Raw genomic sequence first — 140,289 nt, forward strand, 5'->3', positions numbered from 1 at the left:
TCGACAGATGAATGGATAAAGAAGATGTGGTACATATATATACAATGGAATATTACTCAGCCATAAAAAAGAACAAAATGTTGCCATTTGCAGCAACATGGAGGGACTTGGAAGTCATTACGCTAAGTGAAATAAGTCAGATAGAAAAAGGCAAATACTGTATGATATCACTTAAATGTGGAATCTAAAAAATACAACAAACTAGTGAATATCATAAAAAAGAAGCCCACTCACAGATACAGAGAACAAACTAGTGGTTACCAGTAGGGAGGGGAGGGATGGGGCAATTTAGGAGTGAGGGAGTGGGAGGTACAAACTATTGGGTGTAAGGTAGGCTCAAGGATATACTGTACGATGCAGGGAATAGAGCCAATACTTTGTAATAACTGTAAATGGGAAGTAACCTTTAAAATTGTATTAAAAAATTAAAAATACAAAAAAATAAATAAAAATCTATACAAATATATATTCCATAACATTAAAAAAAAAAAAAAGAGTGTGGAACTGGGGCCAGACTGCCTGGTGCCCTCCCTGTACCTCAGCTTCTACATCAATAAAATCTGGACATTCACCGTGCCTTGGTCTCAGAGTCGTTAAGAAGTTTCGGACTGGGACTTCCCTGGCGGTCCAGTGGTTAAGACACTGAGCTTCCAGTGCAAGGGGCACAGGTTCAATCCCTGGTCGGGAACTAAGATCCCACATGCCAGACAGAGCAGCCAAAAAAATTAAAAAAATAAAAGGACAACGAAGAATTTTCGGATTGGAGTGCCATGCATGATGAGGACTGAGTTATCAGTATGCTAACAGGTAGGGGAACTAACAGTAGACAAATATCCAACCAGTCAGAAAATTCCAGATACTGAGAAGCGCTATGAAGGACCTAGGAGTGGATCATGGGATGAGACTAGTTGAAAGCCAGTGGACTAGTTTAAAATGGTGGTCATGGAAAGGAGGTTGGAGTTGAGACCTGAGAGAGGAGGTGGGTCCTCTGATGGGAAGATCCAGGGTAGGGCATTCCAGGCAGAGCTGAGTGCAAAGGCCCTGAAGCAGGAAAAGCCTCGGGCTGTTCCTAAGCCGTAAAGAAAACTGTGCAGCTAAGGGAGAATGAATAGGGGCAGAAGAGCAGCAATGAGGCCAAGAGATAGGACGGCTGGTCTTTGGGGATTTTTACGCAGGGGAGGGCTTCTTGTTTTCAATAACTAACTGGGATGGCAAACCAGCAAGCAGGAAGACCTGGACACGAGGGCCGGCGGTCCATGTGCTGACGCACTGTCACCTTCTGGGGGTCCCCTGGGCCTCATCCCCCTCCCCATGCCCTTCACACCCTCCTGATTGTTGTATTTGCCCAAAGAGAGAGTCCGAAATGAGGAATGAGGAACATAGGCTCAAGCCATCAACTTTCTGGAAATCTGCACATCCCACACTATTTGGAGGAGGGTGGGTCATCCAGGGCCCAAGTGGGAGCAGAGACCAGTTCGGGGGTTAAGATGAAAGAAATGGGTGCCTCGGATCAGGGTGTTGGCCTGGAGAAAGAGCCACAAGAGTCTGGCTATGTTTTAGAGGCTGAGTGGATGGGATTTGCTGATGAATTGGACTGGATGGATGAAAGAGAGGTTGAGACTTTGGCTGGAACAGGAAGACACAGAGGAGATATTAGCTGAGACAGAAAGACGAAGGGACAGACAGGTGGAGTGCAAATTGGGAGACAATAAATGTGTTCTATTATATATATTTTTCAAAACGGCACACACATGAGGAAACAATCAGACAAATCCACAACGGGAGACATTAGTTAAATCGGCTGGCCTGGTTCTTCAGTCAGTGTCCTAGGAAATACAAAAGACATAGGGTTGTTCTAGATTAAGAGAAAGACAGGGTGTGGGGAATTCCCTAGCAGTCTAGTGGTTAGGACTCTGCCTCTCACTGCTGAGGTCCTGGGTTCAATCCCTGGTCAGGGAACTAAGATCCCACAGGCCACGCTGAACAGCCAAAGAAAGAGACAGAGGAGAGGTGTTGTGTGAAGAGAGAGAAGGTTAGCTCTCCCCTGGACTAGGACAGAAGAGGCCCTCAGGCCTGACAACACAGATATGCTTAAAGTACAGCACCTACCCACGGTTTCTCAAAGTTGTGTGCCTGAGGTACACTGGTGGGGAATTCAGTGCCACATCTGCCGTGACCCCTGAGATCTGCCCCGTAGGTCTGTCTCCAAAAAAGGTTGGTGATGACATTACCAAGGCAACCAGTGACTGGAAGCGTCTGAGGATGACAGTGAAACTGACCATTCAGAACCAACCAGGCTCAGACTGAGGTGGTATGTTTTGCCTCTGCACTGATCATCAAAGTCCTCAAGGAACGGCCAAGAGACGGAAAGAAGCAGAAAAACATTAAGCACAGTGGGAGTATCACTTTGATGGGACTGTCAACATTGCTCGACAGATGCAGCACCAGTCTTTGGTGAGAGAATTCTCTTGGAACCATCAAGAGACCCTGAGCACTGCCCAGTCTGTGCTGATGGCCACCACCATCACGACATGAAAGATGACATCAACAGTGGTGCCAGGCAATGCCCAGTTAGTTAAAAGCTAGAAAGGGAAGTGTTTCAATAAAGGAGCACATAAATAATCATTTCACAACCAAACCAAAAGAAAGAGAGAGAGAGAAACATAAAGGAGATATAATAACCAATGCAAAGCATGAATCTTTACTGGATCCTGGATCAAAAAATAAATCAGCTATACTGACATTCTTGGGATGATTTATTCCAAAAACGTTCAAAATTCTCTTTTGGCAGGGAAACATTTGAAAAAAAAATGTCTAATCTGTTTTCAATTTTCTTTTTAAATGAAAGAAAAGAACAGGGCCATTTTAAGACCCATGTAGGCTCTAGACATTTTTACTTTGGATGCCACAGCCAAATATAAAGCATTTCATATTCTATTTTGCATTAAAAAGTACCCCCATTAAATACAAGTCCCTATGTCAGCACTGAAGTCTGTGCCAGTTTATGTGTTACCTTCTGAAGATTCTAAAATATTTAAATTCAATCTTGTAATTTTCATATATTGGATACAATGTGTTTTTTACAGTCTCGAGCATTTGGACGGGGGCCTTTGAAAATTCTCATGAAGCCCATCAGGTTGGACTATGCCAGGGGAATGACCAACAGGGAGGGGGCAGGGAGTTGTGACCCAGCATCTGTGTGGGCCAGTGTGGAGGAGTCAGCATTTCCTTTAAAGCCCATATGACTGGTCTGTTCTGCATTGTGTGTGACCGCCTCTAGGAAGTCCACTTACCAGTTTCCCTTCCCTGGTATTTTTGGGGGTTTCTGAGGAATGCTTACACTTTCCACAAATCTGTGCTGATAGCCCCTTGCTGCTCAGCCAGCCTCCTGCCTCAGGAAATTCTGCCAGTGACCTCTTGCCATCCTACACACGCCTTCTCTGGGCTGCAATATAACCTCTCTGTGCTGTCCCAGGAACCCAGCTCTTTCCTTACTGCAGCCAAGGCTATAGACTTGTTTTTATTAAAGTCAGACATAGGGGAAAGGTGGTATTTTAGAAAGAGGGAGCAGCTGGAGTGAAACAAGGACGTAGAAAATGTCAGGGAGCATATGGGGAAAAAGAAAGTGGTCAGCAGATAAGAGAATCAGGGAGAAGGGCATTTTGAGGGGTTAGATCTGATGAGATACTGTAAGAAACAGAGAACCTACGTTGAATAATAGCTACGTTAGATGCTATGGAGGAGTCATTCCAGCTGGAATGGAAAAGGAGATGGCTTGGGGCTTCCCTGGTGTTACAGCGGTTAAGAATCCACCTGCCAATGCAATTGAACCAGGGATGAGTTCCATCCCTGGTCCGGGAAGATCCCACATGCCGCGGAGCAACTAAGCCCGTGCGCCTACAGCCTGTGCTCCACAACAAGAGAAGCCACGCAGTGAGAAGCCTGCGCACCTCAATGAAGAGTAGCCCTGCTCTCAGCAACGAGAGAAAAACCTGCATGCAGCAACGAAGTCCCAACGCAGCCAAAAAATAATTTTTTTAAAAAATGGAGATGGCTTCAGGACCGGCAGAAACAGGATAAAGTAAAAGGCATTTGGGAGGACAGTAAATTAACTTTTACTAATGAGTAAACAACCCACTGTGAGAAATAGAAAAGTAAAAGCACAAATTGCCTAGTCAGCCACACCGCTTGGGGGCGCTGCAGGCTTCATGACTAAACCAAAGTCTGTTCCAGTAGCTCCCTCTTCCGGCAGAGATATCACTGCACACTAAGGCTGACATCCTTGAGTTAACAAGCGCTTGCCAATCTCTAAACAGCATACCTCTCTGAGGACCATATTTATAATAATTTGACGAGGACTTCGTTGTGCTTGCAGACGAAACATAAAAAGGAACACTAAACAAATGAGCCACGCATTTTTCTTCTGGTTTATTCAAGATTCACACAATCACATCTATGTAAATGAATCCTTACGTAGTATTAACTCACGTGTGAAACCAAACTTTGGGGTGCTTTAAGATCATTCAACGAAACTGAGCAAGTCTAGCATCTCTGTTCTTCAGCCTCAGAATCCCTTGATGATAGAAACGCTTCTCGTTCATCACTATATCACTATTTTTCCTGTCATGCTTGTATTTGTTGGGTGAAGGGTCCTGTAAATGTTCACTAGGGATTGTGTTGCTCTCGGGGTCTTTATTCTTGAGAAAATTACATGAAAGGTATTTTTCCTTTATAATGAAAGGATATTAGAACTCTGTCAAAACTATAAAGGACATAAAGTGAAAAAGCATGGTGCAGGACAGACTGCAAGCCAGTATGCTACCTTTTGCATAAAGGGGAATTAATAATTAGCAGTCGCTTGTACATGCATAGAGAAACTCTGAAAGCACATACTAGGGGAGGTGGAGAACCACGTGGCTGGGAGACAAAATTGAAAACTTTTCATTATATACTGTTTTAAACTTTTTATATGTCTGAAACACATGAACGTATTATCTACTCAAAAAAATAAAAGTAGGAAAATACGAGACAGTAACAAATACCGTAATTATTATTTATAAAAATGTTTTAAGGCTGATTTTTAAAATTATCCCCAAGAGCCTTATTAAATAGAAATCTTGTATTTTTATGCTATCCTTTCAAAATATTAGTATATGACAGATATGTGTATAAGGATGTACTTTACAGCAGGATTGTAACAGCAAAAACCTAGAATCAAATGTTGGTGGACAAGTTAAATTTAAGTCACAGATCATCTATACAATGAAATACTAGCTGGAGTATTAAAAATGATGGAGATCCTGATATGCTGGCATGGAAAGATGTCCATAATTACCTAGTTTAAAAAAAAAAGCTGAGAAACACTATGCTGTGAATGGTCCTATTTGTATTTATGTATACATCTATATGTATTTACTACACAGGAGGAAAGCCCAAAGGAATACCGAACTTTAAAATTAGTTATCACTGGGAAGGAATATGGTTAGTTAACTACTTAGGAACTTAGGTGGGCTACCTTTGACTTTATAAAACAATGTATACATTGTAATTAGATACAGTAAGAGGCAAATATACTCATTTTCTTGGGAGTAAGCTTATGTGTAACTTTCACTTCCTTTATCATGATTTTAATGTTTGTACTATCTTGTGCATATTTTAATATTTAATATATTTACATATAGTTTGTACCATCACTGATTTTAGTGTTTTTAATTGTTTTTCAAATCTTTTCTAGTGTTTACACCTGTAGTTAGCAATTTCTTTCATTAAACTTGACAGGAAGGAGCCAAGTGTTCCTCAGCAAGTTCTCCATTGAGCATCCCCACCCCTAGGACACCCACACAGCTTTATGCTCTAATGCCAAGATCCTTCTAACTGCGTGTCGCACACATGGTTCCCCCCATGAGCTGACCCAGCCCCACATTCTGAAACATCACTAGCCACTGACCGCCTCACGAAGACAAAGCACTCATCACTAACACCGCCCTAGGAAGCTTGCAAAGCCTGTCCTGCAGGGCGGTCATTTTCAAGATGCTATTGACGTTTTACCCCTATGCTATGACCACTTACTTTTAATGAGCAATAAAATTACACAAAAACTACTCACAGCGACTGGACGTGGTTACAGGTGCTGGTGGAGTTCCGGGGATTTTTGTAATGTTGCTTCTCGACCTGTATGTTCATTTGCATGGGTGAATCACGGAAATCCAGTGAACTATACATGCTCTGGTGTCAATAAAGTGAAAACTCACAATAAGAAACAGATTTGCCTAAGACAAACTTTTCAAATGGCATTTCCTAGTTGTGATGCCCTAAAGCGAGGACTTAAGCCTGTTGACTTCAGGTATTTTAGGACTGGCAGTAATACAGAATTTCCTCTGCATCAGAAGTTACACATGCATACCCTAAAAGTGGGAGAGAGGAAGGGAGAAGCTAGCGGGAGTGATGCTCTTTGGAGAACAATCCCTTATTTCGAGTCCTTCAAATAAGCCTCTGACTTCTGGGGTACCTACCAACCAGTGCCAGCTCCTTATATTAAATCAGCTTCCCTGCAACTTTCACCTTTGGCTCTAGTTATGACATACAAAGATACTTACCAGTAGCATCTGATTGGTAAGTCACTACTATAAAAGGCCAAGAGCCAATGGCTTCACCCACCAATTTAGCTATATACAAATCTTTCACCTAGTCACAGAAAATTAAGGAATCTTGACAACTTTATCTTAGCAAAAATTTTGACAATAGCTTTACTTCTCTAACTACCAACTCCTAAACTTTCTAGCATAACGCCTAATGAGACTTTAGTAAAAATTAAACTGCCACATCCTAGAGAACAAACTTATGGACACCAAGAGGGGAAAGTGGCAGGGGGTGGTGGTGTGATGAATTGGGAAATTGGGATTGACATATATACACTAATATGTATACAATGGATAGTAAGAACCTGCTGTATAAAACATAAAATTCAAAAAAACATTGCCACATCCTTTTTAAAAAACATCTGGTCAAATGACTTTCTATGCAGCTCAATGTGAATTTAAACAGAGCTATGTACTAAAACTGATTTTTCTGTAGGTTCCCTTCCACCACCCCGGCCCTCTAATAGCTCCTCCCTGCTCGTATTCCAGAAACTCTCCCACTCTCAGGGACCACACCCAAACTCAGTATTTTTAAAGTCAGTAGTTTACAAGTAAACCTACATCTAAGCGTCCACATGGAAAATTCTAACTTCAACCTCCAACTTGTCTGGGTTTTATTTATACTCACCCACTACAGTTCTATGTTAAGGCCACCTTTTACTGACACTGCTTACCTCTAGGTTACCACAGAATCATCTGGTAGACCAAAACTTTGATCCCTCACACCCCACCCCTAATTAAAAAGAATCTTCTGCAAACACTTATTAAAAAGAAATAAATTACACTATTTGAGAATGCCAACAATTTTATTGAAAGAAAAGTGCAATGAAACTTGTCAAAAGCTTAAAAGGGAGAACTTAGACACCTCCCCTCAAGCGCAGGACCAGGTGCAGAGTGGATTCTTTCTGGATGTTGTAGTCAGACAGGGTGCGCCCATCTTCCAGCTGTTTCCCAGCAAAGATCAACCTCTGCTGGTCTGGGGGGATGCCCTCCTTGTCCTGGATCTTCGCCTTGACGTTCTCGATGGTGTCACTGGGCTCCACCTCCAGGGTGATGGTCTTGCCAGTCAAGGTCTTCACGAAGATCTGCATACCACCCCTCAGACGGAGGACCAGGTGCAGGGTCGACTCTTTCTGGATGTTGTAATCAGAAAGAGTGCGGCCATCTTCCAGCTGTTTGCCTGCAAAGATGAGCCTCTGCTGGTCAGGGGGGATGCCTTCCTTATCCTGGATCTTCGCCTTCACGTTCTCGATGGTGTCACTGGGCTCCACCTCCAGGGTGATGGTCTTGCCGGTCAGGGTCTTCACGAAGATCTGCATACCACCCCTCAGACGGAGGACAAGGTGCAGGGTCGACTCTTTCTGGATGTTGTAATCAGAAAGAGTGCGGCCATCTTCCAGCTGTTTGCCTGCAAAGATCAGCCTCTGCTGGTCTGGGGGGATGCCTTCCTTATCCTGGATCTTGGCCTTCACGTTCTCGATGGTGTCACTGGGCTCCACCTCCAGGGTGATGGTCTTGCCGGTCAGGGTCTTCACGAAGATCTGCATACCACCCCTCAGACGGAGGACAAGGTGCAGGGTCGATTCTTTCTGGATGTTGTAATCAGAGAGAGTGCGGCCATCTTCCAGCTGTTTGCCTGCAAAGATCAGCCTCTGCTGGTCTGGGGGGATGCCTTCTTTATCCTGGATCTTGGCCTTCACATTCTCGATGGTGTCACTGGGCTCCACCTCCAGGGTGATGGTCTTGCCGGTCAGGGTCTTCACGAAGATCTGCATACCACCCCTCAGACGGAGGACAAGGTGCAGGGTCGACTCTTTCTGGATGTTGTAATCAGAAAGAGTGCGGCCATCTTCCAGCTGTTTGCCTGCAAAGATGAGCCTCTGCTGGTCTGGGGGGATGCCTTCCTTATCCTGGATCTTGGCCTTCACGTTCTCGATGGTGTCACTGGGCTCCACCTCCAGGGTGATGGTCTTGCCAGTCAGGGTCTTCACGAAGATCTGCATCCCACCTCTGAGGCGAAGGACCAGGTGCAGAGTGGACTCTTTCTGGATGTTGTAGTCAGACAGGGTGCGCCCATCTTCCAGCTGTTTCCCGGCAAAGATCAGCCTCTGCTGGTCTGGTGGGATGCCCTCTTTTTCTTGGATCTTCCCCTTGACGTTCTCGATGGTGTCACTGGGCTCCACCTCCAGGGTGATGGTCTTACCAGTCAAGGTCTTCACGAAGATCTGCATTGTCTGTTGCAACAAAAAAATTAACACAAAAAATAACACCAGCGTTTAACAGGTAATTCAGAGGTCAACACATACCTAATGCTACAAAATTATACGTCACTATATACTAACCAAATGACTAACCTGCCCCAAAACTCAGAAGCTTGACAAATAAGGTCAAAAGCAACGTTTCACGCACTTAAGAAAGAAAAGCAGTCAATTCGCGGGCCTCACTTACCCTCCCCCCTCACTGGCTGGCTGCCCCCTGCCAACACGACAGCGACCACCCCAGGCCCAAACCCTGCGCCCCGAGACCAGAAAAACTCTCCCTCCACACATACCAGCAGGCGGCCCCACCCTCGATTATGAGCCCACGGAAGGGATGACGTCTCGGAACCGCGGTGGCGAGCGGGTCCCCTCCCCCACCGCGGGGGCAGGACGGCTCCGTGGCGTCGGCAGTTACTGTCCCCTTACTGGGACGGGAAACCGAGCTCTCGCTCGAGTCAAACCGTGACCTCATGTTCGCTTCCCTCACACGCCGCCCAACCCCGTTCCCCAAAAAGCTGGGCCCCGCCGCCACGGAGGCCTCCCGGGCCTCTCGCGTTTCCTTTTCAGGCGCAGTCCCCTCCCCCGCCCCCCATCTTCTCTCTCCCATCTCATAGCCCGCTTCGGAGTCCGGCTTCTCCCACCGAGGGACGGGGAACGGACGCCATTTTGCCGCGTTCCTCCCTCTCAGGGCTGCCCTGCTGCTAGCCGGCCCCGGGTGACTAAAGGCCTCGGCTGCTCCGTCTGCCGCAGCGGGCAAGTCGACACCCCTCGCCCCCCGCGGCCGCGAGACCCCCGGGCCCCCTCCTTACCAAATGGTGGTGTCGGCAGCGAACGCAGAAAAACCGCAACTCAACTTCCAAACTTCACGAAGCTGCTTCCGCACCGCTCCCGCCGGCGCTGCCTTATATAGTTACAGGTAGCGCCGCTCCGATAGATCCTTCCGCAGAAACGCCGAGAAGGGACTACTTTTCGCAGCCCTCCTGCCCTCTGAAGAGAAACCCCAGGCTCAACTAATTCCACTCATAAAATGCTCTCCTGTGAAGACTGGAGCTTTGGGGCCGAATCTGGCGCGGAGCGGGCCGCCGTCCCGAGAGGCCTGGCGGAGGGATCAGCGCGCTCGTGGAGCGCTGCGTCCGCGGACTTGCCCGGGGCTCGAATTGGGGGGAGGGAGAGTGGGGAGCGGGCGGCCTGAAAACCCGGCGTGGAGTCGCCCAGACGTCCGGAGCGGGCCGTCTCCACCGCCCGGCCTCGATGCCCCCTCCCCCCGGCCCGGACGGGCCCCGCCGTGCGCGAGGCCCGCCCTAGGCGTACAGGGCTCCGGCCGAGCGCCTCACACCGAGTCGGGGTCCCGCTCCCCCAGCGGACACCCCGCCCTGCCCCTACCCCCCGCGAATAAAGAGGGGTGTTTATTGTGAGTCATATTTAGATATGGATAGTGTTTCTGTTGCCCTGAACTTCCCCCTCATCCTCAGCCCGTCGCGAGGCCTACTCTGGGAGTCCAGCCCCCGAACTTGCGGCGGCCGCGCCCATCCCCCACCGGGCGGGCACCCAGACAAGACGAATGACTCGACAAATCCCAGGGCCGCGGCCTCAAGCCCGCCTCAGACGGGTCGTCAGGAGCCTCAGGAATTCCTCAGAACACAGGAGTGGAAACTAAGTTTCCAAGGGAGAAATGCCTATGGCAGGTCTACATTGAATTTTGAAAAGAAAAGCAGAAATTCCACATAGCTGTGTAAAACTCTTTGCGCTGGACTTGAAAGCTGACAGAACTTTCCAGATTGTTCTTCAGCCTTCCTGGTTTGTGCTTGATTATCAACAGGGAGGCGTTGGAATTTGAATTCTGTTGACATTTAGTTGAGCTCAGAAATCAGAAATCAAACCTATTTAAGCCCGAGATTTTAAGAAGATACTTATTGAATCTAAGTTCTGTTTATTCCTGGGGGAAAAAAATTAATATCCCAAATATAAAATTTAATTCCCTAGGCAAATTCCCTTTGGGTAAAAGAAAAGAAAAAGATCGTCAGTTAGATCTTTTTCCTTTTTTTATGACAATCTATTTTATGATCTCTATGTCCTTTCACCAGCAGATTTTTCAAGTATTTTGAAATATACGAACATGATGCCAACAGATTTTTTTGAAGTTTACAGTGGAAAATCTTCCTCATGCCTTCAATTCCCCAGCCACCGTTCTTTCTGGACTCTTCTAGAAATATTCCCTATTTGTACAAATGAGGGGAGGGTGTTTTTAATTTTTACCCTTAAAGCCTTCAAAAATATATATAGAGAAAAAGGGGCAACTGACTAAAAAATGTTCTGCCGTTAGGAAAAGACTACATTCGTGCTTGAAATTATGAACATTATATTATTTAAACATTATACTTAAAACATGAATCAGAACAAAACTGCTATATATTTTCTTTGGTAACCAGGGTATGCACTTATGAAAAAGGTCTGAGCAATTTCAAAATAGACTTTAACCTCTATCATTTTTAACATTTTTCAGAATGAATTTATTACTGGGAAATTAGAATGAATAAGAAAAATAAAATGTCATTTTTCAGGTTAGCAGGAGACCCCAGTTGACAGGGACAGAGTAAAGAGACAAAGTTGGTGATTAAACATTATAGTTAATCCCACTAGGGGATTGTAAGTAGAGAAAAAAGTATGTAAGTTAAGGGGTCTTTCGCTCAAGAAAGCAGGTTTACTTAACCACAGAACCAGCAGGCTTGCTTAACAAAAAACCCATGCAACAGAAGCATGAGACATGCCCCGAAACAAACAACGGTGGAAGGAGACCCATATCGTGCCCAGTGAGCTCAGTCACTTAATGATCCCTAGGACATGCTCCTCTGGGCATACTAAAAACAAACATATAAGGAGAGGGTGACATTATACTGAAAGCTGAGATGATTTACCATTTTTAATATATGTTACCACCTTTTTGCTCATTTCCACTGTGCCATGACAGTCCTGACTTGACTATGGAGGGACAAGAAAACTCCCCTGCCTGACATGGCGGAGGAACTGATGATGGAAGCTTAACATCTACTCAAGAATGAGGAAGAAGGTGGTCTTTTCCCCCTCCCCATTTTTTGTTGGATTCTAAAACTGTAGCCCACTAAGTTCTCGAGGTGCAGCCCCCTCTCGCCCACCCGCTTGGAAGCCTCACAAGCGTCCTAGTCTAATAAATCCCTCCTTAGCTATCACTTTGCCTCTGGCTGAATTCTTTCTGAGCTGAGACATAAAGAACTGGAGCTCCTCGGAGCCTCCCACCCCCCCCACCCCCCCCACGCCCCAGACACATTTCTGCCATTTCACAGTGACTTCCAGTACAGACTTCCATGAACGTTATTTCTAAATTTTTGGAAAGGGAGTTTAAAGGAACAGAACATCAAGGCTCTTTATAAAGTTTTTTTCTCCCTAAATTTCAGAAAGAAGTTTTTAGAGGAACAAAAAGCTGAGACACGTTCTCAGGTGACCAGACCTGGCTTCAAACCACACCCTGTTTGCTTTGGGCTGTTCCTTTCCTGCAAACCTTGTGATGCCTGTTGTTTAAAGGCTGAGTCACGAGTTTTGTGACATAGTTTTTTTCATGGTCCAAAAGGTACAGAGAAAAACAGGCCTGATTTCAGAGGCAAGGGAGGGAAAGAAGGAGAAAGAGGGGGGAGAGGAGAGAGAAGAGAGGCTCAGAGGGTGGGGGAATGGGCCCTGGGTTATCTCCAAAGAGAGAACAACATTCTTACGAGCTGAGAACACTGTGTTGTCTCTAGCAGAAAAATTCTCTGCACCACCCCTGCGGTCCCTAACTTAAGTCTAACTGTGGGTTCGGTTGAAGCACAATAGAAATAAACATTTGTCCAAGGGCACTGAGGTGAGGGGGAGGGGAGGGAAAAATGACCGCCCCAAAGACAGGTGGCTGCCCTTTACCTCGAGCAGTGGTTCTCAACCACGAGTGATTTGGCCCATCGGTGGACATCTGGCCATGTCTGAAGACTTTTTTTTTTTTTTTTTTTTGGCCCCCTCTCTGCTCGCGGGATCTTAGTTCCCTGACCAGAGATTGAACCCAGGCCACAGCAGTGAAAGCACTGAGCCCTAACCACTGGACTGCCAGGGAATTCCCAGGAGACATTTGTGGTTGTCATACTGTGGTATTGGGGGTGAGGAATGCCACTAGCACCCAGTGATAAAGGCCAGGGATGCTGCTAAACAGCCTTCAGTGGGCGGTCCCCCATAAGACAGAATTACCCGCTCCCCAATGTCAGTAATCCATTGGGTTGATAAACCCTGCTGTACAGGGGATTTTTGTTGCTGTTGTTACAACTGCTTTTCTGTTTGCTGAGAAGGGCTCCCGAAGTCTGAATGTCCCACTTGGGTTCAGGAATCGGGTATCAAGTCACGCTCCTAAAATCCCCGGACCTGGAATGCAATGTGCTAGAACGCGCTAGAAGCAGCTTGAGTCACTGGATCCATTTTCAGCTCCTTCATCCACTGACCCATCCTTTGCAGGCGCCCCAGAAGGGATTGCGTCAGAGCTGGCACCAATGGAAGCGTGACAGAGACCCAGCAACAAGGCGGGATTGGTGGGCAGGCGTGAGCACGTGATGAGCTGAGCTCACAAAGGGCCTGGGTGTTGGGCTGCAGGGGGTCGGACTGGTGCCTGTTTGTCCGCCTGCCTTTCCTCCTTCCCCCAAAGGATTCAGCTCCCCTGAAGGTCACACAACCTTGTATGGGACTTAACTCAGCATCATGAGAATGTTCGCACAACGACCAGCAAACATTTTCCTCCTAAGGGAAGGGTGAAATCGGAGAGCTGGATGGGAAAGGTTTGCCTTGTGTTGTCATCAGTTACATAACCGTAAAAGGAAGTCAAGGGAATCTGCGCCTTAGAGGGGGAAAAAAAGAAGAAGAAGAAGAAGCCCTAGAGGCTCTGTTCCTTTTCCTGCTTACATTTGTGTATTTGCATTGTGTGGCAGAAAACAAACTGCTCCGGCTTCAAAAGAAACCATTTCATCCCCCCCCCAGTCAGAAAGTTCCAGTCCCCAATTTTGCCTAGTATAGGAACGTTAAGAAGTTAGTTAACTTATTGGGCCTTTGTTTTGTGTTTTAATTTGTTGTCTTTAAATTGTGGCAACATACACACAGAATATATCTTCTCAACCATTTTTTAGTGGACAGTTCAGTAGTGTTAAGTATATTGTAGGGGAGGAAAAATAATTTTCCTTTTACCCTTCTGAGTCCTTAGCTGAGATGCCTGTAATGAAAGACAGATTAACAAGAGGAACAAAACAAAACGAAGCACAATAATTTATTAACATACACACGTCTTGAATATATGGGAGATACCCCGGAGGGAAAATGTGTCACTCAAAGATGTGACTTTAGAATTTAGGCTTAAATACCATCTTAACAGGGAAAGTCCTCTTAAGGGAGAGTAAATGATTTTTACTGGGAGAATAGAAGAATGGATAGAGATATGATAGCTTGTGACACAGTTTGGTATCAACTTTTAGTCTCTCCTGTGTCAAGAGCCAATCTTCCCTGGTTGGTGAAACTCCTGGGGAGGGGATCTAGGACCATGGAGTTCCTTTGGAGCGATCTGTCTTTGGGCGGAGAAGGGGAGTTCGGTGAAAGCCTTGCTACCTTTCAACTTTCACCCTGTTGTGCAGCCACCACCGCCATCCATCTCCACTTTTCATCTTGCAAGACTGAAACTCTGTACCCATTAAACACTAACCCTTCACCCCCAGCCCTTGGCAACCATCATTCTTTCTGTTTCTATGAATTTGGCTAGTTTTTAAATTTTAGATATTAGACCAGGATCTAACCTGGGTCCCCCTGCATTGGGAACACGGAGGCTTAACCACTAGACCGCCGGGAAGTCGCAAGAACGTGACTACCTTTGGTACCTCATATAATGAATTTTGATTTTTTAAATTGTAAAATCAAATCTAATCATTGGAAAACATTTTTTTCAAAGATTTATGACATCTTTTCTAGAAAGCTCCATTTCTCAGCACACCTTGTTCTTTTTTCCTTATGGAAGTTTTCCTTGTCATTGTGCTATTAGAAATATTTAAGCGTAAGATACAAAGTAAAACAGAATCATATGATTCATTTCACGTGAGGCCTGATAACTTTAGAGATAACCTCAACGTTTTGTTCTCTTAAAACCTTGTTGACATTTAGGGAGAAATAACCTTCATGGAAGTTCATTACAAAGAGAAGCTGTCACCAGTACTCCACTCCCTAACTGGGAGTCATTTCATGAATTTGTTTCATCTCAAAAAACGAAGGCTGTGCAGAGTCAGATCCCTCCAGCTCTAAGATGAGATGTTTTTATGATTTAAAACATGAGGTCAAATCAAATGAGAGACAGGATTTGATGGACGAGGAATTCATTATTTCCGCAGACAAAGAACCAGCGAACCCAGAGTGCAACAGGACCCCTTCTTTTAATAAAATAGCTTTTATTTTTAATGATAAAGTACAGTGTATAAACATAGGTTTAAACAGTATGTGCGCCACAGCCATTCGTGCGTTCATACGTGGCCTGTCGCTGAGGAAGCGGGAAGCACGGGCCCGCCTGCCGTGTCTGCTGGTTTCCTTTTGGGTGGCTCCCTCCAAAAATGGCTTCATTTTCAGAGGGAGTCATTGAGAGCACAACTGAAGGGCAAGGGCCCGCACGGACGCTCAGACCTTTGAATGACGCCCGCGCTTGCCGTCTGATGGCCGGGAGTGAGTCGCCAGGCCTCCAGGCCTTTGACTGCAGTCACAATGCCAGGAAGCGTAGGGTACCTTCCCTAAATGATCATTCTCACTTTTTCCGTGGTTTCAGCCATCGTGTCAGGTTTTGCCTTTACATGTTTCTTGTAACTGCTTCCCTTTGCCTCTTCTAATAAAATTACATTTGGAGTGTTAGGGACTTCAAGAAGGGCAGATCCCACCTATTGTGAAAATCCCACTTCCAAGTAGTGACCGGAGGAGTAATACCCGTTATAATCACGTCCATGGTGTCTGTATGATGAACAGGGGCAGAAATTTGAGGGAAAATAAATAAATCAGGGACGGTACAGTGGAGATGCCGGGGATCGAACCCGGGGCCTCATACATGCAAAGCATGCGCTCTACCGCTGAGCTACATCCCCCTCCCCTTTCTCTTTGCTTTCTGAAATTCTCTGCTATAGTCTATTCTTTAAATTTTTTTTTCCCTAAATTAAAATGTTGTATACCTAAATGGGTGTTAAAGTTTAAAGCAAACCAAAATCAATCGTTTTCTGTTTCCCAACTAAACCCATCGTTCACAGCTCTGCAGCTGAAATTCCAGCTGATACCGGAGCCAAAGAGCAAAGGGAGACAGACCTATTCTTGAATGTTGCTCCTCACAGACAGAAGAGAAGGAACAGAAAATAAAAGGGTTTCTTTCCAATAAATAAGGACATTGCCTGCATCGCACCTCCACCCAGAAATCTCCGGTTTCCTGGTCTTTAAAACCATGCCAACCTTTGGTGACTGTGAGGTTTGCAGACCGTTTATTTTTCTTTTTATTTTTCTCCAACAAGAACTCTGACTATTGGGACTTCCCTGGTGGCTCAGTGGTTGAGAATCCAGCTGCCGATGCAGGGAACATGGGTTCGAGCCCTGGTCTGGGAAGATTCCCACATGCTGCAGAGCAACTAAGCGCATACGCCACAACTACTGAGCCTACGCTCTACAGCCCGTGAGCCACAACTACTGAGCCCACGAGCCACAACTACTGAGCCCCATGAGCCACAACTACTGAGCCTGTGCTCTAGAGCCTGTGAGCCACAACTGCTGAGCCTGTGAGCCACAACTACTGAGCCCGCGAGCCGCAACTACTGAAGCCTGCGCAACCGGAGCCCGTGCTCCGCCACAGGAGAAGCCACCGCAATGAGAAGCCCGCGCACCACAAGGAAGACCTAACTCAGACAAAAAAAAAAAAAAAGAGCTCTGAATGTCAACATGAACCCTCAGTGGAAAAGAATCTGAAAAAGAATATATACATATATACACTTGAAACTAACGCAACACTTCAATTAAAAAAGGTATATTCAAAAAAAAACAGCAAACTAAAAAAAAACCAGATCCACCCCCACTAAAACGCTGAGGAAGGAAGGAATCTCCGTGAGATAGCTCACTGAAAAGAGCCATTCCTTAGCTGTCAATTAGCACCTCTTTTCCAGAGTGCTCCCCAAGGGGAGAGAAGTCACAATGCTATGGAGTGTCCCTCAAGTCATCAAGGTGCCACTCACTGGTTCGGTGAGAGACAAGGAGACACCGAAAACTGAGGCTACGCCTCTTTCCACCAGCACTTGAGATTTCCTGGCAAGAAATAGAGTCACTTTACTATGATGTGGAGAACGCACCCCAAAATACACTGCCACCTCAGTCTTTAATCATTTCCCTTACAGCCTGCCCGTACCTGAAACCCCTCATAGTCAAGTCCCAAATGAGCTGGTGCCCGGGACACTGGACCCAGCAGCTGTGATTTCATTACCTCACCTCTCTGGGCCTCACCTGTGAAATGGAGATTTGAATAGTAACTTCCTCACAGGGTGGTTGTGGCCACTGAATGAGTTACACAGAGAAGGTGTAGAACAGTGCCTGGTGCGAGGCCCGTGCTCTGAAATGCCAGTTCCCTTTATTAAAAATGCTGTTATTATACGAACTCCAGCGAAGACCTACTACTTCTCATATTCACCCCGTGTGTGAACTGACGCTTTGCTGATACTGTTTGGGTGAAACAGGAAAGGAGCAGGAGGGCGATGGGGTGAGCTGCTAATGGGGCTCCGTTGAAAGCCATCCTCTCTCCTTATCGTTCTAGCTCCAGAGGGCAGCCATGAGAGCAAGCGACCTTAGCCACAGAACGGAAGAAGGACGGCAGCATAAGTGGTGGTATTTTGGACGTGGTTCGGGAGCGAGCTGAGGGCTTGTAGTCAGTTCAGCAGGTGCTCCTGATTGCTCCAAACAAACCCGATTATGTTTGCTTTCTGCGTAAAACTTAGAATCAAATCCATGCTCCTAACTCTGGCCTTTAAGGCCCTCGGTGATCTGGCCTCTGTTGACCCCCCATAACGTCCCTCCCTTACGCTCCTGCTCCTCTCTATGGGCACTCTAGCCACACCTGCCTCCTAGCTGTTCCTCAGGCGACCAGGCTGCTATGCACCCCAGGGCCTTTGCACTTGCCATTCCCGCTGTCTGGAAAGCTGTTCCCCAGATCTCCTCCTGGTTGGCTTCTTTTCATTGGCGGGGTCCTCAGGAAGGCCTTCCTGGCCACCTCTCTAAAGGGACCTATGGGGCCGTCCCTGGCGGTCCAGTAGTTAAGACTCTGCCCTTCTACTGCAGGGGCTGAGGGTTTGATCCCTGGTTGGGGAAATAAGATCCTGCATGCTGCATGGTGTGGCCAAGATTTTTTTTTAATTTAAAAAAAAGTAAAAAAAAAAAAAAAGAAGAAGGGACCTGTGAATCCCATGCATTCGCTATCGCATCACTTCGATTTGTTTTTTTCTCCATAGCATTTATCACTCTCAGAACCTGTTTTTATACAATTTGCTGATTGTCTGTGTCCATGCCTTGGTCCTAAGCTCAGTAGGGCAGAGCCTTGCCTGTTTTGTTTCCTGCTCTATCCCCTGAGCCTTGAACAGTGCCTGGCGCATAATAAGTACTCAGTAAATATGTATGGAATTAATGTGAAAAAAAATAAATGAACAGACAAATAAATGAATGAAGACTAGGAGCCTGGGAAGGGTGATATAGGCATGTTCAGGAAGCTGAGTCTGCAACTGAAGTAAGACAAAAAAACCGTCCAGTTTAGACTCACCCTACCTCCTGTCTCAAATCCATAGACATTTTCTGAGGGCCAACCTCTGGGCCAGTGCAAGACATAAGAAGACGAAATATTTGCTGCAAAAAAAAAAAAAAAAAAAAAAAAAAAAAAATTTGCAGCCGAATGAGCATTTCCTGGCCTTAGGAGTTGACAGTTTTATTCTGGGAGATCATTATATAAATCAAACACTTGACAGCGGCGCTGTGGCATGCATAAAGTGGAAAATTCCACTTCAACGTGAGAACTTTGCCTTTTTTCTTTCTTGTAACCATGTGACGGGAGGACGCTCGTCCGTGACTAAAACCAAGCGGATGATAGACAACCGCCGGTGCAAATCTCGCTTGCCTGCCAGGTTGATTCCTTCAAAGAATAAGGAATTTTTATGAAAGTTATTTGTTTGGAAGAGAAATGAAAAAATGTACTACAGCTCGAAAAGAAGTCGCGCCTCCCCGTCGGGGAATCGAACCCCGGTCTCCCGCGTGACAGGCGGGGATACTCACCACTATACTAACGAGGACGAGCTCTGTAAACCATCCTTCGGCTCTCCTCTTAAAGGTACATTCAGCGTTCCCTAAATAGTCACATGTTCCAAAAGGTTAAATATTTCATCTTTTCCTACAAAACAAAAGAAGGAAAAATCCCACTTTATTTAATTCCATCTTAAAGAATACTTTTCCTCCCTGGTCCATGATTTAGCCGTGAGGGTTCAGAGAGCAAAAATTAATAAACAGCAAAAATTAACTAACAGACATCTAACAGAGGTTAAATGCCTATGAAGTGAAAGAAACGGAGTTAAGGAACTCTTGGTCTTGTCGGATTTTTCCAGTTGGGGAGTTGTAAAGAGGTTCCCATACCCTCTGGCTTCCCTTCGATACTGCTCGGAGATGTTTTAAACAAAGAAAATGAAACCCCTTTATTCATTTGAAAGAATCATTTTGTCTTTTTTGTTTTCCCCTGACACATGGGAAGAAAAACTAAGTTGCCGAAACCCGGGATCGAACCAGGGACCTTTAGATCTTCAGTCTAACGCTCTCCCAACTGAGCTATTTCGGCTACTGTTGCCGCTAACCTCCGCTTCTGGCCTCCTCGTCGTCTAATGGCCCTGGGTCCTCGATCTGGGGATCCGCTGCTGAGGAACCGGGGTCGGCGGGAACGCATGCCTGCCAGGCTCGCCCGTACCCGCCCCTTCTCGTCCTTCAAAGCCACCGCCTCCGAGAAGCCTTCCCTGATCACGCCTCCCTACGCGACCCCAGCCCTTTATTGTTTACTGTTAGCTTAGGTATTGTTTTCCTTGTCCATTATCTGTCCCCCCCGGCTAGAATGACAGACCCACGACGGGCAGGGAACTCATCAGCCTCTGTCACTGCTGTATCGCTTAAGGCCGACAACAGTGCCTGGCACCTACTAGGTGCTTAAAAATATTTGCTGAATTAAGGAAAGAACGAATCTTACCTGGCTCAGAGCTCCGCTTTCTCAGGCTCCCTTCTCTGCGCAACCGAACAAGGTCTCCCCTTGGGTGCAGCTCACCAAGCAGCCCAAGGCATGGCAGGGATGCTGACCACGCCAGGGCATGTGGGAGGCCGTATGGACTTTCCCTGGGGCAGTGACTGAGATCCGGCCTCCAAGCATGGCCACCCCACCTGTGGCAACTGCTCAGCTTCAAGGCATGAGGAAATCAACAGGTCGGCATCCAGGCTGGCTCTCTCTGCTTCCCTGCCCTTTGGGAGATGGGTGGCTGGGGAGTGTTGTCTGGGACAGGATGAACAAGCGTGGACGTCCTTCATGATGTGAAGTCATTTAATAAGCGTTTGCTAAGCACCTAATGACCCTGTAACCCAGTCACAAATACAGTAACAAAATAGTTAGTCATAATAGGAATGCTAAGAAGCAAAATAAATGGTAGTGATGGGATGGAACACCTGGGATGGGGCAGTAAGAGAAGGAGAGTGCTGAGAAGACTTGGAGAATGAAGAGCCCGCCGGGGGAAGAGCCTCTGGAACAGAGGCAACAGCTGATGCAAAGGCCCTGAGGCTGAAACAGAGTCCGGCTAGTTATATGAATGGAAAGAAAGTCAGCGTGGAAGAGGTGAAGAGGGTGAGGGGACAGAAGATAGGAGGCGAGGACAAAGAGGTGGGCAGAGACCAGATCGTGCCGGCCTTGAAAGCCACGGTGAAGGGTTTGTACTTTCTCTTGTGTTGGAAAGCTGCTGGGGAGTGATATGATTTACCTCTTAAAGTCTCCCTTGACTGCTGTACGGAGAATGGACAGGAGGGGCTCAAGTGGCAGCAAGGAGACCAGTGAGGTGCTGACAGCTCACAATAAACAGTACACCAAAACGGGGTGTCCTAAATCCCTTCAGGAGCAACTTCAGGAGCAAGGGGATCCAGCGCGGGACCCTACTGCTGCTTTTCACAAAAGCGTAGTAGTTCTTGAAAAACTAAGTGGACCAATGTGATAAAAATCGAGTAAGGAAGAAATGAAGGAAGGAAGGGAAGGAGAGCGAAAAAAAATAAAATAAAATTCAAACAGTCCAGAAAACTACCGAACGGAAAGGCAGAGTCACTCCCACCTTATCCCAGTCCTTCTCCCCGGAAGTAACCAGGGTCTAGACCAGACTGATTCATGTGACCTCGGACAAGTTACTGGATCCACGCTCTGTGCCTGCATTTCATCTGTCTGATGTGATAAAACAGCCCCTCCGAGGCTTATTGTGGGTGCGCACCTGTAAAGCACTTACGAATACTGCCTGGTGCATGATGGGAGCTAGTTCGCTCTAGTTGTTGCTGTGATCCGATCATAAATACGGATATACTCACTATGTATATTTATTCTTACACAGAAGGGAGCCTATAGTGCTCGTGGCTGAGTATACAGTATCCTCCACTCTCTTCTTGAAGAAATGGACATATTCCGAAAACCAAATTTACACGCTTCCACGCATATCTGTCTATCATAGTCATATCATTCTGGAGAAGATGCCCCAAATATCTTGTGTGTGTGTTGGAGTGAGTTAAAACAATCACGCAGTCTCCCCGTCGGGGAATCGAACCCCGGTCTCCCGCGTGACAGGCGGGGATACTCACCACTATACTAACGAGGATGAGCTGCAACGCGTGGTCTCCCGCCAAACCCATAAAGAAACACCATTCTTCGGCTGCTACACCCATCTACTCCAAACACTGGTCTCCACGGGCGCAGTGCCGCGCGCCCCTGGTTGGTGGGCTTCCTGGGACGGGAAAGACTTACTTGCGTCTCTGAAGGCGCTGAGCCACCAGAACGGAAGAGACGTGGAGGAGCGAAGTCGCTACTTCCTATATTCTCACTTCCAGCACGCAGGCCTACGGGTCTGGGGATGTAGCTCAGTGGTAGAGCGCATGCTTTGCATGTATGAGGCCCCGGGTTCAATCCCCGGCATCTCCATGTTTTTCGCCTAGAATTAATTTTTTCCCCCTCTGGCTCACAGCCACACAACCAGAAGGCAAAGCAGGGAAGGGGACCCAAAGCCCCCGCATCAGCTGGCTTAAGAAGGGAGCTCCGTTGGAGAGGGTGGCGCTAGTCAAACGCCCTTGGTCTCAATCACAGATGCCCGTGTCCTCTCCCCTGGAGATTCGGATTCAGGTCAGCAGTGGGCTGCGTTTTTAAACAAACACTCCTAGTGACTCACGTCATCAAGCAGTTAGGAAGCACTGGATTTCTAAGGAGGGTTTTGCAACTGTCCATTCATTCCGTAACTCCTGAGCACCTAGTGCCAAGAAATGTGGACACATCGAGCGCCTACTGTGTGCTCAGTTAGCGTCAAGTACCCTTGTATCCCTGGATACCCCGGGCGAGGTTTCTCAGCCCTCCTGTCCTCAGTATTCCAGTCTAGGTAACTAGCAATAAGCAAGTAGCAATGAGCTTTATGAATACGGTAATTGTGATGAGATGGAGACTAAAGGGGGAGGACGTGGAGGCTGCCGCAGATAAAGTGTCAGGGGGGCCTGTCTGCAGAAAGGGGAAATGGCAGGTGCAAAGGCCCTGAGGTTGAAGCGGGGTAGGGGGAGGAATCTGCATTGAGGGGACAGAAAAAAGCCCTGTGCAGGGTTAATGAATGAGGGAAGGAGAGGGTTGAATCTTTCAAGACACTGGAAGGCCTGTTGCAGGGGAATGATGTGATTTACTTAGGTTTTAAAACAGCTCCCTCTGGCTGCCATGTGGAGTCCACCATAGGCGGGAAGAGTGGACATGAGACCCGCCAGGAAGCCACTGCCGTGGCCCAAGCGGGAGCTGCTGGAGGCTCGCTGGAAGCGCACAGCAGGGGAAGTGGGGAACACGAGGGGCTTCTGGACACATCCCGGACGTGGACTAACAAGACCTTGCAGATGGCTTAAACGCGGGGGGAGTGGGGTAGGGGAGACCGCCTAGTTTGGGGGAACAGTAGGGTTAGTAGCTAGGCTGTGGAGAAAGTGAATAGTTTTGGAATATTAAACACGTATCCCTGTTGTTTTGTCTTACGTGTGTGTTTATATTACAGAATTTGTGTTTATTTTTTACTTTTCTGGCTGTGCTGCGCGGCTTGCAGGAACTTAGTTCCCCAACCAGGGATCGAACCTGTGCCCCCTGCAGCGGACCACCAGGAAATTCCCGAATTTATGTGTTGATATTAACACAAACTGATTCAGGAAAAATACCTAAGTAAAAATGAGAAAAATGATCAACGTCTACAGGCTCACCGTGCCACAGGATTACCACTAACACGCTCATGAGCATCCGTCCAAACTAGTCTCCACGTACGTGTGTGTACGCGCACGTGCAGGCTGTCCCCGGGCCACCCCCATGTTCAGGGGTTGGCCCAAAGAACTCAGGAGACGCGGTATACACCTGTTGTCACAGTCAAGGTTTATTACAGCAACGTAGCCAGCCGGGAGCTGACTCCGGGGAGGGGACGCCCACTCCACAGGAGCCGGCGGGAGCCCTGGCGGACCTCGCTGGCTGTGGGCAGGGTGCACCACACCCGCAGGGAACAGGGAGCGGAGGAAGGGCCCGTGATCGCCTGCTGCTCTACAAGGGACTAGTGTCGTCCACAGAGCACGTTTAAAGCAGGACCAGCATGGGAGATGAAACCATGACCCACCCTGTAATAAAGAGTTACAAAAGCCACCCCACGCGGGACTGCCCGGGCGGCAGCGAGCTGTGCCGAGAACCGAGCCAAGGCGACCACAGGTGTCCAGGGGCTCCACCTGCCTGCTGGGCGCAGTCTGGGGTCAGGGTGCCCATGGCGGACACCGGCCACTGCCAGGCCCCTGGGTCCGCAGGCCAGTCCTCGGCCCTGCAGGCCGGCACCAGGTCAGCAGTCAGCAGTGGGCGGCCAGGCTTTCTCGACGTTGGCGTGCACGGCCTGCGGGATCCACTCACAGTACTCGGCCAGCAGGTCTGCAGGGGTGGGAGGGAGGACGGTCAGAGCAGCTCTGTGCCCGCCCGCCTGCCGCAGGGCACACCCTCCTGCTAAGCCTGGGTTCCCTCGGTGGCCCCACCCTGTCCCCCCGCGATGCCCTCGCCACGGGGCACCCTTCCTGCTCAGACTCACATTTGGGGTTCCTCCTCCATGCAGCCAGCAAGGCGTCTCGGCAGTCGGCTTTCTCAGCAACAAGGGCTCTCAGGAGGCTCTCTGTCCTGGGCTGCAGCCTGCAGGTGGGGAGGCAGGACGTGGGGCGTCACGAGGCCCACACGCTGGTACCACTGCCAGGCCTGCCCAGGAACTGCAGGAAGTCCCCTTCCCTCCAGCAGGCCGGGGGTGCTGGCCGGATGGAAGGATCCAGACTCCATCGCCTCCCACCACTTGCCTCTGACCCGCCCGCCCAGGCTGCTCCCACACACGGTGCCTGTCCATCTGGAACCTTCCTCCAGACTCCCGCCCGGCTCGCAGCCCTGCCTCCCCTGACGCTGCTCCGTCAGCCTTTCCTGACTGAGTCCGCCCGCCCGCCGCCTCACCTCCACATCCTGCTTTGACCCTTCGTAGCTGTGCCACCCCTGCCACTTGTATTAGTTCTGTTTGGGGAGAACCTCCCTGCCCTGGGACATGCCACGGGACAGGGTCATGGCTCGACCCTAACACGAGGATGTGCTTGGCACAGAGCGGATGCTCAGAACCAAGTGCTGGCTGGAGAACTTGGCTGGCAGGGGCTCCTGGACCCACAGCCTCACCCCGAGTCCCCGGGAGTGCCACGAGAGAAGAGACTCCTGTCGTCCTAAGGCCCTCAGTGGCTGGGGATCTGTTACGGCGGCCCCAGGACACTAGTCTCAGCTCCCTCCACCACCACCTGCCGAGCCGACGCCCTCGGGAGAGACTGTACCTGGCCCACGTCTTCAGCATCGTGCTGGGGCTGGACAGCAAACAGCCCTTGTACGAGGCCAGCTTGTGGAAGACCTGGGGAGAGACCACAGGATGGGGTGAGAGATCTGGGGCTCACGTCCCACCCGAGGTGCCAAGGAAGGGGCCGAGGGAGCTGTCGCCTACCTGCCCCTCCAGCAGAACCTGGGCAAAGTGCTTGTAGCAGTCGAGGCCTTCCGGAAAATCCACCTGGACCGCGGGGAGCGGCCAGCCGACGCGACCTGGGGCGCGTGAGCCAGTGAGCAGGGGCCACGATGGAGCCCCACGCCATCCTCCCCTGCCAGCCCCCTCCCCGCCTGCCAAGGGGGCCCGCAGCCTGGGATGACACGGCGCAGGACACACACACCGCCCAGGGCACGCGGGAGGCGGGACCACGTGTCCAGCGGAGCCCAAGGCCGCCGGGAAGTCACGCCGACTCACAGAACACGCTGGCCCGGTGACACAGCACCCGCCCCTTCTCGGGGCAGTAGGCGGGGGGCGGCTCCTCAAGGGGCTTGTCAAACTGGCAGTAAGACGGCAGCAGCACCGGGATCCACTGCACCTCCACCGTCGAGACGCCTGGGGGCCCGGGAAAGAAGGGCTGGGGGCTCGGCGAAGGCTCGTGGGTTCTCCCCTCAAGGGCCCAGTGGCACGGCTCACCAGAGCCACGCGGGTCAGGCGAGGGGCTGGCCAGCTGCGCTACCTTTCATGTACATCTTGGTGGTCTCCACAATTTCCTGGTAGACCACAAACTCGGGGAGCTCCCTGAAGAGCACGGAGCTGGGGTGGATGAAGACTGGGTCGTCGAGGAGGGGGGTCTGCGAGAGAGACGGCGGGTGGGCGTGAGCCTGGGGCATGCGTGAGCGCCAGGTGAGGCTGACCCCCTGAATCCAGTCACACCCTCAGCCAGGAAAGGAGAGCATCCGTCAACCGGCGAACGGCCACCCTGGCGGCGAGTGTCCGCCGACGGAGCGCGTACCCTGCCGTGAGAGGTACTGACACGGGCAGCAGCGCGACCCGCCAAAAAGCGCAGCACTGAGCGAAGGAAGCCAGTGCAAGAGGCCACGCGGTGGAGGATCCCGCTCGTGTGAGACGCGTAGAACAGCAAATCCGTAGACAGAGGACAGATCCGCGGGTGGGGGGACCCAGAGGACAGATCCGCGGGTGGGGGGACCCAGAGGACAGATCCGCAGGGTGGGGGGACCCAGAGGGGATGGGGGTGGGGGGACCCAGAGGGGATGGGGGGTGGGGGGACCCAGAGGAGATGGGGGGTGGGGGGACCCAGAGGACAGATCCGTGGGTGGGGGGACCCAGAGGGGATGGGGGGTGGGGGGACCCAGAGGGGATGGGGGGTGGGGGGACCCAGAGGGACAGATCCGCGGGGTGGGGGGACCCAGAGGACAGATCCGCGGGGTGGGGAGGCCCAGAGGGGATGGGGGGTGGGGGGACCCAGAGGGACAGATCCGCGGGGTGGGGGGACCCAGAGGACAGATCCGCGAGGTGGGGGGACCCAGAGGGGATGGGGGGTGGGGGGACCCAGAGGACAGATCCGCGGGTGGGGGGACCCAGAGGGGATGGGGGGTGGGGGGACCCAGAGGACAGATCCGCGGGTGGGGGGACCCAGAGGGGATGGGGGGTGGGGGGACCCAGAGGGACAGATCCGTGGGGTGGGGGGACCCAGAGGACAGATCCGCGGGTGGGGGGACCCAGAGGGACAGATCCGCGGGGTGGGGGGACCCAGAGGGGATGGGGGTGGGGAGACCCAGAGGGACAGATCCGCGGGGTGGGGGGACCCAGAGGACAGATCCGCGGGTGGGGGGACCCAGAGGGGATGGGGGGTGGGGGGACCCAGAGGGACAGATCCGCGGGGTGGGGGGACCCAGAGGGGATGGGGGTGGGGGGACCCAGAGGACAGATCCGCGGGGTGGGGGGACCCAGAGGGCAGATCCGCGGGGTGGGGGGACCCAGAGGGGATGGGGGGTGGGGGGACCCAGAGGGGATGGGGGTGGGGGGACCCAGAGGACAGATCCGCGGGGTGGGGGGACCCAGAGGGCAGATCCGCGGGGTGGGGGGACCCAGAGGGGATGGGGGTGGGGGGACCCAGAGGGCAGATCCGCGGGGTGGGGGGACCCAGAGGAGATGGGGGGTGGGGAGACCCAGAGGGGATGGGGGTGGCCACAGCGGCCATCCGGAGCCTTTTGGGGTCATAGACACGTTCTGAATTACTTGTGGTGCTGGGCGCACAACTCTGAATGGACTCAAACCCCCTGAACTGTACACTTCACAGCGGCCAGTTGTATGAGGTGTGCGTCCATCTCCATTCAGTGAAGTTGGGGTGAAGCTCACGCCCAAGGGAGAAGCGGCTGCACCGTCACCCCACCTCGGCCCTGGGTGGGGCCTTCCCAGAGGCGGCGGGACCCGTGACCCGGGAGGATAGGCCCACCCACACCCAAGGGTCCCCTCGGCTGCCCCTCACAGGCGTCCTGACGTTGCCCAGAGCTGGGCGTCTGGAGTGCCCCGCTGCCAGGACGTGAGACGGAGGGCAGGGAGGGCGGGGGGCCCGGGCGCAGCGACTGCCCTGCTGCCCATCCCCGAGCCAGCGTCCAACCTTGTAGGCGTTCTTCCACTTGTCGTCCAGCAGGTCCTCACTCTGGACCCTGCGGGCCAGGTGGTCACCCAGGCCGGCCGTCACGATCTGCCGCAGGTAGGTCACCTGGCTCTCGGAAGGCGGCTGCATCTTGGGGTCCACGAAGAGCCCGGCCTCGGGGCACATGGTGTTGACTGGGGGCAGACCGAGGCGTGAGGAAGGCGAGGCGGGGGCTGGCTCCGCCCGGCCTTCTGGAAGGCCCTACGCTGATCAGCTCGGAGCTCTGGCCTCAGCGACCTGCGCATCTCGGCCCCCGTCCACCGAGGATGCCCACCCACACCCATGCCTGCCTCGTCCTCGGGACGAACCCCAATTCCCTTGCGGGCGGCGGACCGTGCTGCTGCGAGAGCTCGCACTTGACTCCCCGTCGGCCTTGGGGCAGGGAGCACGCCCAGCCAGGAGACGTGACAGACGAGTCACGCTCTCTGAGCAGGACAAGTGTGGAGGCCACCTCTCCCCTCGAGGGCCCTGCGCTGCTGAGCCCAGGCGCGAGACGCAGGGCGAGGCCTCCTTCTTCTGCATGAGAAGGATCTGAAGCTCTGGAACACTTGGCAGGCGGGGAGAAAGGAGGTGGGGCTTTGGGCTCTGCTGCTTGTGGCGGGAGGAGGCGGCAGGGACAAAACGAGAGGAGCAGGACGGGGGACGCAGGTGGGGAGAGGGGGCTTCGCTCCCCGACTGGGGACCGAACCCGTGGCCTTACAGTGGAAACATGGGGTCCTAACCACTGGACCGCCGGGGAAGTCCAGGGCTTTCTGTTCTGACGTTTGCAAGGTAAATCTGTCTTCCCTACAAAACCTTCAGTGACACCTATGTTGTTTAACTTAAAAAGCGAGAGAAGAGGAAAGAAACAGGAAGAAGGCAGAACACGGACAGGACGCAGAAGACCTGCCACCCACGCCCAGCCCTGATGTGGCTTCAAACGGGTCCGGTCCCCACCACCACTCAGACCAACAGGAGCGGAAAGCAGGGGCTGAACCGTCTGCTGCTCCCCGACTCCAACAAGAGGAGCCCCTTCCACTGCTGGAGAAGCAAACCAGGGCCGGACCCTACTCGGGAGCAGGGACCCCTGCACAAGGCTGCTGGGCAGGAGGTGCGGCCAGCAGCTGGTCCAGGCCAGAGCCGGGACAAAGGGTGACGAGAGGGATGTCACCAAGGAAAGGATGAGACGGACAGACAGCCTGACGGGAGAGCGTGCACATGTCACTGCCCTGCTCGTGTGCGTGTCCTCGAAGGACCACCAAAGTGGCGAGCACTAAAACAGATTTTAACGAATAGGTGAATTCGCAAATGTAGACTCTGTGAATAACGGAGGTCGACTGTACATGGGTGACGTCGCTCAAAAGCGACTTTAAACGTCAACAGGGTCAAGTTCTCTGCTGGGCGCAGGGCCGTACCTGCAGTGGTCAGCTGGCCCCTCAGGCGCCGGATCTCCATCATGGCCCTATACCGCAGACCGTTGGCCTCACAGAACTGGGGAGAGCAGCCCGCGTACTCGCAGGCTCCCACGGCGCCTGTGGATGGGGGGGCGGGCGTCACTCATTCTCGCTGCCCCGTCCCACCCCGCGTGACCTCCCCACCAGCCACACTCCACGCCATGCAGGGCACTCACCAAGCAGCACCATAAGGTCCCCGAGTTTCAGAGAGGCTCCCTGCCCCGCCCAGATCCTCTTCATCTGGGCTACCCGGGCCCGCTTGCCCTTCAGCCTGGCGAGCTCCTCGTCGCTGGCAGCTGGCCTGCGAACACACACAGCACCCAGGCTGTTGCCCTGGCCGCGCAGGGCTGCAGAGGCAGGGAACATGCCAGTTACCCAGGGTGAGCCCAAAAATGCCTGGTGGGGTCACTGATCAACATGACCACGATCGTGGGAATTCCCTGGCGGTCCAGCGGTTAGGACTCTTGCGCTTCCACTGCAGGGAGCATGGGTTTGATCCCTGGTCAGGGAACTAAGATCCCACAAGGTACACAGCATGGCCAAAAACAAAAACAAAAACAGAAACAGAGCTCGGTAGAGATGAGAACACTGCCAGGCGCAGGGCGGCAAGGGTCTCGCACAAGACCACTCAACAGGTCAGTGATGCCCAGGAGGCCGGGCTCCACACCGTGGCACAGCCGAGGGCAGGCGGCCCCCGAACGCCCAGCCCCCGGCCCCCACCTGTCCAGCTCCTCAAACAGCTCCCGGACCGTCATGGCAGCCACGATGGTGATGGCGTACGGCAGGCAGTCGTGTTGCCTGCTCAGCGCCAGCATCTTGGCGTAGCGCGGTGCCACAGGGAACGTGGCCATGGTCCTGCCCAGCTCAGTGATGGGGCAGCTCCACCGGGACCTCTGCAGCTGCTTCACCCTGGAGGATGGAGGTCTGTGATGGGTGCGGGGAAGGCTCCACGAGAAGCCTTCGGCACCAAGAGGCCTGGTGCTCGGCCAGCTTGGGAGAGGGCAGAGGGCAGAGGGCAGGGAACGGGGCGGGCCCTGGGCTCCCCACTTCCCCCGAGCTCCTGCCCTACCTTTCTGTTTTGGGGGGCGCCTGCAGGGCACCCAGTGCGATCAGCAGCTCCTCGGCGGCGATGAGGGCCTCCACGGACGGGGGCGTCGGGAAGGGGAAGTTGATGACCTGGGACACAGGGAGACATGGCAGGAGACAGGTGAATGCGGAGGAGGAAGCAGGGGACCAGGCCTGGCAGGAGGACGGGGCTCCTACTGCCTGCCCTCCGAGCACCACTCACGCTCAGAACATGGGACACGGGGGCCTGGACACACGCAAAGTCCACGTGCCGGGGACACTCCACAGGCCCTCTTCCTTCATTCATTCACATCATCCACTCACTCAGAAGCATGTACTGAGCACCTCGTGTGCACCAGAGGCTGTTCTTGGCGATGGAGATAGAGAAAAACAAGACAAGGACTCAGCCTCCATTGAGCTTTCATTCAGCCAGAAGGGGCCGCAGATGACCAGTGAGTATACACGAGAATAAACGTCATCACAGGAGAAAATGTGCCCAGACAGTGAGATGATCAGGGGACAGATCAGGGACAGGGAGTGACCGGGGTCAGGGAGGGTGGCACCTTAGAGTGACCAACTCAAAACAAGCATTAAAATAAGCATCTGTACACAGATGTTCACAGCGCCACTAGGCACGGCAGCCAAAAGGCGGGGACAACCCAGATATCCATCGATAGGTGGATAAACCAGCGTCCATCCCTACGATGGAGTGTGACTCAGTCATAAAAATGAACGAAATTCTGACATGTGCTACAGTGTGGACGAACCTTTAAAACAACGCTGCTAAGTTCAGCTGTGGATGGTCCAAACAACAGAAATATAAAACACGTATCGATTTATAATATTTGCTGAAATAAACTGACTCTGATTCAAACTGTCAGCTAGGTTCTTTGACACTGAAAATAAAATACCAAACATAACTAATGTAAAAACTTTTAGCAATGAAAAGCATGATCCTATCTTTTCTATCATCTTACTGTGTACTGAACTGATAAATGACGTTTACATTGGCTAAAAAACCCCCGAAAAAAACAAACCACGATGCTGAGTGAGAGAAGCCAGACAAAAAAGGACAAATATCATGATTCCATTTTTATGAAACGTCCAAAATGTACAATCCGTAGGGACAGCAAGAAAGCAGCCTCGTGGGTGTCAGGGGCTGCGGGGAAGCGAGGGCTGGGACTGACTGCTGACGGGGGCGGTTCTCTCTGCCTGCGCCAGCCCTCCCGCAGCAGGGCAGAGGCGGGCACCCCTGGACACACTCAGTGGGTGCAGCACTGAGGAGGTGGGGGGCCCACAAGAAACCGGCAGGGGGCTGGGCAAGCACCACAGGGCTCAGCTCCTCGAGCTTCCTGGGCCGCAGGGAAGGAGGAACAGCCCGTGAGGGGCTGGGGTCGCCCTTGCCCCCCAGATCGGACACAGGTACCCTGGCAGATCAGTGGGGTGATGGCAGGGCTAGGGCTGCAACTGACCTTTTCAATGTTGAGAGCTTTCATCTGAAGGGTCAAGTCTTCGACAGGTCTCCGGGTGATTTCAGGAGGGGGGAACTTCTCAAAGTCCCCGAAAACCGCAGATGAATACAGTCTGAACAGAAGGAAGCACGAGAGACTAGGAAATGTTAAGTGAATAAGGAAGAAACTCAGCCCAGCTACCTGGCATTGAATCTTGACTCCACCACTTCACTAGGCGAGGGGTTTACCCTCTTCCTGCCTCACTTTCCTCACCTGTGAAATGGGCGAACATAGCAGCTGCCCCGTTGGGATTGGTGAAGATACTTCAGGTATCTTCACATAAGACTGCTTAGAACTGCCTGGCACACGGCACTCGGGACGTTTTAACTACTTTATTGCTTACGAGTTTTCTTGGCATAGTTTCTCGATTTTCTTTTCTTTTGTAACGTAAAGCAACGTTGAAAAGAACAGCATACAGCTATTGAAAACAAACAAATAAACCCCAGCATACAGACTGGGAGAAAATATTTCCCAATGATGCCTCTGACAAGGACCCAGCACTAGGATTATAGAAAGAACATTTACAACTCACCAATCAAAACACAAACCATCTGACCGAAAAGTAAACGATAGGGACTCCCCTGGTGGCACAGTGCTTAAGACTCCATGCTCCCAATGCAGGGTGCCCAGGTTCGATCCCTGGTCAGGGAACTAGATCCCACGTGCATGCCGCAACTAAGAGTTCACATGCCACAACTATGGAGCCCACGAGCCACAACTAAGGAGCCCACGAGCCTCAACTAAAGAGCCTGCCTATGGAGCCCGCCTGCCGCGACTAAGACCTGGCACAACCAAGTAAGTAAATAAAATAAAATAACAAATACTATAAAAAGAAAAAAAGAAATGACGGATCTGAATAGACATCCCTGCAGAGAACACACACAAATGGCCCGTAAGCACATGAAAAGATGCTCAACATCATTAGAGGAATGCAAACCAAGACCACTGTGAGATACCACCTCGTACTTTCATTTTTATAAAGTAGAAAATAGCGAGCATTGGTGAGATGTGGAGAAATTAGAACCTTCGCACGCTGCTGGTGAGAATGTATAGATAAAATGGAGTAGCCGCCGTGGAAAACAGTCTGGTCGTTCCTCAAATTGTGAAACAGAGTCATCATACAACCCAGCAATTCTACTCCTAGGTATACACCCGAGAGGCAGGGGAACAGACGTTCAAATACTTGTACATGAGTGTTCACGGCAGCACTATTCACAGTGGACAAAATGTGGACGCAACCCAAGAGTCTATCCACAGATGAATGGACAGTGAGATGTGGTCCCTCCACGCCAACGCATGTTACTCAGCCATTAAAAGGAATGAAGCACTGACACAGGCAACAGTGTGGATGCACCTTGAAAACATGATGCTGAGTGAAAGAAGCCACACACGAAAGGTCACATATTGTCCGATTCCATTTAGGGAAAATGTCCAGAATGAGCACGTCCGTAGAGATAGGAAGTAGATGAGTGGCTGCCGGGCGCTGGTGGGTTGGGAGTGGTAGGGAGATGCAGGGGAAACTGATTAATGGGTACAACTGCTAAATGCGGTCTCTTTGGGGGTGAAGAGAACGTTTAAAAATTAATAGTGGCGATGGCTGCACAACACTGTAAATACACTAAAACCCACAGAACTGCACACTTTAAAGGGTGAGTTTTATGGTGTGTGAACTTTACCTCAAAAAAGGTGTTAATAAAACAAAACAAAAATCGAGGTGCTGATAAACACAGGGCCTGACGGCAGCAGAACAAAGAAATAACGCAAGTGCCTGAAAGCCAACAGAAAAGGGGTGCGGAGGACGGCTTCCAGCGGGACGCGGGACCCCCCTTTCCTCGCCCCTGGGTGGGTGACCACTGCACAGTGGCCCCAACGTCACTGGAGGGGCCCCCGGGAGCCCCACCTGTAGCAGTGGCCGGGCTCCGTCCGGCCCGCGCGTCCTGCCCGCTGATCGGCCGAGGCCTGGGAGACCCAGGTGATGCGGAAGGAGGACACGCCGGTGACACGGTCGTAGTACCGCTTCTTGACCTTTCCACAGTCCACCACGTACTTGATGCCTGGGATGGTGAGGGACGTCTCGGCCACATTGGTGGCCACAACACACAGCCGTGTCCCCTCTGGGGGAGGTTGGAAGACCTAGGATGGGGGGACGGGAGCAACAATAAAATTGACCTTTGTCCCACCAGAGTCAGGGAAGAATTTGTGGGACAGAGGTCAGAAGAAGTCAGCCAGGCGGGGCAGGGCCTGGAGGTGACTCTCCTCGCCTTGGGCCACTGCTCCCCAACTAAATGAGGGAAGCGTTTCCGTCCTCCAAGCAGGAGATCCCAATACCCTCTCAAAAGTCTGGGGCGCTGATCAGACAGCTGACGGAGAGGGTGACCCGGCGCCCGACCTGCTCCCACCTCAACGCCTCTGGGCGCTCCCCACCGGGCATCCATCCCAGGCCCCGCACGGTTACCTGCGCCTGCTTCTCCGGGGCCAGCAAAGAGTAGAGAGGGAGCACACGGAGGGGAAGCGAGGCATCGGGCTGCTCACCTGCAGGGGAGGCAGAGGCCTGCGGCTCCCAGCTCCCCTGCTGCCCAGCAACCCTGCCCGCTCCGCCGGGGAGGCCCCCCTGCAGCCCCGCTGCCAGGGCTCAACCCTGGGCACTGGCAGAGAGGGTCGGCAAAGCCAGCCACGCTGCAGCCTCTCCTCCTCGGAAGAGTCCCAGGCCCTGTGTGGGGACCCCTAAGGGCTTGATTCTGCCCCCCCGCAAACCCCCAAGGCCTGCGTTCACCCAGCAAAGCCAAGCCCAGGGTTGGCGCCCCCATTACAACCGGCACAACAGAGACCTGAGGGCCTCCTCTGTGTCAGGCGGTTTCAGGAGCTCAGGGGACAGCAGGGGGCAGAGCAAGCAGGAACCCCAGCTCCCCTGGGGCTCGTTGCTGGAGAGGGGCCATCGCTCGACCCAAGCCCATGCGGTGGGAGCAGAGGCCGCGGCGGGTCCCACCTCCGTCCGTCCCGTCGTCCCCTAAGTCCAGGTCCAGGTCGGAGCCCAGGGACTCCTCGTCCATTTCCCTGTCCTCGTCACCTCCGCCCGCTGGCAACACCGAGTAATTGTCCAAACTGATCTGGGGCAGCGTCTACGGTAAACAAGACATCAGCACCGCGGGCTGCGAGGGACCCTGCGTAGAGAGCGGCATTGCGAGCAGCGCCTGCGGCCACGTGACCCTGGGCAGGTCACTCGGCCCCGTCCTGCGTCGGTGTCCTCATCTAAGAGCTGGGGATGATCACGGGACTTCTCGAAGGGCTGCCGTGAGGACGCTATGAGCTAACACACGTGCAGCCCTGAGACCACTGCCCTGGGCATCCACGCAGGCCCTGCTCAGGGCTCGGGGCTGGGCCTTCCAGAAACTTCCTCCAGGCCCCCAGTACCGGGAGCCTGGAATGTTTTAAGTCGCAGCCCACCCTGCAGCCTCCAGAGCAGCACCAGTCAACCCCTCCCTCCACGGCAGGAAGGTTCTAGACCCCTGCTGCTCAGCAAGGCCACCCACAGCCCCAGGTGTGTCTAACACGACTGAGGACTTGAATCTTAATTTTATTTGGTTTTAATTAAATTTACATCTGTGCAGCCATACAGGGCTAGCGGCCACCACATGGACAAGGCGGCTGCAGAGCCTGAGCTGCCCCCTCTGGCCTCTACGTACTGTGGCCTTGGCCTTCCTTGCCCGAGCCTGCGACTTCTTAAACCTCCGTGTTTCTTCTACCGAATCTTTCTGATCGTCCTTTTCTGGGAAAAGATGAGCAAGTTAGGGAGCAGGCCATCTCGTGGCTGGTGCCAGGTCATCAGGGTCCCGGGTAGGGTCACTGCATCTATCACCATGCACTGGGGGGATGGGAAGGCGGGCAGAGGGCCGGCTCTCTCCGGGGAGGCTCCGAAGCCCAGGCTGACCGCCCGCAGCCTCCTGGGTGAGGGGCTTCAGCTTGGGCTTACCTGGAGGCCTGGGCCTGGCGACCGGGAAGGCTCTCCTCAGCCTGCGGCACAGCGCGTGCACCTCTGCCTGCCCCGTCAGGAACACCAGGATGCCGCCTGTGGGGAGAACCAGCCCCGCCGTGACCCGCTCGTTCACGCAGCAGACGCTGCCTTGGCCGTGACCGCGTGCCAGGCCTTGATCTGAGAGCTGGGGCGCAAGGAAGTGCTGATCAAACCAGGGCTGCAGAGGCCCAGACAAGCAACGGGCAGCTGCCCGCACACCGAGGGCGCTGGGACAAAGAGCTCAACAGTTGCCGTGGGAGCCGGCATCCCATCCCCCGCTATGAGCCCAAAACACGGGGAAAGCAGCTCTCCTCCGGGGAAGTGGGAGCAACCCAAGGGTCCACCACCTGGTGAACGGAACTAATGGAGCACGTGCCACGGGGATATGGTGAGAACTGTGAGGGGGTCAGGAGTGAGACTCAGGTGGGACACACCTGTTCACCTGCCCTGCGTCTGTGGGGACAAAAGGCACCCTCCACCCCCCCACCCCCCACCCAGTTAGTCCCTGAAGCCTCGTGATCCTTGGGGCGGAACACGGCAGGGCAGGTGCTGTGAGCGCTCTGGACCAGTGACGACACTGAGGCACAGCGAGGCCGAGTGACCCCGAGTCCCGCTGCCTCCTCCCGGCCGGGGCCTCACCTGCGGGCAGCATGCGATGGATCTTGCAGACCTTTCGGAAGCACTCCCCACTGTAGTCGTCCAGCGGCGTCCGCTTGTTAAAATGCACGGTCACCGGGAACTGCCGGGACTCGACCTACGAGGACGCCCAGGGAAGCACGGGGTCGGGGTCGGGGGTCAGGGGTGACCTGAGCCCAGGCCCGGGCCCTCCCCTTCCCTGAACTCTCTGACCACGAAGGTCTCCGTTTGGTGCTACGATCCCACCCACCTCCCCCGCAGCAGGCGTCCTGCGCTCTGTCGCAGTCGACAGAGGGGCCCGGCCTCCCCCGGCACCCTGAGACCCCGGCCTGGGCGGTACCTTGATGACGGGGGGCGGCTGGGCGAAGAGCCGCTGGTTCTGGGTGAAGTCCTCCACCCGCAGCGTGGCCGACATGATGAGCAGCTTCAGCGGCAAGTGCCTCTGGGGGACGACAGACCCGGGAACCCATAGCCGCCCGGGGTCAGGAACACTGATGGGGGGCAGGGGGAGCCCTTGGGGGAGACCTGCCCTGCCCTCCTGGCCTCCCTCCAGCCCCACCTCGTCTCAATCCTCAATCCTCTTTCTGGTTGCCAAAGATCTAAGAAAGAAGTGGGCGGCAGTGGCTTGTTAAAGGAGCCCTTAAGATACCCCCAAAGGGACTTCCCTGGTGGCGCAGTGGTTAAGAATCCGCCTGCCAATGCTGGGGACACGGGTTCGAGCCCTCGTCTGGGAAGATCCCACATGCCGCGGAGCAACTAAGCCCATGAGCCACGACTACTGAGCCTGCGCTCTAGAGCCCAAGAGCCACGACTACTGAGCCCGTGAGCCGAGAGCCCATGCTCCACAACAAGAGAAGCCACCGCAATGAGAAGCCCGCGCACCGCAATGAAGAGTAGGCCTGCTCGCCGCAGCTAGAGAAAGCCCACGCGCAGCAACGAAGACCCAGTGCAGCCAAAAATAAACAAATTAATTAATTTATTAAAAAAGAATAGCCCCGAGGGACTTCCCCGGTGGTCCAGTAGTTAGGACTCAGTGCTTTCACTGCCGAGGGCGTGGGTTCAATCCCTGGTCAGGGAACTAAGATCCCCGCAAGCCGTGCGGCGTGGCCAAAAGGAATGAAAAAAAGATTCCTCCAAGTCAAGCTCTGATGGTGTGAGACGAGACGGGAGGGCCGAGCCTGGGGTCCACCGGGCACACCGGCACAATGGGTGTGGTGGTCTCAGCCCTCCCTCCCCCTCGACGTTGTGACTGCGGTGGCGGGTGCCTGGTTCCCAGCCCCCTAGGCAGCACCTACTGTGCCCCCGGCAGGCTCTGCTCTCGAGCCCTTGGAAGCTGTCCTCTGAGGCTCGTAAGGTCCAAACCCCGAAGTTCAGCGTTTTCGGCGAACAGAAGCCAAGGTGAGAGGCACGGCGCAGACCAAAGGCCCCGTCTCCTTCCTGCAGCAACCTCCCCGTCTGCCCCAGCCCGCGTACCTCCCTGCATCTCCTGTTCTCCCCACCTCCCTCACTCCGCTCCGCCACCCTAGCCTGCCTGACAGGCCTCAACACACAAATCCAGACCATGGCGAGGACTAAAATCACGGGAAGTCCCAAGCGTGGGCGAGGACGTGAACTGGCAGCCAGGAACATAAGGGACGCAGCCGCTGCGGAAGATGGTCTGAGATGGTCGAAATGGTTAAACGCAGAGCTCCCATGGGGCCTGGCAGCTCTGCTCCTGGGCACAGACCCAAGAGAAAGGAAACAAGTCCACACGGAGACCCGGACACGGACGTTCACGAGAGCCAAAATGCGGAAAGAGCCCAACTGTCCTCCAACAGATGAACGGATACATGAAATGTGGTCCCTCCACACATGATGACTCAGCCATGAAAAGGAAGGAAGCACTGACACAGGCCACAATGGAGATGAACTGTGAAAATGTGCTAAGTGAAAGAAGCCAGTCACAGAAGGCCACACGTTGTGTCTCTTCACTTACAGGAAACACCCAGACTAGGAAAATCCACAGAGACAGAAAGTGCCCTGACGGACGCCTGGAGATGGGGGGGTGCAGGACGGGGTGACAGCCAGAGGGCACAGGGCTTCTTTGCAGGGTGACAGAAATATTTTAAAGTCGATCGTGGGGATGATATAACAACTCTGAATATGCTAAAAACCACTGAATCGTACACTGTAAGGGCATCCATTATGTAAAATAAAGTCCCAACCCCCCCCACCAAGATATCAGGATAACACCTGCCCCAGGGCCTTTGCACCGGCTATTCTCAGTTCTCAGAATCTCCTCCCACCAGTACCCCTCCTCACTCACTCACTTCCTCCAGCCCCCCACTCAAAGGTCACCCTCTCAGTGAGTCTTCTCTCACTACCAACCCTCCACCTTCTGCCTGGCACTGCCCCCTCTCCCCGGCTTTGTCCGTCACCAGCTCACAGGTTTCCTGAGTTTGCTTACTGTCAGTTGCCCTCATGAAAATGGAAACCCCACAAAGGCAGGAGCCTCTGTCCTGTTCACTGTGATGTGCTCGGTGCCTGGCACACAGCACACACAGACCGGATGTCTACTTGATAAAGGTTCTGGGCGTGGTGAAGTGCTGACCTCTCGGCGGGGCTGGCAGGGGCCAGCACAGGACTGCTCCACAGAGCTCCCACCCCAGGGCAGCAGCCCTCTGACGTCCGCCCCTGCCTGACCTGGCGTGGGGGAGATGCAGGCAGAGGCAGACCCCAGGCCGGGCGCAGGGCAAGCATCTCAGAGCACGTGGAGCATAAGGGCTTGGCTGGGTGGCCCCACCAGCGCTGCGGGTTCCGAAGACCCGGCTGGCGTCTCAGAGCCGGCTGCAGTGGAGCCTGGCCCACCACGGTCTCCTTGCTTGAGCCTGTTGCTCTGGACAGAGGGAAGGGTCACAGTGGATGAGGCTGGACCCAGGATAGGGACCACACAAGGTCTGTTTACACCAAGACCCGCAGCCCAGCACCGGGCCTGGGGGGTCCTGTCCCGGGAGACCCTCTCACGGCAGCAGCCTGGGTGTAGACCGCCGTGGGCTGTGGGAGCCGTGGCCTGGGACTCGGGGCTCCCCGGCACCCTCACCTACCTTCTCCCGGAGACACACTATGCGGGACAGGAGGCCGATGAGGATGTCAGTGTACACGCTCCTCTCGTGGGCTTCGTCAATGACCACCACCTTGTACTTGAGCAGCAGGAAGTCCTGGTGGGGGAGGTCGGGGGTGAGGCCAGCCAGCCGGGCCTGAGCACCCCAGGGTCACTGTGCACCCCAAGGTGCCTGCTCAAGGAGCCCCTCTGGTAGCCAGCACAGATCTGAGAGCACTTGGCCTGCGGGGAGTCCTGGCCTATGACCCCGGGCCAGCTGCTTCACCTCCCAGGCCTCTTTCTTCATCTGTCAAATGGGACAACGGGACCCATCTCACGGGGTCAATGGTGAAGTTTCGATGACAATTACTATCTGTAAAGTACACAGCATGGGGCTAGGGCCCTGGCAGAGAAATTTCTAGAGAAAAGACAGCTACGATCTCTTAGAGCTGAGCTACCAAATGCAGATGCCCATGGGGCGGGGAGGGCAGGCAGGAAACAGGAACGAGGGGATGCTGGCTGGGGACCAGGGGCAAGAGCTCAGCACATGGCATACAGGAAGGGGCCATCGACACCACAACACACTCACAGCCACCGTCCCAGGTGGCCTCGAGGCAGGAGTCGCCTCTGCTCTCCCAGTGACCCCTGCCCGGGGGGCGTCATACAGCCCAAGAGAAGCAGGATGCATTTGGCTAACACACAGTCTGTGAACCAAACCACATTGAAAATACAAGCTCACGTTTCACGAGCACTTACGAGGTGGTGTGCTAAGGTGCTTTCGTGCGTCACACGATTTTTGCTTCAAAGCAATTAGGAGGAAGGTACCAGCTTGCAGATGGAGAAACCAAGGATCACAGAGGTTGCGTAACTTGCACAAGGTCACACAGCAGCACGGTGGTAAATACAGTGGTTTGCCAACATTCACTGCTCACACCCCAGGTGACAGCCTAGCCCCCCGCCCCCAGGCTTACCAGCCTTGCTTTGTGACACCAGATGAGCAACCAACCTTTTGGATTTCCTTGAGCAAGACGCCATCGGTCATGAACTTGATTCTGGTCTCTTCAGTCACGTTTCCCTCGTATCGGATCTGATAGGAGACGACCCTGTGGGCACAGGCTACGGCTCGGTCCCCCAGAGCTGCAGCTGCCTGGGGTTGCAGCCGTGCAGCCACTCCAAGGTGGGCAGAGGAGCAGGCCTGGCCCCGCTGGGCAGGCGGCCGAGGGGAGGGCCCACCGGCTCCCCCAGCAAGGCCCGGACACAGGCCCACCCCGCCTCCCTCTCCAGGACCTGTCACGGGCAAGTGAAGAGCACGTCAATCAAACACACACACGGACCCTAGCTGGAGTCCGATGTGAACAACCAACTGTAAAAGCTGTTTAGGAGACAACCCGGGAAATGGGAACACGGACCGGAGCACACTCTGGAGTTATGATACACTCTTTAGTGGCGGTACTGCAGTTATGTTTTCAGAATCCTATTCTTAAAAAAAAACAAACCAGGGACTTCCCTGGTGGTCCCGTGGTTAGGACTCTGCGCTTCCACTGCAGGGGGCACGGGCTCGATCCCTGGTCAGGGAACTAAGATTCCCCAAGCCTTGGGGCGCGGCCAAGAAAACAAACAACCCAAAAAAACCCCAGACTCATGATCTTTCAGCCCCGCACAGTGAAACATTGAGGCTGAGATGACGCAAGACCTGAGACTTGCTCCAAACTGGGTCTCGGGTACGTGGGGGCTTATCATACTAGCCTCTCCACTTTTGTACACGCTTGAAGATTTTACACTAAAAAGCTGAAGAGAATTGGCCTTCCCTGGTGGCGCAGTGGTTGAGAATCTGCCTGCCGGTGCAGGGGACGTGGGTTCGAGCCCTGGTCCGGGAGGATCCCACATGCCGCGGAACGGCTGGGCCCGTGAGCCATGGCCGCTGAGCCTGCGCGTCCGGAGCCTGTGCTCCGCAACGGGAGAGGCCGCGATAGTGAGAGGCCCGCGCACTGCAATGAAGAGTGGCCCCCGCTTGCCACAACTAGAGAAAGCCCTCGCACAGAAACGAAGACCCAACACAGCCACAAATAAATAAATAAATAAATTTAAGTTGAAGAGAATGAAAGGGGCAGCTTTGTATGTACTGTAACTTTCAAGGTACGCATTGAAATGCCACAAGAAAGATACAGAAGGGCGTGAACCGTATGAACCGTTCACGCAGCAGCCAGACAGCGAGAAATACAGACACACAGAACTGCCCGTCTGTGCGCACAACTGTCTAGGAGGAGCCACAGGAAATGCGCAGCAGTGGCTGCCACCGGGGAGGGGAGCTGGGGTGCCTCGCCCACCTGAGACGCGAACAGAACAAGGCTCCCCAGTTTGCGTGCTGGGCCCAGCGGGGGCAGGGTTCTGTCCCCAGAGCCAGGACGGGCCTGACCCATGGCAGGTCCTGGTCGGTAAACATCTGATGCCAGTGTGGATGGCGGGCACTCTGCCTCTATACGATTCTGTGCTTTCTTTTTTCTTTCTCCTTGGCCGCGTGGCGCAGCTCGTGGGATCTTTGTTCCCTGACCGGGGATGAAACCCAGGCCCTCGGCAGTGAAGGTGTGGAGTCCTAACCACTGGGCCGCCAGGGTATTCCCTACAGGTCAGACCACACTGGACACGCCGCCCCTTCCAGCCTGAACTGGACGGTCTGGGCTGAGACGCAGGCGTCTGCGTTACCAACACGGCGCGGAGCCACCCTCAGGCCAGGGCTATGCTGTGTTCAAACTGCTTCCCGAGGCAAGTCCTGCAGCCTTACTGCCGGGAGAGGGCTTTCCTCCTGGAAACCTGCGCTGTAAACTAACCCGGCCACGCTATTCGCCTCCTGCCTGCCTTCGGCCACCTGCTGCTCTGCTCTGCCCTCAAGGCCCGTAAGGGCCACTCTGTCCCCTCACTAAGGGCCTGGCTGGCTTGTCCCTGCTTCACGACGCCCCTAGCAGGAGGGTCCTACTGTTGGCATGTAGGGAACCGCCCTATGCTTAGATGCAGACGTGGCGCCCCCCGGGGGAACGAGGGCCTGCGCCGTGGCTCAGGTCTGGTGGGGCCAGAGGGCCACCCCCAACTCTCCCATAGGAGGCAGAGCCCTCACCGTGGTGACAGATTCATCTCCTTGGCCACTCGCTGGGACATGGCCATGGCGGCCACTCGGCGGGGCTCCGTGATGCCAATGATGCTGTTGTCACTGGGGGAGGAGAACACAAGGCATCAGGAGGGCTCCGCCCCACCCGTCTGCCCCGAAGTCACACGCGGCTCTGGAAGCGGCCCTCACTGGGGGTGACGGGACACGGGCGCCAAGCAAGGCACCGCAGCATCACTTAACAACAGCAAAAGGGAACGGCCCACAGGGCATTCTACAGGAGACGCTCCGATAATCACGGGGCCAAGGGGTCCAGGCAGCCGCAACAAGAACGAGGCCTGGGTGGACCTGAGCCTGCAGCCGGGGGGCTTGTCCAACCCAGCCGAGCGCACGTGCCTCCACAGAACCTACCCAGGGGACGGGTGGTGGATTCTGGGCAGGAAAGAGTTGACCCAGCAGGCCCGAGGCTGCTCTCCCTACAAAGCTCTGCTTCCAGGGCAGCCCCTGGCTGGTGTCTGGGATCCTGGATTTCAGGAGGGCTCCCGCCTCTCCCTGACGGACAAGAGGGGCTCACTGTGCCTGAACTGCTTGTACAAACAAGGTGGCTCACGCTGACACCTGCTTTCCTTTGGGGAGTCTAGAATTGGGTAGGTACCAGGCAGAGGCCGCCTGTGTGACCAGCCCCAGTAAGAACCCTGGGCGCTGAGCCTCTACTGGGCGCCCCTGTTTGATGACATCTCACACGGGCAATGAAGCGTGTCCTGTGTGACCCCCGCCCTGGGAGAGGGCTCTGGGGGCCTGGGCCCGGTTCCCCCGACTTCACCCCGTGAGCCTTTCCCTTTGCCGGCTGTGCTTTGTGTCGTTCACTGTAATATATCACAGCCGTGAGTACGATTACATGCTGGGTCCTGGGAGTGTTCCCAGCAAATTGCTGAACCTGGGGGTGGTCTTGGGGACCCTGACACACATGGGTCGGAAGGGCCAACAGGAGTTGACACGCCATCCCTCCCACCAGGGACCAACCTAAACGTTTTACACAAATTCAGTCATTTCATCTACATAACAACCCCGTGAAGTAGGTGCAGTGATGAACCCTATGTCACAGCTGAGGAAACTGAGGCCCAGAGAGGTTAAGGAGCTTGCCCCAAGTCACACAGCACGGCAACGGCAGAGCCGGAATTAGATCCCCAGGAGCCCTGCTCCTAACAACGTCCGGGGTCCACGTCTCACTGTCACCTGAGGGACCTGTGGGGACCCTGTGGCCAGCCCCCACCTGCTGTAGCCTGCTTCGTAGAGAAACTGGGGCACCTGGGTGGTCTTCCCGCTGCCGGTCTCGCCGCACACGATGACAACGGGGTGCTCGGCCACTGCCTCCATGATCACTTGTTCTTCAGAGAGAATCGGGAGCTTCAGCCGCTCTGCCTGGCGAGAGAGGGGAAGTCAGCGCTCACGGAATGGGGGTGGGGGGTTGTCGTCCCCTGCAGAAGGGCGGAGGGGATGGGGGGCTTTGCTCAAAGCAAGATTACGTAGGGTGACGTGGTTCCTATAAAGGCAGCAGCCGGCATCCAGCCAAGGGGAACAGGTGTGCTCGCTGGAAGCCCTGACGGCTGGGGAGGGGCAGAGACATGGGCTGGGTCCTCAGGGACAGCGTGGTGCAGAGAAGCCCCTCTGGGCACAAGGAACTCTTGCCTGCTGCTGGGGGGAGACTACACTTACGGCACAATCACTTCGGCAAACAACCGGGTGCTAATTTTACCAAAATCGAGAATGTGAGATACAGCGATTCCTCTCCTAGGTACTCACACGTGGGTGCGCGTGCACACACACGCACATGCTCACACAAGTATTACACAGTGAGGGAGAAGTTTCCTGAGCCCCTGCTTGCCCTTGTTATGTGAGAAGCATGCTAGCACGCTAATTTTAAACATTCTGTTCTCTATCTCTATTCCATTCCATTGGTTTAAAAAAAAAAAAAGGTGCGGCCATCTCATGACTCCACAATGGCTGTGACTTCCAGTTTGTAAACGCTGCTCCCCCCCAATTTTTGTACCTGTGGCTTTGAGAAAAAGGCAAGAATGTTTAAATCAGCAGTGAAGATGGTAGCGAAAAGCTAAAACCACCCGAATGCCCAGCCAGAGAAGGGTCCTTAAAATGGGCTCTATTCACGCAACGTAATGCTCCATAGCCGTGAAAACAAAACAAAACAAAACAAAACCCAAACGGACCTTGGTGACGCACATTCTACACAGATAAACACATCTCAGGAACACCATGCCGACTAACAAATAAGCAAAGTGCTGAAAAATATATATGATGTGAGGCCGCTTATAAAAACAGGCAAACCTAGGCTTAAAAACATGCACGTGGAAAAGCCACAGAGAAAGGCAGGGGATGAACCCCAGGGGGCACCAGGGACACTGGAGGGCGGAGCCCGGGCTCCTGAATGGCCGTGGGGAGCAGAATCTCACACCCCAGCTCGCAGAGGACGGCATGGGGCTCTGACGTCACCTACAAGGAAACCTTTGTGGCGTGAAGCCAGCGGCACATCAGGGTCTGTGAGAGCAGTCAGCTCACCCTAATCGCTTATAGATGAGCACACAAATGTACCCGTGACTGAAATCACCTCATTCCCACAATCCAATCTGTGGTTTTAAACAGCTGCTCTAAGACCCAGGAACCCTCTGCCTCAGGCCTTTGCTCATGCACTTCTCGGTGTGGGACGGCCCCCATGCTCTCATCTGGTCCCTGAGCTCTCGACCCGGATGCCTTCCCTGATGAAGCCAGGCCCTCCTGTGACCCCCGCTCATGGTATCCGATCTTGCCCTCCGTGGCTCTTGTCCCACGTGTGGTCGACCTCGGTCTCCCCTGCTGGACCGAGAGCTCCGAGACTGCAGATCGCTCCACCTCCTGTGCTGGCCCACAGCACGTGCTCCGTGGAAACGTGTGGACGGAACCACCACCGGTGACGAGCCAGACCCTGCAGCATCACCAGCCTCACGGCTCCCCAAGTGCGTTCCATGGGCCTCGGGCTTCACCTCCCTGAATCTTGTTGTCATGACAACCCTTTGAGACCCTCATTTTACCAGACAAGGATACGAAGTGTAGAGAGCTGGAGTCCCTGTGAGTAGACGGGTACCCCCATGCTACGGACGAAAACGAGGCCCAGAATGAGCTGGAAGGTGGGGGCACCAGCACTCCGTTCCAGGTCAACTGACTCCAGAGCCCAAGCTCTTGTCCCAGTGAGCAGATGCCTGGACCAGGACCTGTGGTCAGAGGCTGAAGGTGACGGTGACCAGACGATGATAAGGGCAGCGGACACCCATCTCAGCAGCCCCGACCACGTGCCGGGCACCCGCTCGTCAGCCCTACAACAACCCTGCAAGGTGGGTACAGCTATCCCCCTTTTCCAGGCAAGGAAACTGAGGCACAGAAGGCAATGCAACCTGCTCAGATCCTGGGATGCCCTCTCTCTGCACCCTCAGCCCCCTCACAGCACTGACCTGAGCACCTAAGCCCTTAATTAAACACCAGAGAGGCCAACCTGCATTTCAGGGGAGCGGTTCACGGGGACGAAGACGGCGGGCTTCGCCGGGGGCCTGGCCAGGGCAGAGGCTGCCGCAGGAGGAGCTGGTGGAGGGAGACCGCTGGGCACTGGGCTCTGGCCCCTGGCCCCGGGTGGAGCTGGTGGCAGATGCGCTGGGGACGACCCTGCACCGGCCTCTGCCGGCTCGTCCGCTGGGGTCTCCTCGGGTCCAGACTCCGCTGAGGACTCAGACTCCTCCTCTTCTGCCTCCTGGTGGTGGCGCTTCCGGTGGGCCCCGCTGAGGCTGCTGACCTTCTCCAGACCCTGGGCTGCCACGCTGTCGGGCTTCCTGCCGGGAGAGCCAGAAGTCAGAGCCTAGGACGGGCCAGTCAACCTGAGGCAGCTCTGGGTTGCTGCAGGCTCCTCAGAGGCCAGGACGCAAAGGCCACGCCCCTCCCTGCCGCAGGGCCTTTGCACCCGCCGTCCATGCTCCCTGAAGACAACTGCTCCCTTACTTGATTCCAAGGACGCCTCTCAGGAGGACTCTCCCTTACCGTGTAGCCTCAATCACCTCCCCCACCCCCTCCATCCCCTTCCACCTGCTCTTTTCTGCTTAGTGCTCACCAGCACTAAATATATATGTATTCACTGGACCACTGCCCATCTCCCCACCATAGAATGTGAGCTTCTTAAGGGAAGAAATTTAACTTTTGTGCACTGCTCTATTCCTAGGGCCCACAGGAGAGCCTGAGATGCAGTTCGCACTTGATAAGCGTCGTTAAATGCACAAGGCTTAACAGGCCAGTACTGGAAATGAGCAGAGAGGGCCAAGTGTGAGAGCAGTGGGCAGGGGCATGGGCTGGGGGGAGCACACTGGCCCCATCTGGCGCCGGCTCCTCTGTGGGAAGGCCAGCTGGTGCAGCCACATCATCCAACTGGTCAAGACCAGGGGGGACCCTGGATTTTAATGTGAAATCTCCTAATTCTTAAATGTTGACTGTTGAATAGCATCTCCCCAAATTCATGGCCACCCAGAATGTGACCTTATTTGGAAACAGGGTCTTCAGGATGTCATTAAGATGAGGTCATACTAGATTAGGATGGGCCCTAAATCCAACGACTGGTGTCCTTATAAGAAAACAGAGACCCAGGGGACCTCCTTGGTGGTCCAGTGGTTAAGACTCCATGCTCCCAATGCAGGGGGCATGGGTTCAATCTCTGGTCGGGGAGCTAGGATCCCGCATGCTGCGTGGCCAGAAAGAAACAAAAAGGAAACAGAGACCCAGACACAGACAGAAGGCCATGGAAGACACACAGAGGATGCCACGTGACGACGAGGCCGAGACTGCGGTGACGTGTTTACCAGCCACGGAGCGCCCAGGATGACTGGCATCACCAGAAGCTGGGGGAGAGGCTGGAACAGATTCTCTGGCCTCCAGCAGGAACCAACCCCACCAACACCTTGACTTTGGACTTCTGGCAGTCAGAACCACAAGAATAAATTCCTCTTGTTTCAAGGTCCCCAGTTTGTGGTGACTTGTTACCGCAGCCCTAGGAGACTCATACATGTGCAGAAGATCCAAATGTCTAATGATGCTACGTGACCCAAACAAACCTGCTAATGGGCTAAATCAAATCCTTGACCTCCTTGATGACAACTTCTAGCCTACTCGTCCCTGCAAAAGCTGGAAGGACCTGTAAGGCAGGACTCAGCGCTGCAGGAAAACGCCAGCATCCTGTGCACGGTAGGATAGTTTGCATTATCTGAGGCCTCTACCCATCTGAGGCATTTTAGCACACGCGTCATTGCAAATGTATTTTCTCATAACCCCAGAAGACGCCATGACCCTTGAGCCCCCCTGGGAGCCCTGGCGGGAAGGACGGGCTTCAGGGAGGAGCCAGCCGACTCACTCTTTGGTGCGGTACATGCGGTCCCCGGTGCCCAGTTTGGACGTGGTGTAAAACAGTCTCATCTCAGCTTCCGAAACCTGGACTTCGCTCAATTTCTGGAGCATCTCTGCTCGCTGGGGAAGGAAATGAGTGTGTCACACATTTGGCATCATGATCCCCTCTTCAGAAGGGAAGCTGAGACTCTAAATAAAATTCCAGCATCACTAACACCTACAGTCTTTTTTAAACCAAAGGTCAAACTGCAATTACCATCCTTCATGGAGTTCTTAACGCCGACAGACGCGTGAGCTTAGGGTGGCTTTCTGCCCCCTTACGGAGTCTGGGGTTGGATAAACAAGGCTCTCTTTGCACCACGATGTGTCGTAAGGGAAGATCATCGACTATCCAGATGCCCATCAACGGGAGACGGAATAAATAAAGTAGGGCCCATTTGTATAACGCAAGACTTCCCGCAGTTAGTACAAGGGAAGAAGAGCTGAGTGTGTGACAGGAAGTGGTCCCCACTCTGCCTTGAATAAAGCAGTGAGCGGGGGTGGGTCCAGTTGGTTCCTTTCCCCGGGTGAGCAATTCATGAGTGTTTGTTTTGTTATTCTTGAAATTACAGATATTTTATATCTGCTTTTATACGTGTTTATGTATATATATATATATATATATATATATATACACATACACACACACACACACACACACACACACACACACACACACACACATTTCATAATCGATAAAAAACAACGTACAGAACAGCAAGAAAAGATGCTCACAGCATTCAAATAGGACACACGCACAGGACAGTGAGGCTCCCCTGCATGAAGGGCTCCAGGGACCAAGCGTCAGAGCTGCTAACGGGAGGCCTGTGTGTCCCCTGGTGGACACAGCACGCCGTGTGGTCACTGTGCCAGAAAGACTAACGAGAAAGACTCTCCTGAAGCCTCTAGATCAGGGCTTCTCAGTCTTCACACCACTGGCATTTGGGGCCGGATCATTTTTTTGATGTTATGAGCACTGCAGGCTGTTTAACAGCATCCCAGACCTCTACCCCCCAGATGCCAGTAGCGTCCCCCAAATCGTCACAACCCCAAATATGTCCAGATTTGGCCAAATGTTCCCGGGAGGGGGGGCACAAAACGGTCCCAGTTGAGAGTCACTGCCCCAGACCCAAATACCAATTTATAGGAAATTCGGAGGGTGGAAGACCATGTTTATATCAGAGATTAAAAGTTTTTAATCCAGACCGTGGGAAAGTCTCTGAGACAAACAAACCAATCTCTCCAACAAATATAAGGAGAAAAGACAAGAGATGCGGGTGGAGAGCATCTATGAAACAATTAGAAATTTGACTATTTACTGGATATCTAATGGTATTTTGAAAAAATTTAGACATGCTAATGGCATTGTGGTAATTTGAAACGGTCCTTATTTTAGAGATGCAAACTGAAATATTCAGGGATACGTATATGGGTTGAATGGTGGCCCTCCGAAAACATATATCCATGTCCCAGAATGGGACCTTATTCAGAAAAAGGGTCTTTTTAAGTTAAGGGTAATTAGCTTAAGGATCTCAAGATGAAATCCTGAATTATCCAGGTGAGTCCTAAATTCAAAGACAAGTGTCCTTGGGACTTCCCTGGCGGTCCAGTGGTTAAGACCCTGCACTTCCACTGCAGGTGGCACAGGTTCCATCCCTGGTCAGGAACTAAGATCCTGCATGCCACATGGTGCAGCCAAAACATTTTTTTTAAAAAAAAGAAGGGCTTCCCTGGTGGCGCAGTGGTTGAGAGTCCGCCTGCTGATGCAGGGGACGCGGGTTCGTGCCCCGGTCCAGGAAGATCCCACATGCCGCGGGGCGGCTGGGCCCGTAGGCCATGGCCACTGAGCCTGCGCATGCGGAGCCTGTGCTCCGCAACGGGAGAGGCCACAGCAGTGAGAGGCCCGCGTACCGCCAAAAACAAAACAAAACAAAACAGAAAAACAAAAGAAAAAACAAAAAAATAAAGAAAAAGAAAAAGACAAGTGTCCTTATCAGAGATACACAGAGAAGGGACACACAGGGGAGCAGCCCACATAAAGACAGAGGCAAAGACTGGAGCAATGTGGCCATGAGCCGAGGAAACCTGGAGCCACAGGAGCTGGAAGAGGCCAGGTGGGACCGTCCCCTGGAGACTTCAGAAGGGGCACGGCCCTGCTGACACCTCGATTTCAGGCTTCTGGCTTCCAGATCACTGAGAGAACACATTTCCATTGTTTTAAGCCACCCAGTTTGTGGTCACTTGTCAAGGCAGCCACAGAAACTAGTACAGATTGATGCTGCCTGGGCTCTGACCCAGGGGGTGGGAAAGTGACCGGCCGTGGAGATGACCAAGGTTGACCATGAGCCTGACAACTGTTGGAGCTGATGTCAGGTACACTGGAGTCCATGACACTGTTGTCTCTACCTTCATATATGTTTGAATTTCTCATTACAAATTTTTCTCCTTAAAAAAATTTTAAGCAAAAAAGGTTAAAATTCTCCAGAATGAAGTTAAAAAATAAACAACAAAATGAATGAGGGGGGAGAATAAAAAGTGAGCACGTTGATCGACCAACTCCTGGTTCAACAAACATGTGGCGTCCACAAAGCTGGACCTGTCCCAGACTGACAGATACCCAAGTAGCACATCTCCCAAGGACTGGAAAGGTTCTGGATCTGTGTGTCCCATATGGGGCACTAGTCACACGTGGCTATTTGCATTTAAGTTAATTAAAACCAAATCACATTAAAAATCCAATTCCTCGGCCACACTGGCCACATCTCAAGTGCTCAACAGCCACATGTGGCTGGTGACCACTGTACTGGACATTGCAGACACAGAACTTGTCCCTCCTTCTGGAAAGTTCTATCCGACAGTCCAGCCACAGGGATCACGTCGGGGGTCACAGACACCCCGACCCATCCCTCGCTGTGCAGACAGAGCGTGCATACCTGGAGCTTCTTCTCCTTCTGGTCTAAGATTCTCTGCAGCATCTTCCGCTCTTTCTTGGTCAGGGGTTTCTTCTCCTTCTTGGACAGGGGAGGGGCTTTGGTCTTCTTCTTCTTCTTGCCGGGCAGGACGAGCGCGTTGCTTGCATCGACTCCTTTCAACGTGCCCTTATCTGAAAAGACACGCTTGCCTGACCCACAGCCCTGGAGGATAGAAAGCGCGGACGCCTGCGAGTCTCAAGATGCTGCGTTAACGCCGTTTTCCTCCGGGCTGACCCTCCTGCCCACAGTGAGAGCCACCCGGGCACCCGCATAGGAATGGGGGCGCAGGCCCGTCACACCTTCATTCCACCGGTCCACCCAGCACCTGCCACGGGTCAGCCGTCCTCGCGTTGCGGGGAGAGGGATGGGGGCGCAGCAAGGAGGGAACAGGTTGCAACAGCGCCTCCCTCCCAGCGGGGCCCTGTGTTCAGCGGGGCCATCTTTATAATAAACCATCTTTACAATAACTCTGAAAGACGCTCTCTCACACGTGTACAGTGGACTGAGTACCAAGCTTGCGTCACATCTATTTTTAAATGGTGGAGTCTGGGACATCCCTGGTGGTCCAGTGGTTAGGACTCCGCGTTTCCACCACCAGGGGCACGGGTTCAATGCCTGGTCAGGGAACTAAGATCCCAAAAGCCGATCCCAAATCAGGCGATTTGCTTCAACCTACTGCAGCACCATGGGGAGGAGGGGGCTTGGGGAGCACCTATTTCTGCCTGACACCCAACGCTGGAGTCCCCGTACAGGCAGTGTCTGACTTTTATTAACTGCTCAGGCTTTGTACAACTTTATGACATTACCAAGTGTAGGAGAGGTTGTGTGCTCCTCAGTAAGAAGAATGAGACTATTTTAAGCAATGCAAACCATCCATCCTGCAGTTCTCAAACAAATTAAAAGCAGGGGGAGAAAAAGAAAAGAGTGTATAGCAGCATTTTCCAAAGGCTCCAAATCGTGTGACATGGTGACAGCTAAAGGAGTGTGTGCTTGTACGCGCTTGTGTTTCAAAATCTCTCGGTTTTAATTTCTAATACGGTAAGTATCGACAGACACAACCCACACTAACAAAAGCACTTTGGGGTCCTCAATTTTTAGGAATGTAAAAGGGTTCTTGGTACAAAAAATTTGAGAACCACTGTGCTATAGAAAAAAAGGGGGCGGGGGAGATGTGCTAAAAATAAAAATAAGAAAAAGGGTGATATTGGATCGGGGAAAGCTCTTTGAAGAAGGTAACCTGTTTTATATTCTTGTAAGATCCCTCTGGCCCCTGAGAAAGGCAGGAATAGACAGAGATGTCTTGTTCTGGGGTGAGAAACAACTTTCCCCAAATCTTTGAGTCTAAGAGACCTCAGGTCCCTCTGCTCTCACCCAACTGTCAGTCCAGGGGTCTTCTGCCCTCTTAGAGGGGCCATCTCACTTCCTGAGCTGTCACTGCTGTTACAATGGATGACGCCCATCACAGGACAACATCACATCTCTACAGCTTGTCTTTACTTTTCAAAGCATTCTCGTTTCAGTCACAAACATATTCTCCCAAAATACCACCTCCATGACTCTGAGAGCAGGTAGGATGACTGTTACTGCTGGACCCATTTGACAGCTGAGAACACTGAGGCACAGTGATGTCAGGTGACTTGCTTCAACTCCCAGCCTATCCCTGAAACTTCCAAGGAGGGAATTCGGACTCCAGATTCCCACTCTGACAATCTTTCCTATAACCCCACTGCCTTCCGGGCCCAAGAGGAGAGTGTGGAAGAAGAGGCTGATTAGCGGGTCGAGGGAAGCAGGCTTCCCCAGCGGCCCCGGCTCTCTCTCCCTCCCTCCACCTCCTGAATCTAGACTCACTCTTCCCTAACACCTAAATCTGCTTGGCCTTCAGGGATCCTATACAAGCAGCTGGATGAGTCCACCTTTGGAATGTGTTCAGTCTCAGGGGCCTGCAAGACAGCTGAACCCATTCAATCACTTCAGCCCAACTCTCCCCCGAAACTGGACCCATCATGGTCGCCGATGGCCTCCCCAGTGTTACATCCACGGTCCTTTCTCTCCCTGCCTGATCCCACAGCCACATTTGACACAGAGGGCAGGTCTTCCTCTTGGTCCCCGGACAACCACACTCTCCCAGGGTTCTCTTCCCACCTCACTGGACCGGACTCATTACCTCAGCGAGCCAGTCTGGTCTTCAGACTTCAAATAAATATCATCTATACACAGATGACTCCAAACTGCTTCTCCCCTGGACTTGCCTCTCTCAAGCGTCCGATTCAGCAGCTGCCTGCTGACCCTTCTGCTTGGATATCTGACAGGCCCCCCAAACCACTCATACCCAAAGCCAAGCTCCCGGCCTCCCCGCAAGCTGCCCATGCCTGCTTTCTCCAGCCTCCAGCCTCCAGCCGCACGCCTAGGATTTGTTCTTGACGTGTCCTTTGCTCTTGCGCACAGCCAGAACAAAGCTCCATCTTCCAAATACATCCTGAATCCACCACCTCTCACCACCTCTACTGCTGCCTCCCTGGTCCAAGCACCAACTCCTGCCAGAGTCAATGTACTCAGCAGCCTCCTATCAGATCGCCCAGATTCTCTGCCCTCTACTGCTTTTCCTCAACACAGCAAAGTGATGCTGTTAAAACCTAAGCCCTGGGCTTCCCTGGTGGCGCAGTGGTTGAGAATCCGCCTGCCAGTGCAGGGGACACGGGTTCGAGCTCTGGTCAGGGAAGATCCCACATGCCGCGGAGCAACTAAGCCCATGAGCCACGACTACTGAGTCTGTGCTCTAGAGCCTACGAGCCACAACTACTGAGCCCGCGTGCTGCAACTACTGAAGCCCGCACGCCTAGAGTCCGTGCTTTGCAACAAGAGAAGCCACCACAATGAGAAGCCCGCGCACCACAACGAAGAGTAGCCCCCGCTCGCCGCAACTAGAGAAAGCCTGTTTGCAGCAACGAAGACCCAACGCAGACAAAAATAAATAAATTTATTAAAAAACAAAAAAAAACTAAGCCCATCCTGTGTCCCTCCTCTGCTCTCAACTCTGCAGGGCCACCATGACCCACCAGGCCCTACAAGATCCTGCCCCCATTTTATTTTATTTTTTTCTGCCCCATTTAAAATTTCATCTCCACTCAGCCATTCTGACTGCCTTCAGGTCTTAAAAAAGGATTCAACCCTTTCTCAATAGGGCCTTCCCTGCCGCCCCCCACCTCAATGAAACACTGCAACCTGCCCAAACACCTCTTGTGCTTTATCTCTTTAGTATGAATGTATGCAAAACGTCCTATGTATTTTGTGTTTATCTTTGCTTGTCTCTTCCCAGAAACATCTGAACTCTGCAGGGCAGGGAGTTTCTCCCTTAATCTCCTCTTCTGTTATTCTCCTAGAATAGTGCCTGTCACACAGTAGCCATTCCTAACAAAACGGAGGAGTCTGGGCAGAAATGTTAAGCAGCCTGGAGCTAAGCAGACAGGTCTGGGTTGAAAAATACAAACTTAGGGGTCGCTGGTAGGGAGGTTATAATCGAAGCCATTAGAATGGATGGAATTACCTTGTAATTCCTTGCCCAAACTCCCGCTAGAGCTATACTTGGGCTGGATCCCACTGGAAAAAAACTCCAGATATTGTTCCAAATTCAGTTAAAAAGAAACTGTCACTATTCCCCCTTCCTTTGTATCATCTGGGAGAGGGGTGTCTCTCCGTGTCGCCCGCCCGAGTCGCGGAGGCAGGGCACAGTCCGGGAGCCCTTCGGCCCCCATTGGCCAGCCCTGCCCCGAGGACCTGGTTGGTCCCTCCCCCGAATCCCAGCCCTCGTCCGGGGGCGCCTTACTTACCCTCCAGTTCCAGCCGCACAGGGGGCGGCTCGGGAGGGCCCTTGGAAGGGCCGGGGGCCGCCTGCTGACGCCCCTTGATGTTGTACCTCCGGCGCAGCTTCCCCATGGCGCCCGGCTCCTGTTCTGCTCCCGCAGGTCCTACGACCAGCACACTACGAAGCCCAACCCACGTGGGACGCCACCGAACGTTCCGGCCGGAAAATTTCCGGGCTGAGTTCTCGCGAGAGCTGAAAATAACGGAATCCCTGGGGGCGGGGCTGGAGGAGGGGCCACGCTGAAAGCCAGGGCCGGCCGGCGGCGGAGGAGGGACCAAGTTAGAGGAGGGACTCAGTTTAAGCCCAGGACTGTTCTCACAGAGGTTTGGTCTGAGGCTCTAAATACTAATATTAATTTGACTATTTGGGAATGGGAGTGTTCTGTCACCTTTAAAAATATAACCCTGCCCCAATACAATCTTCTTCCCTCTCTTTTTTGCTTATCTGCATTTTCTGATATTCCTACAAGAAACAGTTGTGTAATTAAAAGGCCCTAAATATTTCCATTACAGTGACAGGAAGAACTAAAAGAAGGCATCTATTAGACAACTTTGAATTCTCATGACCACATCCCATTGTCTGTAGCGCACTGGGAAATAATGTATTTTCTGAATCCTGTATCTTGCGACTAGAACATCTATATTGTGTCTTCTTTTTTCTGTTAAAAGCATAAATTGGTTAAGGGCAAACATTTAAATTATATCACAAAAAAAGTGAAGACACTAGGCGTTATTTTAGAATTTTAGAAAGGATAAAGTTATTTTTAAGACTTATTTGGGGCTTCCCTGGGGGCGCAGTGGTTGAGAGTCCGCCTGCCGATTCAGGGGACATGGGTTCGTGCCCCAGTCCGGGAAGATCCCACATGCCGTGGAGCGGCTGGGCCCCTGAGCCAACGCAGATCAAGATGTGCTGCGACGCAGGTAAGCAATAAATTGTTGTTGGTTTGAATGAATGAATGAAGAGTGTGATTAATTTGGATGCGCTCCCCTCTTCCCCCCAAAGACAAAAACAAACCCCCCTTTTGTTGCGATCATCCATTTACAATGCTTGTTGTCAGTTTATTTATCTCTTGTAAAAATAAAATACAGTGTGTGTGTGTGAAAAAAAAAAGCCCCCACGAACACACAGGTGGTACGTGAGAGGATTTACATAGTATACATATGAACATGCTTTTAATTAAGTAAAAAGGATTTGGGGGGAAAACTTATAATGAGCAAATCAAACCTGTGTTTTCATAGGTTTTATTGCTTAGGATGATAGTGATCTACAGTTTCTTCTTTAAATATGTTTATTTAAGTAAATAAAAAGTGTGTTCATCTTCAAATTATTAGGTAGGTAATAGAACATTCTCTTATATTTTCTTCTAAAAGATTATATACCAAAGTATTATCTCTAGAAGTTATAAAGAACACTTTATAAAGCAAAAGGAGAAAAGGCAAATACACAACAGCATGGATCTCATTAATATAATGTTGAACAAAAGAAGCCAATCACAAAAGATCATACTTTATGATCCAATTCACATAAAGTTCAAAAACAGGCAAAATGAATCCCCTAAATTTTGGAGGGGGCATAGCGAATGGGAGAGGGCAAAGGGAGCCGTTTTGCAAAGCTGGTAATGTTCCTTTTTTCAACCTGGGTGCTGGTCACCTTGTGTGTCATTTAAATTCATGGAGAGGCACCTTATGATCTGTGTATTTTTCTGTTGGTACGCTATACTTCAATATAAAAAAAAGTTTCCTTAAAAAAAAAGAAGTATAAGACCAGTGAATATATAAAAACCTCACCAGGAATCTAGAAAAATGTAAGTTCAGAAAGAGGCAATTTTTCACTCTTTGGGTTGACAAAAGTTAAGTTTTATTTTCCTGGTGGTCTCAAAAAATGTCTGGTTAGACATGGTTTGATTTAGGATGCAAACAAGGCCCCTCACTGTTGTGGCCTCTCCCGTTGCGGAGCACAGGCTCCGGACGCACAGGCCCAGCGGCCATGGCTCACGGACCCAGCTGCTCCGCGGCATGTGGGGTCTTCCCGGACTGGGGCACGAACCCGTTTCGCCTGCAACGGCAGGCGGACTCTCAACCACTGCACCACCAGGGAAGCCCCCCTGCTTTTATTTTTTATGTCATTTACTTATTGAGGAAACTGGGTCGTTAATCCTGTTGAATGCTCCACATTCTGGCTTTAGCTGATTGCTTCTGCTGCTTCTAATTTTTTTCCTCCATCCCCCATATTTCCTGTAAACTGTTGGTTAGATGTGGAGGCCACATCAAGTTTGGGTACAAAGTGTTTGGCAAGAATCCATCATAGGTGGCGCTGGCACTTCTGCCACTAAGACTGGCGGGTCCAGGTCCTGACCACTTGGCCCCTCCTTTTTTAAGTTCCCCACCGACCTGCCACCTTTTGGTTTTAGTGTCTTGATGATTGTGGCCTGGACCTGTCATTTCATTAAGGAGTGCAAACGGATTTTCTAATTTCTAATTTTCTAATCTCTTTCACTCCCTCCTCATTTACTAGCGGGACTTTCCTAAAAAGAACTTTCGGTTCTCGACTATTTTGTGACTCTGAAATAGAGTTCTTTGAAGAAGGGCAGGAGGGATGCTTAATGCTTTTCTTTTAAACATTTCAGAATGAATGAATAAGCTCGTGCCCATGCCATCGGCAACGGTGGCCAATTTTGGGGTGTCATTATAAATTCAGCGATATACAAAATGTTTACAGTTCATATTTTCCAATCAATTGCACTCGTCCTTGTTGGGGCTGTTTCCACTTTTACAAGCTTGGGTTGCTTTTTATAGAAAAGTTAAAAATAAAAATTATTTTTTAAAAAAGAAAAGGTTAAAGCCCCGCCAGGTCAGGGAAGACTTCCGGGCGGTGGGGGCGTGGAGATCATCAACCTCACAGCCTCCTCTGGCGCTCCGGCCAGGTCTCCGGCGGGTCCCGCGTCCGGGGGCGGGGCGCGGCGTGGGCGGGGCCTTCGAGCCTGTGCGCGCGGGGCGGGGCAGGTGGCGCGGCGGCGGCGGCGGCGGCGGCAGCAGCGCGGGCAGAGGTGCGGTGTTTGGCCACCGAGCGCGCCAACGCGGTCCCCGCCGGAGCCGCGGCGTCCCACTGTGCGGCTCTCACCCTTCTCCCGGACCCCGCATCCCACCGGCCCCAGGATGGGCGCGCGGTCTTCGGGCGGACCCCGGGCCCAGGCTGGGTTCCTGCTGCTGCTGCTGTTCGGGCTGCTGGCCCCGGGCGTGCAAGGGGCACGGGGCCGCGGCGGCACCGAGAAGAACAGCTACCGCCGCACGGTCAACACCTTCTCGCAGAGCGTCAGCAGCCTGTTCGGCGAGGACAACGTGCGCGCCGCTCAGAAGGTGGGCGCCGCGCCCGCGCCCGCGGTCACCTTGCCGCAGCCGCCGCGCACCCGGGGCCCGCCTGGGCCGTGCGCGGCCTCCGGGGCTGCAGGCCGGCCGGGGCGCGGGAAGAGGGGGGCCCGGGTCTGGGGCGGGGGAGCCCGGTCTGAGCCCCGGAGCCTTCCGCCTGCCGCCCAGGCCCTGCCCAGCCAGCGTCGGGTCTGGGGGCCGGTTCCGGCGCAGGGCCTCGGTGCGCCCTCTGTGCCACGCGGTACTTCTCCTTGGACCTTGCCCCCGGGGGTGCGCGGCCCGAGCCTCCTCTGGGCGGCGCTGACGCCGGCCGCGCCTCTCATTCATTCATTCAACACGTTTGAATGAGCGCCTACTGTGAGCCAGGCATCGTGGCGGCTGCCCGGTGCGGGGGGGAGGGGCGGGGGGGCGCCCTGCCAGCCAGCGCCCGCGCCCTGTCCCCACGCTGCTGCGCTCTCCCCAGCAACCCCGAATTTCCCGTAGCCTTGCACCCGACCCATTTCCCCTGAGCACCTGAGGCCCTCCTTCTTCTGCTTTGAAGATATTTAGGCTTTTTACTTTTTAAATTATTTTTTAAGGATGGGAGTAATGCAGTCTGCTCTGTTGCTTTGGCAACCTGGCACCGTAACAACCCTTTTAAGCACCTACTGTGTGCTGGGCCTTTCACTTGGAACGTTTTGTTTACTTTGGAGCTGTTGAGGAGCCTCAGACCCCTGGGGATGGTGTTGAGCGCTCCGGAGAAGCGCAGGGAGTTCTTTCTCCCTTCTTTGCCCTCGGTAGCCATTCGGGGTAAAAGTCCCCCGAGAAAGGGGAAGTGAACAGGGGGACAGTTACCTGTGGTCAGGCGGTTCCTTGAGTGCAGCCCTTACTGCTCTGCACCAGTTCCTTTGCTCTGCACCAGTCCTGGGGTTTTGGAGCGGAGAGAAGTTTGGGTTTAAGTTCCAGCTTTTACTGGATAGCTTTGGGCAAGTGGCTTCACTTTTTTGAGCCTCCGTTTCTTTATTCCTTAAATGGGGCTAATGATAATATCCTCTTGGTTATGAGTTTGTAATTATGAATCGTTGGTACTTTCTTGGCCCAGAGTAATGGCAGAATCAGTGTGAGCTACTGTTGTTAGTTAATATCCTGGCCAAGGAGCAAATCAACATTGCGAAGCCCCGCTGAAAGGGCTTTCAGGGTTTAAAAAAAGTTTTCTGGTGCTTGAGGTGGAGGGGAAAGAAAAGAACATTAAAGCCCAAATCAGATTGGCTGGATATTCTAATTGGATGAGGTGAAATACAAGTTAATTTGTTGGGAAAACTAACTTCTGACTACCATCTCCTATGGGTGTTCTGAGCCTGCGTAGAAGTTGGGGGTTCTGGCGGGATCTCTTTGTAGGTGGCCACGGAGGGAGAAAACAAAAACACCTGAGTGCAGAAAGGTGGCCATCCAGTCTGCCTGAGTGTGAAGGGTGAATCTGCACTTCCCTCCTGCCATGTGCCTGAGCCGTTTCAAGGCAGAAATCATTCCTTTTACAGCAAAAAGAAGTGAGACTTTTTTTGAGGAGGGTAAGCACAAGTAACCCATGTCTTGGCCTACGGTCCTATCTGAGAATATAAGGTCCGCAGACGTGAAATACAAAATAGATACTTAAGAGTTTAATATGGGTTGGTGCCAATAAGACAGCTGTATTCTGGCAAAGAATCTGAGAATCTCGAGGTCAGAACTGAAGTTTTTGGTCAATGAAGTTTTGTGCCTTCAGTAGAGATGACAATAATACTAATTTATTTGTTTAGGATGCACCTTTTTTCCTTTTTTTTTGGCTGAGAGGCATGCAGGATCTTAGTTCCCTGACCAGGGATTGTACCTGAGCCCCCTACAGTGGAAGCGCAGAGTCTTAACCACTGGACTGCCAGGGAAGTCCCCAAATGCGCCTTTTTAAAAACGATCTAATTGGTTTTATTCAGCAATTCATGAACTGGGCAGCATCCCTTCTAGCAAATAGGTGGTCCAATGTTCTAAGTCCTTTTATAGGTAGAGTAACTCACTTAATCCTTAGAACAGGCCCGTGAGGTAGGTACTATTAATGTTTCCATTTTACACATAGGGAAACTGAGGCACAGAGTGGGGAAGTGACCGGCTTCAGGTCCGACTGGGTGGAAGAGCCAGGATTTGAACCAGGCACAGTGGGTCTAGGGACCACACTGGTACCCTCACTGGTCTCCCAGCATCATGACCCTTCCTGATCCCCCTAATCATTGTGGCATCTAGAATGAGGCTGCCCCGATACTTCCTGCCTAGTGTAGCCTAGACCGGCCAGTCTTGGGGGAGATTGTTTTGTTAATCTTAATTAAAAGAAACTGGATCTGCTAGGGACTGTAGTTTTCAGCGAGCCAGACCTGCTTAGTGGGTTGTGAAGTTTGAGGGCGTTTAATGAAACACTCCATGTTCTATCTAGGACTTGTCTAAAGTTAACCCCTGACCTTCTTCTGGTGGAGCATGGGCCTTGCTCTCCAACAGACATGGGTTCATCCCAGCTCTGCGTCTCACTAGCTCTGTGACCTTGGGCCGGTTGCTTGACCTTTGTGTGTCTCATTTGTGCAAAGGAGGTAAATTGGAGGGTTGAATGTGATTAGTCAGGTTGTACAATATCAGGCACTTAATAAGCATTTAGTAAATGGTAGAAGATATTTATATAAGAAGGATTCGCCTGGTGTAATTTAGTGTAAGGAAGCACCGTCGTTCAACCTACTCTTGATGGCCAGTGTCTCACTAGTTTCCTGTCTTTTGCCACGTGAATCCTGGCTGCAGTCACGGTCCTTCTGTATAAATTTTGTGGAGCGCGCTTAGACAAGTTCATCTGTAAATTGTTAGAAACGTCATTGCTGAGCCACAGGATCTGTGCGTTTTAAAATCTTTAATTGAAATATAATTGGTGCACTTTTCTGTGTAAGTTATACAACATAATGAATTGTCACACACCAAACACGCCCATGTGACCAGCATGTAGACCTAGAAAAGTATGGTCGAAATCCCCCTGCCCCAAGACAACCCCTCTCCTGACTCCGACAGCGTAAATTAGTTTTGATTGCCGTGTCCTTTATGCACAGTTCCAGTTCACGTACTTTTTTAGTACTGAGAGATGTTACTGAGTTGCTTTCCAGTTATACTCCCATCATACGTGTGAGGGCTGGTTCCCAAACCCTCTCCAACGAAGTGTCAGTAAACTTTTTGGTTTTATTATTTTACTGTGAGATATCTGGTCTTTTCACTTATCCAGAATCCATTGGCGTCTTCTTTTCTGGGAACTACTTTTTGTTTTCCTTTGCCATTATTGAACTGTTGGTCTTTTTTTTTTTTTTTTTTTTTTAAGAGGCTTACATTCTTTTGCTTTGTAAGCAAATATTTTGAGCAGAGTAACTTTGACACTTTCCAGTCTTTTTTTTTTTCCCACCAACATTCTAACAGCTTTATTGAGAGGTAGTCGACATAGACTACACATATTTAAAGTGGGACAAAAGTGCACACGTTGGTAAATTTTGCCATATGGATATACCCCTGAAAACATCACCACAATCAAAATAATATTTCGTTTTTATTTTGAAAAGCTGAAAGAATTGAATAAGGAACAACTAGAAACTCCACCTGGGTTCACCATCTTCCCCCCCAAACTGTTTCCCTTTCACTAACAGGCACACGCATACACACACTTTTTTTGAAAGTAAATTGCAGACATCATGACACTTTCTCCTACAAAACCATAATACTGTGGCCCCTCCACCCCAAAACTTAAATTTAGTACAATAATATTTTGTAATATACAGCCCATATTTGCATTTCCTTTATAGCTTTTTAAAAAAAAGCCAGCACCCAATCAACGCTTGTCTCTTTAGTTCCCTTTAGTCTGTCAAAGTCCCTCCACCCATCTGGGGGTAAGGGAGGCTTTTACGACATTGCCATTTATGTCTTTTTTTTTAAATAGCTTTAGGGAGCTGTAATTCAGATACTATACAATTCATTCCCTGAAAGTTCAGTGATTTTTATTATAGTCACAGGGCTGTGCACCCATCACCACAGTCAAGTTTAGAACATTTTCACCCCCCTCCAAAGAAGCCCTACACTCATTAGCAGTCACCCCACCTCCCCCAGCCCCTGACAACCCGTCATCTTCTTTGTCTTCATGGATTTGCCTGTTCTGCGCGTTTCCTACGAATGGAATCATACAGTGTGGTCTTTTGCATCTGGCTGCTTTCTCACTCAGCATCATGTTTTGAAGGTTCATCCCTTTTGTAACCTGTGTCAGTATTTCATACCTTCTTATGGCTTTTTATTTATCCATTTATCAGTTGATGGTCATTTGGGTTGTTCCCACTTTTTGCATTCTATGAATAGTGCTGCTTTGAACATTCATGTGCACGTTTTTGGGTTTTTTTTTGTTGTTTTCGGTACGCAGGCCTCTCACTGTTGCAGCCTCTCCCTTTGCGGAGCACAGGCCCCGGACGCGCACGCTCAGCGGCCATAGCTCGCGGGCCCAGCTGCTCCGCGGCACGTGGGATCTTCCCGGACCGGGGCACGGACCCGTGTCCCCTGCATTGGCAGACAGACTCTCAACCACTGCGCCACCAGGGAAGCCCCATGTGCAAGTTTTTATGCGAATATATGTTTTCTGTATTTTGGAGTATGTACCTAGGAGTGGAATTGCTGGGTCATACGGTAGCTCTCAACATTTCAAGGAACCTCTGTACAGCTGTACCATTTTACGTTCCCACTAGCAGCGTATGAGGATTCCTTTCTCCCCATCCTCGCCAACACATGTTCTTGTCTTCCCCCCACCCCTTGGATGCATTTTATTTAGTTTACTTTTTAATTGAAATATAGTTGATTTGCAATATTATATTAGTTTCAGGTGTACAACATAGTGATTCAATATCTTTTTGGACTATACTTCATTTATAGTTATTTTAGAATATTGGCTGTATTCCCTGTGCTGTACAGTATATCCTTGTAACTTATGTATTTTATACACAGTAGTTTGTACCTCTTAAACCCCTACCCCTATCTTGCCCCTCCCCCCTTCCCTCTCCCCACTGGTAGCCACTAGTGTGTTCTCTGTATCTGTTTCTTTTTTGTTATATTCACTGTTGTATTTTTTTAGATTCCACATATAACAGTTATCATACAGTATTTGTCTTTCCTTCTTTCTTTCTTTCTCCTTAACTTTTTAGCCACCCGGCGTGCAAGACCTTAGTTCCTGGACCAGGGATCGAACTTGCGCCCCCTGCAATGGAAGCACGGAGTCTCATTTTATTTTATTTTATTTTATTTTTGCGGTACGTGGGCCTCTCACTGTTGTGGCCTCTCCCGTTGCGGAGCACAGGCTCTGGATGCGCAGGCTCAGCGGCCATGGCTCATGGGCCCAGCCGCTCCGCGGCACGTGGGATCTTCCCGGACCTGGGCACGAACTCGTGTCCCCTGCATTGTCAGGCGGACTCTCAACCACTGCGCCGCCAGGGAAGCCCTCTTTTTTTTTTTATAATTAATTTTTATTGGAGTATAGTTGCTTTACAATGTTCTGTTAGCTTCTACTGCACAGCAAAATGAATCAGCTATACATATACACACATCCCCTCCATTTAGGACACTACATGCATTAAGTAGAGTTCCCTGTGCTCTACAGTATGTTCCCATCAGTTGTCTGTTTTATAGATAGTATCAATAGTGTGTATGTGTCAATCGCCGTTCCTCCCACACCACCCCTTTCCCCCTTGGTATCCATACATTTGTTCTCTACATCTATGTTTCTGTTTCTGCTTGACAGGAAGCGTGGCGTCTCAACCACTGGACCTTCGGGGAAGCCCCAGTTTTTGTCTTTCTCTGTCTGACATTTCACTAAGCGTAGTACGCTCCAGGTCCGTCCAAGCTGGTGCAAATGGCAACATTTCTTTCTTTTTTATGGCCAAGTAGTATTCCGGGGTATGTGTGTGCGTGAACCACATGTCTCCATTCATCTGTTGACAGTTGTCTGTCTCTTTTAGTGTGGACACTTTAGTGGGGCTGACATGGTATCTCCGTGGGGTTGGGACAGGCCAGTTGACTTTTGCATTTTCGCACGATGCATCTTAGCTGATCGCATCCCCAGGGTTAGATTGAGGAATTGCGATTCCAGCAGGAATTCTACGCGAGCGTCTTGTGTCCTTGCTGGGGCAACACATCAAGGCACAGGGCGTCGGCTTGTCCCATGACTTTGATCTTCAGTTGAGGCCTTCCATCCTGGAGGTGCCTTTTCCGCTTTGTAATTCATTCGTGCAGGTGGTCTGCACGTGTGCTCCAGCACCTTCAGTTCACGTAACCTGCATCTCTCATTGTGTTCCTCAGATGCTTGGGCCACCTCTGAACTGCAGAAACTCGCCCCTTCTCTGCCTTGTTCGTGAAGACACATGTGCCCTTACAGCCTGATTTCCTGGGAGCCAGTTTGCACGTGCCTGGGGATGATAGGGGCGAGGAGAACTTAGGATGCGGGACGTCCTCCAGATTTAGGAGGAGGGTGATGAAACCCTGAGCTGGAGTAATTGTGTTTTCTCCCATAGCCATGGCCACGGCCGCAGGCCTCCTGAGTTGGTTCACCTGAATCTCCCTCGTTTTAACTTTTCATCCTGAAAATTGTCCAACAGATACAAACGGGGAAAGAGATGTATAATGAACCCCAGTACCCATCACTCAGTTTTGCCATTTTTGTTACATTGCTCTCCCCATCAAAAAAGTTTTTGAAGCCTGGCATAGTATTTTAAAGCTAATCCAAGACATAATGGTTTACTTTTGAATACTTCGGTCTGCGTCTTTAACAGGTGAACATTTTGCAAAGATCGTAGCCATAGTACCATCGTCACAGCTCATGACAATTCTTTTTTTTTTTAATTTATTTTTTTTAAAAGTTATTTATTTATTTATTTATTGGCCGCATTGGGTCTTCGTTGCTGTGCGTGGGTTTTTCTCTAGTTGCGGCGGGCAGGGGCTACTCTTCGTTGTGGTGCGTGGGCTTCTCACTGCAGTGGCTTCTCTTGTTGTGGAGCAGGGGCTCTAGGCGCGCAGGCTTCAGTAGTTGTGGCACGCGGGCTTCAGTAGTTGAGTCTCGCGGGCTCTAGAGCACAGGCTCAGTAGCTGTGGCACACGGGCTTAGTTGCTCCGTGGCATGTGGGATCTTCCCGGATCAGGGCTCGAACCCGTGTCCCCTGCTTTGGCAGGCGGATTCTTAACCACTGCGCCACCAGGGAAGCCCCGACAATTCTTTAATAACCAACCCAAGTCCATTTTCCGATTTCCCTGATCGACTCAAAACGTCTTTATGCATAACTGCTTTGTTTGAATTGGGATCCAAAGGCTACACTTGCCTTTTCACTGATCTGTCTTTTCAGTCTCTCTCTCTCTTCATTTTTGTTTATTTATTTTCTCTGGCCTTGCTGCGCACATGTGGGATCTTAGTTCCCTAGTTCCCCAACCAGGGATTGAGCCCGGGCCTCTTCAGTGAAAGTGCAGAACCCTAACCACTAGGCCACCACGGAACTCCCAAGTTTTGTTTTGTTTTGTTTTAATTTTATTAAATTTTTTATTTTTATTTTATTTTTTTTTAATTTTTTATTTATTATTAAAATTTTTATTGAGGTATACTTGATGTACGATATTATACAAATTGTACAATATTATATAAATTTCAGGGGTACAACATAGTGATTCACAATTCTTACAGGTTATACTCCATTGAGAGTTATTATAAGATATTGGCCATATTTTATAGGTTGTAGAAAACATACAACCTGTGCCGTAGGTTCAGCTTTTCACCTGATTTCTGTGAACTGCTTCAGGCTCTGGGCTCCGCTGATCCCCCGTCTTAGTCGGCAGGGCTGCCGTGAGGAAGGACCGCAGCCTGGGCAGCTCACACAGAAATGTATCACCTGGAAGTTCTGGAGGCTGGAAAGCTGAGATCGAGGCGCTGGCAGGGTCGGTTTCTCCTGAGGCCTCTCTCCTTGGCTGGCAGATGGCCGGCTTCTCCCTGTGTCCTCACGTGGTCTTTCCTCTGTATGTGTCTATGTCCCCATCTCTTCTTGTAGGGCCACCAGTCCTGTTGGATCAGGGTCCCTCATACTGATCCCATTTCACCCTTGCTGAGATTTGGAGGAACACGGTGCAGCCCGCAACACTCCCTGAGGGCTCCTGTGTCTTCACACAGACGAGGGAGCCAAGGAGTCACATTGCCCAAGGGGAAGCCACAGTGAGTGGTGCTAGCCCCGGGGCAGAGAGCAGGTGTGGTTCCCACCGCTCAGTCCAAAAGGCCCACAATGGGTCTGTCCCTGCAACACCCTCTCCTGCCCTGGCCGGTCCCCAGGGTGGGCCTGACTTTCCTCTGAGCCAGGCCAGACCCTGGTTGGGCCTGTGGGTTTCTGAGCACCTGCTTGAAGACGTTTGTTAGGTGGGAAGGGGATGGCTCCGTTTGGAGAGAGGGCCGGACCTCCATCCTCGCTGGGAGCGCTGGGTTGCCACCCAGCAAATCCTCGGGTCTGACACAAGCAACCCAAGTAGCTCCCGTGTCCTGAGGCCTTCACAGGTTCTTATGGCTGTCTTATCTTAGTTCCATTTTACAGCTGAGAAAGTGGAGGCACAGACAGGGTCAGCAACAGCAGCAACTGTTGTCTCTTCCTCCCCAGATAAGTACTTCCTCGCACCCTTTCTAGGAGAGCTGGTGCCCTTGAAAAGCCCGGTAGCTTTTGGTGTGGAGCTCTTTCCTCTTTCCTCCACTTGAACAAAATGTACAAGTTGCTACTTATTGGCAAACGTGTACAAATCACGCGTCCTTTAAAGAATTACGACAGGAGCAGCAACGCGGTAGATCCCTGAAAGGGAATGCTCTTTGGCAAGAAAGAGGAATTAAGTACCAATACATGCTGCAACACGGGTGAACCTTGACAATGTTATTTTGAGTGCAAGGAGCCAGGCACAAAAGGTCACGGATTGCCTGATTCCACTGGTATGGAAAGTCCAGGAAAGGCAAATCCATGGAGATGGAAAGGAGATTAGTGGTTGCCTAGGTTGGGGGTGGGAGGCGATGGGGAGTGACCGCTGACAGGGACAAGACTCCTTTTGGGGCAATGAAAATGTTCTAACGTTAGATTATGGGGAATTTCTAAAAGGAAGCTGTGAATCGTACCTTTTAAAAACGGGAACTTTATGGTATGTAAATGATATGTCAGTAAATCTCTAACCAAAAAAGAATTATAACTAAACCAACACCAGTGTGCCTTCTCTCCAGGTGATGATACATTCTCTGAAATCCCCTCACCCACCTACCCCTGCCAAAGAGAGGGACAGTGCCCCTCTCTTCTCTCAGACACACATACTTCCTCCTTTTTTTTTTTTTTTTACATCAACCCTTCCATTATTTCTTTTTACTCTTCCAGTTTAAAAAAACCTCTTTTTAGATAGGAGTACAGTTGATTTACGATGTTATGTTAGTACCCTTCCAGTTTTTAAAGAGCAGCTTATTGAGGTATAATTCACATACCATACGGTTCACCCATTTAAAGTATATCGTTCATATATCATTTCCGTATATTCACAGGGTTGTGTAACCATCACCACAGTCAACAGTAGAACATTTTCATCACCTCGAAGAGAAATCCTTTAGCTCTCAACCTCTGTCCCTAACCCCAGCCACTGCTAATTTACTTTCTGTCTCTATGGCTTTGCCTACTGTGGACATTTCCTGTATTTGTGGACATTTCCTATTCATGGAATCACAATTTATGGTCCTTTGTATCTGGCTTCTTGTCCTTAGTGTAAGGTTTTCAAGTTTCATCCTTGTCGAAGCATGTGTCAGTACTTCATTCGTTTTTATGGCTGAATAATATCCCATGGTGTGGATATGTCAGGTTTATCCATGTGGTCTTTAAACATACAAATCCCTTTGGTGCTTGCAGCTAGGAAATTTAAGGCTAAAAGGATGATGTCCTTGCAGAAGAGTCTTGGGGCCAAAGCTTCTGTTAGAAGATCAGGGACTTCCCTGGTGGTCCAGTGGGTAAGACTCCGCTCTCCCACTGGAGGGGGCCTGGGTTCAACCCCTGGTCAGGGAACTAGGTCCTCCATGCATGTCGCAACTAAGAGTCCTCATGCCTCAACTAAGACCCAGCGCAGCCTAAGTAAATAATAAATTTTAAAAAAAATCGGATGTCAGTAGACATTTTGAACCTCTGTTGGGTGCGTCAAAGCATTTCACACAAATCTCGTTTAACGCGCACAACAACCAGCTGAGATGGGTACTATTAATAACTCCACTTGTCAGGTGGAGCCCTGGTATGTAACACATATGTATTCTACCCATGGCCACCCAGCAAATAAGGGGCAGACCTGGGACTTGAACCCAGACAGTTAAGCTCCCAGCCCCGCATGCTGTCAGCCAAGCGACAGCAGTAGCACAGAGGTCAATGGCATCCTTTGCTCTCCCGGCCACTGATTCAACACTACTCCTCTTTCCCCCTGTCCTGGAGGATGGCTCCAACCAGGATATCCAATTTTAAATGCTGTAACCAATTCACTTCGAGGCGTTTAACCTCTACACGTGAGCCTTGCAACACTCTGGTCCCCCTGGGAAGCTGGGAATAACCTGGGCGCCCATCCATAGGGGATTGGATAAGCAGCTGCAGGTGTGCCATCTTTGCAAAGAATGAGGCCTCTCTGTCCTGCCTGAAGTTGAATAATCGAGGCTGAGCGTTCCATGAGAAACACGGCAGAACTGTATACATATGCTGCCGTTTATGGGGGAAATATTCCTGCCATTCCTCACCCGGTGCATCCAAGAGAGGATCCACAAGCGAGTGGTAACAGCGCTGCCACTGGAAGGGGGTTTGGGTTGCGGGGAGTGAGACTTTATACCATGTGTATAGAATATCACTTTTTAAAAAATTTGGCCGCACTGCACGGCACGCAGGATCTTAGTTCCCTGACCAGGGATTGAACCCGGGCCCTCAGCAGTGAAAGCGCAGACCCCTAACCATTGGACTGCCAGGGAAGTCCGAGAATATCACTTACTATTATTATTTTTTTAATATCACTTATTTTTAAAAAATACAGCAAAATGGGACTTCCCTGGTGGTCCAGTGGTTAAGAATCCATCTTGCAATGCAGGGGACTCCAGTTCCATCCCACAGGCCGTGGGGGCAACTAAGCCCGGGCACCACAGCAAAAGATCCCACGTGTCGCAACTAAGACCCAACACAGCCAAAAAGATAAATATTTTTTTTAAATACAGTGAAATGAAGCTGCACCTCATATTCATCCCCGGAGAGCTTCAGTAGCCCTGGGTCCTTAAAGCTGGGATGGACGTGGCCTCTCTCTACTGTTTGCACACGCTAGGGAGATGCTGATGGGACTTGAGTGTGAGAACCACAGTTCTCGCCCTTCAGAGTTGCTCCCATGCAGCAATGTCCCAGCCTCCGGGGGAAATAGGTTGGTTGCAGCACCTCCCACTGTTTAAAAATGAGAAATCAGGCAGAGACTTTGACAAAAGAGTCGACCTAGAAGGGCTCCAGGAGGACTCCAGGAGGAATGGGAGGTGGAGTGAGCAGCTCTGCCGAGAGCTCCCGGCTCCCCCGATGCATCCCTTCCCCCGTAGGAGGCAGATTTGTCTAGATTCGCTTGGTTCTTGGCACCTGGACACTTAGTCCCGAGCTCCGTCAGTCCCCTGGGCTACTCGGCCAGCCCTGGGGTGGCCTTCGTCATCGGCCAGCAGTGTTTTCTCCTCCAAGTGTAAGCTTGGCCGGACTAGGCAGGAGGGAGCTTTGGCCGGGTCGGTTCTGATCTCTCTGTCGTTTCTGCAGTTCCTGACGAGGCTGACCGAGAGGTTCGTGCTGGGAGTGGACATGTTTGTGGAAACCCTGTGGAAAGTTTGGGCAGAGCTCTTGGACGTCCTTGGACTTGACGGTAGGTGTGGGGGGCGTTCATCTGAAGGCACTGTTTCATTCTGGTGCTGGTCAAATTATGGGAGTGGTACCCACGGCGGGTGGCACAAGAGAAAACTAGGGGGGCAGTGAGGATATGAGAGGACCTTTTTTATTGTCATTGTTGCGTGTGTAAATAGCTGAGATTCCCAGATGCTATTTAGGATAAGGTGCAGGTGGGCAGTGCCAACTTGTGTGCCCCCAGGCAAACCTCGGGGACTGGAGGTGGAGTCTCTAGGTTGTTGGAGTCCGTGACCAGCTACTCCAGTTACTTAGACAGAAAGGGATTTAGTTCAGGGAATGCGGCGCTCACACAATCATCAAAAGGGCTGAAGGAGCGATGTGCGACCCCCCAGGGGGTTGCTGCCCTGGTCTAGGAATTGGACGGCAGCTGCTGGAACCCTTTGAATTCAAGCTCACGGCCCTGGTCCAATCTGCTGCCTCTCTCCAGGAAGCCTGCAGCAGTCTGTGTCGGGGTCCCCTAGACCATCCCCAGGTTCTGTGCATCTCCAGGAGGACTCCCGGGACCCAGCATGTGGTCGTACTCACAGCTGTGGTGTATTACAGTGAAGGACACAAAGCAGTCAGCAAAGGGAAAAGGCTCACGGGGTAAAGTCTGGGGGAACCAGGCACAGGCCCCCAGAGCCCTCTCCCAGGGGGGTCACACAGGATACCCTTTATTCCCCGAATGAGGTGTCATCTACCAGGGACGCCCAATAGCGGCTCAGCCTCCAGGGTGTTTATTGGCAGCTGGTCATGTAGGCGCTCTCTGCCTGCACCTTCCAAATTCCCGACTCCCCGAAGGAAAGCAGATGTCAGCGTGAACCGCACTGATTGTAAAAACGTCCAAGCCAGGGAGCCCCTGTTCTTGCTGAGAGGAGGGAGCCCTCACTGCAATGTGTATGCAATTCACTCAGCTCTCCAGGACGCTGACCAGGAGCCCCCAAGTTGAACTCAATTCTAACCCTATCTCCTTGGAGGTAGCATCTGATCCCACGGGTCACGGGCTCAGTCCCACAATCGGCCCCACTTCAGACACCAGTCACAGATCCGGGCTTCTGACAGACTAGTGTAGATCAGAGGTTCCCACGACCCCTCCGCACCGTGGGTTCAATTAATTTGCTAGAGCCGCTTGCAGAACTCAGGAAAGTTTACTCACTGTCTGTTTACTCACTCACTAGATTACGGGTTTATTATGAAAGGATGTAACTCAGGAACAGCCAGGTGAAGGAGATGCGTGGGGCAGGGTTGGTGGGCAGGGACTCGGAGCTTCCAGTTCTGAGTTCTCTTGTCTCCTTGGCTACTGATGATGGATTCAACCTTCAGCCCCTCCTGGAGGTTAGAGGGCCCAAGCCTCTAATCATCTGGTTGGTTCCCCTGGCAACCAGCCTACATCCTGAGAGGCTTTCCAGAATCAGCTGATTAACAAGCGCAGGTGTGGGTAAAAGGGGCTGTGAATTACCAAGACACTTTTATTGCAGTTGTCACTTAGGGAATTCCAAGGGTCTTAGGAGTCTGTGCCAGAAATGGGGATGGACACCAAATACATGTTTCTTATTATGCATCACAACCTCACACTCCAGAAATCCAAGTTCCCAGATGCCAGCCAAGGGCCCACCTTGCCAGCAGGTGTTTCTAAAGAGTGGCCTCAGGCCTGCTGGGTGAACTCTTCCCTGCACAGCTCCTAACTAGGGTCCCTTCTCAGCAAATCAGCCAGAGCAATTTTTTTTATTACTGCTTTTATAGTAGTGATTTAAAAAAAAAACAAAGAAGGCAGGTCAGGTCACTGTCCTTAAAGCTGCCCAGCGACTTCTTGCTGCACTTGGAATCGACCAGGTTCACACCAAGGACACTTCAAGCAGCAAGGATCTGCCCAGCCCCCATCCTGTTCTTGGACACGCTGGGGTCTTTGGTACCTTCTAGTCCCTCCAGGTGTTCCCTGCTGGGGGTGATCCTCCCAGCCCTTTGCCTGATCCCATCTTTCCCATGCTTGGGTCTCTGGTACGTGACACCCTTTTCAAGAGGCCCCTCCTGACTACCCTGTGTGAGGAACCTGGTCCTCAGTTCTCACCCTCAGCTGTAACATCTCCTTTCCGTGTGCGTGTGTTACGCATCTCCCTTCTGAGATCCCATGAGTGGGGTCTTGCCCACCTCCTCCAGGCTGCAACCTCGGACTTGGCTCTGCTCTGGCACAAAGGGGCCCATCGTTAATAAGAATTGGAGGCCTGGGCTTCCCTGGTGGTGCAGTGGTTAAGAATCTGTCTGCCAATGCAGGGGACACGGGTTCGAGCCCTGGTCCGGGAGGATACCACATGCCGCGGAGCAGCTAAGCCCGTGCGCCACAACTACTGAGCCTGCACTCTAGAGCCCATGAGCCACAACTACTGAGCCTGCATGCCACAACTACTGAAGCCCGCACGCCTAGAGCCCGTGCTCTGCAACAAGAGAAGCCACCGCAATGAGAAGCCCGCGCAACCGCAACAGAGAGTAGCCCCTGCTCGCCACAACTAGAGAAGGCCCAGGCGCAGCAACAAAGACACAATGCAGCCAAAAATTAATTAATTAATTAATTTTTTAAAAAGATATATGAACGGCCAACAGGTACAAGAAAATGTATCAATACTACATTACTAGTGGTTCAGCATTACTAGTCATTAGTGAAATGCAAATCAAAACCACAATGAGGGCTTCCCTGGTGGCGCAGTGGTTCAGAGTCCGCCTGCCGATGCAGGGGACACAGGTTTGTGTCCCAGTCCGGGAAGATCCCACGTGCCGCGGAGCGGCTGGGCCCGTGAGCCATGGCCACTGAGCCTGCGCGTCCAGAGCCTGTGCTCCGCAACGGGAGAGGCCACAGTAGTGAGAGGCCTGCATACTGCAAAAAAAAAAAAAACAAACAGAAAACCACAATGAGATATTAATTACCTCATGCCTATTAGCATGGCTATTATCAAAAAGATAAGAGATAACAAATGTTGGTGAGGGTGTGGGGAAATTGGAACCCTTGTACACTGTTGGTGGGAATGTAAATTGGTGCAGCCACTACGGAAAACAGTATGGAGGTTCCTCAAAAAACTAAAAATAGGGAATTCCCTGGCAGTCCAGTGGTTAGGACTTCACGCTTTCACTGCCAAGGGCACGGGTTCAGTCCCTGGTCTGGGAACTAATATCCCAGAAGCCATGCAGTGTGGCCAAAAAAAAAAAAAAAATTAAAAATAGAGCTACCATATGATCCAGCAATTCCACTCCTGTGAATATATCTGAAGGAAACAAAAACACCCTGTCACAGAGATAACTACACACCCATGTTCATTGCAACACTATTTACAATAGCCAAGATGTGGGAACAACCTAAGTGTTCATTGACAGGTGAATGGATAAAGAAATTTTGGTGTGGGCTTCCCCGGTGGCACAGTGGTTAAGAATCTGTCTGCCGGTTGAGGGGACACAGGTTCGATCCCTGGTCCGGGAAGATCCCACATGCTGCGGAGCAACTAAGCCTGTGCGCCACAACTACTGAGCCTGCGCTCTAGAACCTGCGAGCCACAACTACTGAAGCCCGTGCGCCCGGAGCCCGTGCTCCACAACAAGAGAAGCCACTGCAATGAGAAGCCCGTGCACCACAACAAAGAGGAGCCCCCTCTCGCCGCAACTAGAGAAAGCCCGCGCGCAGCAACGAAGACCCAACACAGCCAAAAATAAATAAAATTAAAAAAAAAAAAAACAACGAATTTTTGGTGTGTGTATATATACAATGGAGTATTATTCAACCATAAAACGAAGGAAATCCTGCCGTTTGAAACAACGTGGATGGACCTGGAGGACATTAAGCTAAGTGAAATAAGTCAGAGAAAGGCAAATACTGTAGGATCTCACTTATATGTGGAATTTAAAAAAAACAAAACCTCATAAAATGAGAGATCAGATTTGTGGTTGCCAGAGACACCAAGTGGGAGGCAGGGGAATTGGAGGAAGATGGTCAAAAGGTACAAATTTGCAGTTATAGGATAGATACGTCCTGGGGATGTCATGTACAACATGGTGACTGTAGCTGACACTGCTGTACCGTATAGTTGAAAGTTATCAGGAGAGTTAGTAGATCCTAAATGTTCTCAGGAAAAGGAAGAAACTTTTTTTTTTTGTATCTGTATGAGGTGATGGATACTAACTAAACTTGTGGTCATCTCGCAATATATGTAAGTCAAGCCATGCTGTACACTTTGAACTTATATAGTGCTGCATGTCAGCTATATCTCAGTAAAACTAGGAAAGAAAGCTGCATGCTGAAGTAGGATGTGTGCCCCTTTCAAATGGTTTGGTAAAAAAAAAAAAGGTATGTGACTAGAGATGGAGCAAAATGTTAACCATTGTTAAACCTAGGTGGTTTTGATAGGAGTATTTATTTTACTATCCTTTGAAATTTTCTATTTGAAAATTTTCTTAAGTCAGGCACACAGAAGATGCAAGTCTTCCATTTCACTCCATTCTTTTTTTTTTTTTTTTTTTTTGGCGGTACGCGGGCCTCTTACTGCCGTGCCCTCTCCCGTTGCGGAGCACAGGCTCCAGACGCGCAGGCCCAGCGGCCACGGCCCATGGGCCCAGCCGCTCCGTGGCATGTGGGACCCTCCCGGACGAGGGCACGAAGCTATGTCCCCCGCATCGGCAGGCGGACTCCCAACCACTGCACCACCAGGGAAGCCCTCACTCCATTCTTAAGATGGAACTTCATGTGTGGGTACCAGTTACAATTAGGTTTGACTGTGAGTAACAGAGACCCCAAATAACAGCAGCTTAAACAAGATGGAAGCTTATTTCTCTTATGTGAAAGTTCACAGGTAGGTGGTTAGGCAGGTAGGTGGCTTTGTAGCACATTCTCCTCGGGTCCGAGGCCCCTCCCATCTTATTGCTCCCCAATACGTGACCTCCCTTCCCTCATGACACAAGACAGCTGCTTCTATTCCAGCCATCACATCCACATTCCAGCAGGCAGAAGAAGAAGAGATAAAGGGCATATTCCCACTACTTCTAGGAAGCCACCCCAAAACATTTCTGCTTACCTCTCCTTGACCAAAGCTTAGTTATGTAGCTGCAAGGGAGGCTGGGAAACGCCCTTATCCTAGGCAGCCGTGTGCCCAGCCTAACGCTGGGCATTTGTTACTATGGAAGACAGGAAGAAAGGAAATTGAAGGCCAGTTTTCAGGCTCCGCCCCACCTGAAAGGTGTTTCAAACCCACGATATGACCGCGTTGCCCTGTCTTTTCCCAGGACTTGGTATAAAGGCTAATGAGGCAGCCAACTTTAATTCCTTGGGTGTAGCAGAGGCGCAGCCAGTGAGCTGAGCTGCCCATCCCCAGCTTGCAGAGAACCCCCTGACCCCGTGTAACCGGCCGCTGTCCCTCTGTTCTGTCCTGCAGTCTCGAACCTGTCCCAGTACTTCAATCCAAGCTCGGTGGCCAACAGCCCCACACGTGCCCTCCTGCTGGTGGGCGTCGTCCTCCTGGCCTACTGGTTCTTGTCTCTGACCCTGGGCTTCACCTTCAGCGTCCTGCACGTGGTGTTCGGCCGCTTCTTCTGGGTGGTGCGGGTCATCCTGTTCTCCATGTCGTGCGTGTACATCTTGCACAAGTACGAGGGGGAGCCCGAGAACGCCGTGCTGCCGCTGTGCTTCGTGGTGGCCATCTACTTCATGACCGGGCCCATGGGTTTCTACTGGCGTAGCAGCCCCAGTGGCCCCAGCGTGGAGGAGAAGCTGGAACAGCTGGAGAACCAGGTCAGACTGCTCAACATCCGTCTCAACCGAGTGCTGGAGAGTCTTGACCGCTCCAACGGCAAGTGACAACCAGCCAGCCGGCCGGGTCCCCTCCTCCCAGCGCCCTCTCTCCGGAAGCAAAAAAGAAGAAGAAAAAAAAGAACGCCAAACCCCAAACAATCTTAATAAACATGTCTGAGCAGGAGAGTGGCGCTTTGCGAGGGTGTTTCCAGCCACGTGTCAACTCTTAGGACATCTTCCGAGAAGAATGGGACAAGATCGTTGGTGTAGAACTACCCACCAAGTGTCATTAGTGGAAAAAAATCTTTTTTAAACAAAGGATATAACCATATTAGCTGTACAGGAAGAGAAGTTTATCTGTGCATAGAGCATAAAGTTAATTTTTTCAAGCATTTAAATACACCTTTTGTAAGGTTTTTTAACACAGGCAGATGGAGTTAAGTTTTAATAAACTTAAAACTTTACATGGAGGGGAAGAAATTGCTAATTCGACCTTTTGGAAGAGTTTCAAGGCAAGATTTGTTTTTGCAGCGTAGGGATTGGTGGGTGAGGTCTGTGTGCAGTCTTTTCAGGTTCCAAAGCTGTGACCTTCGTTTCGCGTTGTTTTTCGTGGATGTCGATTTCATGAATGTTGTCGCTTCTGAATGTGGGCCATTGGGTTTCAAGGATGAAACTAAACATCTTTTGGATCCTAGTGACCCCAGCCAAGCCCCCTTCAATCCTATTTCTAAATGAAGAAATCACTATTTGTAGAAAACCTAAGATTTTTTCCCCCCTTCTGTACTTTGATGTATCTTAACCTCAACATTTTGTAAAGGGAAATTGAAGGACCGGGCAAAGAAATGTCTTTGGGGTTTGATGCCGGGAGCCGCCTGGGTGAGCTCATTCAGGAATCTATTTGATGTCCTAATTTCGCCATTTGCCAGCTAGGTTGATACAGGAAAGATACACTCGCTGGGGTTTTTTGTTTATCTGTTTCATCTCGGTTTTGGGTGACCCAGGACCTTAGAAGGAAAACCAATAGCAGCTAATAACATTTTCGAGTCTGTTGCTGCTTATAACGCATTCTCAGGAACAGTAAGCAGGAATAAGCCAGACTTGGAGAAGATCTGAATTATTTTTCCTGAAATTTTTACGGTACATGTGTTAGGTGCTTTTTGCCTGGAGTCTGGGGTGACCTCATTTTTAGCTGGTCCCTAGGGGCAGAGAGAGGTATGTGCAGGGCAGACAGCTGTGGGGTCCTGGACAAAGGGGGCTTTGCAAGGCTTGGATCAGGGGCCAGTGGAGATGCCCCTTTCTGGCTACCAACAAGCACAGGAGAGCAAGGAAAGGATGCTGCCAGGGGTCGTGACTGTCTTTCCCTGTCTACCTGCGTCGTGCCCTGGCAGCCCCCTCACAGGAGCCCCTCTACGCAGGTTTGCAGAGACCCCTGTCAGATCAGGTAGGACCAAGACCTTTTGGTCCAGGTATCATTTGGGGGAAAACTCAGCTGCCTGCCAACTCCTCCTGTGCCGCCCTTCTGTGACGTTTTACTTGGGGTTACAAGTACCTGGAAAACGGAAGCAAATGTTTTCTGAGGATGTTTATGAAACTTCTGTTATTAAGGTGCACGATAACGGGACCCAAACTCTCCTGCATTCAGTTCGCTTCCTGAAACCATGTTCTGTAGAATTTGCTTGGGCGAATCTTTACCCATGGGCATTTGACCCCCGTGTTTTTTGCATTGAAACCGTTCCAGTTTTGTCAGATATTTACGGACAAATCTATTTTAGCGCAGGGTGTGAAGAACTCCAGGGAGTTCATCTTTGCCCTCCTTCCTTTTGTGCATTTAGCTTCTGTGTATCTGGCATATTTAGGTATTTGCTCCTGTTAGCCAGAAGGGAAATTGACATTCTCTGCGCAAAGCTTTTAAGTCTTAAATTACTGGTCTGGGTCTAACATCCACTCTGTTCTCTCACCCACCCTCACACATGGAAACCTGATGGGCACTGTGCTATACCGAGATCCAGGCAGGAAAACCATTTTAACTTCTAGTAGATCGAGGGAGGCTCACGTGTCTAGGTGCTGGTGGACTCAGGCCACAGCATCAACTGGAGATTGCCGTCGAGAATATGCACCTCGTTTTCCAGATTGGCTAAGTGTAGGCTGTGAAGCCAGTTTTAGAGCTCAGTACGCTCAAAGGGATGGAATGATGTCTTTATTTTTAACAAAAGTTAAATAGTTAATTAGTTCACTAGAGGTATCACTTCAGCGTAGAACAGTCCTTGAAATTCTGATAGAAATCATGGATGTTCAATCTGAATAACGCCTGCTTTTTAATGCGTAAATTTGACTTTTGCTTGGGCGTGTTCTTAACCCCAAATAATTCGGGTTTTTTATTTTTTTTGCTTTCTCCATTCCATGGAAGCTTGTAGGGTAAGCTTCCTTCCTCATCTCTTCCTTTTTTCTCTCTTTTGTACATGGAGAAATGTATTTTTGTACCATATCTCATACCTTGAAGAGAAACCTTTTTTATATCTTCAGGGCTGTTGAATATATTAGTGTAACACATCCTTCAACGTGGTATGTAAACATCCTGACGAAAACTACTGTGGATCTCTGTTTTGGTTAAGACTCAGTTTTTTAGATACCTTCAAGTCGTCAATGTTAATTGCCCAGTGCTTCAGTATCACAGTAAATACCGAGAACAGAAAATAGTCCAGAAGAGAAAAAGGACCAGCTACCTCCAGATTGCTGGATTTCTGTGGGTGTTTGGGGATAATGTTTGGAGCAATCTCTTCCTTGACATCCTAGCAAAGATGCTTTCCTGGCACATCAGCCTTCTGTAAATATATTTTCCAGTACCAATCCGCGTTACCTGCCTTCCGGATTTTTTGGTTTGCTCGTTTTTGTTTTTGTACCCCACGTCATTTCTGGTAGCAAAGTGCAGCAACAGAATTTCCTGAAAGCTAGCCTTGTGACTTATGCCAGGGGTCTTAACTTATGAAGGTGACCGAGTGACAGCACTGAGAGAGGTTAGTGCCGTTGGAAGAAGGTTTTTAATACCCACAGTTTCCTGGAGACAACAAGCATACCATGCCACGTGGGACCACAGGAAGCCTGATACGCGCAGGGTCAGGAAGCAGACGGAGGGGAACTGGGTCTGTGCTCTTCTGACTGTGGTGGGAAGTAGCTAGTTGGGGACATCACCTGTTGGAACTAAGGGTGAACATGTAGGATGGGGTCAGTGCTTGGGAGGGTTATAATAGGACTTTTGCGCACCCATGAGGGCTGGCTTGCAGGAAAGATGCAAATCACTTTGGTCGTTAGTCTGGCCCTGTGATTCAGCAGCCTTCTGCTTAGGAATAACATGTCAGATGTCCAGTGCAGAATCTGAAACATGGCGAAGACACCTTCTCACTAGTGGGAATCCCACTTTACTTCATCTCTGTGCTTCCGGCTGCTTCTTAAGATGCTTTTGAGGAATGATACTTGCCTTACAACGTGACACCTGAGCACTTCTCCCTGATGGGTTTTGAATTGGCTGATTTAATCCAAAAACCAGCTCTCCCATCCAGCCAGCTCACTTTAAAAGGAATGCCTGGGACTTCCCTGGCGGTCCAGTGGTTAGGACTCGGTGCTCTCACTGCCGTGGCCCGGGTTCCATCCCTGGCTGGGGAACTAAGATCCTGCAAGCTGCTCGGCGCGGCCAAAGAAAATTAAAAACAAAAGGAATTCTTTAAGGTCCTAAAGGTGTCAACCTGCTCCCCCAGCTTTTTAAAATAAGACATCATCATTTTTGTTCATGGCCATTTGAGTCGTTGAACCTTCCCTCCTCACTTGTGAATAAGAGAAGTATATATTTTTGCAGGATCTAATACAGTACCCTTAAAATTAGTATTGGATGACCAGCAATATGATGTATAGTATCGGGGATAAACAAACCTTGTCCAGCGTACTCGATTCTGTGCTCTGCTCTTCATTGATTCCTTGATAGGTAGGAGGTACCCCAGGACCAGTTTTTCCCTGGTGGTGGCGTAAAAAGCCGATCGTCCTTTGCACCGTCTACTGAAGATCTGCGGCAGCTAATGTTATTATGAACCATATGTTCTAATGTCTTTTTGCATACTTAAAGGTTTTATTGTAGTGTCAGTTTAATATCCGCATGTGTGTTAAATCTTTGAATACTGTAATTAACTTGATTTCTCGTGGTGGTGATTAGCTCTCACTTAAAATCCAGCGAAGCAATTATTTCCCTCTTAACTGGAAATCATATTTGTGAGGTATGGTACCCATCATCCACAGCGTATTCATGAGTCAAACTTGTATTTTGTGTATCTGGTTATAAATTTTACGTAGCATTTAATTTGATACTATAAATCCACTTGATTTGAATATAGTGGTGTGTGTGTGTGCGTATGTGGTGTGTGCGCACTTTAGTTTCATGAGCCTTGGGAAACTGATTCTACAAATATCATAAATAGACATAAATGTATAAGGCTTATTTTTTTGGCAGAGCGATCCGTACGTCCCTCTTATTTATTAAATCACTGGCTTTGGTGTTATGTAGAGATATTTGTAGACCGATTTCAGAACAGAATTAAAATATTGTGAAAATTACAGCTTAATAAATGTTTACGGTAATTTTGTTGTACGGACTTCCTAAATGTATTTCATTACTTCCAACCAAGCATTTGTGGAGTTTTCCCAATCTTGACCTGTAATGCTGATTCCATGATTCTGTTCCCCAGTCCAAGGAGAGTCATACAATCTTGAATTTAATTGTTTGATTGGAGGTAGTGTTGCCACGTAAAATACAGGACACCCAGTTAAATCTGAGTTTCAGATAAACAACAAATGCTTGTTTAGTGTAAGTATGTCCCGTGCAATATTTGGGACACACACCAAAGGAAAAACAAAAAAGAGTTGTTGCTTATCTGCAATTCAACCGGGCATTGTATATTTTTATTTGCTCATTCAGGCAATCCTAGCAGGATATAGCAACTGATGTACACACCTCCACCCCACCCTGAACTGGAATGCTTTTCTGGGTACTAAAAATTGTTCCCTAGCCTTAGCAAACATTCAGGAACAAATGTAAAAGGAGAACGGAGACGTTAAATACACTTACGACCTGAGAGTATTGCTCCTGGGAATATTTATGTTGCAAAGAAAATCTCCCAGGGGTCTCCAGGGGACAGTTTGAGGCCAGTCATGGTGACGTTATCTGGAGGCCCCCTGGCTGGCCCAGCACTGGGAGAGCGAACAGCAGGGACCTCACACCATGGAGGACAACGCAGCAGTGAGTCACAGCATCAGTGCTGGGTGAGAAAGTGGGGACGGGAAGGAGGAATGACAACATTGCCCATTTGAGTGAGTTAAATACATCTGATTAATCATTTTGCAAGAGTACATTAAAGAAGACATATCCGCGGACCCCAGTGTTCTTAGCAGCACTACTTGGGATAGTCAAGACACGGAAACAACCCAACTGTCCATCGACAGATGAATGGATAAAGAAGATGTGGTATATATATACAATGGAATATAGCTCAGCCATAAAAAGGAATGAAATAATGCCATTTGCAGCTACATGGATGGACCTAGAGATGATCATACTAAGTGAGTCAGAGACAAATATGATTCATGTCACTTATATGTGGAATCTAGTAAAAAATTATACAGATGAACTTATTTACAAAACAGAACAGACTCACAGATCTTGAAATCAAACATGGTTACCAAAGGGGAAACGGGGGTGGGAAGTGATAAATTAGTAGATCGGGAATAACATATACACGCTACTGTATATAAAATAGGTAGGGAGTGGTTAGGATTTGGTGCTTTCTCTCACTGCTGTGGCCAGGGTTCAATCCCTGGTGGGGGAACTGAGATCCCACATGCCTTGCGGCGGTGGCCAAAAAATAAAATAGATAACTAATAAGGACCTACCATATAGCACAGGGCACTCTACTCAATATTCTGTAGTAACCTATATGGGAAAAGAATCTGAAAAAGGACGGATATGAGCATGTGTCTGGCTGATTCACTTTGCTGTGCACCTGAAACTAACAGCAGTGTGCATCAATGATACACCAATAAAATTTTTAAAAAAATAATAATAAAATAAAAATAATAAAATGTGGCTACTAGGAAATTTTATTTACTTATTTTTTTTTTTGGCCCTGCCGCACAGCACGTGGGATCTTAGTTCCCAGACCAGGGATAGAACCGGCACCCCCTGCAGTGGAAGTGCGGAGTCTTAGCCACTGGACCGCCAGGGAAGTCCCTACTAGGAAATTTTAAATTACACATGTGGTTTGCATTTGTGGCTTTCATTGTATTTTCCCCAGACCTCACTGAATTATATAAAGAGCGCTGGAACAGAGCCAACTTCAATCACTCAGGTGCTCATTACCCTGAAGCATAGCAGTGGGAATGCCTGACTCTGAGGGCTTATGTGGCCCCTGGGGAGGGAAGAAGTATGACTTCAGGGATCTTTATGCCCAGCAGGGGCTCAATGCATATTTGTTGGGAAACAAATGAATCTTGTAACTCAGGACAGTAATGCATCTGCACAATACAAAGTATACTTGAGTCTGGGCCTAGAAATTGTCTCATCCTAGGATAATCTACCCTGATAACCCTCAGGTTAATCAATTCCAGCTTGACAGTGGTCCTCTGTCCTGCACACCATTGTGGAATGGCCAGAGCATCAGATAAAGATGAGGCTGGAGGATTTCCAGTTATCGAGCTGGAATTAGAGAAATGCTGGGGGTGGTCCTAGAGAGCGATGATGTGATTTTATGATATAATAAGAAATATATATTTGGTCTTCATTCCTGGTTCCTGACACAGAGCTCCTAAAATCCTTGGAATTTCCTGAGTGATGGGGGCGAAAGGGGCATCTTTTGCTATTCGTAACACGCCCTTTCACCCTTACTGGAGTTTATGCTAATGACGTGGCTCTCGGCAGGCCCCAGGATGGGGGCTGGCTGCCACAGAACCAACAGTGCAATTAGGGGATTGGACTTTTCAGCTCCCCAGCCCCTAGCTTCCAGGTTGGGGAAGGCATCCTTGTACCGGGAGGATGGCGCGCTCCCATCTCCACTTGGACAAGAGCTCCTATACTTGGGACCCTTCCAGACCTCGCCCTGTCTACCGCTGGCTGTTCATCTTTATCCTTTGTCACATCCTCCGTAATAAACTAGTGATAGTAAATAAAACTGTTTCCCGAGTACTCTGAGCCGTTCTAGCGAATTATTGAACCTGAGGAGGGTGTCATGGAAACTCTGATTCGTAGCCAGGCTGGACAGAAGTGTGGGCAACCTGGGGACCTACCTACTTTTGATCTGCATCTGAAGTTGGGGGGGACAGTCTTGTGGGACTGACCCTTTAACCGGTGGGGTCTGCACTGACTTCTGGTAGTTGGTGTCAGGAGTACTTAATGTGAGGGAAAACCCCACACATTTGGTGGTCAGAGTGTTCAATAGTTTTCTCTTAGATGAGTTTTAAGACCAAGGGTCCCACAGGTTGACGTGAAAGGTAACAGGAGGGACTGCCCCGGCGGTCCAGTGGTTAGGACTCCACACTCGACTGCCGAGGGCGTGGGTTCCATCCCTGGTCAGGGAACTAAGGTTCTGCAAGCCTCACAGCCTCACATGTGGCCAAAAAAAAAAAAAAAAGAAAGGTAACAGGAGGAGAGGGTTGGTGATTACATGGTCCCTGTAAGTGACAGCAGTAATTCTCATACACAGAGCCTTCTGTGTGTCAGCTCTGCACTACCTGCCCTGGCTTGTTGAAGCTACCCACTCTCTTTGCCAAGAAGGGATTATCTCTGTAATACAAACGAGAAAACCCAGGCTCAGAGACGTTGAGGAAGACTGCCCAGCATCAAATGGCAGAAGTCATTATACCCTTTATGGTCTCTCTCCTGGTGAAGTTGTGGCTTTCGAGGTTTTTTTCCCAAACTTGTATCAGTAAAGATATTCAATAGTCACCAAAACAATGACTATAAAGGATGACAACCAGAAAACCTCAAATAACAACCATCTTCTCTGTGCTGAAGAGTGGCGGCTGGGCATAATGATAGATAGTTTTTGTTGTTTTACAGTTTACCATTTTCTGAGAAAATTTAAGACTTACAACAAATTCTTGTTTCGTATGTAGCTCAGAGAGGTTAAGCTCCTTGGACAAAATGGCACAGCTAATAAGAAGTGTGGGGAGAATATTACTTAGCCATAAAAAAAGAATGAAATAATGCCATTTGCAGCAACATGGATGGACCTAGAGATTGTCATACTACGTGAAGTTAAGTCAGACAGAGAAAGACAAATCTCATATGCTATCACTCACCTGGAATCTAATTTTTTTAACAAAGTGATATAAATAAACTTATTTACAAAGCAGAAACAGACTCACAGATTTCGAAAACTAACTTATGGTTACCAAAAGGGAAACGTGGTGGAGAGGTCAGATAAATTAGGAGCTTGGGATGAACATACACACACGACTAGACATAAGACATAACCAACAAGGACCTACTGTAGAGCACAGGGAACGCTACTCAATACTCTGTAATAACCTATAGGGAAAAAGAATCTAAAAAAGAGTGGATATATGTATAACTGATTCATGTTGACGATACAGTGGAGATATATATATATATCTGATTCACTTTGCTGTACACCTGAAATTAACACAACATTGTAAATCAACTATGCTCCAATAAAATTTAAAAAAAGAAAAGAAGTGTGGGGAGCCAGAACCGAAACTCAGCACTGCAGACTCCACATCCAGTTTTCCACTGGATGGAGTGTGCGGAGGCATAGAGTGTGTCCTCTGTATCATCAAAGTTTACGTATAACAAGCTTTTCTCCTGACAGTTGGAGAACGTACAAATGCATGCATTTGGTCATTCTCCCTCCATAAACTTCCCTCTTAGAGCTGCTTTGGCTGCATCCCGTAGGTTCTGGGTCGTCCTGTTTTCATGGTCATTTGTCTCTGGTGCTTTTTGATTTCCTCTTGGATTTCTTGGTTATTTAGTAGCATATTGTTTAGCTGCCATGTGTTTGTATTTTCTACAGTTTTTTTTCCTGTAATTGATATGTAGTCTCATAGCGTTGTGGTCAGAAAAGATACTTGACACGATTTCAATTTTCTTAAATTTACCAAGGCTTGATTTGTGACCCAAGATATGATGTATCCTGGAGAATGTTCCATGAACACTTGAGAAGAAAGTGTATTCTGTTGTTTTTGGATGGAGTGTCCTATAAATATCAATTAAGTCCATCTTGTTTAATGTATCATTTAAAGCTTGTGTTTCCTTATTTATTTTCATTTTGGATGATGTGTCCATTGGTGAAAGTGGGGTGTTAAAGTCCCCTGCTATGATTGTGTTACTGTCGATTTCCCCTTTCATGGCTGTTAGTATTTGCCTTATGTATTGAGGTGCTCCTATGTTGGGTGCGTAAATATTTACAATTTTTATATCTTCTTGGATTGATCCCTTGATCATTATGTAGTGTCCTTCTTTGTCTGTTGTGATAGTCTTTATTTTAAAGTCTGTTTTGTCTGATATGAGAATTGCTACTCCAGCTTTCTTTTGATTTCCATTTGCATGGAATATCTTTTTCCATCCCCTCACTTTCAGTCTGTTTGTGTCCCTAGGTCTGAAGTGGGTCTCTTGTAGACAGCATATGCACAGTTCTTGTTTTTGTATCCGTTCAGCCAGTCTATGTCTTTTGGTTGGAGCATTTAATCCATTTACATTTAAGGTAATTATCGATATGTATGTTCCTATTACTATTTTCTTAATTGTTTTGGGTTTGTTTTTGTAGGTCTTTTCCTTCTCTTGTGTTTCCTGCCTAGAGAAGTTCCTTTAGCATTTGTTGTAAAGCTGGCTTGCTGGTGCTGAATTGTCTTAACTTTTGCTTATCTGTAAAGGTTTTAATTTCTCCATCGAATCTGAATGAGATCCTTGTTGGGTATAGTAATGTTGGTTGTAGGTTTTTCCCTTTCAGCACTTTAAATATGTCCTGCCACTCCCTTCTGGCTTGCAGAGTTTCTGCAGCTGAAAGATCAGCTGTTAACCTTATGGGGATTCCCTTGTATGTTATTTGTTGCTTTTCCCTTGCCTTGACTTAGTTTTTAAATCCTTTCCTTCTATTGCTTAGAACACCCTGTGTGAATTACGTAAAATCATTTGAATGTTATCCCACAAGCATGTGTATATATGTGTGTGTGTGTATATGTATAGATACATAATCTATGTGTATATATAGACACATATATATTTTTTCTCACATGGAGGAAGACTTGGATGCTTAAAACTGTTCACTCAAAACAAAAAAAATCAACAAAAAAGAAGGGACTTCCCTGGTGGTCCAGTGGTTAAAACTCCATGCTCCCAAGCAGGGGGCCTGGGGTCGATCCCACGAGCTGCGCGGTGTGGCTGGGTGGGCGGTGGAGGGGGAAGAAGTGTTCACTCCTTTATTCCTTTATTCATTCATTGGCCTAGGCCTGCGGTTCTCAGAGTGTGGTCTGGGTTCTAATTACATAAAACGCTATTAGTCGTAAGTTGTTTGCATTTTTCACTCTCATTTTCTCACAAATGTACAGTGGAGTTTTCCAGAGGCTGCAAGACGTGTGATATCATAATAGATAGGCCGCTGCATCTGAGATGAAGATTCAGCTGTTTTCGTTAAGGGAGATATTAGAGATTTGTAAAAACGGAAAACGATGACACTCTTCTCACTAATTTTTTTTTGTTTTGAAAAGTATCGTTATTTTTCCAAAAATATGTTATTTATGGTACCATGGAATGAACTTTTTATTATTTTTAAATGAATATATATATATATATATATATATATATATATATACACACATACCTATATATTGGTTCTCAGTTTTTATTTCTAATTTGGTAATTATTTCTAACTTGATTGTCAATTCTAATTGACAGATTCGAATTCTAATTGATAGGCACAGAAACAAAAGCTTTTGGGGTCTTCAGTAAGTCAAAGAATATATAAAGTTCCTCACCTTAATCTGTTTGGGCTTCTATAACAAAAATACCACCAGTTCGGTGGCTTCAAGATTTATTTCTCACAGTTCTGGAGGCTGCGAAGTCCACGATCAAGGCAGCCTCGGATTTGGTGTCTGGTGAGGACCCGTTGCCTGCTTCGGAGACAGCTGTCCTCTTTCTGTGTCTTCATATGGCAGAAAAAGAGAGCTAGTTTTTCTTAGAAGGGCATTAATCCCATTAATGAGGGCTCCACGTACATGAACAGTTAACCTCCCAAAGGCTTCATTGCCAAATACAATCACATTGGGGGTTGGGTTTCAATATGTGAATTTGGGGGAACACAGACATTCCATCTATAGCAGTCCTGAAACCAGAAAGTTCAAGACCTGCTGGCAAAGTTAAGCGATCACATAGTACACAGTTCAGAGGAACAAAAGGGTGTTGGGTGAACACCAGGTCTTGCTCCTGCCCTGCCCCCGACCACCACATTCTCCTCCCCAAGGCGACCCCTTCATCAGTTTCTTATGCCTCCTGCTAGGGGTGACAAATGCCTGCAGTAGTAGGTATGCGTATACATTATTTAACAAATAATAGTATATTATACACACTTTTCTGGTCCCTGTTTTTTGTTTGTTTTTTTGTACATACCCCTCAGTTTGCTGTACCGTTCTTTGGCTGATAGTACCCCATTTTATGGACATACCACAATTTATTTAACCATTCCTTTATTCCTTTATTAAGGATATTGGTAAATTTGTTCTCATCAATGGCTGCACTTCCTAAATTGACTTATTTACCTTATGTGCCCATTGTGTTTCTGTGATTTTTATGCAAGTGGTTGCACTTAGTGCAAATATAAAACTATGTAACATTATTATATAACACAATGTAACACTGTTATATGACATAACACAATATATTGTTATTGAGTGTTTAGTTTTGCCGGTAGTCTTCTAGAAACTCGGCTGTTAATTTCATTTTACCCATCTTTCCCTTGGTGCAGAAAATCGGACACCAATCTGTGGTGATCGAACAAAAAGGTGCATTTACATCATTAGTCTAATGCGGCTGTCCCCAACCTTTTCGTCACAAGAGACCGGTTTCATCGAAGACAGTTTTTCCACAAAAGGCAAGGGAGTGGAGAGATGGCTTAGGTGGTAATGCGAGCCATGGGGAGCAACGGGGAGCGGCAGGTGAAGCTCCACTCGCTCTCCGCTCACCTCCTGCTGCGCGGCCCGGTTCCTAACAGGCCGAGGACAAGTACCGGTCCATGGCCCAGGGGTTGGGGACCCCTGGTCTAATGGATAAGCTTGCTTTCTTTTTCCCCCCAAACATGTCATTTGTCCCATCTATTCCAGTTGCAACACAGTGAGCCTTAGCGTTATTAACCAGAGTGAAATGAAGAGTGGTAGGATTTAATCCCAGGGCTCCTTAAGGCAGGCCAGTTTCATTCAGGGCCCAGGGATTTGGGGTTATTCTTCAGTGGTGTATATGCACTAAGATTTTGTGTGTTCTGTGTGCTGTGGACCAACTAAGCCCGTGCGCCACAACTACTGAGCCTGCGCTCTGGAGCCCACGAGCCACAACTACTGAGCCCGTGTGCCACAACTACTGAAGCCCACACACCTGGAGCCCGCACTCCGCAACAAGAGAAGCCACCGCAATGAGAAGCCCACGCACCTCAACGAAGAGTAGCCCCCCTCGCCACAACTAGAGGAAGCCCGTGCAGCAACGAAGACCCAATGCAGCCAAAAATAAATATATAAAATAAATAAATTTATGAAAAAAAAGTTATCTCATAAAAGAGAATGAAATCAACATTTAAGTGTCAACCAATTGGAGAAAGAAAAGGAATCTAAAGAAAGGATTAATGATGAAACCTGTTCAGGTCTAGACAAAGGTCAGAAAGGCCCCTATCAGATTATGGGTAAAAATGTATCTGTGAATAAATACGTATTGAGTGCCTACACTTTGCCCTGCATTATGACAATGAATTCTCTCCTCTCTTACATTTGTTTTTCTGTGTCGAAATTCTTCTGGAAGTGTTTTATTTCAGTGATTGCAAGTCTCTGTTTATAAGGCTGGTCAGAAAATAATACCACCATTAAAAAGTGCTGATTTTAAAAATCTGAGAATGCAAATATAAGCTATACATACATATTCTATACATATCTGTATGTTTAGAAAATGTTTCAAAGAACAGAACTGGATGGGAATTCCCCGGTGGTCCAGCGGTTAGGACTCGGTGCTCTAACTGCCAAGGGCCTGGGTTCAATCCCTGGTCGGAGAACTGAGATCCTGCAAGTGGCGCGGCATGGCCAAAAAATGAAAAAAAAGAAAGACACAGAACTGGAGAAAATAACAGAAAAGGAAACAGATCATTATGGAGCCTTACCAGAGCTAGAAGCTCTGAACTCAGGTTAAATTATCTTTTTATTTCTAGAGTTATATGACTGGAGTGTCACTTTACTCCTTCTACTTTAGTATTTTCAGTCACATGTATATATTTATTTTTATTTGGCTCTAGCTACCACCTTCACAAAAGTCTCAAGTTAGCCTGTGAACTTATCTCTAAGAGTGATTATTTCTACAGTCACAGATTCACTGTTTTGCAAGTATACCATTTTCATCACACGACCTTAAACACACCCTCTGTTGTAAGTACCTAATAATCAAAATCTTTAATAAATCCTAAAAATTTCCCCCGAATAGCACAAAGCATTGCACTGTGTATATATTCCAACATTGTATTAAAATAATTAGCATTAATTGAAAGCATTACTTTATTCAATATAAACATTTAAAATAGGCATTTCTGGGAGTTCCCTTGTGGTCTAGTGGTTAAGATTCAGTGCTTTCACTGCCCTCGCATGGGTTCAATCGCTGGTCAGCGAACTGAGATCCCACGAGCTGGGTGGCAAAAAGAAAAAAAGAGAGACATTTAACTCATAACCCAGTTCCAGCATTTCTTCACTTTTTTATCCTATACACAAAAAAATGTAAGTGGCTTGGTCCTCTTTCTCAGCCTCTGAGTTTGGGTAGGTAGTGTATTACTATTTAGAGAAGAAATGCTCCATAAATGTTGAAAGATTGAATTACTGTAAGGAAAAGCAGAGTCATTTTTCTAAGGTTTTGTCCTTGGGGCGGTGGGACATTCCGCAAGGAAGTGAAGATCTAAGTCTCCAACAGGACACAGGCCTGCCTTGAAATGCCTGCATCGCTTAGGCGTGTCATGGGATCCCACCACAGTCACCTTTGCAAGATCCCTCAGCTCCTCAGACCTCACCCCAAGGCAGCACAACCTTGGAGACCTACGATATGTGCGTGTACGAAACACAAACATATCCTGGTCCTGCCCTAAAGAGGCAAGCTGATAGCTTCTCAAGTTCATTTTGTCTTCAGGAGGAGGAATGAGTGTGGTCGGACCAATTGGGGCAGGGAAAGCTTCAAATGCCTCCGGCACGGATCACATCTGTAATTCTCAAGAGCCCAAAGGTTAACTCAGACCATGCCCACATCAAAAGTAGCCCCCTCCTCACCTCCACCCCCCGCCACTCTCTAATCTGTGACTTTATTATCTTCGGGCACCTCTCACTAACTTGAGTGATCTGATGAATTTGTTCACTTTCTTCCCACCGGACTTTGTCGGGTTCCCTCTGATTTCCCCAGCGCATTGAGTCCCGCACATACTAGGAGCCCACTATACACATCTGAACATCTACACGAAAGACTAAGCATGTCTCAGACACTTCAGACGCAAATCCCCCCTTTAGCCCCACAGGAGTCGAGGTCGGGGCTCGACTGAACGGTGAATATTCTGGGATTGGGGGAGACAAACAGTTGCTGCAGGACTGAGTTATCAAGGTGACAGCACTCCGCCTCAGAGGTCGAAGTAGGACCCCGCCCCGCGGCCCAGCGCCAATTGGGCACGGCTTTTTCCGAATCCCCTTTTCGATTGGCTGAGAGGCGCGGCCTCGATGCACCGCAACGCCTTGCGATTGGTGGCGCTCTGGCCCGCCTTCCTCGGTGCGACGTACTGGACTGATGCGAGGCCAGTTCTCTGCCAGCCAATCAGTGTGCGATCTGAGTGTGGTTCGACCGTGCGACTCGGATCCCTCCGCCGCCGCCGCGGGCGCGGCCTCCTGTCTGGGCTGGTTGCACCCGGTTAGGCTTCCGTTAGGGTCGGGGCGGGGTCCGGTATCTTGGGAGAGGCCGTAGAGAGTGCCGTCGTGCCGGCTGGATGAGAAAGGGACGGAGGCCGGCGGCTTTGTCCAGAGGGCGCTTTCCCTCCTTCTAAGGACCCCCTCCAGCAAATTCAGACTCTTTCGTGGCATTCTAAAAGTTTAAAAAACAAAAACAAAAGAATCTCGAGTACAAATGCACACAATAAGTAAAAGAACGCTAATAAAAATAAAAGATTTCAATTGCCCGAAATTTGCAAAAGAAATGCCCAGTAGAGACTTATAATACAGACAGCCAAATTCTGAACCCTCAGTATCTTTCATCGCCCCATAAGTATTTATTGAACTGCTACTTTGTCCCGGCAACCGTGCTGCCCTGGAAGCATACCAAGGACTTAGTTTCAGATGATTAGCGCGGTGGGTGAAAAAAAACGGCCATTAGGGTGGAGAATCTGGGCAGTATTTTGAATTGTAACCACCTACAATGAGATGGTGGGGGAAGCGTGTGTGTGTGTGTGTGTGTGTGTGTGTGTGTGTGTGTGTAAATAAGATTTCTCTGCATCTTATTACACCATCTATCCCCCCCCTTCACCATTTGTGCCCCCTGACTAGAGACAAGTTTTCAGGAAATACAGTCCTTCTGGGAGCCTGGCTCGTGAAGAATGAACTTTGCAAATACATAAGAAGCCAAATCGAGCCAGAGGGTGGCAAGTCACCTCATCTGGTCCTCGTGTCTTGCCCTGTTGAAAACAATATTGAGGGCTTCCCTGGTGGCGCAGTGGTTGGGAGTTCGCCTGCCGTTGCAGGGGCCACGGGTTCGTGCCCCGGTCCGGGAAGATCCCACGTGCCGCGGAGCGTCTGGGCCCGTGAGCCATGGCCGCTGAGCCTGCGCGTCCGGAGCCTGTGCTCCGCAACGGGAGAGGCCGCAACAGCGAGAGGCCCGCGTACAACAACAACAACAAAAAAGAGAGAGTATAGAGAGGAAACCATGGCAAGCCTTAGAGAACTTGTACGGCTGTTTTAAATCTGCAGGATTAAATGAGGCCTCTGGTTGCAGGAATACCTCTTTCACCAGAAGCACTTGGCTCAGAAAGATTAGGGCAGTCTTAACACCCAGTACACAGTGTATCACCGAGTTGTGCGTGATCTTGAGTGGCTGAGTGTCCTACAGGAAACACAAGAAAGTGGCCTGTGCCCTCTGGGTGTTTGCCTTAAAAAAATGAACAACGTTAAGGGTTGCGAGTTAAGTTTTATTTGGGGCAAAATGAGGACTGCAGCCCGGGAGACAGCGCTTCAGATAACTCTGAGAACCTGCTCCAAGGAGGTGAGGGGGGAGCCAGGATATATAGGAGTTTTGCAACAAAGGGCGGGTAGCCGGGAATGTCAAAAGATTCTTGTTAATTAAAGAAAACCAGACATCTCAAGTTAAGGGATTTAGCGCTTTTCTATGTATGGGAAGATGCAAGAGTCTGGGCTCACTGAAATCATTCCTTTGAGATGCACTTCAGCTCTCTGGGGCCAGTAACCTGTATTTTCACATCCTGAGTTTCCTCAGGGCTCACGGGCTCACGTTAGAGGGTTGCACTCTTTGGTGACTGTGACATCCTTTGTTTATTGATATGGCAGGAAATATTCCATTTATAAATATTCCATTTATCAAGTGGTAGAGATCAGTGAGCTGTAGGGGACATTTGCATTCATGTGACACATATTTCCTGCCTGCCATGTGCCACCACAAGGAGAAGGGACCCTGCTTTCATGGAATTTCATGGCAGTGGGAGAAGACAGAATAGAAAAAAGTAAAGCAATTAATAAGCAGAATGATTTAGACTTAGACTATGAAGGAAGCAGAGCGAAATACTTGTAGCTTGGGGAAGGGGGAGGAAGGTGTATCTAATTGTTGGCTGGCTGGGGAGGGCCTAAGGGAGGGGATGACAGTTGAACTAATAACAAATGTCTATGTCACGTGATACCAGAAGTGGTCCAATTCATCCAGAACCAATTTACCAAATGCCAATGTGCCAAATAAGCAATTCACTGGGCCAGCAGAACTGGCCAGATTTACCAATTTATCAAAAAACAGGTTTTATGTGAAAACCACGGATAAAATTTCATCCCATTCTCCTACTCATGCTTTTTGTAACCAAATGAGCCTTGCATTTTCCCATGCCTCAGCTCATGCCTCTGTATGCCACAGAAAATATTCACCCACCTTTCATTTCTTTTATATGTATTTGACCTTCATCAAAGTGTATGTCAAATTCAACATATCCATGAAAGCTTTCAGTTCTGAACGAAATCATGAGAAAAGTACTTATTTGGTGCTTTCATAGGAGATCACACTGAGGCAGGAGGTAGATGGGCTCCAGGCTAGACGTTTACAACTGGCCTCCTGTTCACACTTCCTGAGGGGAGAAGAAGATGGGCTCCAGGCCAGACATTCATTACCAGTCCCCTGTTTACACTTGCTGAAGCAAGAGATAAACGGACTCCAGGACTACATATTTATGACCAGACTCCTGTCTATATTTTGAGATCTGCACCTCGATTTAAAAACCAGTAAGAGAAATAGGGTAAATAACCAGACATTGGACATTTTTATGGCAGGGACGGAGTGGGACTAAATCCTGTTAAAAGATCAAGAGGTCATACATCTCCGATCCTTGGGGCAAGGGAGACATTGCACATGTGCAGAAAAGCTCCTTGGGGGTCAAAAAGGAGGGGACACCACCCCATAATATGTGATGCTAAGGTCGTCGTATAAGCGTCTGGGCTGTAATCCATGTTGGAAAGAAGTTGCACACGCATGTTTGGGAGGGTCCTAGGGCAGGGCAGGTGGGCAGAAAGAAACCTACTATGGATCGGGCTCTGGGGACCTTGTGGTGACCAGTTAGACAGGGATTTTGCTCCCGTGGAATGTGCATTCCAGTGTTAAAGGGATGAACATACATACATGAATCCCTCGCAGATGAGTCTTCTTCTGGGTTGAGATGGACTCATGCTTTCACAAAGGAGATGACTTGCAGACGGAGCTAGAATTGGTCCAGAACTTGGAGGTCAGGGGAGGGGGATATTCTGGAAGCACCCTGTCTTAAGTTAGAATCTATGTTTCTTTGTCATGACTGGGAGATGGACACTATTTAGGATTAAGTGGTGGAGGTAGGGGGTGGCTTCTTAAAACTCCAACACTGCAAAAAACTGTATTGGGGGAAGCTGATTGGGTTGCTGTTAGAATAAAGAACGACGAGGAATATGGGAAGGTCCCTAGCACAGTGCCAGCGTGCAGTAAGATTACAGTAAATAAAACTTCAAAATACATCCCATCCCATTTTTCTCTCCTTCTCCACAGCCACCATCATCTCTTGCAACATCACCGTAACCAGCCCCCCTGCTTATGTCCTTACTTCCTGAAGGCTATTCTCAACACAGCAGCTGGAGGGATTCCTATGACAGCTATAGTCAGAGCATGTCCTTCTGTTCACCACCTTCCAATGTTCTCATGTCACCCAGGGTAAAACCAAAGTCTTCAACAGTCTCCAGGACGCACCTGAGCTTCCACCTCTTCCTTTATTGACCTTGTTCTCTACTCTAGGTCTCTCTAGTGAAAGACACTGGCCTCCCTGCTAGTTCACTAACCACGTCCAACACTCTCCTGCCTCAGGACCCTAGCACCTGCTGTTCCCTCTGCCTGGAAAATTTTCTCCCAGATACTAAATAGCTCACTCCTTCTTCAAGTTATTGATAGAAGTACCCTTTTTAATGGGACCTTCCCTGACAACCTTTTTTAAATAGAAACACTCCTCCCATGTTTTCTACCCTCCCCTGATTTTTCATAGCAGTTATTACCTTTTATTATATGAGTGATAATCTACATATTACTCTATTATGTATGTTATGATACTCCTTGGTATACTGTTTTTTATTGTATATATTATACTATGTATGACATATATATAATGTATAATATTTGTTGATTGACTCCGCTTCTCCCCACACCTGTCCCCCGCCCCTTATCTCTTGTTGACAGAGGGCAGGAATTTTGCCTCGCCCTGTGTTGTATCTGCAAAGCCCGCACAGTGTCCGGTACCCAGCAGACGCTCGGTAAATAAGGGCAGGAAGAATAAATCAATCGTGAATGAATGAACACATGAACGAGCCTGCGGCCTCTCGCTCTTGCCCTCCGGCGCTGCTTTAACCCCTTCGCTCTCCAGGTGAGGTCGGGGAGCCCGGGCCCAACGCGCCTGCGCAGCCCCACCGGGTCGGCGGGCTCAGGCTCTAGTCCCGGCGGCGGCAGCACTCCTTTGCGAGGCGCGGCGCCCGCGGAGGGTTACATTCGGGGCGGGGCCGGACAGCCGAACGGCGGGACCTTCGGGGGCGGGGCTTGCTGAGAGTCCAGTTAGGGCTGCATCTCCTCTAAAAGTTGATCCACGTCGGCCGCTCCGCTCAGCCCCGTGTCCCGCGGCCCCGTCCCCATCCCCGCGCAGCCCCGGCCTTTCCGCCGGTCGTCCCCGTCGCAGCCATGTCCAAGGAGCCGCGGGGTGGGCGGGAGGAGATCCTGGAGTGCCAGGTGATGTGGGAGCCTGACAGCAAGAAGAACACGCAGATGGACCGCTTCCGGGCAGTCGTGGGCGCTGCCTACGGCCTGGCGCTGGGTGAGTGCGGGGCGCGCGTCCTGGGGGCTCCTCGGCCACCTCCCGGGGCCAGGAGCTTCCAGAAATCGGGCGCCCCCCCTTGGGGGTCCGAGGGACCACCTGACAGAGGGACCCTCCTCCTGGGGTCCCGGGCGCCCCCTTTTCCAGGGCGTTGGTGTCAGGGTCCTTTCTGGTTGTTGGAATGGTCTCCTGATTTCCAGTCTCCCTCCTCTGGGGGTTGGACGAGCCGCTGGACGGGGGGCCCCTCCCCAGGGGTGGGACATCTTCTGACTGTGCGGTTTTGCCCCCTTGTCTGTGCGGGTTGTCACCTCCTCTGCTTTCAGGAAGCCGGTCCCCTCTTCACTGCAGCATCCGTCTCCCTGAGAGTGTTCCCCATCTGGTCTTGGAACCCCTGTGGACTCAGAGGTCCCTTGCTAGGCGTTCCTACCTGTGAGGTGTGCTCCCTGGGGTCCTGCCCTCGAGCCTTGGGGGCTTCCTCCCCGACCCAGGGCCTTTGTGGCTTTTAGCTCTTCCCTTCCGTTGGTGGGGAGTCACTTGTCAGCCAACAGTACCTCGTGCTATCCCCTCCCCAGGCTGACCCTGCTAGAGGCCAGCATGGATTCTGGGCACTGGGGAGAAGGGTGGTCAGGTAGGAGTCTGCCTCTGGGATTGGGGCCGAACTCCGTCCCCTCACGTGTTTACACTCCCAGCCCCGAACCGGACCTAGTCAAGGGCCCCCCTTCCAGCTGCCGCCCTGACCTCGGGAGCCACCTGGCTGGGTGTGGACCTGGGCAAGGAGGCCCTTTTCCGGATGAGACGCTTTCCCCCGCATCCACCTGGCTGGTCTACCTATACCTTCTTCACCCTCCCCGCCTCAGGGGTTTGCAACTCATTACGGCCCTTTCTGTCCTCTTCGGGCCCCTCCGCTGGCTGCAGGGACCCGTGTGTTTCTGTTGGTGGCATCACAGTTCTCAGGGAGCCTCACAGAAATGGAGGCGTGGGCCGTCTGACTTCTTACCTCGTCCCCTTTCCAGCCCAGCGTCAGCATCTCCCCTGGAGCCCTCGTTTCCTCTGCCCTGAACTGGCTGGTTTCCCTGCTTCCTGCTTTTCCTCCCTCTGCCCTCAGTACCGCCTGCGTGCGCGCTCTGCCTGAGCAGCCTTGATGCACAGGCCCGACTCTGTCACGCCTGGGCTCCAGGGCTCACAGCGGCTCCTTGTTGACTGAGGATTTGCAAACCCTGCCGCCTGGCGGCTTCCAAGTCCTCCACAGCACGGTGGGTGTCGTAGCCTCCACGGAGCCCCTTCCTTTGGCTAGCCCAGCTGCACCCCTCTCCCGCCCTCCTGCCCCCTGGACGGTGAACCCCTGTAGACAGGTGTGGCTTATTACTCGCCGGGCCTTCTTTCAGGTAGTAGTTGGTAATGTGTGTTGGATTGGGGGATAGACTTTTTTTTTTTTTTTTTTTTTTTCCCCCTGCGCCGCACGGCTTGTGGCATCTTAGTTCCCCGACCAGAGATTGAACCCAGGCCCTCGGCAGTGAGAGCACGGAGTCCTAACCACTGGGCCACCAGGGAATTCCCTGGGGGACAGACTTGATTCCTAAGAAGAGCCAGGAGTGGAACTGCATTCTTCTATGTTACCGTGCCGTGGTTCCGTCTCTCTTTCCTCTGCCAGCTGTTCCCCCTGCTGCTTTACAGAATGATTTCACAGAAGGGCAGTCCTGTGAGGTGCGTGAGATTGAGCTGTAATCTGACTGCCGGGATTTTGAAGTGGCTCCACCACTTACTAGCTGTGTGATCAGAAGGAAGTCACCCGACCTCCCGAGCCTTGGTTTCCTCACCTGTAAAATGGGCATAATGAGAGGACCCGTATCACTGGGTGACAGATGATCGGGCGGAGCACCCGCCCGCACCTGGCCTCTGGGGTTTGCTGAGTAGACACTGGCAGAGGCACCAGTAGCTCCCCGTCTGCCTGCCCAGCTCCTCTCTGCCCTTCAAGGCTGGGACTGGTGGCCTGCGGGCCATGTCGGGCCTGCAGACTTAGTTCGGGCGGCTCACACACCGAAAGACCGCATAGGAAAAGTGAGATTTGCAACTTCTTTTGAAAACCCAAAGGCCCGTGCTGCTGGGTCTGTGTGCGCACGTGACGGCATCAGCTGAGCTGAGTGGGGCTCCTCTCTTGGTCTGGGGGTGGCTTAGACCTTGGTGTTTTTCTTTCCTCCTCTCCCACGACTGGTGGTTAACCCACCCTGCTTCTCTCCTTTCCGTGGGCCTGGCCCTGGACGTTTTGGTCTTTGCTTTAAGAGCCAACTGAAATGCTGCCTTCTGTCTGATTATTCTCTCTGACCGTTTTCTCCTCTCCTCTGCTCTCCAAGTGCATGTAATTTGGACTTTCGGCCCGTCTTGTCATTTATTTGTGAGCTTTTTTTTTTTTTTTTTTTGCTGAGCAGCATGTGGGATCTTAGTTCCCTGACTGGGGATCGAGCCTGTGCCCCCTGCAGTGGAAGCGTGGAGTCTTAACCACTGGACCGCCAGGGAAGTCCTCAAGTGTCTTTATACCACAAACTGCAACTCGCCTCTGCATGCCAGCATCTGGGACAGAGCTGGCCAACAAACAGAAGGCTTGGTCTCTGTTCTCCAGCAGCTCAGGTGTACTTGTGGGGAGAAGGCTCGTGCAAAGGTAGCAGCGCTGAGCAGCGGGGGTAGGGGTGCGTGCTGTCCGCCTTCTGAGCTCCGGGTCTATCAGGATGCTGTTGAAGAGGGCCGGCAGGATCTTGAGCTGAGACTTGAAGGTGTAGGCTGGTCAGAATTCTCACAGATGGAGAGGAAGGAGCAGGTGAAGTGGCAAGCGAGGCTTACAAACTCGGATGCCTGCGGGGACCAGGCGGGTGACAGGGGTATTAATAACAGCTAATATTTAGTGAGCGCTTCCTGCACGCCAGGCCCCATTCGGGAACTTTACGTGGATTAACTCACTGAATCCTCAGTAACCTGGCCAAGTAGCTGCAGCTTTGATCTCGTTTCCCAGCTGAGAAAGTGGAAGCTTAGAGTCTTGGTTGAGATCTCGCAGCTGTGAGCCGTGGAGCTGGGCTCAGTGCTCGTCACCGCCGGGTTAGGTTGCCTCTCGCGTGGGTGTGAAGGGCCAGGTGGGGCAGCTGTTAGCTGCTTCAGCTGACTGTCACCGTGTGCCGTGACAGGGCACCAGCTACCTATTGCTGCGTTGCAAACCACCCCAAGACTTAGTGACGTAAAACGACGGTAAATGTTTAGTATTTCTCAGTTTCCGTGGGCCAGGCTCCTGGGAGTGGCTTAGCTGGTGGTTCTGGCTCTGGGGCTCCCGTGGCTGCATCCACCCGTGGGCTGGGGCTGGAGGCCCACTTCCCCGGGGCCGGCTCACGTGGCAGTGAGTCAGTGCTGGTCGTGGGCGGGAGGCCTCCGTTTCACGCCGCCTAGGACTGCTTGAGTGTCCTCACAACATGGCCACTGGCTTCCTGCAGAGCAAGTGATCAAGGCGGAAGCTGCGGTGTCCTTAGGACTTTGTGACCCGGCCGGGCTCAGCGGGGGGAGGGGACGACACAGGGATGTAAATACCAGGAGGTGACACTCGTTGGCCGGCTTCCATGGCCAGACGTCCTGCCCTCTCCGGAGAAGCCAGAAATCCTGCACTTTATTTGGAAACCGAATTTAACGTCAGCCCATTCAGTTCCTGAGCTTCGCGCAGACTGAACTAAACGCGCCGGTGGTCGGTCCCCCAGGCTTCCAGATCGCAGCCTCTGAGCTGGGGGTGGGGGGACGGCGGGGGACACGTGTGGGCAGAAGCCCCGGGAGCCCCTGCTCGACTGGAGAATCGTGTCGATCCCTTGGCTGCGTCGTGGACGGTGGGAAAGTTTCCGCTCAAAGCCCACCCACTCCTCCGCCGTCCGCTGGGGTCCTCGCGGCGCTGAGATGCTGCTGTGACTGCTCGCTCCCTGGTCGGCAGGCTGGTTACATCCTCCGCCCTCCCGGATGCTGTGGTGGCGCCCTTGGTGATGATGGGCTTTCCAGGTCTTCAGGGGAGGCCCTGCGCCGTCTCTCGTGTCAGCCCGGAGGAGTTTTTGGTGCTGGAGCTCTTTGCAATTTGTGAGGACCAAGGTGACTTAAAAAGCACTGACATAGATTGCCTGAGGCCTCACAGCGAATACATGGCCAAGCCAGGGTTTGAACCCAGGCCTTCTGGGTCCAGAGTCCATGGTTTTTAGGCATGGTGGTTAAGGTATAAAATCACCGCCTCGTGACTTTTACTCATTTGGGGAGTAGCGGTGGTGGGTTTGCTTTAACAGAAACTAAGATGCCCTGCGCTCCCAAGGCCCTGTCTCATCAGGTGCCTTCGAACCCCTCAGACACACAACTCCTCAGGTGTGTCCATCTTCTCACTGAACCAAGACTTTCCTCCTAAGATTTGTTGGAGTCATGTGCCTTTTTTTCTTTCTTTTTTGTTTCAGAAAATTATGATGACTTATATCATTGGTCAGTTGAGTCATATTCGGACTTCTGGGCAGAGTTCTGGAAATTCAGTGGAATTGTCTTCTCACGCACGTATGATGAGGTAAGAAGAGGTTGTGCTTACACATTATCTTTTCGTGGTTCTGATCCAAAATGAAGTGTTAATTTTGAGGAAGACTAAATCATATCTTCTTTTAAATCCCCACATCAGCGGGAAACAATCATTGCCCTAGAGAGTTGGCAGGAAATTGTGTTGGGGTCACGGACCTCATGGGGACTCTGCAGGCTCCGGGCCCCCTGATGTGTGTGGACCCAGGCCTTGTCCTGGGAATCTGAGTGATCCAAAGAGTAGGGCATCGCTGTATTTTTATTTTATTAAAATTTTTTAGAATTGCGGTTAAATACACATAATACAAAATTTACCATTTTATCCATTTTAAAGTGTACAGTTCAGTGATGTTCCATACACTCACATTTAAAAAATTTATTTGTTTTATTTATTTATTTTTGGCCGCACTATGCGGCCTGCGGGATCTTAGTTCCCCAACCAGGGATGGAACCTGGGCCCCCTGCCGTGGATGTGTGGAGTCTCAACCACTGGACCACCAGGGAAGTCCCCATACTGTAATGGTTTTTCCTTTTTAAAATTTATTTATTTATTTATTTTTGGCTGCGTTGGGTCTTCATTGCTGCGCGTGGGTTTTCTCTAGTTGCAGCGAGTGGGAACTACTCTTTGTTGCGGTGCGCGGGCTTCTCGTGGCTTCTCTTGTTGCAGAGCACGGGCTCTAGGCATGTGGGCTTCAGTAGTTGTGGCACGCGAGCTCAGTAGTTGTGGCTCACGGGCTCTAGAGCTCAGGCTCAGTAGTTGTGGTGCACAGGCTTAGTTGCTCTGCGGCATGTGGGATCTTCCCGGATCAGGGCTCGAACCCGTGTCCTCTGCATTGGCAGGCGGATTCTCAACCACTGCACCACCAGGGAAGCCCCCTGTAATTGTTTTTTAAACTATCAGTAGTTTTGTTATTTACCTGGATTTTAGAGATTTTTATTTATTCCCTCAATAAATATCCAGGGAATAAGAAGTCTGTCGTATGTTTGGTTTGGTTATGGGGTGAGCCATTCTGAAAGGTTCACCTGAAGAAGAAACCAAGGTTCCAGCCCTGATGGAGGAGGCATGGATCCAACTTCCTAAAAACTGTGGCGGGGTGTCCGGTGGGCCGTGCACTTTGATCTCCTGGTTTCCATGCTCGGGTCAGCCCTGGAACATGTGGTAGCTGCCGTGTCTGTCTGTCTGTCCTTTTGTCATCAGCATCACTCATAAAGTAGGTGCTTAATAATTAACAGACTAAACTAGTGGGGCGGAGTTTTCCCTTGGCATTAATTTTTTTTAACTTTAGTGAGGAATAATTGATACATCTAATTTGTTTTCTTTATTTGGTTGCGCTGGGTCTTAGTAACGGCAGGCGTGCTCCTTAGTTGCAGCATGCGAACTCTTAGTTGCGGCATGCATGTGGGATCCAGTTCCCTGAGACTGAACCCGGGGCCCCTGCATAGGGAGCATGGAGTCTTAACCACTGCACCACCAGGGAGGTCGTGATACATATAATTGTATCTATTTCAAGTGTACACGTGAATGATTTGATATACATATGCCTTGCAGAATGAGTACCAAGTTAACTGACACATCCGTCACCTCACACAGTTACCTTTTTCTTTTTTTTTTTTTTGTGGTGAGAATGCTTGAGATCTACTCTCAGCAAGTGTCAGGTACGCAATATCGCATTCATTTCTGTTTTCAGTTTCAAGCCTTTGGGCCAGGTCAGCGTTCAGTCTGTACAGCGATCTAGTGATGCCTTGGGCCGGCGAGTTAGCTGGCCTCCTGTGACGCGGAATCCCTTCTCTGCATCTGATGTTGCTCTCACGCATGTGTGTGTCTTGGTTTGCTGTTGTCCTCTGTAGGTCGTGGACACGTCCAAAGGGATTGCGGACATCCCCGAGTGGTTCAAAGGCAGTCGCCTCAACTACGCGGAAAACCTCCTGCAACACAGGGAAAATGACGGAGTGGCCCTTTACGTGGCACGTGAGTCCCGACAGCTACTCGGATTCTCCTCTCTTAGTGTGACGGGGCCACGTGTTCAGAGAGGCTCTGAAGCACTCAGAACCTGCAGTATATGATTCCAGACAATAGCTCGGCACTTTTTTTTTTGTGTGTGGTGAAAAACACAAAATACTAACTTTACCATCTTAACCACTTTTAAATGTACCCTTCAGTGGTGTTCAGTGTGTTCACATTGTTGTGCAGTAGATCCCTGGAACTTTCTCACTGAAGCTCTGAACCCACGAAACACTTGATTTCCCCATCTCCTCCCCCAGCCCTTGGAAAATTATACTAAAAAAATCACAACCAAATCAAAGGATTCGGGGCGTGCGTCTCAAGGATGCCCTTTCCCAAGCCTTTCTTTTCCGGAACGTCGGGTAAACCTGCATCTGGTTTGCATCCCGTGCACCTGTGTAGCGTCTCCTGGGCGCGTATCTCTAACCTGTGTTTGAACAGGTGTGAGTTTTCATCCGTGTCTGTGACTCAGAGCCTCTCTTTTTAGGATGGTCCGAGGATGACCTGTCCTTTTTCTCTTCCCAGGGGAAGGCAGGGAGGAGATCGTGAAGGTGAGTTTTGAAGAGCTGTGGCGACAGGTGGCTTTGTACGCCGCGGCGATGAGGAAGATGGGCGTGAGGAGAGGAGACCGGGTCGTCGGTGGGTACTTCTGGTGCCTGTCACAGTGGGGGCAGGGGAGTGGCTTGGAAGGAATGAGGTGGCGTCGGGTCAGATTACACGCACACGGCCTCGCGTGTGTACACGTGCGGCACAAACCAGACGAAGAGGGACGATCGTTGCAAGTGCGGCCCAGCCAGAGTGAGCTGGGCTGTGAGGGTCCCCGGCTCCCGGCCTCCATGTGGGCACGTCCTCCTGAGCCAGTGCTCACAGACGTCTACATTATTATTAATGATAATTTTCTTAATGAATTAGTTATTATTATTTTTAATGAAATGTGGTCCTTAAACTAAACACAAACCAGAAAGTTCATCAGGTCCTTGATGACAAAGCCAGGACCCCTTCCAGGGTCGGGAGAAGCTGCTGCACTTTCTGGGTCTGCCCGCCTCCAACTCGATGTTTTCCTGAGGGATTCCTGAGGGCTGGTTTCCATTCTGTGATATTCGCCATCTGTGCTGACATGATTGTAGACTGATTCCTAACCCCCAAAACCCAGCAGAGGGAGTTTTATCAGTGGAGAGACTCACTAGACTGATTTCCTCTGACCCACAGACGCCAGGGCAGGTGCCACCAGCCTGCTTGTTTCCCAGATGAAAAACTGAGGCCCAGAAGAGAAAAGTAAACTCATCATTTTTTTTTTTTAAACTTGGAAAGAACTTTATTTAAAAAACGGGTGTTGATTTAAACAATATAGACAATTTCAGTTCATAAGGTCGTTAACTGAAGGTATGTGGATATACTCAGCCTCTGGAGATAATAAAGAGACAGTTACTTTTTTTTGGCCGAGCCACTTGTGGGATCTCAGTTCCCCGACCAGGGATTGAACTTGGGCCCTCGGCAGTGAAAGCGCAGAGTCCTAACCACTCGGCTGCCAGGAAGTTCCCTGAGAGTTAGTGAGGCATGAAATTTGATAGCAGGACACTTCATCGCACGTCTGTTGGACGATGGGTTGTAATTATTTGGGGCCGCGATACGGCAGCGTGCGCCTGGGCCCGAGTGTCCTGGTGCCCGGCTGGTGGCCCTAGGCCACACTGCTCCTTGGGATCCCCACCTGGGCCTCCTCAGTGCGGCTTCTTCCACTTAGTTCTTCCTGGTGAGAACTTGTTTAGCAGCATCCACTCCCTGGAGTCAGGAGACCTTCCCTCGGTGCCTGGCGCTGCTTTTGGGCCTGTGGGTTTGGATGACTTTCTCCTCCCTGGACCTCGAGTTTCTGCATCTTTAAACGGGGCAGCAGAGAGGCTGAGGGGCTTGTTATGCAGAGTCTCCCGTGGGCAGAGAAGTTAGGTGGGCTTTCTCGGCCCTGCCCATCCACACGCACCCCGGGAGGGGCTGGTGACAATGACGGAGGTGTCCAGAGGCGGTTCCCAGTCTGGGTCCGGCTGGCGTTCTGTGTGCTTTTTGCTGCAGTGCTGGGGTCAGAGTTTAAATTGCTCCTTCCGGGATCAGGCATCAGATCTTATTCTTAAACCAAAGAAGAGGGCTTCTCTGTCCTCTGGCCGCACGACTTCACTCGCGGCATCAACCCCAGTGGCATCGATGGTGTCCGTCCCCTGCTTGGAGGCTCGCCGACCCCCGCTGCCTCCAGGGTGGGGATGAGAACCTGCAGCTGGGTCGGCGGCCCCGCGCGCTCGCTTCCTTCCTGCCTCTGCACTCCCCTCCCGGCCCCTGTCCTCCTAAGAGGGTCCGGCAGAGCCTTTGTTGGGAAGCCGGCCTCCGCCCCGCCTGCCCCCAGCTCTGTCCCCAGATGGCCTCACTCAAGGAAGCCCCTTGGTTGCCCCTGAGCCAGGCCCTCCTGTTGGACCCTCTGTCGGCATCTCGTTTTCATTCTTCAAAGGATGCGTCATTGGTAGTTACCTGTTTGGTTTTGTGATTATTTGAGCATCAGTCTCCTTTGTCTGGCTCTAAAACCCATGAGGCCTGGGGGTCTGGCTGCTGGGCTGCCCTCCCCACCTCCGGGGGCCATGGGACCAGGGCTGCAGGCCGGGCCGTCAGCAGGAGAAGCCACCGGCATGTTGGCGTGGCCGTGCCTCTCCCGTGGGACTCACTGCAAGTGAGTGTGTGTTTGCACTCGCTCGGCGTGTGTTTGCAAAGAGGGCAGCCTTAGCCTGTGTAAACCATGTGAAGGGGCCAGACCCCGAGTGTCCTTCTCAGATGATGGAGCTGGGCATGGAGCGACCGCTCACTGTTACTTGACTGGAGAGGAATGAATAGTAAAGGATGGGTAGGGGATGTGACGCGTGATCGCCTGTCTCGGCCCTGGATGGAATGTTCTACAGATCCAAGGGTTTACCCTGGTTCATTGAGGTCTCTGCTCAGAAGCTGTCCGTGCTGTCCTGTGGAAAAATCCATCACCACTCTCTCTGCACCCCGCTTTGTTTTCCTTTGTCGCCTGCTGCCTCCTTGAAATCACAGGATTATGCGTGTGTGTGTGCACGTCTGTCTGTCCTCCAGTACCAGAGGATGGGGCTTTGTCTTCTGTTCACTGCTGCATCTCAGTCTGTGGGTACCTGGCGCATAGTAGGTGTAGAACGAGTGTTTATTGGATGAATGCATGAGAGTGCTGGGTCAGAGCAGGCATTTTTGTGGTTGAAACCTCAATATCTTGGGTTCTTCGTGGTCCAATTTAATTTGTCTAGAAAAGGATTTCAAAAGGTTCTTCTACCTTCCAGTAATTTTTCTTCCCTCCAATTTTCATTTTTAAAAATCTCCCTTTGAAGCAAATGTTTCTTGAGAAGGAGAAACGGAGAACAGGACATCCTGGGGCTGCCGCTTGGCCGTGCTTACGTGGGGGACACCTGCTCCGTTGCCCATCACTCCTCAGAATCAGGCTGGTGCTTGGTGACACCCCCTTCTTGAGTGTCACATCTTGGATTCTAATTTGACCTGATCACAGTTACTAGGACAGGGGACTGTGTTTCCCAGAAGAGAGTGCTAGGGAAGCGTGCAGAGGGGGATTGAATGGGGAGATGCTTGGGGGCCTTCAGAGATGCGGTTACAGCTGCTCACTGCTCACGGCGCTGTTCCTTGTCTGTGAAGCGGGCGTCTCCTGGCTGCGTGTCAGTGCCCACAGCCAGCAGGTCACCCAGCCTCCCTGGGTGGTGAGTCCCGCCCTGCCTGGGGCGATGGCACCGTGGAGACACCTCAGTGCGCTCACAGCCAAGTCTCTTCTCGGCAGCTGACATCCGTCCGCGGGCCTGCTGTGTGCCAGGGCTGGGCGGGGCCCGGGGGCCGTGGGAGCAATGCACGACCCCTGCCCCACGGGACACCCAGCAGGGAAGATGCCGTGAACCCAAAGAAACGAAGTCCCCACCGCTGTGGTCAAGTAGGCCGTCCAGAGCCATGGGAGGAGGGGCAGCGGGAGAGCTGTTCAGGGCACCACGGGGTGCTGGAGCCCAGAGGGCTTTGTGCCGCCCAGGGAGGGAGCCGTGCTCAGGGCAGGCCCTGGACCTGCTCCCTGGTGCCTTGTGCACGAATCCTTTTCCCTCTGAGCATTTAGGACGGTCTGTGTAACTGATCGCAGTCTTTTCGTCCATAGAGAGTCTCTGCCTCTATTATCATAAAAGCCCAGAGGACTTCCCTGGGGGTCCAATGCTTCCACTGCAGGGGGCCTGGGTTCGATCCCTGGTCGCAGGCCAAGTGGTGCGGCCAAAAAACCAAACCAAACAAAACTCAGCTTCCTACTGGATGGAAGGCTGAGTCCCTTGCAGGACTGTATATGTCTTGACTGGTCTGCTCAGTCTTCATTCCCCTGCAGCCTCTCCTTCCCTCCCTCCATCCAAGCATCCTCCCACCAGCCGGCCAGTAGACCAATATCTGCGGACCTTGATCTGCAGGGCATACCAAAAGGCATTTGGTAAAGCAGGGAGCGAGACAGGCAACGTCCCTACCCTCACGAGAGAACCAGATACGAAGTTGCCAGTTATGATTATACTTAGGTGATTATTATGCTAGATCTGGTGAGGGAGAAATACGGTGTGCTTTTTGGGTGACTGGCATGGGGACCTGAGTTCTTGGGGTGGCCTTGGAGAAGGCTTCCCTGAGGGAGTTCCATTTGCCTTTGGAGCTGAAGGATGAGTAGGGGGGGCTGGTGTGGGTGGAAGTGTCCAGGCAACGCAGGCAGCTTGTGCAAAGGCCCTGAGGCAGGGGGAGCTTAGAACTGAAGGGAGGCTGTTGTGACCGAGCCCACAGTGGGAGGTGGAACGGAGCGAGAAGAGGCCAGGATCGTGTAGGGATCCCTGATCAGAATGCGTCGGAGGGGGTGATGACAGGAAGCGGTCAGGCTGGCGGCAGTGATCGGGTCATCCGAGCAGATGTCAAGGTGGTTGGGTTGGGCCTCGCCCTGCTCTGTGAGCCGCTCACAGCCAGCCCTTCTCCCCACTCCCACCGTGACTCCGGGAGGTGCTTCTGGAAGTCCGCGGCATCCTCACACCCTGAGCCAAGCTTTCTCCCTGTGTCCCCCCCACAGGTTATTTACCCAACAGTGCGCACGCCGTGGAGGCCATGCTGGCGGCCACGAGCATTGGCGCCATCTGGAGCTCCACGTCCCCAGACTTCGGCGTGAACGTGAGTCGGGGTCCCCTCAAGTGCCCTGGGTGTGCGGCCCCCGCAGGGGAACATTCCGTGTGATTTCCCCATGACATCTTGGGTCGGGGTGTGGGCAGCTGCGGGGCAGGACCGGCCAGGCTGGGAGGAAACGGTGTCACGATGGCCTCCCGTCTCCCCGGCCGGTGACTCGCAATCAGCAGGAGAGAAGGAGCCAGAAGTAGTGGGATCTCTCTTTAAGTGTAAAAGTGAACGATCCTGGCTTCCTTTCCAATGTTCCCCACACCCAGCCGTGTGCGTTGTGCGTTAGCGTGTGTTACGTGCGACAGGCGTGTTGCGAGTAGCCAGCAGGAGACGCCGGTCCCGGCTCCTGTGACTTCACGACCACGTGAGGTTTTCTGATGTCCGTCGTCTGCAGATTTGCTCGTGGAAGGTTTGCTTACGGAGAGTTTGCTCCATAATCGCCGTTTCTGATCCCTTCCTTTGGGGCTGAGCTGTGTGCTCTGTGCGGGAGCGCGGCGGGCCTCTTTATCCCCGTAAGCCCCAGGGGCACCAGGGACCAGGGTGCGCCAGCTGCGGCGTGGCCCAAGCAAGGCAGGAAGCACGCACTGAGCCCCGCCATGGGGAAGGAAGAAGCAGCAGAGCAGGACTTACTGCGACCCCCACTTCCTGATCAGGGACCTTTCCTGGTTGCAGAACATCGGGGATGAGGGACCCTCAGGAGCCACGAGGCCGGGCCCATTAGAGGACATGCCAGGCATCCACGTCCCCGACCGTTCTTCCTCTGCTCTGGGCGTGGCCCCTGTGCTGGGCACTGGTCAGTACAGCCCAGGGTCTAAGGGCCGGCCTGGCTTTGCTGGCCGTGCATCCCTGGGTGAGTTATTTATCCTCACGTGCAAAGCAGGGGCATCAGGAAGAGAGAGTCTCATGATACGAGTGTAGACTGCGTGGGCCTGTGATTGACGCGGGAGGATTGATACACTTAGGATACAGGTGCAGGGACGGCGCTGTTCCGGCTCCATGCTCTGCGGTCCATGTGCCTTGTCCACAGGCTGGGCATTTTGGGTGTGAGCTTGATACTCAACCTCTGCCTTGAGGCTTGCTCTTCTGGAAAAGGTTTTCAAGGTATTTCTTTGCTTTTTTTAAAATATTTATTTATTTATTTGGCTGCACCGGGTCTTAGTTGTGGCACGCGGGATCTTCGTTGCGGCACGCGGGATCTTTTTAGTTGCGGCAGGCGGGATCTAGTTCCCTGACCAGTGATCAAACCTGGGCCCCCTGCATTGGGAACGCGAAGTCTTAACTGCTGGACCACCAGGGAGGTCTCGCAAGGTATTTCTCATCTCCTCCCACACCGTGCGGAGGAGGGACAGACGTGCTTCTGCAACACAGAGGCCTGGAGCAGTGAGGCGATTGGCTGAGGCCGGCCCTGGCCCCATGGGTTGAGGACTGGGCCCTGCTGAGTTCGGGGAGGGGGTGGTCACCCCAGACCTCACTGCTGGTGGCCGTGGTTGTGCCTCCTGGGGCTTTGCTGGGCCTCTCCCAAATCGCCTCCACCCCGACCACCCAGGGCAGGCAGGACTGACCTGAGCCTGGAGCTCCAGGGGGCCTCTTGGTCCCCAAGGCCCTCTGTGAGGCCGTGTGAGCTGCTTGGGACCAGGCCATCCTCGGGGGGGGCGGGTCCTGGAGGGTTGGGACCCCGTCCCTGGGCGCTGTTGTCCTTGGATCCCTCAGCAGGCCTTGAGCTGCGCTGCCGGGGAGCGGTGAAGGAGCCTCGGGGCTGGAGAAGGCATGTGGCGTGGAGGTTACCAGCAGCAGGCTCTTGCCTGGGTTTGAATCTGCCTCTGCCGCTTCCTGTCTCTGTGTCCTCGGGGACACACCGTAGGAGGGCTTGTGAGGGCAACACCATTGACACCCATCTGGGGTTGGGACAGCGCTCAGACCTACCCCCCAAGCTCGGTGAACGTCAGCTGCTCCTAATGAGGAGGGAGTGGGTATTTTTGAGTGAATTGGAACTTGGAAGCAGTTGTGATGTTGGAGAAGCACTGTGCAGCATGGGGGCGTGGGCGTGGCCTTCTAGGGCCCGAACGAAGCCCCTGCCTGCGTGCTTCACAGAGAGCAGAGCTCCTGGGTTGGCCTCGGGTGGTGGGTCTGAGCCACCTGGTGCAGGGCGGGAGGCTTAGGGGACGGGCTGGGGCCCAGCCGCCTCCTGCTTGCCTGTAGCATCAGCAGCTGGCCTTGACCCTGCGCCCATCCTCGTGGGTCTGTCTTGTGCACAATGTCACCACCGCAGGCCACTCTGGCTGACTCTGGTCCCAGGTCCTGCTGTGCAGAGGATGCAGCCAGTGGTGGCCCTGGAGCGGCATCCCTGGCGTTCCTTCCCTGGTTCGAGGCTGGTTCGGGTTTTCCAGGGTGGCGGCTCTCGTTGGAAGCGCACACGCACTAGATGGCAGCCTGGCTCCGCCCTGGCCACGGCCTTCAGCACAGTTGCTTGCGGGAGGTCTTTGAGGGCGTGATGGCCTGGGCCTCAGGAGAGCCCTCTATTCGGTCAGAAAGTGACAGGGCCAAACGCCGTTCTACTAAGATGCTTCGCTCTGCCCTGAGTTCTGGGAAGAGGTCCTCGTTTATGCCGGGACCCTGGTGTAGAGCCAGAGGCAGGTAGCCGTGTGCGCGATCCTTTGGAGTGATTGTTGAGCAGTGAATGACGGTTAGCGCATCAGCCTGGTGACTTGAGGGCCCCCGGCTGCTGGTACCACCTGCCAGCTCCCAGGGCTGAGCCCTCCTGGCCGGGAAGCCCTGGTCCGGGTCACGAGGCACAGCGCTTGCTCACGTGCATCCCTGGAGATGCAGCCGTGCCCTTGGCTGCTGGAGGATTTTGCCTTTTGGATGAACAATGACGACTCTTTCCTTCCACTCTAGGGCGTTCTGGACCGGTTTTCTCAGATTCAGCCAAAGCTCATCTTCTCCGTGGAGGCCGTCGTGTACAATGGCAAGGAGCACGACCACATGGACAAGCTGCAGCAGGTCGTTAGAGGTGCGTGGGCTGGCGTGGGGGGCGGGGGGCAGGGGCGAGAGCCCCCCCAGGGGTCCCAAGAGCCCTGCAAAAACAGAGTAGTCTCAGTCCTAGGTCGTGTTACGTTTCAGCAAAAAAGAAAAAGATTAGCGGCTAGGTATGTTGTGTCCTGTAAGCTTGTGTTTTCTCCTCCCCGCCGCTTTCAGGACTAGCAGACCTGAAAAAAGTGGTGGTGATTCCTTACGTTTCCTCCAGAGAGAAGATAGACATTTCCAAGATTCCAAATAGGTAAGCCAGCCGCATGCTGATCCCTGGTTGCATGTGAAACCCACCCAGAGTCCCAGCCGGGCTGCAGGTTCTGTGGATCTTTGCACTTGGGGTTGGAGTGTTTCAGAGGTGCAAGATGTCTTGGTTAAAAATCGTCATTCTGTAGATGGGGAATCCCTTGGGGCCACGTGGTAACTTAGTGGCAGAACAGAGACTGTCCCAGGCATCCTAACTCTTCCTGTCTCGTGTCCCTTGGAAGTGGTGGCTTGGATGGGGCCAGGCTGGCTCCCCGGATTGGCCACAGCAGTTCTGAACGGTGACTCATGTGTATCCACAGGCGCGCATGTGTGTGGATGTGCGTATGGGCACACACACGTGCACCTCTGTGTACGTGGTTCATACGTATGTGTATTTGTGTGCATGTATGTACACACACGCAGCCACACGAAGGCATACACATGCGTAACATGTGGGGGTTTTCTTTCATTTTACAACCTATTTTTTGTTGCCATTGCTCATGGCATCTTCCTTTGCTTTCCTGACGTTTATGAGCCGGTAGACCACAGGCCTTGACGTGGAACAGAATGGTAAGCACCTGCATTCTGAACAGAAGTTAAGAAAGTGGATCATGATTTGGTCCAAGTTGAGATTCTTCCCAAAATTCTTGTTGTACACCTTTCATCTCTCTGTAAGCCATCATAGAGGAGCGAGTTCGGAGGTCGGGCGTGTTTACCTGCGCAGGTAAACCTGTCCATTTAGCCTCGCGTCTGGGCTGCAGGCAGGAGTCTCTGAGTGGCCCCAGGCCCCATGGGAAGCGGCGGCAGAGCCGCAGGTGGGGATCCTGGGTGTGCCGTGGCGGGCAGGGAGGCGGCGAGGAGGCCTCGCTACTCAGGCAGACGGGGTGGACGCGTGGCTGAGCGGCGCTGTGCGGGCGCCCTCCGGGGGCACCGAGGGGGCTAAAGCTCATGTGCTGTCCCCCACGTTTACAGTCGAGCTGGGGGGGCAAGACACGCCCGCAGGAAGGGGGAGCTGTGACCGCTCGGCCCGGTAGACACAGCCATGCTCACTGAGTTGGGGACAGGAAGTGCCCAGGAGGTGAGAGAAGGGCGTGGTTGCTTCTCTGTGGGGCCTGGGGGAGGTGACACCCGAGGGACCTTGAGAGGTGAGCAGGGTCTGGGGACAGCTGCAGTACCAGGGTTCCAGAGGCTGAAGGGAGCTGCAGCAAAGTGACTGTTCCTCTAAGGCCATGGTCTCGAGCCACACTGCTCGGGGTCAGATCTCAGCTCTGTGGCTCTGGGCCAGTGATCAACCTCTCTGTGCCTTGTTTTCCCCATCTGTAAAACGGGGACAACAGTACCTTCCTCGCAGGCTCAGCAGTGTGCATGAAGTTAGCTCTCAGTAACGTCGTCTGTCATTATGGGCAGGTGACAGCTGCAGGCCAGAGTGGGCTGTGTCCTCTGGAGCATCTGGGCCAGGATGTGCAGGTCCTTACAGGCAGGTCCGGGGGCGTGGCCTGTCCCCTAGACTGTGGGAACCCTGCCGACCTTGATAAATTTCACCCCTGCCGTGAACATAGCTCCCCTGGTTTTATTGATGGGGCCGTACGCACAAAGGCCAGGAGGAAAACAGGACGGTTTGCTGGCCCCGCGGTGGCCCGGCTTTTATTTTTCTGAATGTGTTTATTGGTGATTGATAGAAAGTGAGAGCATCCAGAAGTAACGTTAACCACTTGGTTTAACTTCAGGCAGTGCGGAAAGCTCTGCAGCCCCGGTGCCCCCCTCCCGGGGAAGCAGGCCCCCAGCGCTCTCCAGCCTTTGATTCCTGGGTGCCGCAGATAAACCGAGAGCGCCTCTGCACGTCTGTGGGGGGACTGCCCTTTGGGTTTTTCCTTTCTAGAAAAAGCAACAAAAGTAATTGCTGTTTACTGTGATTTATACACCGATGGAAAGAAAACGTTTTTCTCTGTATGGAGCATTCGACTCGATTGGGCCCTTTGTGTAAATGGGATTCGGATGGGAGGTGGAGGCGGAGTGGGGCTCTCATTGGCTGGAAGGCTCCACAGTGAATAATCTTCCCGACGCCCTGGAGAGGAAGGGTCTGCTTGTTTACCGCTCAGAATTATTTGGGGTGCCCATTTCAAATGGCCGCACCTCCCCCAGGAGACATCCTCATCTTTTCTTTTGTTTAAAGATTTATTTTTATGTGTTTATTTATTTATTTTGGCTGCGCTGCGTCTTAGATGCAGCGTGTGGGATCTTCGTTGAGGCATTTGGAGTCTTTCAGTTGCGGCATGCATGCGGGATCTAGTTCCCCGACCAGGGATCGAACGCAGGCCCCCTGCATTGGGAGTGCGGAGTCTTACCCACTGGACCACCAGGGAAGTCCCACATCCTCATCTTTAAGGGGGCCTTTCCATGCAAGACAGCACACTTCTTCACTTTCGTGTGCATCCGTTTGTATTTCAGAGTAATTCTCCTTGGCAGTTGGCTGCAGGCCGCGTTTAACTGACTTCTCCCCCTTCCTTGAAAGAAAGTTCCGTTTGACAAAGCAGTAGTTTCGATTTTTCCCCTTTCTTCTCCCTTCTAAACCAGTGGAGGAACAGGGCCGGGGTTTTGGAATCGATGTTTCCGCCGATCTCAAAATAGAGAAACCACCTCTCTCCCAAGGTGGCTTTGTGGCTTCCGCTACCCTGTTTCTGCTCAGAAAACAGCCCCTTCGGTGGTTCTTGGTGACGTGCAGTGCGCTTTACGGCAGCTCTGGGGGCAGGGCAGGGCAGGCTGTTCGGGCTGGAGCCGGTAGCTGGGCTGAATTGTGTTTGTTCCTGGACAGATACTTGCATCTGGCCATCGTAAACCTCAGGATACAGGGAAGCAGTGAGAACAGTTGCCCCGCAGGTTGGCACCGCTTTCTGGCTGTGCCCTTCAGGTGTCAGAAGAGCTTACAACCTGGAACCGCCTCCCCCGCTTCTCCTGGGGGGAAAGGGAAGGACTCAGACACCCTGGGCTCTAGCTTGCCTTTGGGGAACCTGGGGAAACCAGGCATCTGCTAATCAGACGGTTAGTAGCGAACAGGAGGTGCGCCTGGGCTCCAGGGACTTGAGCATCACTTCAGAGCCGCTCCGCGGAGTTTGCATACAAGCAGTCAACGTGTTAAATGCAAGGGGTCCTTCTGCACAGCGTTTATTAAAGCGCTTAGATTCTCTGGAGAGACAGCCCTCGGCCCCATCAGCGGTGCTAATAGAGCAACAGGAAATCTTCGGGACTTCCCTGCTGGTCCGGTGGCTAAGACTCCGAGCTCCTAATGCAGGGGGCCCGGGTTCGATTCCTGGTCGGGAACTAGATCCCGCATGCCTGCCGCGACTAAGACCCAGAGCAGCCAAGATAAATAAGTAAATATTAAGAAAAAAAAAAGCAACTGGAAATTTTCACTCAGTTACTTTTTATTCAATTAGCATGAATCCTTGAGCCCCGACTTCTCCCTTCTCTCTTGGGGAGCTTCCAGACAAGGCAGGTCCCTGGAATCTAGGTCGTCACCCAGGTAGACGTGGCGGGGGGTGAATGGGCGGACTCGACAGATTTCCGCACCCCCGCCCCGCCAGGCGTTCTAGAACCTTCACCGTTTGTCTCCCGCGCCTTTTTGCCCACAGCGTGTTCCTGGAGGACTTCCTGGCCGCTGGGCAAGGTGCGCAAGCCCCTCAGCTGGAGTTCGAGCAGCTGCCCTTCAGCCACCCGCTCTTCATCATGTTTTCGTCGGGCACGACCGGAGCGCCCAAGTGCATGGTGCACTCGGTCGGGGTAGGTCTGCACCCCCTCCCTGCCTGGGGGCTTCCTGCTGGCTAGGGCGGCACCCCGTCCCCGCTCTCCAGGTGGGGTGCTGCGCCGAGGTCCGGCCTCGAGCCGGGCGGTGGGGGGCTGCTGCCCCAGCTGCCGTGGCCCCGTCGCCACGGGGTCCCGGGACTCCACAGCGCCACCAGGGCAAGGCCTGCGCCGGGCGAGCCGGTGACAGTCATGCTATACGTCATGACCCCTTAGGGTATTGTGAGTCCAACAGATGGGCCCTGCCCGCATTTTATTTTATTTATTTATTTTTAAATTAATTTTTCTTGGAGTAGAATTGCTTTACAATGTTGTGTTAGTTTCTGCTGTACAGCAAAGTAAATCAGTTATACATATATCCCCTCTCTTTTGGATTTCCTTCCCATTTAGGTCACCACAGTGCACTGAGTAGAGTTCCCTGTGCTCTACAGTAGGTTCTCATCAGTTATCTATTTTATACATAGTATCAATAGTGTATGTGTGTCAGTTCCAATCTCCCAATTCCTCCCCCCCCCGCCCCCTTTTCCCCCTTGGTGTCCATACGTTTGTTCTCTGTGTCTGTGTCTCTATGTCTGCTTTGCGAACAAGATCATCTGTACCATTTTTCTAGATTCCACATTTGTGCGTTAATATACGATGTTTGTTTTTCTCTTTGTGCCTCACTTCACTCTGTATAACAGTCTCTAGGTCCATCCACGTCTCTACAAATGACCTAATTTCATTCCTTTTTATGGCCTAGTAATATTCCATGGTATACATGTACCATTTCTTCTTTATCCATTCCTCTGTCGATGGACACTTAGGTTACTTCCATGTCCGGGCTATTGTAAATAGTGCTGCAGTGAACATTGGGGTGCATGTGTCTTTTTGAATTATGGTTTTCGCTGGGTATATGCCCAGGAGTGGGATTGCTGGGTCATATGGTAGTTCTATTTTTAGTTTTTTAAGGACGTCCATACTGTTCTCCATAGTGGCTGTATCAGTTTACATTCCCACCAACAGTGCAAGAGGGTTCCCTTTTCTCCACACCCTCTCCAGCATTTGTTGTTTGTAGATTGTGGTGATCGCCATTATGACCATGTGAGCTGATACCTCATTGTAGTTTTGATTTGCATTTCTCTAATTAGTGATGGTGAACATCTTTTCATGTGTTTTTCGGCCATCTGCCGGCATTTTAAACAGAAGGAAACAGGTTAGGTGAGAAGAGAAGATATCAGCTCATCAAGGGTCCTAAGAGGTGTTGGTGTGTTTTCTCAAAGCTGTCATGTAAGCGTGGGTACGGACGGTGCACGTGCCAGGCAGCGTCGCCAAACTTCTGTCTGACCGTGGGCTGGGGTCAAAAAGTTTGAAAGCCTCCGGGTTATGTTATAAAGTGCGGTTAACCGAGGGAGGACTTACCGTGCTGTGTGAGTCAGCTTGGGCTGCGTAGCAAAATAGCACGGGCTGAGGCGGGTCTTAAACAACGAAGATTTACTTCCTTGCGGCTCTGGAGGCTGGGTGTCCAGGACCGGGGTGTGGGCAGGGTTGGTTCCCTCTGAGCCTCTGTCGTGGGCTCGCAGGGGGCTGCCTTCTCGCTCTGTCCTCACGCGCTCTTTCCTCTCTGCACGCACATTCCCGGCGTCTCTTTGGGGTCTAATTTTCCTCTCTTCGTAAGGACATCCATCGCGGTGGACGAGCGCCCACCCTATCGGCCTCGTTTTAACCTCCTCCCCTCTAGGAGGCCCGAGGATTATCTGAGTGGAGAAACCTCACATTGTCTAAGAGCCTTCTAGCTATTGCTTGGTCACATGACGGTATTTGAACATGAAATACAGAATTTCTCTTATTCCAGCTCATGCAGCTTTTACAGCTGTTCTCGCTAGAACATCTAGAAGCTGTTTGAACCCCTGCCGTAGAATCACTCTAACGTCTTAGTACAGCTCTTTACACCGTGTTCTCATGAGAACGTGGAAAGAGGTTAACACAACTTTGTCATCACCTGGATTTGCATCCAAGGAAGATCCGATGGCAGGTTAGGAATGATAACCGCCAGATACACACAAGCCTGTTCACAGACAGTGGGTGACTTCTCAGGAACCACGGAGTGGGAGGGAGGGGACATCGGGGGCCAAAGCCTTGATTTCTGGAAGAGTGGCCTCTTTGTAGGGGCGAGTGCTTGTTGCTTACCAGCCTGTGTTATCACACTGAGTTGGGCGTGTTCAGAGCCTACGGTGTAGCTGCTGGCATCGCGTTTTGCCTGGAGGGGGACCCCTGGTGTGCCTGGTCGGAGGCCCGATATCCGGCCACAGAGATGAGTGTTTTTAGAAACCTGGCAGGCGAGGGCGTTGCGGGGTGTGTGTGTGGGAAAACAGCACATATTAGGAAAACCTGCCGTGCCCGACTGTACTTTTATTTTCAGTGCTCTTTGCCTAGCAAATGTCCCTTTTTTGGGAGTGGAACATAAAAATGTATTAGATGAAATGTAGTTTGCTCATAAAATCATTGTGCTTGGTATATTCAGAATATGGAAAAGTCAGGAAAAATTATATTAATTCTGGCTTCGCTGGGCTCTTGCATCTCCAGAGAAGTGACTAAGCACCTTGCCTGTTTTCAAGCGTTATCTCTAGCGGAAACTTGAAAACAGCGCGGTGGGACCACCGACAGTGGCCCTGGGGCTGGCAGCAGGGTCAGGGTTGGGTTGGGACGTTGTGATCCCCGTTTGCTGTTTTGTGCTTTCTAAGCCCACGAAAGAGCCCAGAAAACAGCTTCCCTCTTCCTTCTTTTAAATTACTCTTCTTGCTTGAGATTCAGAAACCATGCTGCTTACACTTCCTGACGCTCAGGGAAAGCATTCAGACTTGCCATAAATATTTAGAAATTAAGGGCCGAGCTGTTGACGCGACTCGTTAAGGTTCACACAGAGAGAAGCAAAGGAGGGTCTTGTGCTGTCAAGAGAGTGAGGTTGCTGAGCCGGTGAGCACGTGGCGGGTTATGAATAGGCCGGGCTCATAGAGGCAGACCGTACGGGCGAAGATGCCCTTTAAAGTCCAATCTAAGTGAAAAGGGAAATCGAGGGGGATCTGCCACGGGTTCCTATAATCCAGGAGCTCCCAGCCCTTTCTGTGGATTTGCCACGTGAACACTTAGCGTTCATCGAAAGGGTTCCTGAAATGTTTGTTGTCCCCACGTGGTCGCCCGCCTCCTCTGAGTGAGAGCAGTGTGTGTTGAGGGACTTTCTGAGGAAGCCTGTGACTGTCCTGGGTGGGCGCGGGTGTGCTGTCCCTGACCCTGCAGCGCACGCACGGTGAAGCCACCGGGCTCTTGGCTCCCACGTGCAGACCCAGGGTGGCCTCGGGGAGCCCTCAGAACGGGCTCTCCCTCCCAGCGGCCTTTCTACCGCTGTCTCTCCGAGCCCCGTGTAGTCCGTCCCCAGGGCAGGCGTCCCCGCTGTGGGCCTGGTGACGGGGTGCCGTCCGGGACAGACTCGGGAATAGGGGCACTGGCTCTGGAGTCAGGGAATTTGCTGGGTAGGATTGTTTCTGTTGAGCTTTGAAAGGGGTCATCTCCTCTTACTGGCTTGTGTGTTTTTTTTTTGTGTGTGTGACGCGGGCCTCTTACCATCGTGGCCTCTCCCATTGCAGAGCACAGGCTCCGGACGCGCAGGCCCAGCGGCCATGGCCCACGGGCCCAGCCGCTCTGCGGCACGTGGGATCTTCCCGGACCGGGGCACGAACCCGTGTCCCCTGCATCGGCAGGTGGACTCTCACCACTGCGCCACCAGGGAAGCCCTGGCTTTTTTTTTAATTTCCCTTGGGTACAATGAGGGTCATCAAGGCTGGTTTTAATACGTGGGTCCCGATAGTCCCTAAACAACCAGGGCCACCATTGCCGTCTGCTGGCGCCTCCCGTCTGTGGCCAGACTGAGCGCAGTGGTTGGCCTTTCCAGGGGCTTCGGAGGGGGCCGCGTCCCTGATCTAGCCTTAGGATCTTGTGTGAGATCCATTGAAAGGATGGGAAAACCGAGAGATGAAACAGCTGGTTCAGGGTCCCCTTGCTCTGCTCTCTGCATTGTGCTTGGGGCTGGGAAGCTTCCTGTCCTCCCTGTGAGCCACAGGCGACACAGTCCTTTGGAACAAGTGGGGTCTGGGCAGTGGAATACTACACAGCTGTACGAAAACCACGAGGGAAGCTCCCTGTGTTGATAAATGGAAAAAGCAAACTGCAGGACAGTGCGTCCAAATAAAAAACCAGCATAAATAAATACACGCAGATAGGCAAGAAACATACCTGGAAATGTACGCGGGAAACATATACGGCTACTGGTTGCAGGAGGGGACGGGGGCTTGTCATGGTGTATGCTTTCGAGTTTCGGTCCAAGCGAATATACTGCCCAGTGAACATTAAAATGAAAAGTAATAGATCACATGTCGGGTTGGGAGAGGGGTCTGACTGGGCGTTGGAGCTGAAAGCAGGGTCTTGAGCTACCCCTCGGCCAAGGAGTCCCTGAGCTCTGATCCGAGGCTCTCGGAGCTGCAGACCCAGCAGCGGCTGTGCACCCCGGGGACAGTCCTGCTCAGGCATCCAGTCTTCCCCGTCCACCACGAGGGAGCAAGGCTGGCCTGTAGTGCCCTGGCCTGGGGGGGGGGGCAGGTGTCCCTGCACCCAGCCTTTTACCTTCATCTTCGTGACTCTCCGCTCCGTGATCTTCACTTCTCTCTGCCTGAGGTTGGTGGGTCCCCTGTGCTTCTGATCACCTGGCGCCCAGAGCCTGCAGGCCGGCAGGGTCGGGTCAGGGTTTCTTCTCATGTCCCCAGCGAGTCTTAGGGGTCAGGTGGCAGAGGGACGGGAGCATTGCTTGTCATGGGGAGGGTGCTCAGAGCTCTGCCTCTTCCTTGACCTCTCCTGCCCCAGGGCCGAGCGTCTGGGCTGCGCGCGCCTCTGTGCCCTCGGAGGAAGCAGCCTGGTTCACGCGGAATTCCCCCGCTTCTCCCCAGGGGACCCTCATCCAGCACCTGAAGGAGCACATTCTTCACGGCAACATGACCAGCAGTGACATCATCCTGTATTACACCACGGTGAGTGTGGGTGCTGTGCTGAGACGGGTGCCCTCCCCCTCCTCCGCGCCCCTCCCAGGACGGGCTTTGGTTCATTCAGGTAGGGAGGACTTTATCTTTACTCTTCTTTTTGCCTCTCCACCTTTGCACATGTCAGGAGCCAGAAGCGCAGCTCGAGCCGCAGGCAGCGTGCGCCAGACCCCGGGCCACGTGCGCCAGACCCCGGGCCACGTGCGCCAGACCCCAGGCCACGTGCGCCAGACCCCGGGCCGCGTGCGCCAGACCCCGGGCCACGTGCGCCAGACCCCGGGCCGTGTGTGTGAGACCCTGGGCCGCGTGCACCAGACCCTGGGCCACGTGCGCCAGACCCCGGGCCGTGTGTGCGAGACCCCGGGCCGTGTGCGCCAGACCCTGGGCCACGTGTGCCAGACCCCGGGCCGTGTGTGCGAGACCCCGGGCCGCGTGCGCCAGACCCCGGGCCGCGTGTGCCAGACCCTGGGCCGTGTGTGCGAGACCCCGGGCCGTGTGCACCTGACCCTGGGCCGTGTGCGAGCAGCCCCTCCTGCGGGATCCTTCGCTCTTGCTCTCTTTCTCTCCCTCCTGGCGGCTGCCCACTTGAATCTCGGCACCAAGGTCGAGCACCAGCCTGGCCCGTCCCCCTGTGTTGACCTCGGTTGCCGCTGGGAGCCCTGGAGCCCTGGGGAAATCTAGAGAGACCGAGGAGACTGTTAATTCAGTCTCTTGAGCCTGTAGAGGTGGGGATGAGTGTCACGTGACGGAAATCTGTGGCTCAACCTGGGGGACAGGAACTTACCAGAGATGCCATGAGGACGGTCAGTTCTTAGTCGTGTGCAATAGTAAAGGGACTCTGACCAGTTGAGGTGGAAAAGGAATTTACTGGAAGGCCGTGGGGTGGCGTGCTGAGAGGCAGAATAACGGCCCCAAAGGTTCCCATGTCCTCACTCCTGGAGCCTGTGCGTGTCACCTGATGCGGCAAAGGGGCTCTGCAGATGTGATTCGGCTGCAGCTCCGGAGACCAGGAGAGTGTCCTGCATTATCCGGGGCCCAGGGTGATCACCAGGGTCCTTACAAGAGGGAGGCAGGAGCGGTGGAGCCAGAGGGGGTGGACGACAGAGCAGAGGCCAGAGCGCGGTGGGTCCATGAGCCAAGGAGCGCGGTGGCCCCTTGAAGCTGGAAAAGGCAAAGAAAGACCCTCCCCTGGAGCCTCCAGAAGGAACTCCCAGCCCCGCTGACACCTGAGTTTGGACACCCGACCTTCAGGACTCTCAGACAGTACACTTAGGCCACTGGGTTTGTGGCCGTTGTTTACAGCAGCCAGAGGAAGGGCATGCAGGGTGGCTCGAGCAGTTACTTCCATGGCTGGGGATCCAGGCGTGAGACCAGGCGGGGCCTGCGGGCGGCTGCGCGTGCAGCCGAGAGCCGCCGCTGTACTGCAGCGCCCACGGGCGGCCCGCGGTCCTGCCCCCAGGACGGAGGTGGTCCTGCTTCCAGCCCTTCCCGTGGGTTAGTGTGGAGCGGGCGTCATCGAACCAGAGCTTGAGCTCAAGGTGCTGGAGCTGTTCCCGACGCCGCTGAACCCTGGACGGTGAAAGGTTAGCAAGCCGAAGGAAGTGCTGTTTGTCCCAAGGGAAGAAAACTCAAAATCAGCTCTTCCAAGACCGCAAATGTCCAGGGGCTCCAGAGTGATTTGGCTCCCATTTCCGGTCTGAGTTCTCAAGGAAGCAGAACGCTGAGGCATCTTCCTAACCTGGGAGGTCGAGGCCCAGGCCCTGCTGCTTCCCTGGTGCCAGGGCCCCAGGACCCGATGCAGACACAGGAGGGAGCACTGACGTGCGACCAGGCGCAGGTCGCCCTGTGTGCCCAGCCGTAAATCCAGGGCTTTGGGCCAAATGATTTGGGTTTCTTTCAGCTGCAGGCTTTCCTTCTATCCCCCTCCCCCATCGTGAACAGTGAGTGATGCTGGGTCCCCGCCAGGCTCTGCCAGGCTCCGGCCCTTTCAGACAGGAAGCCCAGCCCTGGGGCGTTAATGGACCAGCGTTTTGAATTGCAGAACCCCACCCCCGGGGCAGCCACAGCTGTGCTGACCTCCAACTCAGCTGCCTCCCTGGGACACGGTGAGGGGACAATGGAAGGACTCAAGGATCCAGAGCAGTTCTCTCGAAAGCAGTTCACTTTTCTGGGAAGCATCCTGCCCACGAAGGACGGGGCCGTTGCATTTTTCGGTGGAGGATGCCGGGTGCCAGCAGCAGCCTCGGGTGCCCCCAGCCGGCCCCAGCCAGGCCTGTGCTGTCGCTTGCTGACTCACTTTAGCAGCTGGACAGTGAGGTGGCCGGGGTGCAGTGCTGCCTATTACAGTAATTCCTTGGGAACTCCCCGGCGGTCCAGTGGTTAGGACTCCACAGCTTTACTGCCGAGGGCCCGGGTTCAACCCCTGGTTGGGGAACTAAGATCCCACAAGCCGTGCTGTGAAGCCAAAAAAAAAAGAAAAGTAAAAAAGATTCCTTATTAGAAGAAACTCAACTTAGCATGTTAAAACCCTTAAAAAAAAAAAAAAGGCAACTCAACTAAATGGAGGTTCTCGTGTGACCCCCTGGTTCCCTTTGCCGTTTCCGTGGTGCCAAAGGGGAGCATAGGTTGGTCCTTGTGCTTTTATACGCGTCACTCACACTGTTGGGACCTGTCTGGGGATTCTTAACTGCCACTTGGGTGCCACCTCACGTGGCCGCCTGGTCCCCGATGGCAGGATTCTGACCTGGGGACACCGGGTGACCTGGGACACTGGGCCGCATCTGCTCCAGGCTCATGGATGGGCATCCGCCTGCCCTCGTTGCTTACGGGGTGGAATTGGGTTTTTTTGCCCTCTGGACAGAGATTCCTGCTTCCTTGTTCTGTCGCTCTATTGCTTTAGGCCGGAATCGCCTACAGATCCTCCCAGCGTGGATGGGAGTGCCATTGTCAGTGGGGCTATGAGCACACTCTTTGGCTGTGAAAATTTTTTTAATTAAAAAAAAAAAATGCTGTACTTACACGTGGTAAGCATTTCATGCAACACATGGGAACTTGGTGAGAGGTTGGCGTCTTCCAGGGCCCAGAGGCAGCCACGTCCGCCCTGCTCACTGCCCTGCCCCTCGGGCCCCTTTGCAGGCCCAGGGGTGGGGCTGGGGGTTCTGTGTACGAATGGGGCGCTGCACACCCTCTGCCGGGCTGGCCCTGCCCCTTTACGGTCTGTCTTCGAGACTGTTCTGCACAGAGCCAGGCCTCGTTCTTTTTGATGGCTGCGCAGTGGCTGACTCCTGAGTGCTTGCTGGGTGCCAGGCGCCGTTTCCCACGTCCGACCTGGGTTGCGCTGCAGCGCCCAGGGTTCCCTGCACGTGTGCACCACGTGACCACGCAACGGGCATCTCTGTTGCCTTCGGTCCCTTGTTGTCATCAGTGAGGCTGCAGGAAACATTCTCCGACATGTCTTAGTGCACACGTGTGCGTTGATCCCTGCCATGAACTCTTTTAATTTTTATTTTTATTTTGGCTTCATTGGGTCTTTGTTGCTGCGCGCGGGCTTTCTCTAGTTGCTGCGAGCGGGGGCTACTCTTTGCTGCGATGTGTGGGCTTTTCATTACGGTAGCTTCTCTTCTCTTGTTGCGAAGCAGGGGCTCTAGGCGCGCGGGCTTCAGTAGTTGTGGCACGCGGGCTCAGTAGTTGTGGCACGCGGGCTCAGTTGCTCCGCAGCACGTGGGATCTCCCCAGACCAGAGATTGAACCCGTGTCCCCTGCATTGGCAGGCGGATTCTTAGCCTCTGCGCCACCAGGGAAGCCCCTTACCGTAAACTGTTGACGGGGAATTGCTGGGGCAGAGCATTGTGCGTTTGGGCCGGGCAGTTCCTGGCTACTTTGGCTCAGCATCGGGTGGTTTTCTAGGGCTGAGAGGCTGCGTGACGGGGCCGAGGGGAGCTGGCCCGGCGCTGGGTTGACACGTGTTCCCTTCTGTCTGCTCCAGGTCGGCTGGATGATGTGGAACTGGATGGTGTCTGCTCTCGCCACGGGGGCGGCCGTGGTCCTATACGACGGCTCCCCGCTGGTGCCCACCCCCAATGTGCTCTGGGACCTGGTCGACAGGATCGGGTAGGTACCCGGGACACTCAGACACAGGGCGGCCGCTCTGAGGATCTGGGTGCCGTCTCTGGAACGCTTTGCCACCCTCGATGTCCCCCTCTTGGTGGGGGTGGCTGTGTGAGGGTGCGGAGGTGCCAGGAGTAGGTGAAGCTGTCAAGGAGGGTGGGAAGGGGCGGGCGCCCCTGACAGGGACCGACCATGGAGACCCATGTAGTGCGGAGGGGGCTGCCCCGCCCCTCAGGGCCCAGGGGTGAGCTCTGAAACCTCGGGCACGGGGAGAGGGAACGTGGTCTTTTTTTTGTAACTCTGGATTCTAAGAACTTGCAGAGCTGCGACCCAGGAGAGAGGCAGACTGAGGGCTGATGAGAGCTTTGTTTCGCGCGGGGCCCGTGGCCGCAAGGGTGATAGAGAATGACCCAGGCTGAACGTACATACCTGTTCAGGGGACGGTGTGGAGATGCTCATTCAGGGGAGGGCAGGTCTGTCTCTGGGGCGTTCCCAGCGTTTGGCCTTCCCACCCGCCCTTCTGCGAGCCCTCAGGGCTGGCCAGCGTCTCGAGGGTCTCCCAAGACTCAGCAGGGTGCTTCCAGATGCCCCGCTGCCGGTACTGCAGAAGGGCCTCCCCGCAGTCCTGTGAACAGGACGGCAAGCGGGCATCCTGATGGCAGAGGCAGCGGCCAGCTAAGGGGCAGCGTCGGGGGAAGGGTGGAGTGGCCCCTCTTCTCCCCCAGCCCCTCATTGCCATCGCCAGGAACCATCCAGAGACCCTGTTCCGTCGGCACTTTCTTTGCTGATGAATTAATCATGGGCGGCTGACGCGTTCTTGCCACTGTGGCTGCTGGTCGCCGTTGGCCTAATGATCGTGTTTCCAAGAACGAGAACACGGAAGCTGGCAGGGCTCCCGTGGCCCAGAAGTTAGCCACGCTCTGCAATGTTCTAATTACGTTACCTTTGAGTCCATTTACACTGGGGAAACAGGAGGAACCGCTAATGTTCTTAAATCCCTGGGCATTAATATTTGAAGTATAACTTTGGCCTGGGTGATATTTAAATCCTGACATTTGGCTCACAGTATTAGCGAGGAAATTTATTTCCTAATGAGCTTGTTGCCAGTGAAAGGTTAATCAAATCCCTGGGAAGATCTCTGCCCTGAATGCCTGTCAGCCGCGCTCAGGAGGAGACACTCTGGACGCGTATGCCTGTGCCACGGGAGGAGGGATGGAGAGAGAGAGGTACATCCCCGGGGCTTAGAGCTAATGAAGTTGAAGGATGGAAGGCCCAGGCAGACCCAGCTTTGCGTGTGTACGTGCACACGTGTGAGTGTGGATGCACCTGAGTGCGAACGTGTGAGTGTGTATGTGCATGTGCACAGGTGCACGAGTGTGAGCACGCATGCCTGTGAATGTGTGCAGGTGTGCGTGTGCACACGTGTATGTGCATGTGCGCACGTGTGTATGTGCAGGTGCACACACACTTATGTGCACAGGAAAGTGGGTGTGTGAGAGTATGTGCACACGTGGGTGTGAGAACACCCATGCCTGTGGATGAGTGTGTGTGTGCATGCATGTGATTGTGTGCAGGTGGGAGTGCGTTCGCAGCCCTGTGGTTTGGGTCTGTGTAGAACGCACGTGCTGGGCCTCCGCCTTACATCCCGGTTTGGCCTGTGCCCCGGATGCCAGCTGAGCCGTGGCCTTGGCCGTCCTCAGGGCCCCTCTGGCCTGGCCCTTCACCCGGCTGGGGGGCTCATCTGCTGAGGTCAGCGAGGCAGGTGCCACTCGTTGGCCTGTGAGGGGCGCCCGAAGGGCAGCACGGCGCTCCAGCCGTCCATGCGGGTGACAGGAGAGGGGGCAGGTCAGACGGGGCAGGATGCCTTCATTCCAGCTCTGCCACCTCCCGACGCTGAAGTGACACCAAATCAAACGTGCTTTCACCTAAAATCCTGCGGGTTTGTGCAGGAGGAGCGACGCTTCAGCGCTGGCAGGGCGGGCAGGGGCTTCGCAGTGCGATTTAAGGGCCTCATGTTTAAAATAACGTTGATGCGCTTAGGGACGAAATCCTCGTTGATTGTCATCGTGTCAGCGCACAGGCTTACTAACATGTTTCATAACTGAGCAGTTATTTTGCAGACGTGAACGAGGTTAAAGGACGGATTGTCCTCTTTGTTTTGGGTGTGTTGCTGGGCTCTCCAGGTCTGGGCTGGGGAACATTCTGGTTGGGGTCAGGGAAGAACTCTGGGGTCTTTGTCCGGGTTTGCAACTGGGCGGGCAGTTCACGTTTAGGACTGCGGGACGCGTGTTGCAGGCCAGGGCAGCGGCGGGTGCCGAGGCCCCAAGGGGACCGAGATGGGGGTGGTGCGGAGGCTGGGAGGAGGCCCTCGTGGCTGCATGTGGGCAGTCGATTCAGGCGGTGGAGCTGGATGAGGGGGGAGGGCAGGGTCCCCCAGGGATTTCAGGGCTGTGCCTCGGGGTGGGTGTCTTCCGCGTGACGTGGCACCCCGTTGGGGCGTTGAACTTGGGGGCGCTACACGATCCCCCCCGAACTGCGGGGTCGAGGGCAGACCGGGGAGACCGGGGCTCAGGCTGGCGGAGCCGTGGAGGAGCCGCGTCTGCAGGTGGCTCCTTGCAGGGCTCCGGGCTGGGGCGAGCCGGGGAGCTGCCTCGTCCCTCGTGGGTGCTTCCCAGCAGCACTCGCGAAAAAGGCACCGTGCCGAGCACACAGGCACGGGCGCCTGCGCTTCATGAGCTCTGTGTTTTTTAAACTGCCTTACCCAAGCCTGGAGACAGACGGGGAGGCCTGGCCGTTCCTTCACACAAGCAGGCCTGGGGCCCAGCCCCGGGGACGCCGCGGCAGTCTGTACACATCCTGAGGTGCGGTTTGCAGACAGACGCCTGCGACTTGGGGGGGGGGGCGGATGGGGGCTGAGCAGAAATCCGCGTGCTGCGCTGTGTGGCTGGTGGCTGGAGATCTCTACCTGTGGCTGAGGCTGTCCCTGCTGTCCGTCAGCATGTGATGGGCCCCTGGTCTCCTGCTGAAATACGGGTGACGCCTTCATTCTCAGAGGATCTGGAATCAGCTAATCAGACTACCTGAGTTTATGGAGTAAGTGAGGAGGGGGTGGGGACTGTATACGTTTCCTGGTCCCCACGACCTCCCAGCTCCCAAAACAGCCTTCACCAAGGACACAGCGACCCAGGAAGTGTCCGCGGTTTTAGTGGTTGCAGGGTGTCCCGGTGAAGTGAAGAAAAGAAAGGGACTGGAGGCATGAAGGACAGTAGTTTTGAGCCGTGGATTCTGCCCCTCCCAGCCCAGCCGGCCCTGGTTCTGTGTGTCTGTGCCTCTGAGCTCTGTCCAGCACCAGATAGCACAGGGCTGTCTCCCTGGAATGAATCTCGCCAGCCAGGTGCGAAGGGATGGGTTTTGCCGCCCAGAGGGGCAGGAGGGACCTGGATTTTATGGCCTCCTTCAGCCCCCAGGAGAAAACAGCCATTAGTTAGGAAGGTAGAGCTTTCTAGGAAGGAAACAGAACATGAAGAAACACTCTCCCCTTGAAAACACAATGACTTATACTCAGCATAACGTGTTGTTCTCAATGCAAACTTGGGGATAAAGGACTAGATTCTAAATGTTCAAAAAGAGAAGAAGAGTGGTTTTCTAAGTTTCATAAAAATGTGAGCTTATCTAAGAAAGGGAGATGGGTCAGGAATCCCAGGCTTGGCGCCTGTCCTAACAGAAGCTCCCACGGCCTCTCCACTTCCCTGGGAAACGATCGCGGGCGCTCAGAACTTGAGGGGTCTTGATTCTGTGTCCTCCTTTGGTCCCCCCGAGAGAAAACATCCTGCAGCTGGGAAGATGGTGGGTTTATGTGCAGACAGTTGTTTTAAGAAGAGCCAAAGGGTAAAGGGAGCCCGGGTGCTCTGCAGACGTGTCAGTGCTGGCCTCAGAGTAACGCAGGTGTTGTAACTGGCTTTCAACTACATATTAAGCGTTAATTCAACCCAGAAGAATGACGTGTCTTGGATTTTGCAACCTCGTCCGAAATGGGTCACTAATTTGAGAAAGCTTCGGTGCCTGGAATATGCAAGAGCCTTGACGAGTTTCCGGTGTCTTCTTAACTCCAGCATCACCATCCTTGGAACGGGTGCGAAGTGGCTGTCAGTGCTGGAAGAGAAAGACGTGAAGCCAGGTAAGCGTGCCTCCCAGGGTGTCCGTTCCCTGTCTCGCCAGCCGCGGAAATCAGATCCACTCTGTTACCTGGTTCCTGCAAGCCAGGCAGAGTGTGTCGGGTTTGGCTCTAATCTCTCCATGATTCTGGCTCTAGTGGAAACTCACAGTCTGCAGACGCTGCACACGATCCTGTCCACCGGCTCCCCCCTGAGCGCCCAGAGCTACGACTATGTCTACAGGTGCGTCAAGAGCAGCGTCCTCCTGGGCTCCATCTCAGGTACGGCCCCCGCCATGTGCCTGTGCCGTGGAGAAGGTTCTGGAAGAGCCAGAGGACTCGGGGACCAGGCTTGGCCGTTAAGCGTGCTTCCCCTGTGGCCCAGCGAGTCCACCGGCTTGAATTTATCTGCGTGAACAGTCAGCAGGGCATGCGCGTTTGCATGGTCGATGTTCCTTATTCCCGGTAGTTATGTTCTAGGAAGAGGCTACAAACACTGAGTTAGCCATTGCTGAACCTTTGCTGGGGGTGGAGAACGTACATACACTCCGCACCCTGATCGTAACCTTAGATCCTAAACAGCTCATCCTGGTAGATTCTATTTTCTTTACAAAAGAGAAAACAAGGTCTGCACGTGCCAAGTGACTGGCCTGAGGCCACCCACTAGCTGGGTACAGAGTGGGATTCAAACCCGGTCCTGCCGCCTCAGAGCCGAGCTTCCCGCCCGCCCAGCGCATCCCTTGGTCCTCCCCAGAGCCCGCCTGGTGGGCAGGGGTGCTGCTGTCGGATGGGCGTGGGGCTGTCTGCCGGGCCGGCCCAGCCCATCTCGGGGCAGCCACGTCTGTTAGGCTCTCGGCCTGTCCTCCTGCCGCTGTCCCAAGCGCCCCAGCTCCAATCCGGAAGCAGCGGAAGCAGCACTTCTGCTCCCAGCGCTGTGCTTCGTTGGGGCGCGAGACTGCCCCGAGCTTGCTGGTCACGGTCATGAACGCGATTCTCCCGTCTTCATGGGACGTGCCAGCCGGTACCTCGAGGTGTCTGGAGGAGGGAGGCAGGTCAGCACGCTTCGATTCTGCCCGGAATTAATCCTGCCAGTTGTTGAAGCGTCGAAGCATTTTATGTGGGTTTCAATCACCCTGCCCCACCCCGTTCACAAACACAGAGCGTGAGCAGGGAGAAGACACTTCTTAAATCACAAGGCTGTCTTTTTAGGTGTACAAACAGGTGTAAAGGGGAGCACGGACACCAGTGTCCGGATCGCCGAGTCTAGGAAGGGACCAAGTCGGGGCTCCGTGTGTGCCCTCTGCCCACAGCCTCCCCCCCTTTCCTCCCTGGGCTGCCGTCTCCCACCCCTGTGCACCCCGGTGGGCTCCGTGCGTGTCCCTGTGCCCACAGAGCATCCCGCACCGCGGGCACGTGCGAGGGGGCAGTTGTCACCGGCTGGGCCCAGGTTCAGGCGTTAGTGCCACTCCCTCTTGATGACACCTGGGGTCCGACTCTTCTTCGAGCCCCTCCCTGAAACGGAGTGATTCGCATCCAGCACGTGCCCTAGTGCGGGAGACTCGCACTCCAGGGACCACAGGGTTTCTGCTTCTCCGATGATTAAGTGAACATAAACCACAGCAAAGAGACTGTGCACGGGACCCGTCTGCCGCGGCAGTTCCTGCAGACAGGCCTGATGGGGCGAAGCTTCCACTTTCGTGAACCTGAGTCTAGGATTTCCGTGCGACCACAAGAGGTCATTTATTTGGTGTCTCCTTCAGCACGTATCCCTGGTCAGAACGATAAATCACCCGGACACGGGAGGTTCAGTCCAGTTTCTAAGTCACCTCCCCGCTCCCTCCCTGAAGAGAAGCTCAGCTCTCTGGGAATTTTTCTGTATTTGGAGAAAGAGTAGTATATATTTGTCCTCCAGGGTCTTTCTCCTTTATTGTTCATTAATAAAAAACATGGACAGTTTGTCTCAGTCTTCTGAAATTTTTTTCTTTTTTTTTTGGCTGTGCCGTGTGGCTTGTGGGATCCTACTTCCCCAACCAGGGATCGAACCCAGGCCCTCGGCAGTGAAAGCCTGGAGCCCTAACCACTGGACCGCCAGGGAAGTCCCGGTCTTCGAATCTTGAATCTCCTTTTGTTTGCAGGTGGCACCGACATCATGTCTTGCTTCGTGGGCCAGAATCCTTCAGTTCCTGTGTACAAAGGGGAAATTCAGGCCCGGAACCTGGGCATGGCCGTGGAGGTGTGGAACGAGGAAGGTGATGGCTCCAAACCCTTCCTCTCTCTGTGACGAGGTGTGAGTGGTAGCTTGGATACGCTTGGATGTGTAACTTTGCTTGGGGCCAGTTCTCCAAAACGGCCCCGTCTGAGGGGCTGGCCCCTGCCACCGCTCGCAGACTGACGGCCCCCGAGCCTGGCTGAACACCTGCCGGGCTCCCCAGCCTCCTGCAGCCCGTCCGGCTGAGGGGAGTAGGTGTTGGCCTGCAGCACAGATGGCGGGCCATGTGCTTGGAACGCCAGGCAGGCATGCAAACTTTGGGGACGCTGCTGAGGCCACCCCACTGCCTCAGCAGCCTCGTGCCCTGACCCTGGCGAGGACCCAGAGCGAGATGCAGGACCCGAGGGGCAGCGCGGTACCGTTTGTGCGGTGTTTAGAAACACGCAAAATGACGTGTTATTCAGGTGTATGTAGATGTGGTAAAATTATTAATCCACATAAGGGAACGGTACAGGATTGAAGTTGAGCGAGAGCGGGGGGAGCGTGGTGGGGAGCAGTAGCGTGGCTTTCGGTGACGCCGGGCTGATGGGCATGTGGGCGGGGCCGGCTGCACGGCTTTGGATGTGTCTGAAATACTCTGTGATAGCTCATAGCTTAAAAAAGGAGAGAAGGAGAGAAAGAGAGCCGGGGCGTTTGGCTGTGGCGTGTGCTCAGTTTAGCTCTCATTCCTCCCCGGCCAGGAAAGGCAGTCTGGGGGGAGAGCGGTGAACTGGTGTGTACCAAGCCGCTCCCCTGTCAGCCCACGCACTTTTGGAACGACGAGAACGGCAGCAAGTACCGGAAGGCGTATTTCTCCAAATTCCCAGGTGGGTCGGGATGCAGGTGGAGCTGCCCAGATTCCGGCCCGGGCTGGGCCTTCGGTGTCTAATTCTGGATGCGCCTGCCCCCTGCCGGCCCCCCTCAAAGCCTGGTGAGGCTGCTTGCAGCTCATTCCGCCAGGGGGGCAATGATGAATTTTTGATCAGTATCTGGTCACCGTCAGCTTGAAGCCATCTTACGAAACCCTAATCTGGGTGTAGATTACTCTTAACCACCCTCTGTGCCCGGAGCCCCTTGGCCCGGAGCCCTGCTCCTGGCCGCCGGCACGACCCGCTGGTTTGGCTGCGTAGGGGCGGGAGGCCCGCTCGCTTACCCAGGCTCATCTGCCTGTTCGGGGAGAGATGCGTGTGCGAGAGGTGTCTGGCTGGGGTCTCCTCTGTCTCACACCCCATCAACCAGTCCTCGTGGAGGTGATGGGAGAAGAGAGCTTTTGCAGCGGGATGATTAATTCCAGGCCGTCACTCACTCAGGCTGCCACCCTCCGTTCATCTTCGGAGTGGTGTCTTGCCCCAGAGCTGGAAAGTCTCTTTATTTAAAGCTCTGATTCCTGCCTCCTTATCTTATTTCATAAGCAACCTCGAGTGATTGCAGCTATGTAACTCATAATGTAGCGAGCCTTCTGCTCCAGAGTTATTTACACCTAAGTACTTGCTGTCTTCAACCTCTAGAAAGGTAATTCTATTTTGCATAAATCACATGTGGTGAATCAGAAAGCGGCAGGTGACCATCGGGGGTAGAAGGTGCCACGGGTCTGTCCCGTTTCTCTACTCGGCCTTGCGTGTTCCCGTGTAATGTCCCACATAAAAGCCATCGTACCTGGCATAGCACGTCACATGTGAGGGTAGTGGGAGCATCCCTCCCCGCCATGTGGCCTGGCCTCCATTGGATGCCTCTGCATTTAAGCCCCACCTTGGGTCCTGCCAGTGTGTAGCTGTTCAGACAGACTAAAGCAGACTAGAGAGAGAGAGAGAAGTTCCTCAAATGACCTTGAAGAGGAGTCGGGGCTTCTGTCCTAGGAAGGGATTAGAACCTCAGCTTGAAGATCCATCTAAGAAATGACATCTCTTCTGCAGCACTGCTCTTTGAAAACTCTTTTCTGTCATTTTTTGTTATATATGCAAGGGTTCGCATGATAAATGTCTCTCAGGATTAATTTCAGAAAAAGTCTTTATTTCCAAAGCTCTGATATTCCTTCTTGGAGGAAACAAATACTTGGTGACCTGTTATATTGTCCATTTTTGCCTTGGCTACCAGGAAGCTCAGAGCTGCCATAATTGCTTTGTTGTAGCAGTCTTCTCACCCCAGTGCAGAGTTTCTGATCCTTTCAATAATCCCATCATATAGTTGGCTTTATAGGTAGCTTCCTCAAATACTTTCTGGAAGTAGGTGTGACATACGAATAAATACGGAGAAATAAGGGCAGATAAGATAATGGGATCTGAAGCTGTTGGTCATGGTCAGGGTGGACACAGGCTGAACTTAGACCACTTCTCCAGGCCCAGCACTGAGAGATTCTTGGACTGTATAGGACATGGCTCGATGATAAAAGAAAACAACAAAGAAGCAAGGTCTTCCTTTCTGCAACAGGCATCCGACTTACAGACATCACTACCCTGAAAAATTAGGCCAGTGAAAATGTAAACTGACAAGGTGCCGATATGGAGAAGTATCCAAGAATTTATTAAGTGACAAATAGGAGTGTGGAACCGAGGGCATTGCATGCCTTCTGTGTGAGTTTTTAAAAGGAAATGTATGTGTGTGAATAATAGGAGCCATTTTGATTTTCTTTGTGACTTTTAATTGTCTTTAAAAACCTAATAAAAATTTAAAAGGAAATTAAAAGCAGACTTTAGAAAGATTTAGATCATTCTGATCCTTCAAAGCAATGATTTCAGCTCTGAGTTTCCTGGTAGCCAAGGCAAAAATGGAAGTATGATGGGTACAGGTGACTGAAGATAGTAAATTCCAAATAGGAGATCAGGCCTGCCCATGAGCCATCAAGATTTTGAGCTTGATGAGATGGAGCAGGCAGAGCTTCCATTGGCCCTCGTTAGCTAAACAGGTCCAGTGGTCACAGGTCCTTTAATAAGAGAAGCGTGTATGTGCAATGTGTTGTTTATTTATATTTACATTTATGTACATGGAAGGCTGGGGCATCTTTTTTTTTTTTAATGTACAGGTATACATGCTCACTCTAAAAAGATTTCAGGCAGTAGACCTCCAGGAATTCAAAGCAGGAGAAAGGCTGGGTTTGCCCATTCATCCTGGTGTATTTGTTCACGGGTCCCATCACCGAAATGGGAGAGCACGAGGAAAATCAGAGTGAAGCAAAATCACCTGCCATGAAAACTAGAGAGTTTGAACTGCAGGCCCAGGGGCATGGAAACCTAGAAGGAAACCCTTAATTTCTCTGACGTGGCAACCGGGCACCAGAGCCTCCAGCCACTTGTGGATTCATCCCCTCAGCTTTGGTTTTGCAAGAGGTTGAAGCATGTCGTTTCATTTTCACAAATGAAAACTTCTTCCGGGAGATTTGCATCTTCCTTTTTCTTTGCATTTCCAGGGCTTCAGTAAGGATCAGACTCATGGGAGGTCTGACTCCATATGAGCCAGACTGTGTGTGGATCTTGGCACCCAAGTTCCAAAATGAACAAGGATTCCCGGGAGGTGTGTGGGACAGGCCCTGCTGCTCTGTCTGCAGCTTGCTGTCTCTTGGGACCACCGTGTATAAGCCTGGTTTTCTGTGTAGCCATACAGATGTGCTTCTGCAAAACTTTGGCATGTCATTTGCAAGCGTAGGAATGACTTTTCCACCTGTTTGTGTAGGGGAACCCTTTAAATATCCAATTAGAAAGGAGAGGTTTCAGCCACAGCAATCAGACAAGAAAAAGAAAGAAAATGTGTCCATATCAGAAGAGAAGAAGTAAAACTGTCACTGTTTGCAGATGACATGATGCTATATGTAGAAAACCCTAAAGTCTCCACCAAAAAGCTATTAGAACTAATAAATGAATTTAGTAAAGTTGTAGGACACAAGGTTAAGATACAGAAATGTGTTGTTTTCCTGTACGCTAATAATGAACTATCGGAAAGAGAAAGCAAGAAAACAATTCCTTTAGAGCTGCACCAAAAAGAATAAAATACCTAGTGGGGAAAAAAAAGGAAAGGTTTTATTTTTTAGCTTGGGGAGGAGGGAAGAAGGCCCTCGAGGCCTCCCGTCCTCTTTGCTCAGAATAAATGAGCTCATGAGGCCTTTCCTTCTCTTCCATGGCCTCCCACGCACTGCACGCTCCCTGCAGGCGGGGGACCTGGGCTTCATCTCCGGAGAAGCCTTGGTCGTGGCTTGTAGCCACTGGTTGGGATGAGGGCCTCCACGGAGTATGTTGTCATTGGAGGGGTAGCAGCTCAGAGTCACGGGCCGGCTGGGTTATTAGCACTCACAGTTGGGACGTGTGTCAAGAACTCGGAAGGAAGAGATGGCGTCCGTGAGGACCCTGCGCGGGCTTGGTCTGCCATTTTCCCCTGGCTGGATCGCAGGGCTCTGGGGCTTATTCCAGGAGGCCAGGCAAATGAGTTCCGAGCTGCGCAGAGCCGGCAGAGCTGTGCTCTTGACCGCTCCCTCCCCCGGGGCGCCTCCTGCATTTGTGGGACCCGCCAAGGGAGGAGGCCTCCAGGCAGTTCCCCTGTGCGGCGTGGCTTCTCTCTGCTGCTCCGTGTCGGGTGGCGGATGTGTCCAAAGCTGGGGCCTGATCCCTTGGATCTGTTGCTTTGGGGCATCCAGGACGGGGGCCTCCCCATGAACGACACCAGCCCAAGGGCCCAGCTGCACACTGCGGGCCACGTCGGGGTGGCTCAGGGCGCGCGGTGTCAGTGTCACCTGATTCTTGCCTCTGTCTCCGCCCTCCACGTGCCCCGGGTTTCACCTGCTCGTTAAGCCTCTGCCCCCGTGGCTGGTGCCTTCGTTCAGGCTTGGGTTACTGGGACTGTTGCAGTAGCCTCCCGCCTGGTCATGCTCCTTCTGTTTATTCTGTTACAAGGTGGGCCCCAACCCCTCCGGACCTGCTCCCTCAGCCGCCCCAGACCACCCTCTCTTCCCAAGACGGGGCTTGTACTTTCCCACCCTCCATTCAGAGGCCCCCCTCAAAGCTCCATTGATCTCCCCAGTCCCCCCCTTCACATCCTCACTGCTGGGGTTGCTCTCAGGCCCCGTGAATTCCCGCAACCCTCGTTGGTACCTGCGGGAGGGGTGTTTCTTGCGCGCTGCCGCATCTCAGACCTGGGTGTAGGGCGTGCCCTTGGGGGTGGGAAGGTGTGCCCTTGGGGATGGGAGCTGTCTGGTTCACTTCCGCCCCCAGCCCCACATCACACATGCTTCTGGGCCTCGGGTGTGTCTGTTGACAAGAGTTACATTGGTGTCATGCCTTCCGAGGGCGTCTGTCCAGGCAGCCGGTCAGGATCCTGTCCCCTTGGGGTGACCGAGTCCCTCTGCCCCCCCCGCCCCCGGCAGGTGTCTGGGTGCACGGCGACTACTGCAGAATCAACCCCAAGACCAGGGGCGTCATCATGCTGGGCCGAAGGTGAGGGCCGCGGACTTGGCTTCTCTTCCCTGGGGCCCCGCTTCCCGAGGCATCCGGGCAGGGAGAGGGGGGTGCTTCCCGTGTCCTGGACCCTTCCATCTGCTCGGCCTGCGGGGTGGGTTGCCTGCCCCATTTGGGGCCTTTCCTGGGTTCTTCCTGTGTCAGCTTCCCAGGGGTGGGTCTGGGCCTGACCCACATTTCTGTGCCCTGCAGTGGTGGGTCGGGGGGCTTTGGGGTGGGAGGCCTGCGGCCGACGTGCGCCCCACGTCTTGTCTGCCGTCGCTACGGCCCTTCCTGGAGTGCAGCGGGGAGGGGTGCCCACACCCGGGAGGGGGCACCTGTGCGGGGGGAGGGGCAGGGAGGTGGCCGATGTCCCCACCAGAGGGGACCCCCTTGATAGCTAGCTTTGAGTTTAGAGGGAGAAAGGGGGTGGTTGGGACTAGGAGCTGGGGAGGCGCCGGTGCTGACGGCATGTGGTCGTGGAAACGGGGTGACTGTCCCTGGGGCCCCTGCGATGGGCCTCACTCTGGAGCCGCCACGTGTCCATGACCTCGTCTCTCTCTCCAGCGACAGCACACTCAACCCCAACGGAGTGCGATTCGGCAGCTCGGAAATCTATAACATCGGTGAGCGTTCTCCTCTGTCCCAGCATTATTCTCAAGTCATCCAGGAGTGGCACAAGGAGTGTCTCAGCGGGGACCTGCTTTCCGAAGATGCCACCTTTTGGCATAACTCTTGCCCCTTTGCCTCCGGGCGTGAGAATAGACATGTATGAGGGTGTCCTTCTTTCTAGAACATCCTTGTCCACACTGCTTGTAGCTCAAAAAACTCAGGACAGGATCCTTAAGGTCCCGTGGCCCATCCCCATTCCGTTACATCTCATCCTCATGGTGAGCTCCATCAGGTTGGTCAGCTGTGTCTACTCTTCATGGGTGGAGAAAGACGCACAGAGAGGTTGTGTGATTGCTGGCAGTCACACAGCACCACCATCCAGGACGCCAAATAAAGACAGTGGGCCTTATGGGTGCACAGTAGAGTCACCCGTGAGCCTTAAAATGTCCCACCGGGGCCACGAAATCAGCCTCCCGGGGAGGCGGCCTCATGCGGATGGCAGAGTCCCAAAGTCATGTCAGGGTTGTGTAATCAGGGTGGAATCTCGATCCATGTGATTCCAGCCTTTCTTCCTCCCACCACTGGAGTACCCTTGCGGCACTTGATTCCTTTTATTTTTAAATTTGTATTTGAGTAAGTAAGGCGGGTGCCCGGCTCCTTGTAAGACGTCAGCCCTTCCAGCGCGAGCTACGGCTCTCTGACTCTGCTGGTGATAGGTGTCCTTCTGCCTGTTCCCCGGGGCACCTGCCAGGGGGGGCAGGGGAGCCACGGCAGTCCCCATCAAGGTGGGATGGTGTGAGAGCGAGGCCCTGGCCCTGTCTCTGCAGTGGAGGCCTTCAAGGAGGTCCTGGACAGCCTGTGTGTCCCCCAGTACAACAAGGACGGGCAGGAGAGGGTGATCCTCTTCCTGAAGATGGCTTCCGGCCACACCTTCCGGCCCGACCTGGTGAAGAGGATCTGCAGCGCCATCCGCCTGGGCCTGTCCGCCCGGCACGTGCCCAGCCTCGTCCTGGAGACCCAGGGCATCCCGGTACGGCCCCCCACGAGCCCGCATGCTTCTGGACCTCTCATCTAGACGCTTGCTCAGGCTTTATATATAGTTGGTCCCCGTTGCCTGGCAACCCCATTCTGTTTTCGGCCATCTCCCTCTCTCTTTTTTTTTTTTTTTTTTTTTTACTCTTCCTAAATTGCATGTAAAGCAACTTCTGCTAAATACCAGTCTTCAGAGGGTAAGCAGGGCCCGCCTGGCACGTCCAACTGGCTTTTCTTCTGTGTGGTTTTAGTGTGTGCTCAAATTATTAATGCAAAAATTAATTTTAACTTTTTAAAGAGTCGCTGGGGTGCCGTTCCTCCTGCCTTTTAATTTTAAGTTCTGCCTGCAGAAAGAAGATGTGAATCTATTTAGAGGCGCAGCTCCAGAAAGCTGCCCCCCCGCAATACTTTGCTTAGGTTCTCATTGCGGGAGGAGATGCGCTCAGATCGGATCACGGCTTTAACCTGCGGCCGCTTACAAAACGAAGGCCTCTGTCAGCCGAGAAGGCCTCTGCGTATACACGCGTGTGCGCACACAGCCGTGTAAGGGCACAGCCGAGCCAAGCCCGCAGAGTAGCTGTTCACGGAGGCGGGGACAGGAACGGGTTAACCGGGCCACCAGGGGAAGGAGAGTCTGGATGTCGCTCCCCGAGCAGGGGCGGGCATGTGAGGTGCAGCTAGAACCAGGGCTTTTTATGCCGTCCACAGATTTCCTTTCCACTTTGGTTACGCGTAGGAAGGGCCCCCGCGGCCTGGGAGTTCTCTTGTCTCACTCGGCGGGCGGGTGACTCCGGGTGACGCTGTGCAGACAGTGGCTCAGGGAGAGAAGGGGCTTCCTGAGTCAGTGACACTCACTGTCTTTTCCCTGGTGAGGGTCTTAGGCTTCCCTTCAGTGGATCCGTTCTGTCTGGATCTGGAACAGTTTGGGGAACTAGGGTGTGAGAGTCCCCTTGGCTTTATCTTGTTGAGAATGAATCTGTGTCCTTTGCTGCCGAAATGGTGACTCCCAAACTGTATCTGCTCACGAGAAGAGCGGAGCGATTTGCTGGAAGGTGAGGAACACCCCAGCCTGTCTTTCTTTCTGTCCTCAGCCTGGCTCTTGTCCCCTGACTTCCGGGCACTCAGTTCAGCTCTCTCCTCCTCCGTCCGCTTGACCCGTGAAGTCGTTTCGAGGGTTCCCGGGGCTTTTTCAAGCTCCCTCGTGTTCTCAGATCCCTGTGGTCTGAACTAATAGAGCACTTCGGAGAGGATTCGCCCTGTGCCACCAGGCTGGGGGGTGGGGGGTCTGGCCCAGCCACAGGGGCTCGGGGCTGGACACGGCCAAGGTCACGGCCGGGCGTCTGGTCACACCAAGGGGAACACAAAAGGGCATCTGAGGCCCTGCCAGGCTGGAGGGCCCGGAGGCCATGACTGCCCTGATCTCAGCAGGTCTTTGTCACTGGTCACAGCTGACGTGCTGGCCCATCCTGACGGGAGGCTGTGCCTTATCTCCTGGGTAGGGGGGTAGGGAGGGGGCCAAGCAGGAGTCCAAGGACCTTCTGCCCCACCCCAGCCCTTCTCACCAAGAAGCAGGAGAAGGATTTCTTTTTTTCTTTTTTTTTTTTTTTGCGGTATGCGGGCCTCTCACTGCTGTGGCCTCTCCCGTTGCGGAGCACAGGCTCCGGGCGCGCAGGCCTAGCAGCCATGGCTCATAGGCCCAGCCGCTCCGCGGCATGTGGGATCTTCCCGGACTGGGGCACGACCCTGTGTCCCCTGCATCGGCAGGCGGACTCTCAACCACTGCGCCACCAGGGAAGCCCAGGGGAAGGATTTCTTCTAAAACGATGTCTTGTTTGTTTTGTCAGCTGATGCAGGCTGTTCTTGGGGCTTTAAAGCACAGAAAGCACGTGAGACGTTTGCATTTCAGGGCAAGAGGGGCTGACAACACCCCAGTGACAGGTGGTCCTTCAGAAGCCGGTGCTCAGATCCTTAATTAGTTCACACGTAGACCGAGGTTTTCAATGAATGAATTTTAATTACATCTCAGGATAAAAAAAAAAAAAAATGCCAGTGTGAGGAGAGATCAGGGCACTGGCGGTTCATTAAAGGGCTCTCTGTTTGTTCCAGAATTTTCCTGGTCCCTAAACACGCCAGCACAGCCGCCAAATGACCATTGGGGTTAAAGATGAAACGCGTGCTATGAATTTTAGAGGGGCCTCTGAGCATTTGGACAGAGTCCGACTATGGGAAAAGCAGTGCCCCATCTCATTCAGATGACGGTTCTGGGGGAAGATTTGCCGGAAGTTTGGCGAGGCTCTTGGACGTAGCTCACTTTCCGGTGGTCAGGGACAGTCACAGGAAGCCAGCCCACTCCTGAAATAAGCTAGTCTTTCTAATATAATAAACAGTGTAAGAAGGTAAATGTAAGTGAGAAAGAGGCAGCGTAATTTGCCGGAAGTTTGGCGAGGCTCTTGGACGTAGCTCACTTTCCGGTGGTCAGGGACAGTCACAGGAAGCCAGCCCACTCCTGAAATAAGCTAGTCTTTCTAATATAATAAACAGTGTAAGAAGGTAAATGTAAGTAAGAAAGAGGCAGCGTAACAGCGAGGCACGTCCGAGAGCTGTGTGTGCCTTCACTCATCAGCTTGCCCACAGCCTCGGTGTGATGCTCTGGTCCCCAGGTGATGTTCCAGGGGACAAACCCAGGTTAAGGAACTCGCTCACGGTCACCCACCGAGAATCGCTCGCTCTGGTCGCCCCAGGTCACGATGGTCGTTTCGGCTTGGACGTGCCCAGATGTCAGAGCTGAGGGACTTCTTTCCCTTTCGGGTCTAAACGCTCTTCCTGTCTGCTTCCTCCCCTCCCCTGGCAGTACACCCTCAACGGCAAGAAAGTGGAAATGGCCGTGAAGCAGATCATCGCTGGGAAAACCGTGGAGCACCACAAAGCCTTCTCGAACCCCGAGACCCTGCATTTGTACCGGGACGTCCCCGAGCTGCAGGACTTTT

General features: G+C 52.1%; 4 protein-coding genes and 1 pseudogene across 7 annotated transcripts in view; 3 read left to right on the forward strand and 2 right to left on the reverse strand.

Annotated features, from left to right (window-relative positions):
- The first annotated feature begins 797 nt into the window (after positions 1-797).
- LOC307197301 (large ribosomal subunit protein uL11-like) lies at positions 798-2,579 on the forward strand (annotated as a pseudogene). Its single transcript has 2 exons — positions 798-807; positions 2,126-2,579. The product of its transcript is annotated as a large ribosomal subunit protein uL11-like (transcript).
- A 4,846-nt stretch (positions 2,580-7,425) lies between these two features.
- UBC (ubiquitin C) lies at positions 7,426-9,953 on the reverse strand. The gene is made up of 2 exons (XM_079941944.1): positions 9,706-9,953; positions 7,426-8,872 (listed from the first exon to the last, which is right to left on the reverse strand). Exon 2 carries the CDS (start codon positions 8,867-8,869, stop codon positions 7,496-7,498), a length of 1,374 nt encoding a protein of 457 aa, XP_079798070.1. The 5' UTR covers positions 8,870-8,872; positions 9,706-9,953; the 3' UTR covers positions 7,426-7,495.
- Positions 9,954-23,610: 13,657 nt separating this feature from the next.
- DHX37 (DEAH-box helicase 37) lies at positions 23,611-55,038 on the reverse strand. Its single transcript, XM_079942343.1, has 27 exons — positions 54,838-55,038; positions 50,972-51,141; positions 48,007-48,119; positions 46,114-46,444; positions 43,846-43,994; positions 42,585-42,677; positions 40,479-40,575; positions 39,477-39,590; positions 36,734-36,835; positions 36,397-36,511; positions 35,716-35,811; positions 35,429-35,511; positions 34,732-34,864; positions 34,201-34,277; positions 33,646-33,878; positions 31,707-31,818; positions 30,239-30,345; positions 29,890-30,078; positions 29,346-29,470; positions 29,131-29,247; positions 27,698-27,870; positions 25,793-25,907; positions 25,531-25,668; positions 25,237-25,331; positions 25,073-25,146; positions 24,307-24,404; positions 23,611-24,152 (listed from the first exon to the last, which is right to left on the reverse strand). Exons 1-27 carry the CDS (start codon positions 54,941-54,943, stop codon positions 24,067-24,069), a joined length of 3,441 nt encoding a protein of 1,146 aa, XP_079798469.1. The 5' UTR covers positions 54,944-55,038; the 3' UTR covers positions 23,611-24,066.
- A 2,856-nt stretch (positions 55,039-57,894) lies between these two features.
- BRI3BP (BRI3 binding protein) lies at positions 57,895-80,600 on the forward strand. The gene is made up of 3 exons (XM_079941779.1): positions 57,895-58,228; positions 70,081-70,183; positions 75,612-80,600. Exons 1-3 carry the CDS (start codon positions 58,028-58,030, stop codon positions 76,031-76,033), a joined length of 726 nt encoding a protein of 241 aa, XP_079797905.1. The 5' UTR covers positions 57,895-58,027; the 3' UTR covers positions 76,034-80,600.
- A 14,960-nt stretch (positions 80,601-95,560) lies between these two features.
- Positions 95,561-140,289, forward strand: part of AACS (acetoacetyl-CoA synthetase) — a 46,447-nt gene continuing 1,718 nt past the window's right edge. The window contains exons 1-18 of one of the 3 annotated variants that reach the window (XM_079943206.1): positions 95,561-95,808; positions 100,266-100,369; positions 102,223-102,343; positions 102,902-103,015; positions 107,499-107,596; positions 110,495-110,609; positions 110,795-110,876; positions 114,502-114,649; positions 119,644-119,724; positions 123,719-123,843; positions 127,953-128,017; positions 128,153-128,275; positions 130,129-130,242; positions 130,943-131,068; positions 135,589-135,658; positions 136,226-136,284; positions 137,098-137,300; positions 140,154-140,289. The exon at positions 140,154-140,289 is cut by the window's right edge and continues 1,718 nt beyond it. In XM_079943206.1, the coding sequence (XP_079799332.1) occupies positions 95,676-95,808; positions 100,266-100,369; positions 102,223-102,343; positions 102,902-103,015; positions 107,499-107,596; positions 110,495-110,609; positions 110,795-110,876; positions 114,502-114,649; positions 119,644-119,724; positions 123,719-123,843; positions 127,953-128,017; positions 128,153-128,275; positions 130,129-130,242; positions 130,943-131,068; positions 135,589-135,658; positions 136,226-136,284; positions 137,098-137,300; positions 140,154-140,289 (2,017 nt within the window). In that variant the 5' untranslated portion in view covers positions 95,561-95,675. The remainder of the gene's footprint in view (positions 95,809-100,265; positions 100,370-102,222; positions 102,344-102,901; positions 103,016-107,498; positions 107,597-110,494; positions 110,610-110,794; positions 110,877-114,501; positions 114,650-119,643; positions 119,725-123,718; positions 123,844-127,952; positions 128,018-128,152; positions 128,276-130,128; positions 130,243-130,942; positions 131,069-135,588; positions 135,659-136,225; positions 136,285-137,097; positions 137,301-140,153) is intronic. The other 2 variants (XM_079943207.1, XM_079943208.1) reach the window with 2 other exon arrangements.

The sequence above is a fragment of the Stenella coeruleoalba genome (assembly GCF_951394435.1).
Source record: "Stenella coeruleoalba genome assembly, chromosome: 14".
Classification (NCBI taxonomy): domain Eukaryota; kingdom Metazoa; phylum Chordata; class Mammalia; order Artiodactyla; family Delphinidae; genus Stenella; species Stenella coeruleoalba.

What these genes read in the sequence shown, in the direction of transcription:
- DHX37 (XM_079942343.1), bottom strand. Translation starts at nt 54,943, where the DNA reads ATGGGGAAGCTGCGCCGGAGGTACAACATCAAGGGGCGTCAGCAGGCG. An exon ending in CGCATGTACCGCACCAAAGA is followed by an intron (nt 46,445 to 48,006) that starts GTGAGTCGGCTG and finishes CTCTCCCGGCAG; the next exon opens with GAAGCCCGACAGCGTGGCAG. An exon ending in GCGCCCCCCAAAACAGAAAG is followed by an intron (nt 30,079 to 30,238) that starts GTAGGGCAGGAG and finishes TCCATCCTCCAG; the next exon opens with GGTGAAGCAGCTGCAGAGGT.
- BRI3BP (XM_079941779.1), top strand. Translation starts at nt 58,028, where the DNA reads ATGGGCGCGCGGTCTTCGGGCGGACCCCGGGCCCAGGCTGGGTTCCTG. An exon ending in ACGTGCGCGCCGCTCAGAAG is followed by an intron (nt 58,229 to 70,080) that starts GTGGGCGCCGCG and finishes TCGTTTCTGCAG; the next exon opens with TTCCTGACGAGGCTGACCGA. An exon ending in GGACGTCCTTGGACTTGACG is followed by an intron (nt 70,184 to 75,611) that starts GTAGGTGTGGGG and finishes TCTGTCCTGCAG; the next exon opens with TCTCGAACCTGTCCCAGTAC.
- UBC (XM_079941944.1), bottom strand. Translation starts at nt 8,869, where the DNA reads ATGCAGATCTTCGTGAAGACCTTGACTGGTAAGACCATCACCCTGGAG.